Source organism: Procambarus clarkii, chromosome 25 (assembly GCF_040958095.1).
Source record: "Procambarus clarkii isolate CNS0578487 chromosome 25, FALCON_Pclarkii_2.0, whole genome shotgun sequence".
Taxonomy (NCBI): domain Eukaryota; kingdom Metazoa; phylum Arthropoda; class Malacostraca; order Decapoda; family Cambaridae; genus Procambarus; species Procambarus clarkii.
Window position 1 is genome coordinate 7,352,447 of NC_091174.1, and position 144,179 is coordinate 7,496,625.

Sequence of the window (144,179 nt, forward strand, 5' to 3'; positions counted from 1 at the left end):
CAAAAGTCGATGTATGTATGTATATATGCCGCCTACGATAGCAGGCGGCTTGACGTTTGCGAGGCACTACACATCAAGAAGTCAACACCAGCTATCAACAGCCAAGTATGTATATATATATATACAGTTCAAAATTAAAGTAAAGTTGGTACGTGTATATGTATAAAGAGAACGGGAATAAACCTCCCGACTGTGTATACACTATAAGAAAAGGTTTGGCAGACTTGCATAATAATGACTGACAATGACAGAAGACGCAAGTGAAGTGTCATATGTTTTTACACAGACATTGTATTTAAAGATGGCGAGAAGTGCTAGTGTTATATAAGAGGTTGTTATATAAGTGAAGAAAGTGTTATATAAGAGAAGAAAGTTAATAAAAATGCCAAGACGATCTATCTCATTCAAGAGAAGATGGGGAGCAAACATCATAGAAGCAAAATGCCTCACTTTGTACCTCTAATTGCTCTAGTCTGCGATACGTGCAGTTTGCATGAAGGTTTTTTTCCTCTCAATGACCGCGAACTTCCAGCTCATTCAGGGGGAGGGGAACCATCAAAGAAACAAAATAAAAACTTTGAACTGCTCACGACACCATTTAATATTTGCACGTCAAGAGGGGCAGCTGCAAGTTCTGTCAATTTTTTTTAATCGTCTGACGCCTCACACCTGCTTCACACACTCAACAAACCCCAAAACTTTGCTTGTCTTGTGTGAGCGCCGCAATATAGAGCATTCCAAATAATTATATATTTAGTTATTTATCATAAAGTATTGGCATGTGGTCATTGGTGCCAGGCTTTGCCGTACAAGACCCCTTATAATAATTCTTATCACTTAATGGCATGTCACTTAAAGTGGATGTTAGATCAAACGAATCGCTTGTTGATATTGTGACTCATTAAACCTCTTAATGAGCTCAAGATTGTGTGTTGTGCGTTTTTTAATTGTTTTAATCTTCCAATAGCCAGAACGCACTTCTCAGCCTACTATTCAAGGCCCGATTTGCCTAATAAGCCAAGTTTTCATGAATTAATGTTTTTTCGTCTACCTAACCTACCTAACCTAACCTAACCTAGCTTTTTTTGGCTACCTAACCTAACCTTACCTATAAATATAGGTTAGGTTAGGTTAGGTAGGGTTGGTTAGGTTCGGTCATATATCTACGTTAATTTTAACTCCAATAAAAAAAAATTGACCTCATACATAGAGAAAAGGGTTGCTTTATCATTTCATAAGAAAAAAACTATAGTAAATATATTAATTCAGGAAAACTTGGCTTATTAGGCAAATCGGGCCTTGAATAGTAGGCTGAGAAGTGAGTTCTGGCTACTAGGTACGACATATATATATATATATATATATATATATATATATATATATATATATATATATATATATATATATATATATATATATGACAATGTCAGACCACGGAGGAAAATGAAACAGGAATTTCCTTCATTATAAGGAAATTCAATTTCCTTCAGTATAAGGAAATTCCTGTTTCATTTTCCTCCGTGGTCTGACATTGTCACATTCTTAATCACGTGTTTATTTTCGTGATATACACACACATATATATATATATATATATATATATATATATATATATATATATATATATATATATATATATATATATATATATATATATATATATATATATATATATAAATAAATAAATACATACATATATGTTTTTCAGTGCAATATTCCCAGAACATGAATCTGAACTTACCTGAGGGCCACTGACATTAGTAGCCTCGATGAGGACAGAAAGCTGGCGGCTTGTCAAAGGCCCCCCCCCCCTATATGTCTTTATAATCCTTCCCAGAGGATTTTGTAATTCAACAGAGTTTTGGCATTTACGGATTCGGCGGGTAGGTAGTTCCATGGGTTTAAAACCCTGTGGGTGAAAAAGCATCTCCTGTTCTCAGTCCTACATTGTGGTTTGTCGAGCTTGAAACCGTTGTTCCTTATTTGTGTTACATCTGATCTTTTGGAGAAATTGTCTCGATCAATATCCTCCAATTTGTTCAGTATTTTAAGTTTCAATAAATCTATTATGATTTTGTTTACAGGTTCACAATTACGGCCGTTTACACAGCATTGAACAAAGTGATGGAACAATGCTATAATAAATGAACTAAAATAACGTATATCTTACTATTAGTCGAATTATTTTCATAGTTAACGTTTGTAAACAAAGTTGATACCTCATACTTTTTAATGCCATTTAAAATAATAATGTTTTTGTAGAATGTCTTTTTGAATTTTATTATTTATCAATATTATGCGTTCACCGCTCGGCCGGCGGCCAATGTGAAGCTCAGGTTCCCTTCATTCACTGGAGATATAGACCTTATAAATTGTTCCCAATAACGTTTATATGCCTGTCTATTTGCTCACATAAAACGTAAGGTGCATTAGAGAATCTCTGTTAATTACACATTTGATTGACAGGTACTCAATTGTGCTTGCGGGGGTTGAGCTTTGGCTCTCTAGCCCCGCCCCTCAACTGTCAATCAACTAATGATGGCAAGTGCTTCCACAGCGAGCAGACAAGAAATGTGGATCCATACACCGTATTTTCCATCCCACTTTAAAAGTATTATTTAGGGGGAGGGAGTTCACAACATTGCTCATACTTCCGTCTTATGACAATACAATATTTACGTTTATTAACTTATCTCGACGAATTTAACATTATTCTTAGAGTGTTTGGAAGTCCCGTGTATCAGTCTGTACGAGTTCGAACACTGCGAACGAACAAAATTAGAAACCTTTACATATATCTTCGGTTTCTTTTACTATATTTTCATGGTAAAGATGCTAAAATATTGTTTATATATTTAATTTTCTTGTGATACCTATATGATTTACGTTTAATGATGAATCAATATGCTTGAAACATTTTTTTTGGCCGGTCATAACCCTTAACATGGGTTAACCTAATGACTAGTTGGGTCGGACTCAAAAACGGTGCGACACAATTCCTGTTGTTGGGTTGTTGTTGTTTTAGATTCAGCTACTTAGAACAAAAGTTCCAAAGTAGCACGGGCTATGGTGAGCCCGTAGTGGACTTACCTGGCACAGGAGCGGGGCTGTAACTCTGTGTTCTTGGGGACAGGAAGCCTATATATAGGCTTATCGAGGTACTCCCTTAGGTCAATTACTGACCTACCCCAAGATGCTGCCCTGAACAGTTGCCTAACTTTCGGGCTGCTTGGTGAACACATCAAATGAAAACAGCTCAGCCGTTTTTTTACGGCCCCACCGGATTGAACCCAGGTTCCTCGGTTATGAACTGAGCACGTAGACTACTGTGCTACACGACCCTAATATGTACACTAATTTAATAAGTTGAGTCACGCCGGAAAATTATTGGTTTACAGATGGAGTTCCAGAGAGAGAGAGAGAGAGAGAGAGAGAGAGAGAGAGAGAGAGAGAGAGAGAGACATGCAGGCAGGGAAGAGGTGCGCGAGGGAGTGAGAGCAAGTGAGAGTCAGGCCTCGTGTTTCAGTCCTCACTTCCATATACGGGATGGAGGAAGCTGTTGCCAGAATTAGTTGGTGGTCCTGATGCTCCGCCCCCTCTCTTCTCTTCTTATCTTCTCTCTCTCTCTCTCTCTCTCTCTCTCTCTCTCTCTCTCTCTCTCTCTCTCTCTCTCTCTCTCTCTCTCTCGTTTTTTTTTCCAGGTAACTAGCTAGGCATCCCAAGCCCCTCTTATTTTTCCCGTACGTAGCTCCTCTTTCCTCTTCCCTCACTTCCGACCTCTCTTACTTTCCCCTAGTACTCCCCTGATCTCCCACCCACCCACCATCCCTCCAGTCATCCCTCCCTCCCAGTCACCTATCCACCCAACTTTCCTCCCTATACCTCCCTCTTTCCTGCCTTACTCATCACCTACGCCCAATCTTCTCCGTTTTTACATTTAATGAATTTCCAAGTTTTCTTAGGAAAAAAATAAGTAATTAATTGTCTCACTCAACTGTCTCCGACTGTCTCTGCCCGTCTCTATCTGTTCTCCACCGTCTACTTTTCTTATCGAGTCTCTTTCTTTTAGTTTCCGTGTCTTCGTTTCTCTGCGTCCACCAACTTCTGTATAAGTCCAGCTATTAAGACAATTTCTGTATTTTCCTTACAATACCCATAGGTTTGTTTTACCTGTATCAACTCTCTAAAAGTCACAAACACACAATTCTCGTTTTGACTTTAGCTTCCAGGAACTGATTTTAGAATTTACTGTCAACATAAAATGTTGCCGACGGGTAATCCTTTCTCGGGAGCCGGAAATGTATTATTACCCCTCAAAAGTGTATAACTCCACAATTGTATATTTTTCCTCAGACGTGTATTTTTCCCGTATAAGTACATTTTTACCCAAAATTTTTCCCTCAGATCATGACCGATAATTTTGCCCTTTGAAAGTTATTCCAAACCTTTAACCGCATCAGTTTGTTTGTGTAGTGAGGAGTCGAGTCTGCCAGGTGACAATTCAGGGGGAGTATGGGACGGTGAACAGGTACTGAGAATGGGGAGGATAGATAGGAATGAGGGAGGGGGTTAAAGGAATGAGAATTTAAAAGGAATAGAGGAGAGGAATAAAAGAGAGGATGTAGGAGTGGAAATGGGAAGGGTGACAGAAGGGGGGATAGAAAAGGTAGATAAATGAGCGGTTGTTTCTTGCTACATATAGTCTTTCCGGCTTGGTTCCTAGTTTGGTACTTACTTCTCTACCGACTCGTTTCTCACATCACGGTCCATTAAGGCCAACCCTGCACACAAATTTCTCGACCTTTAGCTGAAAGACACGTGCGCGCGCACACACACTCACACATTGATTGACAGTTGAGAGGCGGGCCGAAAGAGCGGAGCTTAACCCCCGCAAGCACAACTAGGTGAATACGTCCCCAGGATGCAGCCAGGGCAATTGTCTAACTCCCAGGTACTTCTTTACTGCAAGGTGAACAGGAGCATATGGTAACAAAACTTATCCCGGTAATGCCGCTTAGTTTTGCCCAATTGTTTCTGTCTTGGCGAGGAATTGAACCCGGGTCCTTAGGACTACGCTCCCTTCCCCAAGTGCAGTCCACTCAGCCACGTTGCCGAGTACATGCTCACCTATTTGGGCCTGCAGGATCCAGCATTGGCTCTTGGATCCCGCCTTTCTAGCCACCGGTTGTTTAAAAGAGAGAGAAAAATATAAATATCGTAGGCATGATAGAGGAACAATAGATCGAGAGTCAGCACAATAGACAACCGACGGTTAGAAAGGCGGGGTCCAAGGGCTAACAGCTCGACTGTGTCGGCACAAAAAATATACATTTCAAATAAACATTCTCGCAATGTTGTTATGTACTCTTTATAAAGATTTATTATCCGTAAAAATATTTTGTTTTAATATCCAATGTGTCCTGAACCAGAATGTCAGAAGCACATTGTTGTTCTGCGCTAATTGTTCTCAACTGTTCATTGATAACATTTATGGTTGGCTGACTAAGGTTATCTGTTACAAATTATATTTTGAAATGTAATTGTCTAGCTCTAACTGTTCATGTTCTGTACAGGTATAAGTGTTCACATTTATTTGTTAGTCTGCTTTGTTACTCTGGTTGGCCAAGCGTTTGTCACTAAAATGTTGGTATTACATTGCACACGTATCCATGGCGCGGATGCAATGTTGTGTCAGGCGTCTCTCAAGAACGCTGACACATCCAGGTGCGATGAAGTGCAAGTAGTACCCGAAGTGGCAGTCCCCGTGGCGTAGTGGTAAGACACTCGCAAACGCTTTGGCCTGGGTTCGTATCCTGGCTGGGGAGGATTTACTGGGCGTCAATCCTTAACTGTAGCCTCTGTTTACCCAATAGTAAAATGGGTACCACGATTTGGCGGGTCGTATTCTGAGAGTGGCATGATTAAGGATTTTCCGGAAGCGCTATATGTGCTAGTGGCTGTACAAGAATGTAAGAACTCTTGTATATATTAATAAATAAGCAAAGGTTCACTTACGTTGTGCTATTGTCTTTTCAGCAGAATCCGTGTTTTGCAAATAGTTGATTTCTTGTACAATCGCACAGGTCAGGACGCCACATCAGCCCCCTGCACATCTGCGTTATTTTAGCTCTTATTAGTTTTTTGTTATGTTTTTTTGGCCTGCGTAAGACTCTGTGGTATGCTGATGTCTTCATTCGTGCAGTCAGTTGATGTCTTGCCAGTTTCTTCTATTGTTATTCCCGGTGTTCTTTAGGACAACACCAGTTAACAACTGACGATCGGGAAGGTTACAGCGTTAACATAAATGCTATCAACTTTGGGGGGGGGGGGGAGATCGGATGGATGTTGTTCCGTGGGTGGTTTTGATGCAAGGTTACAATGGCAGTTCTTGAATCTGCAATAGCGTGCTGTAAAGCTTTTTTAATGACAATCATTTTTCTTTGTACAGTGGAACACTAGTGTGAGGCTCCGAATTGTCTTGATAACATTATCTGTTACTTGTCAAGCAGTTAGGTAGCGAGATTGTTTTTATATTCGTCTGTGGAATAATTCGTAGCAGATGGGCGTTGAGATAAGGTCATTATGAGGAGAAAAAACTAAGCCAATATGACTATAAACCACTTTGAGTGGATATAAGGACACGGGGCTGAGATATGAGAATTGATTTAGGGAACGGACCCTAAGCAATTGAACCTTCGGGGAATCGAACGCCGACCTGCAAGAAGAGATCAAGTGGATAGTCACGTGAAAGCACCTTCTTCATCTGTTATCTAAAAAGTCTTTTAGCAACGATTTCCACAGTGCTTTCAGAACGAAGGCAACATTTATTTCTTCAATATTTTCGGTAGTTGCATTTACAATCTCAAAAGGTACTGATGTGTTTAGCACACCACCTAATTACTCATGGAAACTCTTCTGTCTCGTGGTGATACTCCTTAATGATAACTTTCAACGTACTGTTTCTTTTCTAGTTACTATCGTGGTAAGCAAGCCAACAGCAAGACCATTTGTCCCTATTTTAATAGCCGTTAGTTTGGCTACGAGTCCTTATAATTGCGTAATCTAGTGCATTTTCATTCTTTGACTAGCTTTGCGCTCTCTAGATTTTTCTTGTTGACTTGCGTAACTGTGCTTTCAGTGGTTGAGCCTTATCTCTTTGTTCCCGACACTTAATCTTCAATCTGCTGGTGTACAAGTTCCCGAGGTTAGTGGGCTCTATCATGTCTACATATCATGCGCATAGAGACTCCTATCTTCCTCAGTTCACTTCATAAGGTATTCCATTTATTCATTATTATAATACTCCCTTGCATAATGCGAAACGGCTGATGCTTGCATGACGGGGAATGGCTGGTGGGGCGCCTGCATGGTGGTGGACGCCTGCATGGTGGTGGACGCCTGCATGACGGGGAGTGGCTGGTGGTGGTACTCGTGGCGGGTACAGGTGGCGCTGCAGGCAGCTCCCTGGCAGGCCTCCCACGCCAGCGCACCACTACGGAACACCCAGGGGCAAGCTTCTCCCGCGGACCCCAATTTGGAACTTGGTATCATGCAAACGTGAACGTGTCAGAAACTCCAGCTGGTGTGTCAACCAAACACTTTATGACGATGTCTTTTTTATAGTTTTGTAACTGGGACTTGTAGAAGTTGTTTATGTGTTATTGAGTGCGAGTTATTACTTTTTTTTAAGTTATATAAACAAGAGTTCTTACATTCTTGTACATCCAATAGCGCGCATAGCGTTTCGGGCTAGTCCTTAATCCTAATTTTCCTGGAATACGACCCGCCAAATCATTTAACAACCAGGTACCCGTTTACTGCTGAGTGAACAGAGGCTACAGTTAAGGATTGGCGCCCAATAAATCTTCCCCGGCCAGGATACGAACCCAGGCCAAAGTGCTCGTGAAAGGCCAGGCGAGTGTGTTACCAATTCGACACGTGGACTGCTAAGATTAAGACTGCTCACTTGCTAAGAGTTTGCAGGATCAATTTATAGCTCCTAGGTCCTGTCTTTCCAAATGTCTCTCGCTTAATTCAATAATTTCCGTCCGCTTGGTTTCTTGTATCTATTTTTGAAACTATTGATGGAAACAGCCTCTACTATTTCCTATCTAGTGTGATCCGCTTCTTTATTGCCTTTAGATTTAATAAATATTTTCTCGCATCTTTGTGGCTCATCTTTTTGTTTATGTTCCATACTTGTTCTCTCATTACGTAAATACTCAACAGAAATATCAAGTCACTTTCTGTCATCCATTTTCCCGATTATCTGGATCATGTCCTCAATATTTCTCATTTCTGCCAATGATACTATTAAATTCTTTCAGTCCATCACTGCAGCTCAGCCCTATTAATTCTCGGGCTAGTCTTGTTGCAAACCTTTGGACTTTCTTAAACCTCGTCAAGGCCTTTGTTCTAACACTGATCTGACTTGTGCTATACCAAGTGTTCTTTGTGTGTCTTTCTCTAGGTGGCTTTCGTGGAGTGCTGGTAGTGAGTGTGTGGTTAGGCACAAGTGGTTGGGGACTGTGAGCGTGTAGCAGAGAACATGACGAGTGTCAGAGTGCCTAAGTCCATGGTTTGGTGTTGGGATCAAGACCATCAACCTCTGGAGGCAGCACAGCAGCTTACTGACCAATCAGCAAGTATACTGTATCCCTCAACATAGTCCAGGACTAAGAGAATCTCTCAGTGTATATATACTGATAAATGGGGTATACCTCGCAGCTTGTATACCCGTTTTGCATCTAATTTTATCAACTCAGAAGGTAGAATCCATCCACTACCGTTAACTCTTCAACGGAGTCCGAACAGAAGACTAGTTGTGCCAACTACGGGGTAACTAACGGCCCTTCCCGTGTGAGAGAGAGCATAACGAAAGTAGAAATGCAGACCTGCATTCTGGTAGATGGTCCAAGAATGCTTTAAAGCGAGACAAGAAAGAATTTGTTACTCTTCTTTTTTCAAGAGAGCAGCAACAACCAGGAAGACGTTAGTTTCATTGACCTGGTGATGGTGTCCTCTGGTTGTGGGTACCAGTATGTTGTACCTTCATGTTGCATCAGCATGTTGTCCCTGCTGATCCCCTTCCCCTTGTAATATGCTGATGCAACATTAGGTTGCAACACATCAGCTTGTTGCTCCCGCATATCCCTATGTTGCCTAAGTATGTCTTCCCCTTATGTTGCGCCCGTATGGGCCCTCCTATGTTTTACACACACATATTACACCTGCCAAAATATGGCACCGACGTGGCTGGACACGACGTGACAGATGTACAGATTGGATGAGTAACGCTTTAGACGTCACCACGACCTGTCGCCTGAAATATGTTCATGTGATCTCCATGCGCTTAATGTGATCTCTGTGCGCTTATTTGGATCATTATGCAGTTACTGTGACTTACAGTACATGCGTTTATTTTGAGCGTGTGTTTTGGCCCAACTCTGCATCATTTGTGACTACCATATCTTGAAGTTATCTTGAGATAATTTTGGGGCTTAGCGTCCCCACGGTCCTCGACCAGGCCTCCTTTATGTTATACACCCCCAGGAAGCAGCCCGTAGCAGCTGTCTAACTCCCAGGTACCTATTTACTGCTAGGTAACAGGAGCATCAGGGTGAAAAACTTTTTGCCCATTTGTCTCCGCCTCCACCGAGGATCGAACCTGGAACCTCAGGACTCCGAATCTGAAGCGCTGTCCACTCAACTGTCAGGAGCCTAATAAACCATGTAGTCCAAATAGTAGTCCAAATAAACACCATGTTCTTATTTGGTGTGTGTGTGTGTGTGTAAATCCCAACGGAGTAATGGAATTTAGGGGTATACACGCCCCTTCCTCTTTAGCCTGTTTTCCTGTTTCATCATGCGAATCGTTGAAGAGAAAGGGGTTGGAGATGGTGGGGTTGAGGACGGTAGGGGTTGAGGACGGTAGGGGGTGAGGACGGTAGGGGGTGAGGACGATAGGGGGGTGGAGGACGGTAGGGGGGTGGAGGACGGTAGGGGGTTGAGGACGGTAGGGGGTTGAGGACGGTAGGGGGTGGAGGACGGTAGGGGGTGAGGACGGTAGGGGTTGAGGACGGTAGGGGGTGAGGACGGTAGGGGGTGAGGACGGTAGGGGGTGAGGACGATAGGGGGGTGGAGGACGGTAGGGGGTTGAGGACGGTAGGGGGTGAGGACGGTAGGGGGTGAGGACGGTAGGGGGTGGAGGACGGTAGGGGGTTGAGGACGGTAGGGGGTGGAGGACAGGGGGGCTGGGAACAGCGGGGTTGAACGGTGCTTTTCCCTTTAGCATTACAACTGTGTGCAATATAATGAATTAAAGCCTGGTGCCAGTATGCTCTTGCAGCAGTGAGTCACAGAGTACTGGAGAATGAGCTGTACACGTCCCCTCCTCAGTGCCAAAACTAACAGGAGAGTATATAGCGTACCTTTATCTGTGGTTCGTAGTAGTCTCTTGGGCTCCAACCTGTCCTAACACTTCAACCTGTTATCTTTATAGTACGTCGCATTTTGACGTATATATATTTTACCCACGACCAAAAATTATTCTCCAGAAAATAGTGTTTCTAGTTAGACAAAACTAGATGCTATTAACGAGCTAAAATAAGCAATCACTAACGAACAGTCGACATTTTGTACGTTCTATCCACAGTGGCTAAAGGTACTCTTATTTTTAGAGGATATGTGTCCCGTCTTGAAGTTGTTCCTATCCTCCTCAGGATGCCCGCCGCTCCTCAGGCAACTGTGTAGATTTTATTTAAAGGTTGAAATCTGACCTTAGAAATTTCACCCATTTGTAACACCCTGGGATTATCAGCCCTCTGTAACCCCCCTGGGATTATTAGCCCTCTGTAACCTCCCCTGGGGTTATCAGCCCTCTGTAACCCCCCCTGGGGTTATCAGCCCTCTGTAACCCCCCTGGGGTTATCAGCCCTCTGTAACCCCCCTGGGGTTATCAGCCCTCTGTAACCCCCCTGGGGTTATCAGCCCTCTGTAACCCCCCTGGGGTTATCAGCCCTCTGTAACCCCCCTGGGGTTATCAGCCCTCTGTAACCCCCCTGGGGTTATCAGCCCTCTATAACCCCCCCTGGGGTTATCAGCCCTCTGTAACCCCCCCCCTGGGGTTATCAGCCCTCTGTAACCCCCCTGGGGTTATCAGCCCTCTGTAACCCCCCTGGGGTTATCAGCCCTCTGTAAACCCCCCCTCCCTGGGGTTATCAACTCTCATTGATCCCTAAAATTATCAGTCTTCTTTGACCCATAGAATTATTAGCCCCCTCTGACCCATAGGATCATTGACTCTTTCTGATCTATAGAGTTATTGACCTTTCACCCTTAGGATGGCAGGCCACTGACCTCCCGGATTATCTCTATAAACTGACTGCAGTACTGTATGTAGCTTCTCATGTATACTTCGGTCCTATACGTTTGTAAACTATGGAGAAGTGTTCTTGCACACGTCCCTGCTGCTCCTATCTACGGAAGATTAAATGGTATGGAGAGGAATGGGGGAATTAGAGGGGTACAAAATAGGGCGAGGAATGGGGAACTGGTGAGGACAATATAGAGAGGGGGATTGGGGGAGGTAGGGCAGCCTCCAGGGGCCTGGACTGGCTATGACTTCCTCGTCTTCTTCTAGTTCTGCCTCTTCCCCCTCACCCCAGCCCCTTGCCGTCGTTAGAGAGGGTGGCCTATATTGGTAGACGGAAGCACATACTACAAGAGCTATTTCAGCATGGGTGGCGGTGGTTGGTGGGGCGCCAGGGGCCCCGCCCACCCTGTGGCTCGCCCACACGCCTCTTCCTACACCACCCACTCCGCCCACATGCCCTCTTCCTACTCCGCCCACACGCCCCTTCACATATAGTATCGCGCGTGTTCGAAGGTCATTTTCCGGCTCTTTTATTTATTCAAACATAACTTAGGGTCTTCAGCCAACCTGTCCGAACACTCAATGTACAGTAATGATAATGCTCTCGACCTAGGCTTTAAAATTTCGGTGCTTTAATCAAATTAATATTGACGCTACCTTGGACTAATGAGCTTCAGCCTTGATAGTGGGGGGTTGGGTAGACAAGTTCGAACGGTTCTGATTCGATGAAGCCACTTGATATATGATGTTTCCTAAATTGTGACAACAGGCTGCTACAGCCATGGTCCTGAACCTGATTACGTAAGTCGGGTCGCCATTATTATATGTGGACCCCATTATTATTATAGGTGAACCCCATTATTTATTTGGACCCCACTGGAGTATGTTAAGTGTCATCAATTTGAACCGAAAATGAATAAATCTAGTTATTACCCTAAGCAATAAATAATTAAAATTAAATACGAAAATTATTACTCTTTAAATGTGGGAATCCAAATCTATACCTACATTATTATGAAACACTTAAAGTTTAATGTCTAGAAATACGTAAATTAGAATTTCCAGCTGCTATCCATCACAATGTGACAATATACTTCTTGTTCGCTTAAATTATAATTTTATGATAAAACAATGATGAGGTTTAATATTATAAAATAAAATATGATAGCTCTTGAAAATGTTCAACTATTCAAAATAAATATTGGTACTCTCTCTCTCTCTCTCTCTCTCTCTCTCTCTCTCTCTCTTTTCTCTCATATCTTGCCTTACTCCCCTCGTCTACCACCTATATCTCTGGGTGGCAGAATTTTCTCCTCACGCCAAGACATGAGCGAGAAAACACTCCATGAGGAAACGCAGCATGTCAAGGCAGATTAGAGACAAGATATGTTTAGAGCAGAGGAGAGGAGGAAGCAAGCATTTGGATACAAAAGGATTGGGTAAACTTGGCGCAAATTCACAGATAAAATGAAAGATATGAAGCAAAGCAAATATAACTGGAAGAAAAGGTTAAGAAGAAGAGTAAGATATTTGAGACGAAAATGAGAAAAATGGAAGACGGACTACAGGATTTCAGAACAAGTGAAGCAGCCACTGAGGAAAGACAATACAGGTGAAAACGCAGAAATATAAAATGATTCTGGCAGAATCTTGCTTAGGGAACAGGAGTATATGAGACAGCAAATATATATATATATATATATATATATATATATATATATATATATATATATATATATATATATATATATATATATATATATATATATATATTGAATCAACCGTGTAATTACCGGTTGATAGTGTTGGTTTAACGTCGAACCAATGCCACTCTTGAATATTGTGCCCACTTGGGAAAATTCTAGAAAAAATGGTGGCTGTTGTCCTCCAAATTGCTAACTAAAAACCCACGAGAGAATAGACTAGGAGCGTCTTTCAAAAAAAGATAATGCTAATCATTCAGGGAGTAACCGAGATAACTAAATACCAAAGCTCACTGTAACCCTGTAGAGGATCGTACATAAACCTCACGACTGTGCTAGATCTACAGACATTTGAGAGACTTGAGAAATGTACTTATGGCAGCAAAGGAAATTAGAAAAAAATCGAGCCACTGAAGATGATATTTGCGAATGATAGGGTAAGAAAGGTATTGGGCAGAGAGAGAGGAAGTGGAGGGAGGGAAGTAGGTGGAGGGAAGAGAGTGGGTGGAGGGTGGTGACGGGGTTGAAGGAGAGGACAGGAGATAAGGATTCAAGGTGCACAAACGAATCAATCTTCTCAGCAGGTTCAAGAGCAGGACACTACGAAGAAACACAGTAGGTGGACAAGAGACTGACAGCATTTGACAAGAACAATTAAGAAGTCAGAAAGATGCACTGACAAGAGAATACCGAACCAAAGCGCCACCTCTAGAACATCATCCAGACCAAGCCTATCAGTCATCCAAGTTCCCAAAGACTGTGTCTGCCATTTTTCCAATTTTGCTATATGCTGCAGACTGTTAATGTGCGCCATCCAAGTCACGTATGGACCTACATTGACTCCCAGAATTTTATCCTTCTCTGATACTGAAATAGAGGAAGAAATCCAGATAATGATGTTGGGAAACACCAAGAAAAAGTTTAATTTATTTGTACATGACGTATCGCCTGCAAGATACACCTGGACGGAAGTTCAAAGTTTACAAGAGACCTACCTATATAATTTATCTCGATCATTTGACTCGCTACGATAGTAAGACAAGGCATAGTGTTTTCTTCTTAGAGATTTTATGATTTTATGATTCGTAGACAAAATGTCATTGAAATTAATGTATCAAAATTATTGATTCTCTCCTAAGACATATATATATACTCTGTATACTTTATTATGGAATACTGAGAGAGACCAACAGAGACCATCAACAATAATCATAACATAGTAGAACCTAGAGTAACGTCTCATTCTTTCCGACACGACAGACATCAAAGATAAACATCTGCAATAAAGTCAATAGAGAAGTTGTGCACAAGACATCAATTGCTATCAAAATTCTCACCAGAAGCAGAACTTCACAAACACTATCGAAATGAAAGATAATTCAATGTTGATGTCCATTTAGCTAAATTATTACTTGGTTAATATTTATCACCACACAAACCCGTCTTCCTTCTCACGACCGTCCTACTGACCTCACTAATTTCACGGTTTTGTCAATAATATGCACTAGCTTTTTATTTCTTTATTATATTTAATAGAGTTTTTGCTTGTAGATAAAAGTTTTACCTATAAAGTCTAGCCTCTTCTTGGTCTTTCTCAAGATCTAAAACAGCCACTTGTGTTTCCTTCATTTTATATTATTCCCGTCTTCATTAACATTGTGTTCGTGCGTGTGTTTATGTTCTCTCTGGAACTGCTTGCTGGGTCGAGCTAGGCTCCTAGCCTAGTACATGTGTGTGTGTGTGTGTGTGTGTGTGTGTGTGTGTGTGTGTGTGTGTGTGTGTGCGCGCGCTAACGTCCATTGTTAACGCCTAACAAATAACCATATAAAATACGGTATAACAAGCATTCACAAAAGCAAAAAACCTCTCCAAGACATATAAGTGCTGAAATCCAAGCTATTGAACCATGCTCTACTTTTCACCTATTTAGGAGTATAAGTTGACATTCTCAGCTGGGTGCTAGAGGCGGCCGGCTAGTTGGGCGCCTCTCTGTGCCAAGACCACAGTGTCTAGGGCCGGATCTATCCAAGGCTACAGTGTGGTAGTGCCAAGGGATCACGGTGTCCACACAGGCTTCGCTCCCTCCTGATGGGAAGGGATTGTATACACTCTTCTCCGGGGACATGAAGAACCTCGTTTTGGGTTAATTTGATCAATTTTGCAATGCGATTAGGGTTTAGAAAGACTGTTATTAATGGATTAAAACTAATTAAATTACTCGAGTTTGGCAACTTTTTTTTGGGCATAAGGCCCCTACCGAGGATAAGGCCCTACACCCAGGATAAGGCATCCACCAAGGATAAATGTACCCCCGTCTGACCACTGGAGGAGGAAGGATACTTACACAGAGCGTTTCACTGTCCATATATCAATATTTTATATATTAGCAAAAAGACCTGCCAACAATGTGCAATAATTTATGTAAATACAACTATTGTAATGATTTTTTGTAACTAGCTGACACTATCATTATAATCTGTACAAATTAGCTGAGATTGTTAATGTAAAATATTAGCTGAAGTCTGATTTAGACGTTTTGTGCCCTCCGTAATCCCTATTTAACCACAGCTCACAGGATGAGTATGAGGTATACAGTAAACTAGCCGCCTCCGACGGCAACAATCAAAATCAACCTAGTGTTTGTCTTCCCCGCTCCTCGGTGCATATACAAGTAGAGTTTACATTTAGTCTTAAATTATGTTCAGGACAAAAGTATACTTGTCAGGTGGTGAATAAGTTAGTGTCATGGCCTCAATAATGCTCTAGAAGTATTAGTAGCACTTGATTTATTGTTCTCCATTAACTGTATCACATCCCTGTATCCCTGTGCCCTCCCCAACACACAGGAGCACACCCTGTGTCCTCCCCAACACACAGGAGCACACCCTGTGTCCTCCCCAACACACAGGAGCACACCCTGTGTCCTCCCCAACACACAGGAGCACACCCTGTGTCCTCCCCAACACACAGGAGCACACCCTGTGTCCTCCCCAACACACAGGAGCACACCCTGTGCCCTCCCCAACACACAGGAGTACACCCTGTGTCCTCCCCAACACACAGGAGCACACCCTGTGTCCTCCCCAACACACAGGAGCACACCCCGTGTCCTCCCCAACACACAGGAGCACACCCTGTGTCCTCCCCAACACACAGGAGCACACCCTGTGTCCTCCCCAACACACAGGAGCACACCCTGTGTCCTCCCCAACACACAGAAGCACACCCTGTGTCCTCCCCAACACACAGGAGCACACCCTGTGTCCTCCCCAACACACAGGAGCACACCCTGTGTCCTCCCCAACACACAGGAGCACACCCTGTGTCCTCCCCAACACACAGGAGCACACCCTGTGTCCTCCCCAACACACAGGAGCACACCCTGTGTCCTCCCCAACACACAGGAGCACACCCTGTGTCCTCCCCAACACACAGGAGTATACTACCCACAGTTCCACCTGGACGCCAGCCAAGTGTGTGCACCATAAATACAGTTTTCCACTTCTGTTTTCTCCATTATGTGTGTTCAAGTCCCAGTTCTGGTGTCAGCCTGAATTTCATCCTCGTCCTGGTGACTATACTATGCTCTTCTTATACTCCCTACACTCATCCTGTGAGCGATAGAACAAGAGGATGACATGGGGCATAAAAGATCTAAAAGAGACCTCATTGTATGTTTTGGCACTCCATAAAAAACCACACCCATCCGCATAACTCAGTGGACGTGCCTTCGCAAATTCATTCTGTTTTTTATGAATTTCTGTATTGCACTGATATTCGACAAGATGGAATGACTTTTGTCACATTTTGATGTGCAAATATTATGCAGTTTCAAATGTAACACTCATTATCATTCATCTTTGGACCATAGATCACTTTGATGAAGCGCTCTTGAGAATAGCAATGAATTCCGTTGCGGAAATAATCCTTTTTATTCTCAAGATTGAATGCAAAGTCAATCATTAACGACTGCGGGTGTAGGAACAGCGGCAGCTGGTGTGTGTTTCAACAATAATTGTTTTGCATACCTGAGTTTACCCGACGGCCACAATCTCTCAAGTGGCCTCGACGAGAGGCTTGTCCAAGGTCCCCCTCATTAGTCCTGATGATTTTATCGACCGGAATTTTCAACTGCAGCAATGTTTCGACATTTACAGCTTCGGCGGGTAGGCAGTTCCACGAGTTTATAACCCGTTGGGTGAAATATCATCTGTTTTCTCTACATTGTCTCTTGTTGTGTGTGAAACTGTTGTTCCTTATTGGTGTTACTCCTGACATTTAAACAAAAAAGTGGTCTATATCAATATCATCCAAATTGTTCAGTATTCTAATAGTTTCGATGAAATAAGCCCTGTCTTGTTCAGAGGCTACAAGAGCATACGCAACAACAGTGGTACAATATTAGTAGGTACAGCAATAAAAGTGTGTACTGCAATAAATTGCGTTCAGCAATAACAATAGGTACAGCCAATAACAATAGATAGGTACAACCATAACTGAGCACAACGGTAGGTATTTTAACAGGGGGTAGATCAATAGCAGCGGATACAACATCAATGGCAGCATTAACAGCACCAACAGTAGACTTAACAGAACATCAGCAGTAATAAGTTACAACAACACCTAATGGAACAGCAGCAGCTTCAGACTTCCAAGTTTAATTTAGCCTGAGGTAAATGTTACAACTTCACTGGCAGAGTCACCACGGTTGGTCAGCCTTTTAACGCTGCCCGGCTCAAGACTCAAGACTTAACGCCGAACAAAAAAATTACTGTCATACAGAGCCTTAAGGGCTTCCATAGAAACAACTACTAAAAAGACCCCATTAATTACCAAGAGGTATATACACCCAGATGTCAGAGGTGTAGCCCGATTCATAGTGTATAATTCTATATATAAATATATATACACACACACACACTGAGAACTTTGTTTAGTTTAAGGCTATATTCAATATTCATGTATTCTTACTGGTTTGGTCAGTATTGTGGAGGACTTGATAACCCTCCAGATGTTGATAGAAGTTGAACTCAACATCAAACCAAAACCTATGATTTGTGAGAGAACTGATATGGGTTGCTTCCTAGGGTAGGTCAGTTTCTGGCCAAGAGGGGGGACTTGGATAAGGCTTTCATGTCCTCGACACTGGGAACACTGTTTATAGAGGCGAATTACCGGAATTTATTAATTCGCCGTTTCCTCTCCACCGGAGGAAATGGCTGGAGGAAGATGGTTGTAGAAGCACACCAGCACTCCTTAAAAATGCCAACCTGCTAACCCAACCAGAAACCTACGAACCCAAGCAACCCATCTAATCTATCGAGGCCAATGCATGGAAAACGGACCGTTAATATTTGTTTGACGTTAATTTTTATTGTAGATTATTTCTGTAACGTTAGTTTCCAAAACGTAAAAATCGCGACTTATTAACACAGCTCATCCTTAAAACATTGGTCATATGTTCGGTATTGCAGCAGCAGGAAACCCCCCCTTATTTAAGAATATAAAATACCTTGCATAAGACTCACAACTGATTACGTTCAAATTTTTGTTGAACAGTAGTTTCTGCTCACTTTCTATGTTCGAAACAAACTTCTATAAATGCATAACACATTGTAAGTAAAAAAATATATAATTCAGCCCCACTCTCATAAACATTCACTGAATTTCCGTTAATTTAACATTCCTTTTCCCCATTTATAAGAAAAATATAAGAAATTATGCATGACTCACGGTTGATTACGTTCGAACTGTTCTCAAACAGCGTCTCACTCATTTCCTATATTCAAAGTGAACCTCCTGCTACCCCATCCTCATCAGCTATGGCCAAATGCTTGTTAATCCAGCCGCCAACCACCTGTTTATGAACGAAAAATGGTTTACACACTTCTCGCTACTGGTGACGTTTGAACATTTCTCGAACAGTGCTTCAGTGATGACCTCTGTTCGAATTGCAATTCCGTAAATGCTTCACCCTCACACTACAAATGCAAACAGAACCTAAACACCTAACCTAACCAACGCTAAAATGTCAACGATATACTAACGTAATATTATATTTGATAAAATTCCTACTGTGAATGAACAGCATGTTAAAGTTGATGAATGCGTCTTTGTGGATGGAATGAATATCCATTCAAGCATTTACCAACCTGTCCTAGCCCGAGGTCATGTTGGTAAATGCTCGACACACACATGTATGTACAAAGAAACACCAACACCAACTCTTAATCTAACAAAGAGAAAACTGTAATATATACAAATAGTTTATATTTAAGAAAGTACCGTTTCAGATCACACAGTACGAAAAAGTTGACTGTCGCAGCTGGGACATGATAGTCTGTAAGGTAAGGTTATTTTTAGGAGAAAGCACTAAGCCATTACGACAGTATGGCACGAAAGGATAAGGATTAGGGATAAGACAGAGGAAAGGAATGGTGCCCAACTATTTGGACGGTCGGAGATTGAACGTCAACCTTCAAGAAAAGAGACTGCCACTCTACCGTCCAGTCCAAGGATTGGGATAACCCGTAGATGTTTTTTTTAACATGCGTTGGATTGAAGGATAGGAACGGGAGGAGGAAGGGGGATAGTGGCAGGAGGAGACCATTATGCAAGGGAGAGTATTTATGTCCGAGCACCAATGACATCACGGACTCATCATATCCGGAAAATCTTGATAACCGAACGTCTAATGTGTGTATACCGAGGCTTGTCATCAAATACGCACACTAAATAAAGGTGACCACCAAGAGACTGCGAACGATTACAATACTATAGTTTTACTGGTTAAGAAATAAAAGCCTTTTGATTGGCCCCAGATGCCCCCTGCATCTCTGACGAGTGTCCCATGGCACTAGCGAACATAATCAGGTCAGGTCATTAACAATTTACAAAACGTTTCGTTTGCAGATGATAATTTAAAGTTCAATGAGAAGGAATGTTACCATACTGTTAGAAAGTTTTATTCAATACTAGACTTCTAGGAAAAGCTTGGTGATTGGTTTGAATATCGGTGACGTTTATTGAAATCTCACCAGATTAACGTACATATTATTTTGCATTGAACCGGCTTTCAATATATTTACATGTATGAACTGAATGAAGCAAAGAGAAGGGTTGGAATAAGAATGAGTTAAATATCGTCTAATGTAATCTTTAATTCACTAAGTCTTAGCTTTAATCATCAAATTAAACAGAAGACACTCAACGAGTTAATATTCAAGGCAACTAGTTTCACCACACGAAAACTAATCATGTGAAATAAAATGAAAAAAAAAAGTTAAAATGGGTGAATCACCACATGGTATATTTAACAGCCATGTGTTCACGCTGCCTGTAATAAAAATAGCTCGAACATTACATATTTACTCTGACGATATAAAGCAAGATTGAATTCAATAGTTATTAAATAACTGTAGTCATTTCAATGAACCAAGGGGAAGATACAAGATAACTAATCAATAAGCAATACCCGGAAATATGCATGGGCTAAATCAGTGAGCAGGCGACTTTTGTAACGGCTATGAAATAAAAACAATTTATCACTGTAAGAATTACGAAATACTTATACCAATCGGTACATCATACTACCAGACGACCATATACATCCACGAGTGAATTGAAGGAGATGGTAAAAGCCTAAATATCCCATGAAATGTCTAAATGACAATTGTTGTGTTTGTAGGCATCCAAAGACTGTGGAGGTTACTACTGAAGATGTATATAAACTAAGACACATCCAGAAAGAAACTCAATCTCCATACTTTTTTACACGTGAATATTTCTCTAAATTTAGACATGACGTTTCTCGTCTCGTGCAAAATACCAACCACAAGAACTTGACGGAGCTCTTGTTACGAGAGACGTCGCTTATACTGACAATATTAGTAAACAAGAGTATTCCTTCACTTGTCTGTACATTCCAGGATTCAGATAGAAATGTACATAATAGCCGGTGAATACGTCCAGTAGAGTGCCATCAGATATCCCCCCATCGCAGACAAGTTACAGTAGCGCTTTACTAGCTTAAGGTGGCACTAACTCTTAGTGTCGGCGTTGTGCCTGGAGGATAGCAGAAGGGTATTTAGGGGCCACAGAGTTGTGGAGGTGGATTGGGCAGTGTAGGGAATGGTGCTGTGAGGAAGGGGGAGGCAGTGGAGGGGATGGATAAGGCATCAGAAGGGGTGAGGCTGGGGCACCGGACATTCTGGGTAGTGGTTGAGGGCGCGGACACGCGGGTTCCCTGGAGATGGCTCCCTCCTGCTATCCCCCCTCCCCCCCCCCCTTCCCCACCTTTTCCCTGTGCACACGCACCCATTTTAGCGATTTCGAACGTGAGACGGAGCTGGGGCCGCGATTGGTGAGGGCACAGCGCCAGGTGGGCTATTTTTGCTACGTTATTTCGGTGTAGCGGAGGGTAGGTTGGTCGCAGAGCCTGACGCGCCGGCAGTGTGGTGACAGGTTGGCCGGCTCTCTCCTGCTCGCACTCTATCTCTGCCGGGACTGTGTAAGTTGTGCCTCAAGGCATACTTCAATGGCATCCTGCTGAGGGACCTGCATCCCTGGCAACGCCCGCATACAAGCATTAACCGAAGCACACGAGAGGAAATTTACCTACAAGGAACAAGAAAACAAAAAATACACTTTGAAGATAATTCCGCCAAGAAATCACTAGGTCTGGGTAGAAAATGCGCAGAGAGCTCGAAAAGGCGATGCTTTCGGCGCATGTTGACCTGCCTAAGAAGTGGGCGGTTGTGTTGTGTCGGTGTCGTTAGTGCTCGAGAAATTAGGGGCACTAAATGCTTAACAAGCAAGTGAGGTGTGACTAGGAGAGTTTATGTCATGGTTGTGTTGTAGTGATTCTCCCTCCCTCTTACACCCGAAAATTCCCCGGCGAGCTTCTGAGGCAGCCATAGAGAAAGATGTCAAAGGATTTACACAATTCAACGTTACTGACTACTTAGATTATGATATTTACGTGGACCGCACTGGTGGGGAAAGAGGAGTGAGGCGAACAGTACCTGTGAGGAGAGGAAGGCGTCCAGTGTAGTGGTAGTGACGGCGATCAGCTCAGGGCACATCGCCAGCCAATGAGCTCTTTATCTAGTTCGCTATTCCCGCCTTATGCTTTAGAAGTGACCCTGTATGTAAATGTGCTTAATAAGTTATTATACAGTATTAATAATATATAAAATATATATAATATATATAATTTCAGGTTACAAATTAAGCAACCCCAAATCCAAGCTGTGAGCTATAATAGAAACGGTTACAGAGGCACATAATGGGCTCCGGAACTAAACGCCAATATTCGTATACTTAATCAAGTTGATAATCAAGTTACAAAGCTTGTTAACATGTATATATCAATATTATATTCACATACATTTGTATACCTCAAACCCATCCTCCAACCAAAGTTATAAGTCAAATAGAGTGCTACGAAAATCTCAAGTTAATATTTGAATTATACAGCTGGCAACCAGCTGACAAGACTAATCTTTCAATGGGTGTAATAACACACGGCATTTTCTCAAATATAAATCAATATATTTATATAGTTTGGCTTTAGGCATAGTTAAGCCTAAGTAAGGTTAGGTAAGGTTCTTTGGTTACGTTGATTTAGAGAGAGAGTTAGCAAGCCAGGGTAAAAGTGAACGAAACATGTTTCGAATCTTAGCTTCAAACATGGTCAAATGGACCAAAAGATAAATGCTGAATTATGTAGAGTTAAATGAGTCAGTATTTAACGTTTACGTTGTGAACTCGACTGTCCTTTGGACGATGCGTCCTGCGGTAGAGTTGGGTTCGTTCTCGTCTCACAGTCCGGGTTCCCGGGTTTGATTCTGGGGTGGATGAGAAATGGCTGGGCTCATTTATCTCACCTAATACTTCTATTCATCTAGCATTAAATACGTACCCGGGAGTAAGGCAACTGTTGTGGGCTTGCATCCTGGAGGAGGTCAGTAGTTCGACCCAGCAGGGACTTCAATACAAGCCATATTTATATTCATATACATATATAGACAGGTTTTCTGTCCACGACAAAGCAAGTTATAAAACTGAGAACGAAGCATTGGATACCCGATCTCCGTTTTCTATATTTGGCCTGGGTGCTGGTGACGTCACAGAGGGCGCATGCGCTGCGGTGCACCATGAAATGAACACCAACCCCAGCTATTCTTGGTGAAGGCTGGAGCGAGTGCCGCCCCGCCCGGCACCTCCCGGAACCCCACACGTACCGATGCTGCTTCACCTTCATGAAGTTCTTCAGAGAAACTGATAGACCTTTACCGGATTCGAGTCCCTCGGCAGGATAAAAATATTTAGGCACGTTTCCTTTCACCTGATGCTTTTGTTGACCTAGCAGCAAATAGGTACACGGTAGTTAGGCAGCTGTTGTGGGGTTGCCTCCTGGGAATGGTCAGTAGTTGGCCTAGTGGGACCTCGATAAGCTTTACAGGATTCCTGTCATTGACACAAAATAAAGGAACGTAATTTGAAGCAGCACAGGAATGATAATCAGTCACGTTATGGCCGGGAATGGATGGGTGATCGCGCCGATAGCTTCGGCTAACAGGGGCAATCAATGAATCTTACAGGCTGCCTGTCCTCTACAATATAATACCACACAAATCCAAGGACAATAAATTAAATCAACCGGATATTTATTAGGTCATAATTGTTTTGCATTATCTATCTTTCTATCTATCTCCTAGTTCCGGGTTTTATTTCCATGGTTGTAAAGCAAACCATCCTCTCAAAATAATCGCTCCTATACCCAGTGGGTAATATATCTAAGAGACACACTAATTCAGTTTTGAATCAATGTTATAAACGCTAATTCAACATTAATTTAGCGTGGAATAAACATCAATTCAACGTCAAATCACCGTTGAATTAACGTTGCTCATGGATATTCCACCCATTGGATAACGACGGTGGATGTAATGTCCAAATATGGACAGTTGGACCCCAAGATAATTCCACCGTTTTCTTTTATAGATTTTGCAGTCAGCTCGAGAGGGAAGGCAATAGCTAAAGCTAAGCTTTCTAAGACCTAGTGTAGTATATATATATATATATATATCTTACTTTACCATATATTTTAGTCTACTTAGTAGACTAAAATATTGTAGTCTACTAAGTCTTTAGTACGTTTTTATTTCTGGAGGATAGATTGTTGTCAGAGATTTTGCAATAATATGTAAACAATAGACTTATTTGAGTCTGTAATTATTGTATTTGAGGTTATTTCAAACAGTCAATTTTTTTATGTCGCTTCGTTGACTGAGAACAAATTCGGATGACATAGATATTAAGTTCATTAACTCACTTTTTATTTCCTGATAAACTATGCTTAGCTTTTATTAAGCCAACGATTAAATGGAAATTCCCTATACCATTTACAAACTGTGAAAATACGGACAATGAGGCTTATCTATTTATGGATTGGGGCCATGTTTGGTTTCTAGCCAATCGGTCATATGATTTGCTGTAACACTAATTACAAAAAAGTTATTCCTGTAACTTTACGTCACACCAATTGCTGAATAGCCAATCACATGCACGCTTAACATATTTGGAGACGAAACAGCTAGTCAGAGCTAGGTTTGATTGAAGGACATTAGTATTAGTATTATTATCAAGTAATGGTAATGTTTTCTTCCAGACATAATAAGAATGGATAAAAACTTATGTAATAAGTGAAATTTATGTAACGATTTACACCAAGTCTTTCGCATTCTCCTGACTGCTTTGTCAAAGTCTGAGTGTGTGATTAGGACTAGACTTACATCTCAACGATTAGTCGCTGAGATATGTCTTGTCCTCACCACACACACACACAGACTTTGACAAAGCACTCATGAGAGTGCTAAAGTCTTGATGTAAATCGCTACATAAATTTCACATATTACGTAGGTGGGTTTTTATTCTATAATATTACTATTATTATTATTGTTATTATTATTATTATCTGTAGACCCCCGTTGGATCCCTTACTCATTCTATAGATGATTGTGGCAATGTTACAGTGGCACATATTGTGTTTACTGTTCATTTCCTAGCCCACAATGTTCTTTTAGCTGAGCAAATTACAAGAATAATGATAATTTATAACAGATAAATTTAGGACAATTGGCTGATATTTTCATTAATGCGTCAGTATGGATGAAACACTTGATTTGTTTCATAAAATCTTAAACTAGATATGTGGCTAGAGCAACATTCTAGCACCTTTCAGGGTCGGTGTTCGATCCCCAATTGCCTAAGAGGTTGGGCACCGTTCCTCCTCTTCGTCCAACTATCCCAGCTCCTAGTTCGTCCCTCTGTTGTCTTCAAGAGCTATAGTCATACTGGCTTAGCGGTTTCTCCTGATAACTACATTACCTCTTTCAACAATATTTACACCTGTAACGTGCATGTAACCATGAATTAGGTACCAGTATTAGACCGAATGCACAGATTCTAACTTTAAAACTAACCTAAGAAAAATAGCTAAAGTATAATAATTTATTAAACACAACAAAACGTATCCACATAATTTTAATATGTAGAATTATCTAATTTGTTTTAGTTTTGGATTATACGGTATTCACGACTAAAGTATTCGTGCTGGTTGGACAGTATGTAATTGTGGTGGCCTTAATAGTCCTCCTGAGGTTGATTAAGCCAAACACCGAAGCTAATAGGCCATATAAAATTAAACTACGCTTTAACTATTCCTAGGGACTAATTAACTCTCTTTTTTAATACGTATTTGATGACCTGGTTCCATGGAGTAGCGGACCATTTCGTAAAGTCTCTTGTAATTTTCTGTAAACAACAATAATATACTTACTTTGAGGTCTGTTGTGCTTTTTATTTAGAAACTGTTGTTGTGTTTCTTATTTAGGTGTTGTTATTATGTTTCTCATTCGTGGGCTGTTGTTGTGTTTCTTATCTAGGGGCTGTTGTTGTGTTTCTCTTTTAGTGGTTGTTGTTGTGTTTCTCATTTAGGGGCTGTTTTGTGTTTCTTATTTAGAGGCTGTTGTTGTGCTTCTCATTTAGTGGCTTTTGTTGTTGTGTTTCTCATTTAGGGGATGTTGTTTTGTTTCTCATTTAGGGCTGTTGTTGTGTTTCTCATTTAGGGGCTGTTGTTGTGTTTCTCATTTAGTGGTTGTTGTTGTGTTTCTCATTTAGGGGCTGTTGTTGTGTTTCTTATTTAAGGGCAATTTGTTTTTGAATATTACATATTTAATATGGGGACTGTTGATGTGTTTCTCACTTTCGGGCTGTGGTTACTTTTTCATTTAGGAGTTGTTGTTTTGTTTCTCATCTATGAGCTGATTTGTTTCGCATTTTGGGGCTGTTGTTGTGTTTTTCATTTAGGAACTGAAGATGTATTTATCATTTAGGGAATTCAGTTGTTTGTTATTTATTCCTATTCATCTGTAGCTTAATATATGCATCAAATATTTGATTTTCCTATTCGTTTGAATAGGAAAATTCAAAGGTCACAAAAAGGCAAGTAATTATCACAATTGAAAAAAAATAATGAAAACCACTTCTAGAAAAAAGTGGAAATAGTTCCAAAATGAAAATAAAATATAAAAAAATGGAGGAAATTTAGGTTCACGTGACCCTATGACGTAATTTAAATACAAAAGTTAATTTGTATTCGATTGAAAATGATACAATTTGGAGATCAGTAAATATAAAAGGAACTGTAACTTGTTTAAAACAATTAACTTAAGCAATTCATTATCATTAATACATCATCAGAATCATATGTTACTGATATATTTTTGTTTAGATAGATTGCTGAGCTAAGAAGCATGGGTGATTCTGTCCGTTTACAATGCAAGAATTCATGTATTTCGCAGCAGTCGGGAAAGCATTAAATAAGTGGTCATGTTGATTGATTTACAAGAGTATACAAACTTTGTGCTTAATGACTGAAGTTATTGAGTGGTGTTTTGACGATTTGATTTCCTTTTCAATTCTTAGGACTTTTTAAAGAAATACATGTATGTGGGAAGGAGGAGGGAGAAACATGTGCACACACACACACATACACACCACACACACACACACACACACACACACACACACACACACACACACACACACACACACACACACACACACACACACACACACACACACACACACACACATTTGGCAGGGGAACGGAACGAGGAGATAAATAGGAGAAAGAAGAAAGAAGTCATGGGAGAGATAAGAACGAGGGGAAAACATAAAAGATGATCACAGATAACGAAGCACAAACAGGAAAAATTAGACGACTCATAAACATGCAAGAAATGTTTAAACAATCAAAACTCGAAACAGTGCAAGAAGTAATGCAACAGAAACCAGTGCCTAACATGTTTCACTCTTGTATTTCAGATATAACACACCACCACCATGTCCGACGACGAATCAGCATATTCGTAAGTACATGTTTTTTTAATCAGTTTTTTATAAGTATACTCCGTTATCAGACTTCACTGGTTCATTCTCATATTTTTTCAGAAGTATACTTCAGGACTTCCCTGGAGTATATTCAAATACATAACTCTACTGAAGCATACACCATTTCAAGCCTTCCTTAAAGTATAATTCATTATTAGACTTCCGTGAAGTATAATACATTCTTAGATTTCTCTGAAGCAAAATTCCAATCTCAGACTTCCTTGGATTATATATCATAAGTATACACCGATCTCGGATGTGACTGAAGTATACATTATCTACTTGTATCTACATTATACATTATGGATTCATTATATATTCATTCTCTATCATCTAACACATGTATCATATATCTAATAAAATCTATTTTCAATCTAGCGGAATCTATTCTCAATCTAATAGGATCTATCGTCTATATAATATATATCATTCATTTAACAAGATCTTTATATATAATGAAAATTTTTAAAAGTTAATGGGAAATGAAGATGTAAAATATTTAATAATTTTGGCTGTATATCACATATTTTCAACAACTTCATTCATTGTTTTATTTATGTATCAAAATAATCCAATTTTGTATTCAATTCCTCGTAAGCCGCTTGATCCACCATTCATATATAATTTTTTTATCTAATAACACGGCATTTGATAAAAAAACTAAATATATTAAATAATATTATCAATTCTGTTTATTGTGTTTGTCATTAATATCATTATATCGTTATTATTTAAAACTATTATTATTTAATTATTTAAATAATATGATAATAATAATTTTCAAAAATATAATTATCTTGAAACAATAACAGTACAAAGTTTGATATTTATTATTATTACCCTTTACAATCGTTGCAATATAAATATTATTTTGTTGAATTAATATTCATAATGAATATTATTATAACATAATATAAAATTTTATTTTTAAAATTAGTTTCTATAATTAAGTTTATAATTAGTTTATAAGTATAATTATAAAACTAATTTATAATTAGTTTCTTATGTTTTTATAATTTGCATTATTCTTATAAAACAGTTTTTCCTATTTATTATTATCACCGATTTGACATTACAATAAACGATCAATATTTTTTGTCTTGAGTTCCAATAATCTGAATTAAAATTTTGGTTATCGGTTAACGAAACTAACATGGTCAACAGATTCACTTTTTATCAATATTTCTCTGAATTCTAAACACGTTTAACGAACTCTTTCTTTTCGTTCACAGGGATGCCGAGTAAGTAGAGCAGAGATTATGTCTTCCTGACTTGTAAACCTCTGGTACCCAGACGACTTGTAAGGACTTGTGCCAGGTCCCCTCTTTCTTTTCTCCTCCTCCTCCTCCTTCACACCCTCCATCTCCTTCTCTTGGCTACAGAACCTTTGGGAGGTTCTTGGTACTGTGTCGGATTTATGTGTTTCTTGTGTACACACACACACACACACGGAGGCGGGACCAGACCAAAGAGCCAGAGCTCAACCCCCGCAAGCACAACTAGGTGAGTACACACATACATACTTTATATATATATATATATATATATATATATATATATATATATATATATATATATATATATATATATATATATATATATAATATATATATATATATATATATATATATATATATATATATATATATATATATATATATATATGTCGTACCTAGTAGCCAGAACTCACTTCTCAGCCTACTATGCAAGGCCCGATTTGCCTAATAAGCCAAGTTTTCATGAATTAATGTTTTTTCGTCTACCTAACCTACCTAACCTAACCTAACCTAGCTTTTTTTGGCTACCTAACCTAACCTTACCTATATATATAGGTTAGGTTAGGTTAGGTAGGGTTGGTTAGGTTCGGTCATATATCTACGTTAATTTTAACTCCAATAAAAAAAAATTGACCTCATACATTGTGAAAAGGGTAGCTTTATCATTTCATAAGAAAGAAATTATAGTAAATAAATTAATTCAGGAAAACTTGGCTTATTAGGCAAATCGGGCCTTGAATAGTAGGCTGAGAAGTGAGTTCTGGCTACTAGGTACGACATATATATATATATATATAATATTTATATATGTATATATATATAATATTTATATATGTATATAAAATGTGAATTTTGAATTGCTTATCTTTGATTTTCTGTCTCTGAGTTCTTGTTGACAATATCTCTATATATTTTCTGCCTTTCTCTTTGTCACTTTTCTTCCATTTCTCTTCTCTCTCTTTCTTCATTATTCACTCCACAAAACAAAACCCATTTACCGATTTAGAGTTAAAAGTACCTTCCCAAAGGGGCTTAGCCATGTGTTTTCAACTTGTTCAGGTCACACTGATAATGACCCAAGGCCTCAATTGTTAAAAAAAAAATCAAGTATATCACAGGGACTTGAAGAGCAAACGCCAAAAGGCTACATCAGTTATTTAATAAATTTTTAGTTATGAGGTTTAAAGAAAACGGGTGGATTGTTTTGATGATGCTTATAGTAGTATTTATTTTTATTTTGAGGAGGGATTTTGAAACGAGGAACACAAACCAGTGTTTCTCTGGATTAAACATCCTCAGTACCTTTCGGTTTATTTCTCACCGAGAGAATTCATTGAAAGTGTCACAAGGATTTTTAACAATTCTAGAATTAAGTCTTCAACGCTACGATAGTAATTTTCACAAGTGAGAACTCTCTCTCAGATAGATCCCTGAGGTATACTCTTCAATTCCAAATATTTGCACAGTTTCAAAGCTCTCAGTTGATGTAGCGTCCATGTTTTGAGCATCTTCTTAAAGCACAGGACAGAGTGCTACATAGGCCATGGAGTCATTTTCCTATGATCAAGTTTCCCTTATATGACATCCCTCATTATTATTTGAATCCCTCTGGCTGCCCAAGTGTCTATTTTTCGTATGTTTATGTCACCCTGTCTACTAGGTGTCGACATGACTATTGTGTCGGTGTTTTGATCCACCCTTGCATGGGTTGCTCCCCTCCCCTCCCTCCCCTCCAAGCTATTTACCGTCGCCCATTTTGGTCCAAGTGAAGACAAATCTTCCCTCCCGAAGACGACAAGTACACCATTCAAGGAAGGCTCTTTTTTCTTAATCAGCGGCGGGACTTAATTTATGAAATAAAACCAAAGCGTGCGCGGTAATAAACAAAGATATAATATAACAAAGACTAATGAAAAGAGTTATCAGTAGTGTCCTAAGAGTACACTTAAGAGGTCGTGAAGACCCTCCCAAGAGCGGTTATTTCCCCATCCCCAGATGGTCTTTGAGGCAAAATCTTGTTCAAATTGCAAACTTTACAGAGCAAGTGAGGGGGAAGAAGGCGGTAATGAGGAGGAACATCAGCAAGCGCGAGATGAGGCAAAAGAGAAATTAAAGGAAGATGCCGATGAAGAGGAGTAAGTCAAGATTTAGATCACTTATCAACGATATTTTGTATTGGTTGCGATCTTGCTCTTATTTTCGACTTCTTTTATTTCGTTATTATATTTCTTTTGTTTCTCTCTTTCTCAAAAGCTTCCAGCTTGACCAAGTCTTCTCAGAACATTTAGTATATATCGCAAGTTCATTTTCATTTGTTTTATTTTTCTTATTAATGGACATTAATGCCACTTATATACTTTTTTCCACTTCCGGTATAGCTAAAAGCTATTACACTCTGATCAATGAACACTTTACTTGCTGGCCTCAAAACACTATTCTAGACAAAATTCAAAAGTCAGAATTGAGGTAGAATGGAAGACATCGTTTCTGAGTCAACATGCTCACTCTCGTATCCCCATCCGCAGCTGTGGATTAACTTGCATTTGGACGATGTTTATGAGAACGGTCTGCTGCATTCCCCAGATCTCGTGTTCGAATTCTCAAAGCCCGAGTTCGGAACCCCAGAACCCGAGTCAAGATCCCTAGATTTCCGAATTTGAATCCCCAAGACCCCGAATTCGTATTTCCAGAACCGTAGTTCGAATCCGATAAGTAAACATAAACCAGATTTCAGCTAATGTTTATTGTATCATTCCAAGAATGAACGAAAAAAACGATATACTCGCATCTGGGGATTGAAAACTTTTGTTTTCAATATTTGTGCTACTGACAATTGTCAAGGTCAAACACTCTCAAATGGGTATATACACAAAGAGGTGTCGTCTTCCTCTCTGTGTATGAACCCGGAGGGTTTACTCTTGTACTGTATTGTGTTCAGGGCTAAAGTATACTTGCTGTATACTGATCAAGTATTGGTCAGTGAGTGTGTTGGCCTTAATAACTCATCCGCGATTGATAGGCCTTAGACCTAACAGTAAACCAGCGACGTTTTATTATATTCTGCAAGTGGAATAGTGATCTGAAGACGCTTAAACCTCCTACAAAGATCTGAAAAATAAAGTGACACCGTCGCAGCGAAAGCATTGCTTAGTTTGAGCCATCTTACAACTTCTTTGTCTAATACAAACGATTAAGCAACACATACGTTATGCCTTAAATTAACAATATATATATTAAAGCTCTCAAAACTATATAAACTGATATATTTACAATAATACCACGCGAACAAGGAGGTTCTAATATCAGAGATGGACTCTTTCCCGTGCTTGGTTAATGTGACACAATCCTGCGCTGCCAGATTCAATGTTTCAGCTAGTGGAAGACCTCGTATTCTCTCCAGCTGTCTCCTAGCTCTTTCTCTGACTCTTATAGACTATTCTTCCTGAATACGAAACACAGTCTGTACTATTTGCTTTTGGTCACAGACAAGCAACTGGAGTATATATAAATTAAGTATTCATTAGTTCTAAAGCGTATTGTAGCTTTATTAGTAAAGTGGCTCGTGGAGAGAAAGGTGGTACTTGTAGTCAAGATAAATATATATATATAGCTCCTTCAGCAATTTAAAAGCACATTTGTCGTTTACTTTGGCCAGGAAAGACGTACTCCTGACATGGCAGGACGATGAACGAGCTAGTGTCCTTCCTGTAAAACGAAACCACACATCCTGATTCTCATTGTTTTGCTTTTCTTCCCCTTAACCCTCACTGCTGCATTCACTCGTGTATATAAATAATATATATATATATATATATATATATATATATATATATATATATATATATATATATATATATATATATATATATATATATATATATAATGTTTTTGCGTATACTTCTTACGTATTTCTTTACCTATGTGTGTGTTTGTTGATATGTTTGTCTCTACTCACTCATGAAGCTCGTACTAGCAATACTTCTGTAGTTTGTGAGGCATATATATATACAACTTTAGTTTGTCACTTTTCTGTGGCACTAAGGCATATATATATAGCTTTGGTTTGTCACTATTTGTTAGCATCCTGGGCCACCAAAGTAAGTTATCCGCTGTTTCTTATCTTCCTCTTCGTTACCTTCCCCATGTGTTTATCCCACCTTGTTGAACACCTTTCCTCTCCATCTCTCCGTCGACTCCTTGTAGTGCTGATCTGAAGGCCAGAACCTTTTATCATTGGTGCTGACTTTAACCTGTGACTTAAGAGAACTCCTCGCTCATACACTTCCTTATTTCTCTTTCTCTCTCTCTCTCCCTCCCCTCTCCCTACCACCTTCCCCTTTTTTTCACTCCCCACTTTCCCTCTCTCCCCGCTCTACCACCTCCCCCCTTTTTTACCCTCAGGTTGCTTCTGCGCCAAAAGTATGTAGCTTTAACATTACTGTTGGTAGTTTTACGACAGCCTTTTTAAGAATCCATTATATACGAATAGCTTGCTCTTAGGTCTTAGTAGAATCATAACATAGTTGTATTCTATATGTAGCCCTTTCATTTATTTTTTTTGCTGTTATTTTTTTTTTGAGTCAAATATCTATTTTTTTGGTGGCTACATTCACTGAGTAGATAGAGACTAACTTGGTGTTGTTCACTTCTCTTTGCAGAAAGTACGTATAAGATCTCCACTCAAGCTCCCTAGACTCAACTCTGTTGATTGGTCCCTTCACGTGATATATCTGAACCAATCTCCCGCTGATGGAATAACCCCTATTCAGCATGTTGAGAAATGTCTCCCCATTAAACCCTCCCTTCTCCCTGATTTAACTGAAAATGTGCCGATAATTTTTGTTGTTGGTTGTAAACAAACAAAATTTGGGTGTTTACTTAATAAAATAGTTTTCTTATTATTGTGGCTGAGCTTACGACACACACTTGCCGTAGTTCACACTCAACCATCTATCATCCATCAACCGTGGGTCCTACCTCCCTACCTAATAACTACCAACCAACACCCCACAATTCGCCACACACACCAACGCCTAGCTTATCTACCACCCAAACAAACTTCAACCCCAATCACCTCCACTGCCAGTCTTCCAACTTAACAAATGCACAAAACTACCACTATCATCATTACCATCTTCTCAATCACTACCACCACCACTATCATCACAACACCCATCATCACCCCTACCTTCACTATCATCACTATCATCACCACCATAATCACCCTCACCTCATCCTTATACAAATTCTGGCATTACCTCTATAACAACCATTCTTAAGTAGAAGAATTAGACGATTAGAAAATTCATTAATGTTCTTCAGAAACTAGATATTTTTAGTAGGCCTACCTTGTGTCGTAGGCTCAGTCCTTCTCGAAAGCCTGAAAACAAGTCTTTGTCTTAATTATGTCTTTTTTGTGTTAATCCCTTGCTGAACACACTAAGTTCTGGCACTTTTTTCTATGTGGTCATTTGTAAACGTTTTTAACTCTACAGCAACGCCAACTCAGCCATTTTTCTGTCAATTGTTTGTCACTTTGATAATTTTGAGTATATTGTTGTCAAAATTGCATCTAAAAACATAACAAAATCACCTCATTTTATCAGCGGTAAAGGTTGGTATTGATATGATTTTTAATTTTGAACTAAGTTTTTATTTTTTTATTTTGCTAACCATTTTTATTCCCAGATAACATTGAGATGAACACTGTCGACGGATCCTCTCGATAAACATTGATAATGAATATTCATGACGAGCTGCTCTCCTATATACGATTATTTTTGTAAACTGAGGAGAGTTCTCAGCTATACTTGAGTAATCCAATATACACGAACGTATATACAAGTACTCCCTTAAATACAACATAAAAACGCATATATACAACCTCCCCCTCAAATCTCGGCAACAAATTCCCCAATAATCCCAAAGAAAATATTATACCATCATGTTTGTATTTTACTTAGAGCTTAATACTATTCCCATTCTTAAGTACTTCAATCATAGCTTCCCAACATCTACTAATAGATCCATTGTAAAACCCTTAATACGTATTTTATATTCCCCAAGTGGTCCATTATGAATCCTCCTGGTTCCCAATAAAGATCACTACTCAACCCCCCCAATCTCCATCTCCGACCGTCTCCAACAAAACATGTAATTACAAACATCATGACACTCAAAACAAGAACAAGAGCATTTTTAAATGATAAATATTTACTAATTCCTGTTTTTCTCTTCTCTCTTCCTCTCCACTACGTGATGCTGATCGCTACAGGAGGAGGAAGAAGTAAGTCAATGATGTTTTTTTTGCACCTTGATTTTAGTTAGGGTATATACGTGAAACATATACATTATAGCTTTCGTTAAAATGCATCTAGATGACAAAACTGCTCCTCACACATAACATAAATTTCCGAGCCTTGGCACTTATATTTTGGATGGCTCTGCGCAGGGGAGATGAGGGGGCCAACTTCCTCAAGAGCCGTCAGCAGATAAAGATGTCCGAGCTGGACGAACAACTGGCCGAGTACATCGCTGAGTGGCGGAAGCAACGTTCAAAGGAGGAGGATGAACTTAAGAAGCTTAAGGAGAAGCAGGCTAAGAGGAAGGTGTGTATGTCTGTCTCTCGTCTTGTCTGTTTCTCGTCTTGTCTGTCATTCGTCTTGTCTGTCTCGCGACCAGTCTGTCTCGTCCTATCTGTCTCTCATCTTGTCTATTTCTAGTCTTGTTTGTCTCTAGTGTCTGTATCTCTGTACCTGTGTTACTGTGTCTATCTGTATGATTCTGTACCTATGTGTCTGTATCTGTTTGTGTGTTTCACTATATGTATGGTATGTATCCATGATTGGTATGTGTATTGTATGAATACGTTCCATTACTTATACATACATAGTACGTGTTAACGTTCGTTTAACCCTCTGTAGTGAGTGTTCGTTCCTTTACCTTCTCCCTGCAACATAACAGAACAGTGTGTCTATATGTTCAGATCCTCCGGGCTGAAGAAGAGAAGAAGCTGACGGAACAGAAGAGGGCCGAGGAGGACCGTAAGATGCGAGAGGAAGGGGAGAGGAAGCAACGCGAGCAGGAAGAGAAGAGGAAGCGTCTTGAAGAGGCCGAAAAGAAGAGGCAGTCTATGATGAAGGGCTCCAGTGTGAGTATTGTGGGGGTTGTTTCTGAGATGGGGGATATTATATTGTTTTTCCCACATTCCCATACTTCTTCACTACGATTCCTCCCTCACTTTCCCCCTTCCCACCCCCACACACAAACACTTGCACACATACGCTTTACGAAGGCGTAAACATATTAAAAAAAACCGCTCAGAACTTATGCATCAGACAATGGAGTACCAAATTATATTATTTAGCCATTTGATCTTACCTATTATGTCTGCCTCACAGAACTAGAACCACACGAACTCACATTTACTGGATGCCCTCGCCGGCTTGCTGTCATCTGTGCACATCTAATAAGCATGTACTTCAATAACTAAAGGGTTCCTGTTCAGCACAGCGAGGAAAAATAACAACTGTATCGACAATCAGCGACAGCACACCATCCCGGTGAAGGCTCTAAATCCCACCACTTCCTCCCACTTAATCAATACCCCCTGCCCACCCACCCCTCCTCTGACCCCATATAATTAGTAATCAGTATTTGTTCACAGTGTACAAGATCTTGTTGCCGTGACTCCAAGCTGATGTCACTTGTATAACGTGTTATTATGAATTAAGTCCCGAATAAGGTCAAATTATGAACTAATAAAAATAGGTACAGGAAAATATATGAGGCAAACTATTTTTGAATCAGGAGATGGATCCACTACTCTTCTGTACTACCTTCCTTAGAAAGGTTCAAACTCGGTCTAGTTTATGTTGTTAGGGTAATTCCCCGAGTGTCGTATATTTTCTTCTGCTAGACGAAGGGTACCCTCATTAATACAACCAGAGATTGTAATTCCGAGTTCTAACAGAAGGGTCAAACTTTCACTGTTATGGAGCAACGCCAGTTATTTGGAATCACATTGTTGAAAGACTGGAATAATGATTCAGGGAACTGCACGTTAAAATGTGACAATATATACGTCACTCACAGCCTATTTTTGTTTTCTACAAAGTATAGGAAGCTAAACGATGATAAAATCAATTTTCCAATTGTCATTAAAAAGTTCTTCTTATGGTTAATATTGATAGCTTTTATTTAATTTGTTGCATTTCCTGTTACTTGATAAACCCGAGTTGACACATTCAAAGATAGGAAACATTTCGTAATGTAGGAATTCTCGAGAGGCCAAATCTCGATCTTCCTCCACACGAAATATTCACTTTCACAACAACAGCCTTCGAAACACGAGATATTAACACTTAATAATTTTATTTTGAATAGCCCAGCCCACACACACATGAAATTAAATGAAAACGAAGACGTTTCCTCGACTCTAATCGAGTATTGTGATCTGTTCTCTGCAGTCATCTTTTTCTTTCCTCTACACCGGGTTCCACATTTTACACAGATGTACACATATTTGCTTACTTTTGTGGATCCTAGGCAACAAAACCGGAAGGGTTGGTAATATTTTCCATCATCTAAGGTTTAAGTCATGTCATCCGGTGCTCGACTTATGTCACCCACTGCTTGTGTCATTTCACAGATTACTTAAGTCATGTTATCTGCTGTTTTAATCACGTCACCCGCTGCTTTTTAGTCATGTCATCCGTTGCTAGAGTTATGTCATCCTCTGATTGAGTCATGTCACCCGCTAGTTGAATCATGTTTCCACTGCTAGTCATGTCACCCACTGTTTTTGTCACGTCACTCGCTGATTTAGTTATGTCACCCATTGCTTGAGTCATGTCACATCTTTTTTCCAAGGTGAATTTTATAAAATAGTTATGTGACAAAGATTATATGTTATAGTGTAATAGAAAGTAGATTTGTGTAGTGTCACAAAGAATAATAGTACATTACAACCTCCCCCAATGCCTATATTTATAGTTTTATTTGTGTTGTTATAGTTTCCATAACATTTTTTCTTAGATATTCCTCGGAATGTTCAGCGCGGTGCATCAGATTCTCATTTTCTTTTTCAGGAGGTGAGATTCTCTTTCCCCTGAAGAAATGGATAAAAATATTACGAGTAGAAAGTATACGCACGTCCCTTCCTTTGTTTTCCCAACTGTCAACTCCCCCCAAAAATAAAAAAAATTACAATAATATTAATAATAATATAAAAATGTTATCCCTGTCTGTCCTCCCTTCAGTCATAACTTTCTGACCCTTATTTATAACCCAGAAGAGTTATTTGATTCAGAGGATGCAGTTTGGTGTGCTATGTGTTCGTGTCTCTGTAACAAGTTATTTTATCTTCATATTTATAACATTTTTTGATTTACAACTTTGGCATCTATGCTGACTGTGTTGATTTTCCCCCCACCTCCTCCCGTTTTCACATCAATCTGTGTCACGAGTATAATTCATTGATTTTTGTTTTGCATTAAAACACAACAAATTGTGTTTTTTTTTTTGTCTTTTAAGAGGAATTCACAAACGGGAATCATAATGTATGTTTCATTGTTGTTTCATATGATAACCTGTGTTATATTTTTTTCTTTTAATATGAGTGTTCCTGGCTGATGCAGATATCTTTCTCCTTTTAAGTTACTGGACGTTATTGAACTCCTGTTCATATCATCATTAACAAATCTTTTCTTCTCTTTTTTCCCAAGTTGTGTATTTTAACACGTCTCTATTTATAATTATACAGTAAGCTATTGAGTGTTATGCTAATTTTAAATATAATACATATATATACACATCATGTGTACAAACAATGTTTCATATAAAATATTGTAGTTATATATTTTCCCAAACGAATAGCTATTGACACTGGTATTACTGGACAGTTAAATAAACTGATGTTCCATGGAATTCACTCTATTTTTATTTTCACAGGACGGCGGCAAGAAGTTTGTCTCCAAGGGAGGTGATAAGGTGAGTACTCAAGAAGCTCTTGATCTACTCTTGGCTTCAGTATAGGTTTTAAGGTGACTTACTTTAAAGCTCTTGATCAACTCTTGGCTAAAATAGAGGCGATAAGATGAGTCCTTATGAAGATCTTGGTCAACTGGGCTTCAATGGAAGTGTTGAGTTTGTAAAACTTTTTACGAAACTTGGGAAAACTCTTAACTTTTTGTGAGGTCTAAAACTTGAGTCATTATGAATTTCTTGACCTTGGAGATGATAATGAATATCATTATATTGTGTAAAGGTTGCTTCACAAGAGAACTTGAGTTCGAATCCAGTGCAGAGTGAGACTAATAGACACCTTCCCTTTACTTTGTTTACTACAGTACACACACAGACACACAGCAGTAATTGGGAACCTGGAGGTAAAATAAGTGGCGGATCGTGTTCTGGGAATAAGCAATTGGGTAATGCATTAAATTTTATTGTGGGAGAAAAGCTAATGAACCAGCTAACAAAAATAAGCAGAGTTCTCCTACAGTTCTTTAGGGAGTGTAATTAAACTCTTTATTTAGGAGAGATCTTGACATCAAGAGAAATGGTATGATGAATCATCGACAGGTGCTTAGTTTTGTCTGCTTATAACTGATTGGTCCAGGGTTCGATTCATGGCTAGGACGAGACGTTTTGGCACGTTTCCTTACACCTGATGCCGCTGTTCATTTAGCAGTAAATAGATACCTGGGAGCTATCAAAATGTTAGGGATTACACCCTGGGAAAGTCAGCAGTTGACCTAAGGGTATCTCGTTGATCTTAATAGGCTTCGTGTCTCTGGCAGTTGGAAACTGTTTTCTTTCTGACATCTTATCAGTTAAATTTTCTGCTGGATAATGTGATATATATATATATATATATATATATATATATATATATATATATATATATATATATATATATATATATATATATATATATATATATATATATATATAATATCACCTTATCCGGCAGTGTAATGGTGACCAAATCCAGCATAACCACATACCACACACCTGCAACAAATTTAACCGACCCTTCATTGCATGTACACAAGAACGTCTATTTACTGTGCATAATCTCCCGCAGCTCTCCAACATCCAAGCGGCCAAGGGCGAACTGGGCAAGACCCGGGAGCAGCTGGCCGAGGAGAAGAAGATCGCTCTCTCCATACGCGTCAAGCCTCTCAACGTCGACGGCATCGGGGCCTCCAGCCTCCGCAGCAAGGCAGAGGAGATGTGGAACCTCATCATCAAACTGGAGACTGAGAAATACGACATGGAAGAGAGGATGAAGCGCCAGGACTATGACGTGAGTCTCCTCTTGTTTTTATTCCAAATTTTTTTTACGTTCACTGGTTAATTTGCATATATATATATATATATATATATATATATATATATATATATATATATATATATATATATATATATATATATATATATATATATATATATATATATATATATATATATATATATATTTATAATATATATAATTTCTATCACTACTTAATACTCTGAGTATAATACAGAATAGTTTGTAAGTTTATATTATAAACTATTAGAGTTTATAATTTTATAAACTAATAGAGTTTATCTCTCCATACTGTCAAACTTCATAGATTTTTTTTTAATATTGTGAAATGAACATAGAGCATGTTTTTATTCCACAAATATGCTCTATGAATGTAATTAAACATACAGTACTTATTTTACAAATAATGACGAAAACTAAATGTTTACTATATTTTTTTATGGTAAACATTGTTATCAACTTTACATTTTGAAGCAGAAGTTTGTGTTTTACTAAAACATAGTTTTTACAAAAAAAATTGCTTGGGAGAGAGATGACATGGTCCTCAAATATTTTTAACTTTTTGTTTCATATTGTTTAATTTTTAATTAAACTAATAACATTAAGAATATTCATTACATCGATATATTTTATCCAAGTTAGTGAAGTATAATCAGCCAAATGTTGCCAGTGAACACAAACTTTTAATTTTGTATAATTTTTTTTATCGTTTGACCGTTTGGAGATGGAGTATTTTGACTGTCCATTATTCATACATTCAGTTTCAGAGTAACGTATCGTTTATCTCTTATTCCTTGTATAATTATTTTTGCTATTATTTTTAACCCTGATTTTTAACTCCCAATTTCCAAGCACAGGAATGTCATTATTTAATACTGCATGATTTGTCTCCTTATTTAAAAAGTGAATATTTTCTTTTGTATTTATTATGTTTTTTTATGGTTGGTGCATGTTAATTAACGCTGATGGGGCAAAATACATATTTGAAGTTCTACTTCATCCTCTTTCGAATGATTGACAAGGAAGCCCAGCCGTAGAAGCGAGAGAACAATTAAAATCTTTCTCAAAACCCTCACTCCACCTAAAAATAAAAATAAACACACTTTCTACTAGCAGCCCTCTTTTCACATAGGAGGAATTCATAAATGTGAAGCTGGCTATTTTATGCTGTTTTTTTTTTATAAAATCTCAACATTTTCTTTTCATCCTAAAATTTTAACTATTCGCGAGTCCCTAAAAAAACGTTAGAATTACATCGATAATAAATATTTATATATATTTTTCTTTGGTATTTTGACCTTCAAATTGTTCTTGTAAATTACTCAACCATTCAAGAACAACCCGTATCTGATTTTAGTTCACTCATTTTATCCCCCAGAACCTCTGTTAATTTCTAATTATCACGAAAACTAGTATGTTGACACATCCAATCACTTGGCCCAAGCTACGATATTAATTTGTTTTTTGCACTAATGCCAAGTTCTTAGTGGCGGTCTCATGCAAGTTACAGAGCGAAGCACTGCATTAACAACCTCTGGCTTGATATATTACAGCTCAAGGAACTAAGAGAACGACAGAAACAACAGCTCAGGCAAAAAGCCTTAAAGAAAGGACTTGATCCCGAGTAAGTTTTGCCAATCTGTGTTTGTCATATCATCTACATGTACACACACACACACACACACACACGCACACACACACACACACACACACACACACGCACGCACACACACACACACACACACACACACACACACACACACACACACACACACACACACACACACACACACACACACACACACACACACACACACATCCCCTTACAGAAGAGTAAGAGGAGACATGATAATCACCATCAAAATTCTCAGGGGAATTGACAGGGTGGACAAAGACGAACTTCTTTAGCACGGGTGGAACACGGACAAGGGGGACACAGGTGGAAACTTAGTTCCCGAATGAGCCACAGAGACATTAAAAAGAAGTTTTTCAGTGTCAGAGTAGTTAACAAATGGAATGCATTAAGCAGTGATGTGGTGGAGGCAGATTCCATACACAGTTTCAAATGTAGATTTGATAGTGCCCAATAGGCTCAGGAATCTGTACACCAGTTGATTGACGGTTGAGAGGCGGCACACACACACACACACACACACACACGCACGCGCGTACACACACACACATCCACACGTTAAGTTATAACAAGTGAGAAGGAGGTTGAGGCCAAAACCTTTAGTAGTTTCAAAGCCTTATACGACAAAGAGTACTGGAAAGACGGGAAAACACGAGCGTAGCTCACATCTTGTAAATACTCTTAGGTAATCACACACACACACACACACACACACACACACACACACACACACATACACACACATACTTCCTTATTTGTATACCTTCCCATTCTGATTACCCGCTACAGAATTTCAATTTAAAGTTGATTTCATCCCTCTGAATTCAACTCGTCAATTGTTTAACTTTCCCTATTTAGAAACCAGTCCAGTTTAAGGGTTCTTAAGAAGAGAACTCCTAACAGGCTGGCGGGAGGTCTGGATGGAAGGATTTGACAGGAAGGAGAATGCAATTTTATTATTTTCGCTTTCAAATGCTTATTTTGGAATGTTATATTTTGCGCAGCATCAGTGATGTTTTAATTTATCAGTTCAACTAAAATTCGTCACATGAAGAGTGCAATTTGCATTTATTAGGTTAACTGCGATTAACCTTTATCATGTCAACGGAGATTAACATTTATCAAGTTATAAGTGCGATTAGCATTTATTAAGTTATAAAGGCGATTAGTATTTATCAGATCAACTGCGTTTAACATTTATCTGGTTAAAAGTGCTATTAACATTTATCTGGTCAAAAGTTCGATTAGCTTTTATCACGTTAAGTGCGATAATTTTTTTATTTAACAAGTTGGACTAACAGGCGCCGTTTACAACATGTGTGTGTTAATTTATATTTGTTTTCATTCTGTAACAACACTGTTTTACTTACCACGAATTGACTTAATTTCTTTAAGATTTAATTTTTGTTTCCGCCTTTTTCCTACTTCGTTATGTGAGCCGCTCCTATCTTGCAGTCCCACACGCTAATCAGTGCTTGTTTAATAACTTACATATCCATGTGTTCGATTTCTCAGATGAACTTAACAAGCCCCACTTTCAGTTTCTCCATTATCCTGCACGAAACTAGGATACACATCCCTACAGGAGTTGCTCAGATTGGTCTTAGAACGTGAACAGGTTCTTATACATTTGTATTGTGCTATGATTTTTGCAGTTGAAGGAGTTGAAAGAACGTCAAAAGCAACAGCTCAGGCAAAAGGCCTTGAAGAAGGGCCTTGACGCGGAGTAAGTTATGTTTAATTCGACTTATCTCTTGATTTTTCTCGCTTTCAACACCCGTTTATTTACTATGTTTTGTTTCTCATACAATTTTATCACCTCTGCATGGGACTACTTCAAACCAAACCTCTCCATTGTTTCTTATGGCCAAAGTTCCAAGATTCCTGCAACACGTGTGCTCTCCTTCCAAGATCTCAAGATATTGTGACAATTTTATTATTATTATTATTATTATTATTATTATTATTATTATTATTATTATAGTTATTATAGTTATATTTTTATTATTATTTGTACTAGTTTTGCAACAGCCTCAAGCTTAAGTAGCAAAACTTTGCAATCATGAGACACAGTTTTATCAATTAGTTAAATTATCTCCCTACGTCCATGCAAAATGCTGTATAATCTCATGATTCAAAAACCATGAGGCTTTTGTTAAACGCTTGACAATGCATGAGCCTAGTCACACTCAGCTTTCCTCGACTCTCTGAGTTTTTAAGATATCCTGAGGTCTTGTTGACTGTTCCGGAGATCCTGGAGTTACCGCGGGAGAATCTTGAATACTTTATTGACAAGAGGAACCACTTCCGCTTCGACGTGGATATTGTTCTTGCAGTGCAGACTATCCTGAGAGCTAACTTATCCGGGTGACGTCTCTAACTCTTCCCTTCCCCACCCCCCGGATAGTGTTCTTAACCACCACCATTCTTTGTTACTTTAGTTGTAGACTCTAACTTACGACGGCCCGAGAAGATAATTCAGGAGCAGTTATGGTGTACATCACCAGAAATCTTTTTCTGTCTCTCTTTCTCTTACCTTTGTTGGCGACCTATTTCACTCTCTTAAAAAAATACATTTATTTCTCTATGACTAAAAAAAACAAACTATGAGCGATTGCTCATTGGTTGATCCGTCCTACAAAGAACCGTTTCTGAAATGTCAAATGTCCCGCATTTTTACAGTTGAAGGAGTTGAAAGAACGTCAGAAGCAGCAACTGAGACATAAGGCACAAAAGCGCGGGTTGGACCCGGAGTAAGTCTAGAGAGAGCCTGGTTGCCACCAGCCACCTCCCCCCTCCGCTCACTACATCACGGCCTCTTTCTCCTAGTTCTTATAGCTTGGTTTTTTCTATTAGTTTTTTGTAATTTATAGTATTTTTGCTTAAATAATGTTTTTCTGTCTCTCTTTCTTTCACAGACACACAGACACACACACACACACACACACACACACACACACACACACACACACACACACACACACACACACACACACACACACACACACACACACACACACACACATATATATATATATATATATATATATATATATATATATATATATATATATATATATATATATATATATATTTATATATATATGAAAGAATCCTTTTGGGGTAATGAGGTGACTTGAACCGGCGTCCTGGTGATTTCTAAACACCTGCCTTAACCCAGTCAGCCACGATAGTACAAAAAGCCTATTAACCGAGAACTCTACTAAATTTATTAGGAGGTCTGGGCCCAGATTCACAAAGCACTTACGCAAGTACTTACGAACGTGTACATCTTTCCTCAAACTTTGACAGCTTTGGTTACATTTATTAGACAGTTTACAAGCATGGAAACTTCCCAATCAACTGTTGTTATTGTTATAAACAGCTTCCTGGTGTTTCGGAGCTCATAAATGTTAAATAATTGTAAGCAAAGCCGCCAAAGATTGAGAAAAGATGTACAGGTTCGTAAGTGTTTGCGTAACTGCTTCGTGAATCTGGCCCCTGAGGCCAGAATCGGTGCCTAACAAGGATTTTACGACAGGCATGATTACACTGTGGTCTGTGTGTAAGGGTTAACACCCTTACACACCTCCTTCAGACCACAAAGAAGTCACAATGGTGAGATATATCAATCAGGAAATATTTTTGTGGGATTGAGGTGTCTTGAACCGGAATTATGTTGATTTCGAGACTTAACCCACTCAGTCCTAAAGTGAATTTCTCATTGATATATTACGCTATTGTGATTTCTTTATGTTCTGAATGAAGGGTATAAGGGTGTGAACACCATTACACGCAGGCCAGAGTGTAATCGGGCCTATCGTAAAATACTGGTTGGGCACCGGTTCGGGCCTCACTCACTGCCCAGTGAAGTCAGTAGAGTTTCGGATTTATAAGTTTTTGTCCTAATGTGGCTTAGGGGGTTAAAGCAGGTGCCAGAAAATTACCTAAATGCCGGTCCAAGTCTCCTCATTGACCCAAAGCGATTTTCACATTGATATAATACGCCACTATGATTTCCTTATGTATATATATATATATATATATATATATATATATATATATATATATATATATATATATATATATATATAATCTTCCTAGGTGTTATTATTACTACAATCTTAGAATTAGTATTAGTATTATTGTTATGCGCTTTGGTTCATGTAGTATATTTTTGTTACAGTTGCTTTCTTTAAACTGTTGTAAAGAGAAAGTCGAACTGCTATTTTGGCTTCAACGATTTTTCTCAGCCTGGTATTTTCGGCTGTTTTTCGCTTTTCTTCTAATTTGTGATTATTTTGATTAGATATTTTGGGCTCCAAAGCAGTATGTATGTATGTATATATATATATATATATATATATATATATATATATATATATATATATATATATATATATATATATATATATATATATATATATATATATATAATACATACATACATACATAAACTTTAAAGTCAGAAGAAGGTGATTGGTGGCTTGTGGGCAGGCAGGCGAGTCATGGAGGCTGCATGAAACCCAGGGGAAATGTATTCTGTTCTCCACGCGGGTGTCTGATCCTGTCTGTCACGCTGAAGACAGCCTCTTTTTTTGCATGGCCTCCTAGCCCGTTGTGGTGTTGCTGCAATTTAAGAATAATTTTGGTATAGTGCTACGTTTCTCTCACTGGCTTGGTTTTTCACTCACTTGCTGGTTGTGCAACAGATCTGAGGAACTTTTACCTCAACACGAAAAGACCTCGACGGCGTTTCATATGTGGACAGAAAACACGGGTGAAATAATTCCACGTGGCTCTTTTTTTGCTATGATAATACTTCCACGCAATACGTTTTCTACCTTATTATTAAAAAACAAAGTTTGTCTGATTTTTAAACGTATAAGATATTAGAAAAAGCAGAGTGAAAAAGATTTCTAGAAGTGAAAGGCAATAGCAGTTTACCAGTTATATGGTCAATGAAATTGTTTAGAATTTGGCAAGGGCGTTCCGACTGCTGACAGAAAAGTCCGTTTTTCGTCATCGTAGCCACTATAATAACTGGGACCAGGCTTCACAAAACATTTACCAACCCATTTACGAAATCTATACATTTTCCTTCAATCACTGCGGCTTTGTTTGCATTTATTAAACAATTTATTAGCTCCGAAACACTATAAGATTATTTGTAACAATAATAACCTAGGGTTGTGACGATTACAAGTTCTTAAACAGTTTAATAAATGTAAACAAAGCCAACGTAATTACAAAACAGGTGTTGCAGGTTTCATAAGTGGCTGTATAACTGCTTGATAGATCCTATCCCTCAACACCTGGGACAGCAGGGATATTCATCTCGAGGTGAATCCCATTTATGAGAGTTTGCTTTAGTCCTGAACAATATTCAGGGCTAAAGCATACTTGCTGGTTGGTCAGTAAGCCATTTTGGTGGCTTAAATAACCCTCCAGAGGTTGATAGCCTTTCAGTCCAACACCTGAAACGAACATGTTGGACATGAGAAAAGATTAATTCACGCGTTGCTTGAATTTTGTGAGCTAACTTATATTCAGATCCAAAATCTATTTTCTTATTTGGCGTAGGAGCAGTACTGCACAGTAAATCTTTAAATACACTGACATAAAGAGACAGTCAGCCGTGCTTGCTAGACTTCCGTTTGCCACCACACACCTGGGTGGGATGACTAAAACAAGAATACAATAACGGGATATATATGGTTCCTGCAAATTTTAGGATTGACTAATAATGTTATCAACTAATTTAGAAAGAGTTATGGTAAAGCCTGCAAAGGTGCAACACCCATTATTATTATTATAATTATTATTTTATATTATTTCATTATAAAAGCACAAATAATCTGCACAAACAAAGGATATTTGCCACATAATCGATTGTTTTAATCATTCTGCCCATGGTGTCCCCGACTCTGGGAATCTCAAATGTAGTTCATTTGTGCATATTTTAATTTGTTATCAAAGAAATCTGAATATAAATATACGCCGACGATCAAGCAGGTCCCATCATTTGCTTTATGGAATGAAAAGAATGGGGATGACCAAACGTTTATACTTCTACGGTGTTTAGTCACTGAAAACTGACATTCTTCACTGCTGTCAACAAGCCACTTATGTTTTTCCTAAAGAATATGAATTTTTGAGCCCAGAATATAAGTTTGAGCATCTAAGCTGACGCTCGCTTACCGCAGTGACAAACTCACATGTCGTGTTAAACACAGCATTAAGAACTAATTTTAACACCACAAGTAAATAAAATGTTAACTCGAATACCCAGTAATTTACAAATCAGAGCTCTTCAGCCTGTCTGGATCTCGCTGACAAGAACTTTCCGAGACATTTGCATTGCTTCTGTTGCTGTTTGTTGTTGCTTATAACCGCTGCTGCTGCTGCCTGAGGTTATAGTTGCAGCAGATGTAGCTGCTTGAAGCCAATAAAAAGTTTGTGGCTGCTTCTGCTTCGTGTTGCTGCTGCGGTCGTTCATGGCTGCATGCAACTACTCCTATTGATTAAGGTTGCTGTAGCAACATGTGTTTACTTATACTGATTGAAGTTTACGCAACTGAAAGCTGTTGTCGTTATCGTGACTGCTACAGCTGTTGCTGTTTTCGTGACTGCTACAGCTGTTGCTGTTTTCGTGACTGCTACAGCTGTTGCTGCTATCGTGACTGCTACAGCTGTTGCTATTTTCGTGACTGCTACAGCTGTTGCTATTTTCGTGACTGCTACAGCTGAAGGCGATTGCTGTTTTCGTAATTGCTACAACTGAAAGAGGTTGCTGTTATCGTGACTGCTACAGCTGCTCGGGGCTTCTTCTACTGATAATGTCTGCTTCAGCTGCTCGTGGATACTGCTACTGATATTGGCTGCTGTAGGTGTTGTTGGCTGATGCAGCTGTTGTTATTCTGTGCGGCTCAGCTGAAGTTTCGTGTTCTATTATAGCGTGGATTTCGTGTACCCTGAGGTCTGTGCAGTGTTCTTGTGACTGACTTCTGCTTATCACTGACATCTTGAGTTTATTCAGGACTTCCGCGTTTATTATACTTGACTGAATTTACTTAAAAAGTCTTCTTGATTCACTGTTGATAATTAAACTACCTTTTTGTGTGTTTGTAGTTACTTAAAATATCTTGTTTGCCTGTATTTACTTAAAACACACCTGTTTGACTGTTGTTTCTTAAAATACTTTCTTGATTGACTGTCGTGTTTTTCCTTCAACGCCTCTTGCCTTTCACTGCTTTACTTTCCAAACTCTCTCTTTAACTTTCTAGTGCTGACACGTACTGTCAGGTTACTGTTATTGTCCTGTGATATTGATGTTTTCCTCTACCGTTCACTTTCTCAAAGTACTGCTCTAACACTGTTTTTAAATCCTATTTTGTCCTAAAATGTGTTCACTCTCCTTATTTCTGTTAATACTCGGAACGTTTTGCGAGTATACTGATGCTCTTTTTTGAATTGAATCAAAATCGTAAAACACTTAGAAGATTTTATAACAAAAAAGCCAAAGAGTATTTTTCAAAACTGTATTAAAATATACAACGCGATTAAAACCCGATAAATCATAAACAAAGTTAAGGAATTAAAGTACGTTACAGAAAGTTATTGTTGTACTACTGATTATGTGGATGAATGTGACGGGCGCTCAAGTGAGTTCATGTAGTTGATGCTGAAGTGATTGTATGTGATGGGTGCTCAGTTGGGTGTATGTGGTGCATGGAATATGAGAAAAATCAATGATGACAGAAAGTTAGAGACAGTACCCCAGAGAGATATAAGGAACAGGGGCATAATTAAGTGTGCAAAGATTAAAAGGACAGAGCTGAAGGAGCAAGAAAACAGAGGATTCCGATTGAAATGAAAAGGACAGGAACAAAAAGGGGGTTAAGAGGAGGGGATTAAGAACAGAGTGAGAGAAGGAAAGGAGTGAAAAGGGCAAAAAGAAAGGGTCTTTTATGTAAAACTTTCATAATACAGAATGAAGACTTAAGCAATAGTGAGAAGGGATATATGTCTTAATAATAGGTTAGTGAGCTATATTAGAGAGGTGTCATAGAGTTACAGAAGCTTAATAGTAAATATGAAATTGCTCGTCCTGATAACCATGAAATGGTTCAGTAAGCTACGTCGCCCTTGATTCACATCCAGGCATCCCGGATTCCCGGGACGGACAGGAAATGATTGGGTAGGTGTCCTTTTACTTGATGCCTCTGTTCACCTAGCAGTAAATAGGTACCCTAGGAGTTAGGCAACTGTTGTGACTTGCATCCAGGGATCTATAGAGGAAACTCGATTACCCTAAGTAAAGGCTTCCTGCCCCCCAACAACTGGGAATTACGTATAAATGCAATATATCAACAATAGATACTCTAGGAAATGTATATATATTCAAAGTAACTATACATGGTGAACATGTGATATGGATTATTGGGTCAGTTACACAATTTCGAACATATATATCTTGTATATTATATGCATCATGTGTTTCTGTTGAAAATATGTTCAGTATTTTACATAATTCTTAACCTCATTAGTCGGGTAGACATTATTATAGCACCCCCGTTCTCTTGATTTGCCACTATGTAAGAAATCCAACCTCCTAACCAAACTAAACACGTAGGAAGGCCAGCAACCCACCTACCTTATCGAGTCCGAATGCTTACAAAATATAATTGTGAGGCGTTACGTTTCATAGGTTACATTTGTAACGTTGGTTACAATAAAATAAACGAGGCGACATAGTCGTTGAGAGAGTGGGTCGGTTATGGAGGTTATTCTGTATCCTTATCACACGACACTTACGACTGGTTAAAAAAGTACCTTTTAATACAATTTCGAAATGTAGACAAATGGAATTCGGTTTTCCTAGATACGCTTATAATATGTATTTGTATAAAAGATCCGGAAATCTATATTTACAGTAAAAAAATAATAAACTGAAAAAAATGTATAGCTAGTTTATTATAATTTATGTGTCAGTTTTTCTTTGAACGTAATGTACAGTAATAAAAATACAGTAAAACCCAACGCACTCAACAACATACAAGGCAAGACGGTAAAAAGCCACGATAACCTTTTTTCGAGGTGTAATTGGCCACTTCGGCAAAATAAAAAAATGACAAAGCATAGGTGCTCTTAGATGTAAACTTTTTTACTGCAGATATTTTAGTAGTGTTACACTACATATTGGTTTCTACACCAAACAAATTTGAAAGAATTATCTTAATGGCATTTAATTCCATCAAAATTCACGTATATTTTCGCTTCATTCTGCCCGTTTTCTGTGTTAAGCTATAACGTTTTGTGTGTGCGTATATGTGTGAATAAATATATAAATGTATGGTAAACTGTAATATATTATTATACAATGCAACATAATTTATAATTCCATTAATGCTTTGTTTTATCTCCAACACAGGGCACTCACAGGCAAACACCCGGTAAGTTTAGTTTGTCTAAATGGTTTACTTTTTATATTGATTGTTGTGTATCATTGTCTTACTGTGGATATTAATAAGCATGAATTCATTACTGGCTATTGTAAATTAATTTCTTGTTCCAATAAATTGTTTACATGCTGCTATAAATGATCTTACATGCTGTCATAAATTCTGCTAGAGAGTGTTACAGGGATATTCCTACAGGAATAGAAGCCCTTGTTACATTAATACAGGGATATTAATGTAACATATAGGTTGGCTCACTATGTGTTACAAGTATTTGTGTCACTGAGGTGGTGTATGAGCATGACAGACAATTAATTTACAGCATCGGATATTGAATTCATGATTTTGTAATATTATTCACCTCTAAAAACCTAACACTTAACTATTCATATCACAAGTAACTTAAAAGATGCTCATATGTAAATACTTTAAATTTCTCGCTAAGACATTAAGGTTTTGAACAAATTCCCAAGGGCCGTGATGAGGTGTTCGAACATACGGTGCTTCTGGGAACATCCCGTGCGTAGGTTCGAAACCTCATCACGGCTCTTGTTGATTTTTTCATTTGATATAGCATGCTATTGTGATTTCTGTGTGTACCTTAAGGTTTTCCTTTCGGGAAGGTACTTAAAGATATAATTATTGCGTGTCCACAGCCCAAGATCCAGACAGCCTCCAAATTCGAGAGACGTACGGACAGGAGGACATACGACGATAAGAAGCAACTGTTTGAGGGCGTAAGTAATAGCTTCATGCCAACATTTCCTCAAACAAATAAGTTGCAGTATAGGAACTCTAATTAAGCGTTTCATCAGAACAGTCTCAGACAGCCCGGTGTAAAAGCATTACCGGAATAGTCTTAAATATTACTTTGTAAAGTCATAACCATGAAAGACTTAGATATTCCTTTGAAAATTTCTTATCATTAAAGTCTTAGCCATTCCACTGTAAAACCATTATCAGGAAAGTTTTATATATTCAATAGTAAAGGTATTAGTCGGAAAGACTTAAACAGTTCTTTGTAAAGTCATTTCCAGAGAGTGACTTTCTCTTTCATTAATTCAGCTAGTAACTGGAATTCTAACTCTACATATCATTCATACTTTTAATCATATCCATAAATAGAGTTTATTTTGTAAGTATATTTGCTAAATATTTAACAGATTTTCCAATTTTTTATTGCCTTTATTTTAATTGATGATAAGTTTAGTAAAGTAATAAGATCTTTCATTATTCTTTATTATTCACATACATTTATTAAAAGAATTGTTTTGTCAAAACCCAAATATTTTTAAATCTTCCATGTAATTATTTGTTAGTTTTTTCATTATTTTTGTTGATCTATTAATTTTTTTTTTAAAACAAATTTTTTTTAACTATTTTTTTAGTGTACTGCTTTGCCATATAATTGATTTTAATATAGAGAATGAATGATGGTATAGTCAGGCAAATGTCAGCCGCTTTTTACTTAGCAACAACGCCTTAACTTCTTTATTTCAGAAAAAAAACTAATTTTGTATTTTGATGCCTAACTTCTGAGTCTCATACTTCCATCCTTTTTGCCTAACTTCTGTATTAAGCTCTGTAACGTAATTGTCATCATCTGTACCAGCTTTCTGGTTCAGGCCTCTTTCTTCGCTAAGTCTGGTTACGTTAGGCTAGACTAGGTTAGGTTAGGCTAGGTTAGGGAAGGTTAGCACATCATAATTTAGTAATTTTACTGTCAAATGCTCATTAGTTTGTTTTCCCTTTAACTTTCAAAATTAAATACAATGGTACTAATATCTACAAAATTTGTATTTTTCTGTAAAGAAAAAGCTAAATCAGAGTTACGTAGAAAACTAAGACAGTTCTTATCTGGCGTATCAGTTTGATGGTTAGGTGCCCAAGTAGCGTTATTTGGCTCCCGTCATATTCAGGCAGCTTCCCATGGATATTTTGCCTTGCACACAGGGATGGGATATTGTTATCAAGGAGGATCTGGAGAAGATATGGAAAGAGAAATATGAAGACTTTATGTCAAGGACAAAGTGTGAGTAGAGGGTGTTGGTAATAACGCTTGATGCCCGTGTCCCTGCCCCCCCAAATGGATACCCCCCGTTTTTTTTATATTTCCGGTGTTCTTTTTGACGCTGGTTCGAACCCTAGCAGTTTCCTCAGTGTTGTGGCTCGCTGATAGTTGTCACCTGCAGGTCTTGTAAGTATCACTCCAGTACGCCTCTGTAACCCCTTGTTGACTTGCTCTACCGTTTACCGTCAGGGTTGGGATGTTGTACACAAAGAGGTTCTTCAAAAACTTTGGGAGAGCAAGTACGAGGAGTTTATGGGCAGGCATAAGTGTAAGTACGTCTTGCTGGATTTGTGGTTGCCTCTGGGTGGTTCCCCTAAAGACAAAATTCCGAGTGGAGCGACCAAATAGCCCCTCAAGAGCCGTTCTCGCTCCACTGATCTATAATTTCAACAACAAACCACCCCCTTTCCCACTCTATCCCCTCCCCCCTTAATATGACTTCCAAAACACTTGTACCCCCCAGGGCTGGGATGTTGTACACAACGAGGAGCTGGAGAGGTATTGGAAGGAAAAGTACGAGGAGTTTGTCAACAGGTCCAAGTGTAAGTAGGTCCCACTCTCAGACACTGTGTTCGACGTAGCAGTATTGGCCTGAAATGGCATCTCTTGCTGGTAGAGTTTTCATAGTAGAACATTCGGTCCCCCTCAGCACCGGAGACTTAATACGCGTTTGATCTCATCCACGGCTCTTGCCCCTTACCTCTAGACGACGGTGGGAGTCTTGAAGCGATTGCATTATTATTTCAAAGGCACGGGTACCGTTTAGAGGTACGGGATCGAACCAGTGAGAAGCCAACATCCGCGTTTTTCGTTGTTTGGTGATTACTCCTAGGAGATAGAGAGAAAGAGATAGAGAGAGAGAGAGAGAAAGCAAGATGCCATGGTCCTTTGTTATTTTAGATCACCTTGGTATCGGTATTTCCCCACCACTGGTGCGATAGAATGCAAGAACGTTAATCTTCCCTCTCTCAGTTACTACCGTAGTATTCCTCGACCCCCCCTCTAAGCTACCACCGTAGTATTTCCCCTTTTAGCTATCATCGTAGTAGTCCCTTTCTCAGCTACCATCGTAGTAGTCCCTTTCTCAGCTACCATCGTAGTAGTCCCTTTCTCAGCTACCATCGTAGTAGTCCCTTTCTCAGCTACCATCGCAGTACACACCATGTGGTACCACACTGATTGCTGGTCCGCCAGCGTCATAATCTACCTGAACCTTTTGGTCTTCGCTAGTATCAGACCGCCTGCTGCCCTCCTCTCACTTTTTTATTTTTATTTTTGTATTTTGTATACATAAGTCCAACTATTTTTGTTATAGTTCCCTTCGCTTCAATGAATACCCCTTTTGAGTTGCTAAAACAAAATAAGATTCCACATTTCAAACTAATTTATTGTATTTTAATACTTTTTTAATATTTTTAGTAACGTATTTCAGCGTTACTTTATACAAATTCCGATTTCTATAATATTTTTAAACCAATCTTTAGTTCCGTTTTGTACTGTAATCCTAGCAAAACCTCTGAATAATACACCATTGACCTCGCCTTGTGTTCGCAAAAACCTGTTTAAAACATCTCGCCCATTTTAGGAATGTAGGCGACCCAGGAAGTGGTGTGTGGTATCCCCTTTTATTCCAAACAACCTTCATCTTCCATCATATTTGAACATGTTTTTTGTTTACAGTGTGTGTTGTCTGAATTGTGCACTAAATATCCCCCATTTTGTTTGCCATATCCCCAGGGTATTGTTGAAACGACAAAGGAAGAGCATGAGAGGAAATGGGCTGAGCTTAGAGCTCAGTTTGATGCCCGCGCGAAGGGTAAGAACCGGATACGGTCCCTTCAACCAATATCGTGTCCTCATTAATTATACACACACATATTTACATATATATTTAGTTTTTGCCTTTAATTTTATGCTAAAGTTTTCGACACTATAATTAATTACATTTTGTCAAATAATCACTGCTGCTTATTTGTATAATTATCTCTGCTACTTTTCTCAGCTCCTGTGGAAGAACTCCAAGACATATCTTGTGTTACAGGAGCCAGCAAATCAGACTTATAACTAAATAAACCAGTGTGTGTAACATGGCGCTCCATTGTTTGTCACGAAACATATTTTTTTTCAGTTAATTTCTTATTTCTTTTTCGTTTCTGCGCGTTGCTAATCGTACGTTTTGTAAGGCATGTCAAAGAAGCCTGCTGGGCCTCCCGCTCTTGCCAAGGAAAATTATGATTTGCTTTAGCGTTGTTGTTAGGCATGTCAAAGAGGCCAATTCGACCTCCCACTCTTGCCAAGGAAATTTATGATTTGCTTTCCTCTCTACGCTCTCGGCATGCTTTGTAACTCCATGTAGATAAAATTCTGTACTTCAGGAGGTTGGGTTCCTGAAATTAAATCAAAGGTTTGTAAGTGAATATCTTAAGGTGTGTGTGTGTGTGTGTGTGTGTGTTGATGCTTACTTAACGTTTTTCTGACTGTTTTTCATTCCATAAGCTTTTTACTTTTACATGATATGTTTTTATAATCAAATCAGTGCATGATATAAAAATAGCTATATATATATATATATATATATATATATATATATATATATATATATATATATATATATATATATATATATATATATATATATATATATAAATATATATATATATATATATATATATATATATATATATATATATATATATATATATATATATATATATATATATATATATATATATTCTTTCAAGGTTAACACAATTTTTGTAGTGTATTACACTCTGTGCTTGTCACAGAGAAACAATCTTTTACCTTCTTTTCTAATTATTCTCAACTTTCTCTCTGGTAATAAACGAGGTCAGTAAAGTACTGTTTACTCCATTCACTAGCTGCTCTGGGATTTTCAACGAACAAGCAACGGGGCTTCTGCTTCTGTTTTTATTAGATTTCTAGTTTATTGTAAAAAGATAAAACGCCCTGTTCAGATATAGAAGCATATGTATGTAGCATATGTGCGTGCACATATATACATACATGTGCACGCACACAAACACACACACACACAACACAACAGGACGTTCGTAAAAGTCTTAAGGCAGCTAGCAATTTATATAAATAAAAAATATGAAATTGATTTGTTAAGAACTTACTAAAAATCCCTTGCCTTCCAAAGATGTCATTCTGTAATATAATTTTCTTTTGCAAATCAACGAGATATAACATTAAGATCATAATCATTTTGACGTACAGGGAAAAAAAACTGTGTTTTTTCAACTTACTGCACTGTCGATAGTTCAGAACTTAGAAAAGTCTGACATGTACCTACCAAATTTTAACTAAGACAAAATATTTGTGAAAGTAAGTTTATATACCAATAGGTAACTTACAAGAAACATTAACTACAAACTTATGGCTCGATGGACTGCCTTATGCCTTATGCAATTGTCCGCTTCCATATTAAATATTTACAAGGAAATATTTGCTGATAAATCACTTTTCAAACAAGTAAACATCAGTCAATCAGCCTTTTTAAAATTGTGAGTGTAGTCTCAAAATGATTTGATTATAATAATGATATATATTTATTTTTGTTTACTTCTTTTCCAAATTCTTGAAACACTGCAAAAGACCTATATCGTTAATAATAAAGATCAATTTAGTATCAATGGAATTGCAATGGCATTTCTTAAATAATTTTATTATTTGAAGTATTTAAATATATCTTATGAATTTCCTTAATTTCAAAAACAAAATCATGAATATTAAATATGCAGGAAGTTTACAAGGGTTCTATTGGACATCTTTATTAATCAATGATCCTTCTATAATTTTATTCAGATATAATAAAAAGCCTAATAAAGACGCAACATTACTTAAAATGTTTTGTAATATATCATAACTGATATAAAAATATATATGCCATAGTTAATTATATATAATAAATCGAAAAATCGAAAAAATTATTAGTGATGCCAGCATCTGAATACACATCTTTATTAATTAAGCTTCTGCAGATTTGTCAACTCTCATAAGTTCTTAATCAAGGTTGATGATGGCTTAAGACTTCCACTGAAATGTGTCTCAATATAAATGTATATTTAAGCCAATGTTCAACTATATCTATAAAATTGTCTTAAAAAGTTGAGTGATAATTTTAATTGCTAAATATAAAAAAGTTATTGAAATTTTCAACATACTTTAACTTCGAAGGCATTTTAGGATTTTTCAAGTGACTTTGTGACGGCTTTTTATTGAGTTGAATTTGTCAGTAGAGGAGTAATTTTGTTTTATTTATTTAATGATTAATTTAATATTTTATTAGCACTGACTCTTTACTTGTTTACTGATTTTACTCATGAAGTACTTTTAAATTAAAATTTATATAATAACATTTATTTCAAAATTTCACTTGGTTTATAATCTAATGTTTAAGGGAGCCTCAAGCTTAAGCTTAATCCAGTTCGTTAATCCTTGTTCGTTTATTGCTTTTGTAAATACTCAACTGTAAGCAGCATAGGGATTAATTACTGATTCCAAGCTTACTAGGTCACACTTTAGATAAAAGAGTGTGACATACACATACATACAATAGACAAGTAACCGTAAATTAATGTTTAGTTAACCATATTTTCTTTTCTGGTAACACTTCTGAGATTTGGATTGATGTTGAGATTTAAACTTTTCAATGTTTGGAGGGTTAAGGCCGTGACAGCCTGTGGGCCAACTAGCTAGTATATCTTAGTTCTGAACACAGTGCAGGACCGAAGTATACTACCAGTGTCTATACATCAAAAAGCGAGGTATACCTCGCATTGTATTCATCCTGCAAAGTCAATCACGCTGTTGTTCGAGTAGGGTTTCATTAGTAGAACGGTTCATTGTGATATCTAGGGTGGTTTACAACAAATGCCTAATGGTATTGGATGTCCCTGGTAGCCAAGCTTCCCAAGTGGTTCGGTGAGCGACCTGGCAAGAAAGCTGGAGAGCCTGAAACCCCAATTGACGGCGAAGAGGAGGAAGAGCTATTGGAACCCCCTCCACCTCCCGAGCCTGAAGAGGAAGAAGAGGAGGAAGAAGAGGAGGAGGAGGAGGAGGAAGAGGAGGAAGAAGAGGAGGAGGAGTGATGAGTAAGTTCATCGATGCATTTTTGGATTCACGTCGATTTCAAGACAAAAAAATATATATGTTGTATTGTGGAATAATAAATATTTCAAAATTGTCATTTAATATTTTATCCTATATAAAGTCTATTATATTTTTAAGTATATACATTGGTATGATGGACATCTTCTATGTATCTTAATACAAATATGAAATGGAGAGAGAGAGAGAGAGAGAGAGAGAGAGAGAGTGAGAGTCTGCTGAATAATTAATTTTTTTCTGTTGCAGGACCGTCTCATCGCCTTCCTCAGTTCTTCATCCATCCAACTTCTCACATTCTCACACACTGTGTCGCTTAACATCTCTCTCTGAACACTTTAACAAGTTCTCTCTGTTGTATGGAGTCTACTATCAGTTGATTTTAAGTTATCATTATTATTATTATCATTATTATTATTATTATTATATATTATTATATTTATTGCAGTAATTATTGGTTGGCGGTTAGTTTAGCATGTGGTTAGGGCCGCGGACTTCGTAGCCTAAATATCCACGACACACAGCTTTGGACGAAGCTTTAAGCGTGGGTTCCTTGGGGTGACGTAGCTCCCTCGGGGTGACCTGTGGGCGGCGGTCAGGCCTCCCCTCCCCGCCGCCCGAGTACAAAATCATACGTGAGCTCCGTCATCATCACTCTCCCTCACCACCTTTGTCTGCGACTACTTCTGCTTCCCTTGGGCTCCTCCTCCAGGCTCGGGACTGGCCCGGGAGGGGCTCGGCGGCCCCCCAGCCCTCCGCGGGGCCCCCCCCTTCGGCTTCCACAGCCTCCTACACCAAGGGCGGACAGCTTAGTGCGCAGATGCAGGTGTCACAACGCTAGGGCGCATGCACAGGTGCTGCAACACAAGGACGCATGAGCAAGTGCCACAACACTAAGGCGCATGCGTTGGTACCACAGCACTAAGGCGCATGCGCAGCTGCCACAACACTAAGGCGCATGCGCAGGTGCCACAACACTAGAACGCATGTGCAGATGCCACAACACAAAGGCGCAACACCCGCAAGAAGAATTGGTCACTAATTTTCCCATCTTGTGTTTTCCGTTGATCGAGGATATTAAGTTCCTTCTACGATACTAGTTTCTTTCAAAATAAAAATGTCAAATTTGTTCGTTTTTTTCCTATATTTCCTTCCTTTATTACCGCTGACATGTTGGTATTAATTTTGTACCACCCATTTATTGACAATATCTTCCTGAGTACTAAAGTTAAGAGTTTCTTGGCCAATCAGTGATTGTACTTCAGCTCTGGGCATAAATCAGTATGGATTTCAAACACTTGTAAGGGATGCAACAAACTAACAGTGGGAATGTGAAGATATAGTGAAGGAGCGGTTCCCAACCACTACGGCCATCGGAGATCGAACGCCAACCCACCAAAAAAGAACACTCGTGAGAGTTTCGACTTATGTGGATGGGCGATTTCGATATTTCGGGGACGTTCCACTTTTCTAAGGAGTGACAAATCATTCTTATGACGAGCTACGAAAATGTTGACATAATTAATTAATGAATATAATACCTCCTAATGCTTGTTACCCCGAGAATAACCGAATTACTCAGAGGCATAATACCACTGTAGTGACTATACAAAAGCACTTCCTGTCTCTCTGTCTCTGTTTCTGTCTCTGTCTTCTGTCTCTGTTTCTGTCTTCAGCCTGTCTGTCTCTGTCTCTCTCTCCTCTCTCTCTCTCTCTCTCTCTCTCTCTCTCTCTCTCTCTCTCTCTCTCTCTCTCTCTCTCTCTCTCTCTCTCTCTCTCTCTCTCTCTCTCTCTCTCTCTCTCTCTCTCTCTCTCTCTCTCTCTCTCTCTCTCTCTCTCTCTCTCTCTCTCTCTCTCTCTCTCTCACTCTCTCTCTCTCTCTCTCTCTCTCTCTCTCTCTCTCTCTCTCTCTCTCTCTCTCTCTCTCTCTCTCTCTCTCTCTCTCTCTCTCTCTCTCTCTCTCTCTCTCTCCCTCTCTCTAGACTAATGTACCATGCAGAGAGAGTTAGATAAGAGGCTCCAGGATTTACTGGAAAATCTGAGGCTTTACGAACTTCCTTCTATAACGATACACTCACCAAGGCGAGTCAAATAGTCTTCTTAGGGGTCTAAAGTTAACGTAACACTTAGCCATAGGGTCTAATTCAGCCCCAAGGATAACTAGATCCAAAGGCTTAGAATCTCCTTGGGTCCTGAAAGTAAAGAGACCCAAAGGCCTTGTGTTTCCCTAGATCCTGAGTTTAGCGTGACCATTAGTCTTTATTGACTTCTTAGGTCCTAAGATTAACGAGACCCTTAAATTTAAGGGGAAGTCGTTAGCGGAGCTGGACCTAAGTGGTGTACCTGCATGTCTATGGACTGGGACTCCAAGAACTTCAGCTACAACTTGGTGGGTTCAATAGACACTTAAAAAGTAATAGCGCATGTGAGAAGGGTGTGAACAGTAGAGTACTTTTAAACTTTTAACTTGAACAAGGTCCATCAGTGAACTGAAGTAGAAGTGTTTTTTTTTCCAAGAACTAGTTTTTAAGCGCGTGTTATGTGTACTCACCTAATTGTAATCACCTATATGTGATTGCGGGGGTTGAGCTCTGGCTCTTTGGTCCCGCCTCTCAACTGTCAATCAACTGATGTACAGATTCCTGAGCCTACTGGGCTCAATCATATCTACAATTGAAACTGTATATGGAGTCAGCCTCTACCACATCACTGCCTAATGACCCCGATTAGTGTGTGTGTGTATGTGTGTTTGAGTGTGTGTGTGTGTGTGTGTGTGTGTGTGTGTGTGTGTGTGTGTGTGTGTGTGTGTGTGTGTGTGTGCGTGTGTGTGTGTGTGTGTGTGTGTGTGTGTGTGTGTGTGTGTGTGTGTGTGTGTGTGTGTGTGTGTGTGTGTGTGTGCGTGTGCGCGCGCCGGTGGGGGTGGATAGAGGGAAGAGGAGACAGGAGAACGAGGAGAGTGCAGAAAACAATTAGAGATCCTCGAACAGGTTATTGCTGTAGTACGCGGCGCAATACACAGCTGGTGGTTCCGTAAACTTGTTTATTGTCTCATAGAAACTGTTACAATATAGTAGATACTGTTTCATGCAAGAAGACACCTATTCTTGTACATTGACTGGTACTGCACCTGTACATAGATGGTACTATGTACACAAATTGTATTATATCTGTACACAGACTGTCACCTATAGTATCACTAGAGAGAATGCCTGCCTGTCAGTCTAGAAAGAAGGGGAAGAGGTAGATTATCCCAGACAGTGCAGAGTACCCTTCTCAGTATTTCCATAAGGATAATGTCTGTCAGTTTTTCTGTCTGTCTGATGTTAGAAGCCAAACGCTTGGAGCTAGCGTCATTAAACTTTGTATAATTAATTATGATTTTATTGGAAGTGTCCTAGGGGGTCGGGGGTTGTTTCAGAGCTCCCTGAAAGGGGATACAACCCCAATATCTCTTCAACCTCGATGAAGTCGGTGATTGTGAAATGTTCACAATCATTTGTGATTTCATAGCACCAAGTCCATAGACTTTAGCATCAGTTTAAATAATTTTGAATTTAGATACTGAATGAATTGAGTGTGAGGGTGGAAGTATGAGAAGGAAAGAGAATTGGAGAGAGGGAGAATGGTAGGGAAGGAGGAAGGTACAATGTGAGGAAAGAAGGGGGGTAGAATGAGAGGGAAAGAGAATGGGAAGCAAGGAAAATTGAGAGGGAGATAGAATGTTAGGAAGTGAGAGAGGGAGAATGAGAGAATGGAAGGGAGAGTCAGAGGGAGAATTGGAGTTAGAGCTGAAGAAACAGAGACATACAGGCAGGCCCAGAGAGACAGACAGAGACCCGGGCACTCCCAGGTATCCGATCATGTACATCAATATGTGAGTATATCTCTTTGTTCAAGGTTGTGGGACAGATGCTTGAAGCTAGCCTCACTAAACTTAATACAGATGTGTATTTGTTGGGCAAGTGTCATAGGACAGCTGGAGATGACCCCTATTCCCCGCTTTGAGAAGGATCAGTTCCTATTCCCAATCCCACGACTTACAATTATCCTGGAAATTTGCATTACCTGCTGATGTAGACCTGACCAAATGTAAACTGTGTCAACAAAATTATTCGCACACACCTTCCGTCACGCTGTAATGGAGTGCAAAAAGCTACGTGAATTCAGGGACAATTCTATGACAAATGTTCAAAATATGTGTAAATATTTCATTCAAAATGATCTGCTGCCAGATGTCTTGGCCAAATATCCCCAGTTTGCTAACTGTAGGTAGTAACTGAGTGATTGCAACCTATCCACCGCTGCCCACAGGATGGGGGGCGGTGAGTAGCATAAACATATCAATTGTGACACTAACTCTCCACATATGTCAGTTGCTTAAATTAGAAACTGAACTTGTGGTCGGTCTCGAACCCATTGTTGATGTGACGAAGTGCATTGAATTTGGTAACCAGCTCATCAATACTGTAACTTGTTCAGTTAAATGAATTGTGGGGTTCAGTCCCTGAGCCCATTACGTGCCTCTGTAACCCTTTCCACTACCGCCCACAAGATGGTTATGGGGTGCATAATAAATGAACTAGACTAACTTCCATGAATTGTGAAATGTGGGCATGATTGTGCATAGAGTGTTAAAACAGATTTTACAGCCGTCATTGATTCAACGTCGATAACGTTGATTCACTGTCCATAGCGTTGATTTAACGTCGATAGCGTTGATTCAACGTCGATAGCGCTGATTCAACGTCGATAGTGTTGATTCTACGTCGATACCGTTGATTTATAATGTTGATTGAATGTTACTCGAAAATCTTTTATCCATTGGGACAGAAAACGGGAAAGACGGAGAAGGAATAGGAGGGGGCGAGAGAGAGAATGGGAGGGAGAGAGAGAATGGGAGAGAGAGAGAGAATGGGAGAGAGAGAGAGAAAAAGGGAGAGTGAGAGAGAGAATGGGAGGGAGAGAGAGAATGGGAGGGAGAGAGAGAGAGAGAGAGAGAGAGAGAGAGAGAGAGAGAGAGAGAGAGAGAGAGAGAGAGAGAGAGAGAGAGAGAGAGAGAGAGAGAGAGAGAGAGAGAGAGAGAGAGAGAGAGAGAGAGAGAATGGAAGGGAGAGAGAGAATGTGGGTGTTAACAACTCCTGGCTTACGCCTCGTGGGTCCCCTAACCTCATATTTCATAACTTATTCTTTGTGGAATTAGCATTAAAATGTATTAGGTGGTGGACCACAGTTCTCGTACAGCAGTGTGGGCGTGTCTGCGGGTGTGGGCGTGTCTGCGGGTGTGGGCGTGTCTGCTGGTGTGGGCGTGTCTTCTGATGTGGGCGTGGTTGAAAATGTGGGTGAGTCTGCTGGTGTGAGAGTGTCTTATGTGGGCGAGATGAAAGGAAGAAAGAGCTTGGTTCAAGGGAAAAAGGGGGCGTGTCTACTGATGTGGGCGTGGTCAGAGGAAACAGGGGGGCGTGTCTATGCGTAGTGTGGTTCGCTCCGTCATTGACCAACTTCTTCCTCGTAAACGCCTCTGTTCTTGAAACCAACGGCTGCGTTCGTCTTTGTCCTCTGTTGCGAATACTTTCCCCGTTCGCGAAACTACAAAGCCCGGGAAAGCCAAGTGCATTCTGCCTGACAACATTCTTGCTCGCTTTTATGTAAAAAAAAATATGATTATATTATGACAAGTAAACGACGCTTCGTGACCGAGAAATTCCTAGACAGGACGAAAACAACACAAAATTTCAGAGGGTTCCTCCGAATGGATCGTTCAGAGTTGGGCATCATGTGAACAGTGTAGTGAAGATCGTGCTGTGTTGAGCAGTGGTGAACAGAGGGTGAGCAATATAAAGCAGTGTTGAGTAATGGTGTGATGTGGTGAGCAGTGGTGAGTAATTGTTAGTTGTGACGCACAGTGTTGAGCAGTGGTGATCTGTGGTGAGCAGTGGTGAGCTGCCTTGAGCTGTGGTGAACTGTGATGTGCTTTGGTGAGCAATGATGAACTGTGATTAGTAGTGGTGAGCAATGATGAGCTGTGATTAGCAGTGGTGAGCAATGATCAGCTGTGATTAGCAGTGGTGAGCAATGATCAGCTGTGATAATCAGTGGTGAGCACAGACGAGCTGTGGTGAGCTGGTGAAGTGTGGCGATGGAACTATAATAAGCTAATATCGCTATATATTAGCTAAGGTTTATCCTTCTCTTACTGCTGCTCTCCTAATTCATATTTTCTAGGTCCTCATCCCTGAATAATTGCTGTTTCCTTTCTGTTCTGTGTATTTCTTCAATTCTCCTTTACTTCTGTCTTTGCCTTCAAGCACCGCTAGACAAACCATGTTCTTCAGGGCGCTTTGTCTCTCATGGACGGGATGAGGATTCATTCAACTTCTCATTGTTTACTCAATATTTTTGTGCATTATGTTTTGTGTTGGGTCTTCTCCGCGATTTTTTTCTAAGAATCCTCTGTCCTCTCGCTGAAATAGTCATGAAAGCGTACGAGGGATTTCATTAAGAGCAGTTCCCGTGGCGAAGTCCCCCGTGAAGCAGTAGCCGTGGCGAAGTGATAAGAAATTCGCCTGGCGTTTCGTAAGCGCTTTGGCCTGGGTTCGTATCCTGGCCGGGGAGGATTTACTGGGCGCCAATCCATAACTGTAGCCTCAGTTCACCCAACAGTGAATGGGGTACCTGGTTGTTAACGATTTAGCGGGTCGTATTCCGGGGAAAATTAGGATTAAGGACATAGCTGACAACGCTATGCGTGCTAGTGGCTGTACAAGAATGTAAGAACTCTTGTTTATTTGCTAAATAAACTCTTGTTAAATATTTATTCATTTAACCTTTTGCACCCAAAAGGTTATGATACTGTTCTTATGAGGTTAACTCATCACTTTTGTGAGGTTAGATGAGCTAATGGAAAGAGTTCATAGAAATATAAGTATGCAGTACAAAGATATATTTTGTTGCACAGTATTATAAGCAAGACTGTGAGGAAAATGGAATAAATTTCTTATACTGTTTTACGGGTTAATCAAAGAATTCTTGTTAGCCACGTAACGAGGCGTTTTGACGGGGGGAACATTGTGTGTTTATGAGGTAACCGAGGGGAGGGAACAGGGTTTATTAGCCAGTGGGGAGAAAGGTTCCTAGAGGAGGGGGGAAGTTCTCCCCCGAAGGTTGCTGCTCTGTGTAGCACTCGTCTTGACTGTGTCCTCTACTGGCACGGTATTCTCGGCCCCCCTCTCTCTCCTCTCCTCTCTGTACTCTCTGTACTCTCTGTACTCTCTCTCTCTCTCTCTCTCTCTCTCTCTCTCTCTCTCTCTCTCTCTCTCTCTCTCTCTCTCTCTCTCTCTCTCTCTCTCTCTCTCTCTCACTCTCTCTCTCTCTCTCTCTCTCTCTCTCTCTCTCTCTCTCTCTCTCTCTCTCTCTCTCTCTCTCTCTCTCTCTCTCTCTCTCTCTCTCTCTCTCTCTCTCTCTCTCTCTCTCTCTCCCTCTCTCTCTCTCTCTCTCTCTCTCTCTCTCTCTCTCTCTCTCTCTCTCTCTCTCTCTCACGCTTTATTTTTTTACGTTTCCTCCTCCTTCCTTTCTTCATTCCCTTCCTCCCTCCCTTTTTATTTCCTTACCTTCTCCTCTACTTCTGTTAATGCACCTCCCTTCCCACCCTCCTTTCCTTCCTCCTGCCCTTCTCCCTTCCCTCTCACCTAATTGCCCTACCCCCTCCCTTCTGTCCCAGTAACAAACATATAATCATCTGGCTTTCGTCTCCGTTCTGATTAACGCCTGTGTTTGTTGGCCCACAATACCCGGTAGTGTGACACAGAGTCCAGGGAGGAGACACCCCCCGTTCCCCCAGTGAGCTAACCCGCCCTTATCACGCACTCTCTGCCCCACCGACAAAGCTCTTCAGGGTTCACTGACCAATGTGGATTAGCCACAGACGGCGATTTACTGGGCGACAATCCATAACTGTATCCTCTGTTCATCCAACAATGAATGGGTACCTGGTTGTTAACGATTTAGCGGGTCGTGTTACGGCTACAGACAGCCTCTGATCTGTAACGCTTTTACGTTGACCGAAACATGAGAATATGGAATTTGATCAGCCCTTCTAATTTATCAATGTCGATGCTCAGTTAATTGTTCATGGAAGTATATATATTATATTGTTGCTAATTCCATTTAAGCCTTTAAATTGGACTGTTGTGTATATTCCGTAGTATATATATATATATATATATATATATATATATATATATATATATATATATGATCAATATATATATATATATATATATATATATATATATATATATATATATATATATATATATATATATGTATCCAGTCCCCAAGACGGAATGGATAGTACCATACTTTTCAAAGTTCCATGTTTTGTATATTCCATCCACGGTTGCTATTGGTACGATCATTTATGGCAGAGAAGTAAGTGATTGTTGGTAGTTTTAAGTTGATACCTTGAGCAGTAGCGCATAGTTCTTCAGTGGCAGCTTGTCAAAATGCCAGAAAATTGTTTGTAATTTGCTTGTAATGAATTGCTTGTAAAGTGGTGTACTAATACATAGAACGAAGGGCTTTACATATCTCGATTCTTGGTCGAATACCAAATTGCATTAAAATAAAATGATATCAGGTATTATTACTTCACATATTCTAATATATATATATATATATATACCCGGTGTCAGCAGTGGAGACCAAGCAAGCTGTTATGGTCAGCAAATTTTTTCATTCATCAACTCATGCAATCTTGGCTGCCAATTAGGTAGTTTACACACGCGAGGTCGACGTAAAACGCAGTGAGCAGGTCCTCTCTCTCTAATTAAGCGTAGCTACTGAAACATGTCACAAGTATTCTTAAGGTGATAGTTGTGGGGGGTTGTGAAGGAACGCACAGGTCTTTGTGTTGTAGTGAGTGGTGTGTGTTGTTGCTTGTACTGGGTGTAGCGTACTGTGTGGTGTACTGTTTGTGTAATGTTTAGTGTACTGAGGGTGTATTTTTGAGCATGAAGTATTACAGGGTGTGTTATACTGCAAAGCGGGGAGTGACCACCCTCCACTCTTAACTGACCCCACATCATTAACTTTCTTCATTGACTCCCATCTCTGACCCCCAATAACTGACCCCAATCATTGACCCCGTTGCTTCCACAGTGCACAATGTGTCGGAGCAGCGACAAGGAGGTGGGCGTGGGTGGCGGGGGCGGCGAGAACCCTGAAAGGGCGGCCGGTGGGCGGAGGTGGGCGGCACTTGCGGCCAGTATGAAAAGCTATGCCAACAAAATGGGTCTCTTCCTGTTTTTTGTGATCTACACAGCCGCAGGGGCCAAGGTAGGTGTGTGTGTTTGTGTACTCACCCAGTTGTACTCACCTAGTTGTGTTTGCGGGGGTTGAGGTCTGGCTCTTTGGTCCCGCCTCTCAACCGTCAATCAACTGATGTACAGATTCCTGAGTCTACTGGGCTCTGTCATATCTACATTTGAAACTGTGTATGGAGTCAGCCTCCACCACATCACTTCCTAGTGCATTCGGGTGTGTGTGTGTGTGTGTGTGTGTGTGTGTGTGTGTGTGTGTGTGTGTGTGTGTGTGTGTGTGTGTGTGTGTGTGTGTGTGTGTGTGTGTGTGTGTGTGTGTGTGTGTGTGTGTGTGTGTGTGTGTGTGTGTGTGTGTGTGTGTGTGTGTAAAACATGTTCTCTGGGTTTGCCATTGTGTACAAAATGTACCCCACCCAGATGTGCTTACCTAGATGAACTCACCTAGATGAACTCTCCTTGATGTACTCACCTAGATGTGCACACCTAGATGTACTCATCTAGATATGTTAACCTAGATGTGCATACCTATGTGTGCTCGCCAAGAAGTACTCACCTACAGGTACACACCTACATGTGCTTGCTCGGAGAGCCCTAGACCCGCGTTCAAAACGTGTTCCAATTGTCCTTATACTTTGGTGCTCTGTTGGATGCAATACTTATAATCAGAAGTAGTATATAAGTAGTAGTAATAGTAGTAGTTGAAAAAGTAATAATTGTCAGAGTAGTGGTTAGTAATGGTCGTAGTAGCCAAAGCAGTAGTAAAGAAGTATATATTTTTAAAATATCATTACTTATATTAATTGTATTATTGTTAGCAGTAGTTAAAATTACCTGGTAATTTGTCATGTTATTCGATGACAAGTTTGAGGTTACCTGAGATCTGAGAGAATTTACCTGAGATCTGAGAGAATTTACCTTAGATCTGAGAGAATTTACCTGAGATCTGAGAGAATTTACCTGAGATCTGAGTGACTTTACCTGAGATCTGAGAGAATTTACCTGAGATCTGAGAGAATTTACCTGAGATCTGAGAGAATTTACCTGAGATCTGAGTGACTTTACCTGAGATCTGAGAGAATTTACCTGAGATCTGAGAGAATTTACCTGAGATCTGAGAAAATTTACCTGAGATCTGAGATAATTTACCTGAGATCTGAGAGAAGTTACCTGAGTTCTGAGAGAAGTTACCTGAGTTCTGGGAGAAGTTACCTGAGATCTGAGAGAATTTACCTGAGATCTGAGAGAAGTTACCTGAGATTTAGAATAGTGGAGCTAACGTAAAATATTGTCAATCATCGAACAGTGACGCAATAATTTCTGTGTGGATTCATCTTCGACATTATATGCAGTAGCCTCGTTTAGGATTTGTTGTGTAAGATAAGTACCTATTAACAGCCTCAGTTGGCAGGATAGTTGTATACATCAGGCCTGTCCAGAGGTGACGGGTTACAGATTGGATCTGCATTTAGCAAATTTACTAAATTCCAGTCTGGATATTCTTTCACACTGGGAGATACATAATATACATTAGGCAGTATGAATTACCTAGATATTTTGAAAACTGCAGCGGGGTTTGGACAAAATTTGACCCATCGCCGTTAACAGTAATTGGCATATTTTCTGGATAAAAAGTAGTAATTTGAAACTGAAAATAGGTGCAAAGAGTCAGAATTAGGCTCAAAAATCATGCTCGGGAGTCAAATTTCCGACATTTCAGATATTTTAAAAACTGCAGGGGGGTCTGGGCAAAATATGACCCATCGCCGTTTACAGTAATTGGCATATTTTCTCGATAAAAAGTCGTAATTTGAAACTGAAAATAGGGGCAGAGAGTCAGAATTCGGCTCAAAAATCACGCTCAGGAGTCAAATTTCCGACATTTCAGATATTTTAAAAACTGCAGGGGGGGGGGGGTTTGGGCAAAATATGACCCATCGCCGTTTTCAGTAATTGGCATATTTTCGGTATAAAAAGTCGTAATTTGAAACTGATAATAGGTGCAAAGAGTCAGAATTTGACTCAAAAATCACGCTCAGGAGTCAAATTTCCGACATTTCAGATATTTTTAAAACTGCAGGTGGGTTTGGGCAAAATATGACCCATCGCCATTTTCAGTAATTGACATATTTTCGGTATAAAAAGTCGTAATTTAAAAATAATAATAGGTGCAGAGAGTCAGAATTCGCCTCAAAAACCACGCTCAGGAGTCATATTTCCGACATTTTACATATTTTGAAAACTACTTGTGGGTTTGGTCAAAATATGACCCATCGACGTTTTCAGTAATTGGCATATTTTCGGAAAAAACAGTCGTAATTTGAAACTAAAAATAGGTGCAGAGAGTCAGAATTCGGCTCAAAAATCACGCTCAGGAGTCAAATTTCCGACATTTCAGATATTATGAAAACTGCAGGGAAATTTGGGCAAAATATGACCCATCGCCGTTTTCAGTAATTGGCATATTTTTGGTATAAAAAGTCGTAATTTGAAACTGATAATAGGTGCAGAGAGTCAGAATTCGTCACAAAAATCACGTTCAGGAGTCAAATTTCCGACATTTCAGATATTTTGAAAACTGCTTGTGGGTTTGGTCAAAATATGACCCATCGACGTTTTCAGTAATTGGCATATTTTCGGTATAAACAGTCGTAATTTGAAACTGAAAATAGGTGCAGAGAGTCAGAATTCGGCTAAAAAATCACGCTCAGGAGTCAAATTTCTGAAATTTCAGATATTATGAAAACTGCAGGGGGGTTTGGGCAAAATATGACCCATCGCCGTTTTCAGTAACTGGCATATTTTCGGTAAAAAACGTTCGTAATTTGAAACTAAAAAAATGTGCAGAGAGTCAGAATTTGGCTCAAAAATCATGCTCAGGAGTCCAATTTCCGACATTTCACATATTTTGAAAACTGCAGGAGGGTTTCGGCAAAATATGACCCATTACCGTTTTCAGTAATTGTCATTTTTTCGGTATAAAGTCATAATATGAAACTGAAAATAGGAGCAGAGAGTCAGAATTCGGCTCAAAAATCACGCTCAGGAGTCAAATTTCCGACATTTCAGATATTTTGAAAACAGTAGGGGGGTTTGGCCAAAATATGACCCATCGCCGTTTTCAGTAATTGGCATATTTTCGGTTTAAAAAGTCGTAATTGGAAACTAAAAACAGGTGTAGAGAGTCAAAAATCACGCTCAGGAGTCAAATTTCCGACATTTCAAATATATTGAAAACTGCAGGGGGGGTTAGGGTAAAATATGACCCATCGCTGTTTTCAGTAATTGGCATATTTTCGGTATAAACAGTCGTAATTTGAAACTGAAAATAGGTGCAGAGAGTCAGAATTCGGCTCAAAAATCACGCTCAGGAGTCAAATTTCCGACATTTCCGATATTTTGAAAATTGCAGGGGGGGTTTGGGCAAAATATGACCCTTCGCCGTTTTCATTAATTGGCATATTATCGGTATAAAAAGTCGTAATTTAAAACTGAAAATAGGTGCAGAGAGTCAGAATTCGGCTCAAAAATCATGCTCAGGAGTCAAATTTCCGACATTTCAGATTTTTTAAAACTGTAGGGGGGGTTTGGGCAAAATATGACCCATCGCCGTTTTCAGTACTTGGCATATTATCGGTATAAAAAGTCGTAATTTGAATCTGAAAATAGGTGAAGAGAGTCAGAATTCGGCTCAAAAGTCACGCTCAGGTGTCAAATTTTCGACATTTCAGATATTTTTAAAACTGTAGGGGGTTTGGGCAAAATATGACCCATCGCTGTTTTCAGTAATTGGCATATTATCGGTATAAAAAGTCGTAATATGAAACTGAAAATAGGTGCAGAAAGTCAGAATTCGGCTCAAAAATCACGCTCAGGAGTCAAATTTCCGACATTTCAGATGTTTTTAAAACTGTAGGAGGGTTTGGGCAAAATATGACCCATCGCCGGTTTCAGCAATTGGCATATTATCGGTATAAAAAGTCGTAATATGAAACTGAAAATAGATGCAGAGAGTCAGAATTCGGCTCAAAAATCACGCTCAGGAGTCAAATTTCCGACATTTCAGATATTTTGAAAATTGCAGGGGGGTTTGGGCAAAATATCACCCATCGCTGTTTTCAGTAATTGGCATATTTTCGGTATAAACAGTCGTAATTTGAAACTAAAAAAAGGTGTAGAGAGTCAGAATTTGGCTCAAAAATCACTCTCAGGAGTCTAATTTCCGACATTTCACATATTTTGAAAACTGCAGGGGGGGTTTGGGCAAAATATGTCACATCGCCGTTTTCAGAATTTGGCATATTTTCGGTATAAAAATCGTAATTTGAAACTAAAAATAGGTGCAGAGAGTCAGAATTTGGCTCAAAAATCACGTTCAGGAGTAAAATTTCCGACATTTCAGATATTTTGAAAACTGCAGGGGGGGGGGGGGTTTGGGCAAAATATGACCCATCGCTGTTTTCAGTAATTGGCATATTTTCGGTAAATAATAACCTCACATAAAATAATGCGTATTTGCATATAGAAAGAAAAAGTAAATGTTCACACATGGCGGTACATCATACATACATGCCGGTCTCTTATACATGTATGTCTGTCCCTCACACATATGACAGCTCCTCGAACTCAACTTGTAAACACGTCACCTGGAAGACTGCCAGATTAAACACCCGCTAACTTCCTCCCTTACCAGTGATACTCTCAACACTGAGCCTTAATAATGCTTTGTCCCTTAACTCTATTCTACATTCTCAAACACACCCCCGTCTCCAGCTTCATACGTAAATTACAAGAATTCACAAAATATATTGACACGGATTCATGCAGTCACATCAGAATATGCTCAACCCTCCCCCTTCCTGTCCTTGCGTGTACTTACCTTGTTATGCTTTCGGAGGTTGAGCTTTGGCTCTTTGGTCCCGCCTCTCAACCGTCAATCAACTGGTGTACAGATTCTTGAGACTACTGGGCTCTATCATATCTACATTTGAATCTGTGTATGGAGTCAGCCTCCACCACATCACTTCCTAGTGCATTCCATCTGATAACTACTCTCACACTGAAAAAGTTCTTTCTAATGTCTCTGAGGCTCATTTGGGTACTAAGTTTCCTCCTGTGTCACCTTGTTCGTGTTCCGCCCGTGTTAAATAATCCGTCCCCTCGTTGTGTGTGTGTGGGAGGTACACACGCTTGTATAACCCTTGCTATACGTAGTGCCCCTTGTAGAGTTCTTTCTCATATTCTTTCTCTGTTACTTTGTCCGTCACTGTCTCTTTGTCTGTCTGTCTGTCTGTCTGTCTGTCTGTCTGTCTGTCTGTCTGTCTGTCTGTCTGTCTGTCTGTCTGTCTGTCTGTCTGTCTGTCTGTCTATCTCTCTCTCTCTCTCTCTCTCTCTCTCTCTCTCTCTCTCTCTCTCTCTCTCTCTCTCTCTCTCTCTCTCTCTCTCTCTCTCTCTCTCTCTCTCTCTCTCTCTCTGACCACCGTTGACCAAGCTGACCACCGACAGCGCCCGGTAGTCAACTTGGGCATAGATATTTCATCGAATCACCTTACTTGGTGGGGCCTCGTGAGCAACACAAAAAATCCCTCATCATGTGTTTCTCACGTGGCCAAACCAAGTGAGGTGATTCGATGAAATATCAATTCCCAAATTGACCACGGAACGGAACGCTGTCGGATCTTGGATGAATAGTCTCACGACTACCAAGATTTTTGTACAGTCAGTGTGGTCATACCTGGTTTGGGTATCAGGTATGCCAAGATGCATAATGCTCCTGGCTGTCTATCTGTATACATATATATATATATATATATATATATATATATATATATATATATATATATATATATATATATATATATATATATATATATATATATATATATATATATATATATATATATATATATATATATATATATATATATATATATATATATATTCTATTTTCCCCATTTTTCTTCCACCAAGCCAAATTTTAAAGGAAGCAAAGCAATATTGATGATAGAAAAAGTGAATGGTCAACAAAGAATGAGGGAAAGAGACAAAATGCATAGGGCGAGATGGATAAAAGAGAGAAGCGTTAAAAGAGGGGAGAAAAGAATAAAAAGGGAAAGAGAAGAGGTGTAGAGAGAGAGAGAGAGAGAGAGAGAGAGAGAGAGAGAGAGAGAGAGAGAGAGAGAGAGAGAGAGAGAGAGAGAGAGAGAGAGAGAGAGAGAGAGAGAGAGAGAGAGAGAGAGAGAGAGAGAGAGAGAGAGAGAGTCAGCAACGCCAGTCGCGTTGGACCAATGTATGTTTACTGTTCATCCCAGTCACTGTGATCAGCTTTCGTCCACCCATCCCATACCCACCCACAATACCCCCATACCCATGCCCACCCCAAACATTATTTTTTAATTTTGCCCCCATCCTATTCACAGTGCTTACCACCATATTTTTGACGCAGCAGTTTGCTTCCCACACCATCCATGTGCTGGTGGATTGTCCTCCCATGGTTGCAGACCATATCCACGGGGCCAAGCCTTACTGGTTGTCCAATGTTATAAAACTCATCTATTTATTCCTATGGTCATTCCAAATTTTGTCCCGCTTTCATTCGCGGACCTCTTGAAAGAACTGCTGATTTAATACTGTCTTCTTATTACAGATTTTGCCCAAACTCTCCTGTCTTCATATTTCCTCCACTTTAGATATTCCAGGTCCTGGAACATCCAGCTGAGATTCAAGCTCAGGGAGATGCTGGGACCACCCTCTTGGAACAGCGAACACTCTTCATGCAATCCCTCATCAACATCAGCGCACACACGCACTTCGAATACCAGGTGAGCTCTGAGCAATTCCATGAGAGCTGTGAAACATTTAGTTCTATAAAGAAGTATTGGAGGATTATGCAATTATTCAGTAATTTCGGGGATTTCGTTCTCTCTCTCTCGTCATATATATATATATATATATATATATATATATATATATATATATATATATATATATATATATATATATATATATATATATATATGATGAGAGAGAGAAGGTTGATCAGCTTGAGTGGTTGAGATATAGAGAGTGAAGATTGATCAGCTTGAGTGGTTGACATAGGAGAGAATAACTCGTAAAAATTCTGGATAACTTGCTATAGTGGTAAGATAACTTAGTTACAACTATGGTTGCAGTGGTTGGAAAGTTAAACAGCAACACACTGGGCCTTCGTGATCTATGTGACCTGAGCGACACATCCAAAAGTTGTTATGTTTTTTCTGGCAACGTGAATGGAGACGTATGTTTCCAGAATCAGCATAGGGAGGATGCTTTTCTCATACTACATATGAAGGATGCTTTTCTCATGCTACATATGACGCTCACCTGTCTGTTGGTAAGGAGTCTATCGTCCGGTGAGTTGATATGTTCTCGCCGTCGTCGTTCTTCCGCGGTAAAATGGGTTTACCGTCGCTCACGTAGAAGGAACCGTATTCCTCAGCTGTTGGTAGAGTGTACTCAGATTTGTCCTCGTTCGAGGCGGTTTCCTCTTGATGCAGGAGTGGTACTTGAAGTTAGAACTTGCGGCGCTGGGAGTGGTGCCTCCGAGCCAGGTCCTATTACATGGTCTATTGCAGAAGCAAGCGATGGAGGCGTCTTGCTGGTACAACATATAAAGAAAAAGTCGACACATGTTTATTTACAGTTTTTATGATTCACAATATATATGCAAATTATTTTAAATTAATTATCTTACTATATTGTTATTTGCTGTTTCACTTACCCTGCTGATGATACTTCTGTTATTTAATATTTGTCTTTATTTTTGTCAACTTTCCTGATAATCAACACTTTCCTTCCTAGCTATTGCATCTTCTGCTAGTTAGTTGACACTTCGCCTGCTAATGAGCATGTTCCCTGGTTGAGGACACTTCCCACTGTTAATTGACTCTTCCCCTGCTTGCTGACACTAATTGGTAATTCTGTTAATTGGCACGTGATTTACTAGTTATTAACACTTCTCCTAATTAACACTTTCCATGCTAATGGATACTTACCCATATTAATTCACACTTCAAGATAATAAATCTGCTCGTTGACGCTTCCCTACTTGACAACACTTTCCCTGCTAAATGATGTATCTGGTAGTTGTTATTTCCCCCATGATAATTGGCACTTACTAAACTAGCCATAACGCACCGTGTATTAACTCACCACATCCCCATTGGCCAGTCCTCGCTCTAACCGCTACGGCGGTGTGACCGCAGGAGCGGGTGTCGAGGGAGCTGCGGCAGTACGAGGCTGCGGTGGAAGCTGCGGTGGAGGCTGGCGTGTCGCCCCTGGAGCCTGAGGTACCCCACTACCAGTGGAACTACATCGAAAGTGTCTTCTTCGCCTCCACCGTCATCACCACCATAGGTCCGTGTTATGTTCCACTCTTGCACCTACTTGAGCTTGTAAGGTCAAGCTTCGGCCCTTGGCACTCTTAAAACTTACTCTTCTACCGTCAATAAAAGCTTGCAAAAACAAGTTCGGTGTTTAGGCTTGTTTTTTCCACACTTTTTTGTTTGTTGTTTACGTTTATTTTAAAGTAATTATCAGGACTGTATGTCTGACTATATTGTATATATATAGCATTAGGGAGTGCGTTGTATTACTCATTTCTGTATATTATGTTATTCCCAATATTCATCTGTGTTCTTGCATTGAAATATAAATAGATAAACATTTTCTCACGCGTTTTTCTCCCTTCCGTCAACAGGGTATGGCAACATGGCGCCAGTCACCGCCTGGGGCCGCTTCTTCTGCATCCTCTACGGCTTCGTGGGCATCCCCGTCACCCTCACCGTCATTGCTGACTTGGGAACAATATTTGCAAACTTGGTGTCGACGCTCTCTAAGCACTTCGGAATCCTCACCAAGAGCTGCGGCCCGATTAAGGCGAGTGTAGTTGTGTAATTAATTTTGTTCTGGGATACGAAACCTTGTCATATATATTATGACGACATACAAAATACTTAGGGAAACTGACTGGATAGAGAGACATTATGGGACACGGACTTGAGTGATACAGGTGAACACGAAGTGCACAGATGATCCACAGATTTAATAAAAATTATAATTGTAAAAAGAGTAAAATATTTAGAAGTAAACTGCAGATGTGAAAAAGATTTCCTCATATGTAATACTCGTGGTAATAGACAGGAGAGATTATTTACTTAGGGTAAGTACACGAACAAGAAGACATGTTGAAATTAAATTATCAAATGAGCCACAAAATAAATTAATTTATTATTTAATCATTTTAATTAATTTATCCATTAGAATTAATTTTTTGTCAGTGCCCGAGTGGTGAACAATTGTAATGGGCAGAGTGATGAAGTGGTAGAGGTAAACTATACCATATACGTCTCTAAATGTAGACACGACAGAAACCAATAAAATTATAATTGTATAGGGCTCTGGAACCTATATACCAGTCGATTAAGCTGAGAGGCGGGACCCAAGAGCCGTGGCTCATCTCTCGTAAATACTACTTGGTGAGTACAAACACACACACACACACACACACACACACACACACACACACACACACACACACACACACACACACACACACACACACACACACTTATTGCTTATCTTCTTTCCACTACTTTCCCTTACGACTCTTGTTCTATTTCTCTTTCTGTTCTTGTTATTACTGTTCTTATTGTTACTTCTCTTTCTTTTCCTCTTGTTACTTCTCTTACTATTCTTGTTATTATTTCTCTTGCAGCTCTTGTTACTGTTATTTTCCTTGTTACTCTTGTTTTTCCTCTCTTTGTGTTCTTTTTGTTACTTCTTTTACTACATTTCTTGTTACTTTTCATACCGCTCTTGTTGATGTTATTCTTATTCTTATTGTTGTTACTTCTCTTACTGCTCTTGTTATTACTTTTTATACTGCTCTTGTTGTTCTTACTTCTCCTTCGGATTCTTTTGTTTTTATTTACCTTGGTATTGCTTCTGTTATTATGGTGTTAATGATAGCTCTTCCTCCGTTACAGTAATAACTGTTATTTCCGACTAGACTTATAAACCCCCTGTCTCATTACCACCATCACCATCACACAATATTTTCGAACTGGCTGCATGATGACCAGTTTTCCACCACAACCAACCCCCCACGACAACCAACCACCACCACAACTAATCTCGACCCCAGCAACCCTCCCTCTAGCACACACGGAATCAACCAACCAACTACCACCACAGAGGCTGCGAGCGAAGGGAGGGTCTCGCGGAATGGTGGTACTTGGGGCGGTGGCGGCCCTACTTCTCTACATCGCCGTCGGGGGAGCCATCTTTATCCTGTGGGAAGACTGGACTTTCTTCGAAGCCTTTTACTTCTGCTTCATCACCATGACCACCATAGGTCTTGGTGATCTCGTACCTGGTGAGATGATTGTGATTATTCTGTTGATTGATTGATTGATGAAGATTAAGCCACCCAAAAGGTGGCACGGGCATGAATAGCCCGTAAGTGGTGGTCCATTTGAGCCATTACCAGTATTAAGAGCTGATACTGGAGACCTGTGGAGATGCGACTGCACCCTGCGTGACGGGAGATGTCTCCCGCGTTATTCTGTCCGCGAGTCTCTCAATACATAATCACCAGCCCGTTCTCTCTAGCATTTACGACGTCACTAAGATGATGTACTAAGTTGCCCAAAGCTTGAGACGGAAACCAATGGACAAAGTTTCTTTCACCTTGATGCTCTTGTTCACCTAGCAGTAAATAAGTACCTGGGAGTTAGACAGCTGTTACGGGCTGCTTCCTGTGGATGTATGTGTGTGTATGTGTGTGTTAGAGAGAAATATATGTAGTAGACATAATAGAGGAAAAATAGATTGCATAGAAAGGCTGGGTCCAAAAGCTAATAGCTCGATTCTGCAGACACAAATAGTAAATACACACAAACACACACACACACACACACACACACACACACACACACACACACACACACACACACACACACACACACACACACACACACACACACACACACACACACACACACACACAGTGTCAGAGTAGTTAGTAAATGGAATGCATTAGGAAGTGATGTGGTGGTGGCTGACTCCATACACAGTTTCAAATGTAGATATGATAGAGCCCAATAGGCTCAGGAATCTGTACACCAGTTGATTGACGGTTGAGAGGCGGGACCAAAGAGCCAGAGCTCAACCCCCGCAAGCACAATTAGGTGAGTACACACACACACACACACACTAGGTGAGTACACACACACACATACTTATACCCATTCTGAAAAGTAAAAAAAGAGGCAGCAACTGTACCCTATACAATAGCACGTACGTGTATATATAAGTATAAATATTAAAATTTATGTATGAATGCAAGAATACATGTACGAATGTGTACATATATATTTATGGTTACAGAGAGGACGGAGTTCATGCTGGTGTGTACCCTGTACATCCTGATCGGCCTCGCCCTCACCTCCACCATCATAGAACTCGTCAGGAGACAGTACGCTGAAAGCTGGCAGCAGATGAAGGTAAGTTCACACGCCACCAGCGGCACCATTAGAGAGAACATACTCAAATGTCCATACAGACATTAGAACAGACTAATGTCCATTGAGACAGTAGAAAGAACAGACTCTAATGTCCATAGAGACATTATAAAGAACAAACTCAAATGTCTATAGACGCAATAGAAAGAACAAACTCTAATGTCCATAGTGACATTAGAAAGAACAGTTTTAGTGTCAGAGTAGTTAGCAAATTGAATGAACTAGGCAGTGATATGATAGAAGCAGACTCCAAACACAATTTCAAATGTAGATACGATAGAGCCCAATAGATTCAAGAATCTATACACCAGTTGATTGATAAATAAGAGGCGGGGACCAAAGAGCCGAAACTCAACACCCACAAACACAATTAGGTGAGTACTAAAAGGTCAGGAGCGGCACCGGAAGCTCAGAATCAATCCTTGAAGGTCAGGAGAAGAACTTAAAAGTTAGGAGAAGAACTTGAAGGTCATGAGGAGAACTTGAAAGTCAGGATAAACACTAGAAGGTCAAGGGGTAACACCAGAAGGTCAGAAACAAAACTGGAAGGTCAGCAACACTCGCATACTGGCTAAGTTCAACCATTAAACCTGGTCCTATACAGGTTAATAATAGTAGGCCCTATAATTGTCATAATGTGATATCAATAATTGAGTGTGAGGGCCCCCAATTGAGTGTGAGGGGCCCCAATTGAGTGTGAGGGGCCCCAATTGAGTGTGAGGGGCCCCAATTGAGTGTGAGGGCCTCAATTGAATGTGGTGACCACAACTGAGGCCATAACTGAGTGAGGTACCTACGAGCAACTGGTCCTCCTGCAGGAGCTGAGCGGACGCCTGGGGGAGCTGTCCGGACCTCTGGCAGATCACTTGAGACGCCTTGGGGAACAGGCCGGAGATATCAACATCGACGTTCACCTCATGAAGGACCTAAAGGTAAGTCCTGCTCGATACGAGTCCTCTTTGACTGGGGTTCTCTTTGACAAAGGTCTTACTTGACAAGGGGTTCTGATTGGCGAGATGTTCTGCTTGACAGGTTTACAAGGGGCAGTGTTCAACAGGAATCCTGCTTAAACAAGGGGCTCTTCTTGACAAGGGGTTCTACTTGGCAGGGTTTATGCTTGACAGGGGTCCTTCTTGACATGGGTTCAACTTGACATGTTTCCTGTTTAACAAGTTTATTTCTTGACGGGATTCTACTTGACAGTGGTCCTGCTGGTTGTCTCTTCACATGGAGGTCAGAGGAGGCAGGCAATGTTAATGGAGGTTAACAAAGAGGTACTTACATACAAAATAAATGATGGCAGAGTGGCTTTAGCATTAGCAAAAAAGACTGGCGACCCCGGGTTCGAAACACCTCAAAGGTGATGGTGCTTTACAGGTACTATGAGTTGTCATGCAATTCATTTTGTTTACTGAGAGAAAATAACATAAGTAAGGTTAATCTGGGTTCCGTGTGGATTTGAATAGTTATGAAATTATCATTATTTTTTTGTTAAATTAGACCGATTGCTTTCATAGGAAGAAAATTATCCTACTGATACATGCACACGCACAGGTCCCCCACACCTTTCTCTCTCTCTCTCTCTTCCTATATCTCTCCTTCTCTCTATCTTCCTATCTCTTTTCCCCCCCTTTCTATCTTCCGATATTTTTTTTTTTACTCACTGTTCCTCCCTACAGCTGTGGCACTACTTCCAGTCACCCCAATCTACTCTGACCCTCAGGACCTTCGTAGCGCCATTCAGCTGAGCACCAGACTAGAAGCCTTATCGAAGTTGGATCCTAAACTGACGAACGATGCCAGGATCGTCGAGCTCCTGAAGGCGCACCTCAACGGAGAGGACAGAGACGACTCCACCTTCCTGAGCCCCTTTGAGGACACCGGGCTCCTGCAGCCATCAGTCAGAGAGAGAAAAGTCATTCGGGTTGTCATTTATGAGACTTCCGTCTGATGGACCTCCACGGGGAGTCGACCAGAGTATCACCCCGCTGCTCTGTCATATAGAATTAAATGTGATTCAATATTGTATGATCCACTAAGAGTCATGATATTTTATTTCCGAGTTTTTAACGTTAAAGAAGAGGGAAGTGGGAGAAGTTTGAGACCATTTATTAGGTGATCTGGACGTTTTCTGTATGATTGATACTCATGTATGGGCATTTCGCCAAGGCAAAATTACTTCCCGCGACGAGCGAAAACTTCATGATTCGTTTCTCTGCGGAGGCTGGGTCGAGGTCCACATTATCACTGACTTAATATCCGTGAGGTGGAAACCTGTGTGGTAGTGTCCTGCTAATATAATGGTAAGAATAATTAAAGCCAGTTGTGGCATCTATTGGGCCGTGAATTACAACCCGCTAAGGTCGGTATGATCCCCGTTTATTTGTTCAAAACAAAAATAACTTAAATACAAATGCATCCCATCCACAGTCCAAACCAAGTAGGGCGATTCGAACATAAACAGTCAGAGAAGCACGATTTTTGAAAAGTTCGAACTCCATCAAATTGTGAGTTGAGTAAATAGCTTTTTCTTCATAAGCAGTTAGGAGGCGATCGCGGCTGGATCAACGAGCACTTGGCCATTATTTATGAGGACTGGTTGATGAACGGCCATGTTATAGTTCCCAACAGTTCTATGAATCCTCCGAGAGTCTGGATATTAATTTCTCCAGAAACCCGTATGCTCGGATCTTGGTGTATCATATCACGTTGTAATTAACTGAACTACAAAACAACCTGAACTCTACATATCTCCTCCAATTATCATTTTAATCTGTACAGATATGAATTAACAATTAATAATTAATACACTGGTCAAAGGGATGTTTTTGGCATGCAGAGACATGAGTGGGGTAAGCATTTATCAAAGGCACAAAATCATAATTGTAAAAAACATTATTTTCAAATGAAACGCTAAAAATGTAAGCTTATTTGCTTTGTAGATAAGTCTTCATCAATAACGAACTTCGTAGTATCAGCACAAATGACAGAAAAGACTTGTATTCCCATAACGATTTTTTATAGTTTTATAGAACGATTATATTGAGGTAAGTCTGTTGCAACTACTCTTGCGTTCTTGATTAAAAGCTTATCCAAGCTTAAGACCTAGCAATCTCTGGAGGGTTGTTAAGGTTACCACAAATAGTTTACTGACCAACTAGCAAGTATGTTTGAGTCCTGAACATAGTCCAGGACAAAAACAAACTTTCAGAACATATATAACAAGAAACTGGGTATGCCTTTCACAGTATGTAATCCTTAACCCGCTATTGAAACTTTTAATCTTACAATTCTTAGCTTAAGAAAAAAATCAAGATAACAAGAATTGATACAATTGTCGATATGAGTCTTTCCGTTGCATTATTATCATTGAAAATAATAAATAAACCAAATATAAGAGAATGCTTATCATGAAAGGCAGCTTATATGTCTTTATCTCTTTACTTCTCCAAATATCTCTAAATATTACTCGTTCGAGACCTTTTTTTAAGAGAATTGTCCACATTCATCGTAAAGTTTAGTCAGGAATTAACATTACACATAAAAGTTAGACATCTTCTATCTGGGCTTTAGACAGGTACTTTCAACCGAGGATATAGACAATTCTCTATTTTGCATTCGTCCTGGTAAGAGAGACCAATACACACTACGACCAGCGACCACCTCTGTACAACGGTCGACATCAATCTGACGCGTTATCAGGGTGCTGCTCACTCCTGTGTAATCATACGCTGTTTACTATATTTACTGAAATGTTATATTTTTATTTAACAACTATATAAATCAGCTCAACATGAGTTCATAAGAGAGCACAAGTATAAAATAACGTGTAGAGTAGTGGTATTGTTATACAAGAGTGGAGGTATTGTTATACAAGGAGTAACAATATTGTTATTCTAATAAATGAATTACTCTAGCTTTTCTTATTCGTCACTTTTAAATCATTTTTCACAATAGACTATAATGATGTTTGAGTGATCGTCAGTGTCTCAAAAATATATATTATCAAGAAATCTCAATTTATTATTCATCTCATGGCATTCCTTCCGCATTTTAGATTTTTTGGAGGAATTTTGTTCACCTCATGTTGGACGATTATATAGTAATATAATTATATATTACTATATAATAATATAATTATTATTTTATTACTATATAATAATATAATTATTATTATATTACGATTATATTGTCATTTTATATGATTATATAGTAATTTTTACTTATCATTAAAGTAAAGGGCCATCGGATTCACAGCAAATTAGTCAAATACTTACTAAAATCTACTTTATCCACTTGACTGTTCGTAGCAGTGACTCGAGAACGGCTTCATTCATATCAAGTCTTTTCTACAAACACACCTTTATGTACCTAACGAAAACATATAATATAACTTACCTAATTTTAACTATGCATAGTCTAACAATATGAGGGTTTCGAAGTACAGTTGACTTCGTTCTGGATTCATAATTAGTAATCCTGGGTTCGATTCGCTCAGCTGCAGCTGAGACGAACAGAGCCTAGGTATGGGTTGAATAAGTGTCAATAGAAATGAAACATCTAGCTTAACCTACCATACGCTTAACTTTACATAAAATTATACTTTATAATAATATTAAGTATACTCTGTAATAATAATAATAATATTATGTTTGAGAAAATACCTTTTACGATTACATTAATCCATTAGGAGTGGCTGCAGCTTGGACGATCACAGCCTATAGATGGGTTGCTTGTGGTTCGAGTTCAAGTACGCTTTTTGAGATAATAATATATATATCTATACATCCCAGAAGGACAGAATAGCTTAGTCTATGTCTACTCTTCTCCCTTGCCTATGGTAATCTAAAACGGTTCCCAACAACCCGTTCTCCTCCCAGAGCTATAAGCACTAACCATTTTACAAACAACTCATAACGTTCGAACTTTTCTCGAACATTGCTTTCCTCTCTATGTTAGAATTGCAACTATATATATACATCACCACCGTACAACAAATACAAGTAATTGCCAACGGAATCTGAACACCTAATCTAACCTAACCTACGCCTAACTTTTCACAAAATTCCAATATATATAATAATATATATTCATAAATTGAAAACGATTTTTAATACACAATAAGGACTCAACACCTTTGACTGAGTAAGGACTCGACACTTGCAACTGAGTAAAGACTCAACACATATTACTAAGAACACAATACCTATAACTGAGTATTTATTCAACACCTGTCAAGAGTGTACACAACAGCTGCATATAGGAAAACCTTCATTCAAAGCCAACCAATCCTTCTCACAACGACAGACGAGTAATACTGATATTTATTCCTGTAAAATATTACATAAGTTTTCTGCACTCATTAAATATAATCTTTGGGTTTACTTTCATTGCTTCTTCCTTTCCAATACCAAATATTCCTCTATTCACCTTGCAGTAAATTCGTACCTGGCAATTTAGGTAAGTTGCTGGTGCATCCTGAGGAAGGTCAGGCATTAGCCTAGGGGGAACCTCGATAAGTCTAACAGTCTGGCTCTAAAAGTCTTACAGTCTCTAAAAATCTGTCCCCGGCTGGTATGAAACCAAATTAAACTAATAAATATATTCAGTTTCTACACACTCATCCTCCCGTGATAAGTTAAATCCGAAAATATTATGTCTGAAAATATTTGCAAAACTTGTTCTGGTTGTCTTCAACGAAGTAAGAATAATAGCACGCATTACAGGCAATTTAAATAGCTGTATTTCTGCAATGACGTCAGCAAGCTCCTGTCTCATGCAAGATGTGGTAGGTCACTTGGTCGGAAGTTCCCATGCGAATCCATACACTAAAATATTCTTATATATTAGTCTCAAACACGAGTATTGCATGCATGTATCAGAATAAAAATGATTTTTTGTATAGTAGTTTCTATAAACATCGCGTTGTGCTTTCATATTTGGCAACAAAATGTTCTTTTGAAGTTGCTGAGGAATTTCGGCAGGAAATGGCGTGACGTCAATCGTAAGGTGCCAGATGCACGAGTCTTTCTGTTAATTGGGACATCATATACACTATTTCTGTACACAAAGACGTGCACGTAAACGCGCACGCATGCGCCCATACACACGGACACACGCACGTACATATACATACGCACACACACACGCACAAGCACATTCACACACAAGCACCTTCATCCCCATGGACGATGATCTAATTGCATTAGACAACCGGAGACTGAAATTACAGGATCTAACAGTTAAAGCTCAATCCTTACCCCATCAATAGCTGTATACTAATTAGATAAGTGCACGCACATACGCACGCACAAACACTTCAATTATCACATCTAGGTGAGTACACACACGGCGCTGAATAACCTAACCGTTTCCAGTATTTTCTCGTAGTCCTAAATCCCATAATAACAATATTTATTGGAAATTTGTAGCTGGCTGACCTAATTAAACTTATTAAACAAGCCCCATTAAACATATCCTAACTTAACAGAATGAGTTTAACCTATCTTAACCAAAACAAACCCGTGTTAAACCTATCTTAACCAAAACAAACCCGTGTTAAACCTACCCTACCATAACCAACCCGTTTTAAACCTATCTGTCATCCCATGTTAAACCTGTTCTACCTTAACTAACTCATGTTAAATCTATTCTAACCTAACCAACCCATGTTAAACCTACCCTATCCAACCCGCATTACGCCTGTCATAACCTGAAGCAACCTAACTTCACCAAACCTAACCTAATTCTGTGCAGTATCCCCGATATTGTTGTCTCAGCGAGAGGGTGGTATACCTAGCAAGTTGCAGCCTTCCAACAAGAGGAGTACCGCAGCGGTATACCTTGTCAGTTGCTGCTCGAAAACAACGTGCAATGGATGTAAATAATTATCAACAAATAACAGACGACATTAACCATTTGCGAAAACAATCACGTATTTTCGACCCAGAATAATAATTGGTCTGGTAAGTGTGTGTGTGTAATGTTGTTGTGTGTGTGTGTGTGCGCGTGTGTTGTGTGTATTTACTATTTGTGTCTGTAGAATCGAGCTATTAGCTCTTGGACCCCGCCTTTCTAGCCGTTAGTTGTCTAATGCAATGACTCCTGGCCAATTTCTCTATTATACCTGCTTTTAAAGTTATGAATGAAGTTAGCCTTTACAATCTACTTCTTTAAGGTCATTCTATTTACTCACTACCCTTACGCTAAAAGAAAACTTTCTAACATCTCTTTGACACATCTGAGTCTCAAACTTTCATCCGTGTCCCTTTGTTCTATTGCTATTCATTGTAAGTATTTCCTCTGTTTCCACCTTGTCAATCCCTTTATGTATTGTATACGCCTGCATCATGTCCCCCACCTTTCCCTCCTCTTTTCTAACGTCGTCAGGTTTAGTTCCTTCAGTCTGTTTTCGTACCTCATCCCTTCTATGTGTGTGTTTGTATGTATGTGTAAGGGTGTGGCTGAGTTCTGAGGGCTGCACGATGGCAAGGAATATGGGAGCAGGAAATGGCAATGTACATAAGAATTGGAAATGCAGAATACAGGAAGGTGAAAAAGGTCATGGTACAGAGCAACTGAGAAAGGATGCAGTACAAATAGGTACGTAGACTCATCTCAGACGGACAGTACATAGTACTGCTGCGTCTACGTAATAATATTTAAACAATATGTGTTACAAAACAGCATTCACACGATGGAATCACCACTGACCGGAAAGATGGGGCGGTATGCTCTGAGACTCAGTGCTAAGTTTTGGCCAAGAGAAACCCGTAAAGTCTACATCATTTCCTAAATACATACTACGGAAAATAAAGGCAGGACTTTCTCGTGGACGTCGCGTGACTGAGGCCTCATTATCTGCCAGCTCATGAAGGGCTTGTGGGAACAAACTCCCCGATACGGCTGTCAAGACCAACGCCAACGACGCCACAAACCTCAGGGGATGGATAACCAGAATCTGTCGACCGAAAGCGAAGAAGAACTAGATGAGTGTGACTTTTGGAGACTTTTATATCTCACCAAAAATGGACTTTGTGGTTAACTACGAAAGGAAGTTGAGGGCCCGGCTCATTCAATTCACGGCCGAATTAGTGTTGTGGGAGTAGAGTTGAAGTAGAGTGGGAGTGAATTAGGAAAAAAAATAGAATTAGAGTGGGAGTATAGTGGAAGTAGAATATAAATAGAGTGGGAGTAGAAGTAGAGTCCGAGTACAGTGGGAGAGAATAAGGTCGTGGGTCTGAAGCCTTGACGTCCAGACGGAAGCGAATTTACAGCAATCATAAGCCATTCCCTATTTAGTCGAGGTAATTGGTCCAGTAAAATTTTAAGTACATTAATTGGGACAAAATTAGCATTGTCTGTTTAACTCTTGTTTTCCAGCAGACACCTGGATGGTGCTCTAACTCTTAAAAGATTTTCCAGCAGACTTTTGGATGATATTTCAGTAGACACCCGGATGGAGTTCCTAAATCTAGATTACAATAAGAACATAAAAACAAAGGTAACTGCAGAAGGCCTATTGGCCCATACGAGGCAGCTCCTATTTATGTTATAGACAATAGAGTTATAGACAATTGCCAGTCTGATGGCAGAGTTCTTATAGTACAGGACCTGCCAATGAGCATGGAGTCCCTGGCTGACCGCGTTCGAATCTTTCAGAGGTCAAAGTTTTTCTGATATATCTCAATCCCAGTCTACTGGGATACTACCCAAACCCACTCATATACATATCCAACCCACGCTTGAAACAATCGAGGGACCCCACCTCCAATACGTTTCGCGGTAATTGGTTCTACAAATCAATTAAGGTGTCACATTTTGTTCCTAACAACAGTATGGACATACATAAAGTATGCTAATCATTATCGAAAATTGATTAAATATACCATGATATAAAATAATTCGCAATTGGTTTAACAATGTACAGTATATTAATAATGAGGAATATTTTCAAATCTTATATCAGTACAATATTGATATAACAAGGCAAACTAAGTGATGGAACTTATAAGATGTAGTTTGTGTCACATACTTTACAATAACAGACCTCCGTGGTGCAGTGGTAAAACACTCGCCCGGCGCTTCGCAAACGCTTTGGCCTGGGTTCGTATCCTGGAAGGGGGAGCACTTACTGCGGTCAAATCCGTTAACTGTAGCCTCTATTCACCCAGCAGTAAATGGGTACATGGTTGTTAAACGATTTGGCGGGTCGTATTCTGGGGAAAATTAGGATTAAGGACTTGCCTGAAACGCTATGAGTGCTAGTGGCTGTACATGAATGTAAGAACTCTTGTATATATAAAATAAAAATTACTGTTATTGTTAATTTATAACAGGTAACAATAAGCAATGTGGTAAACCTAACACAATATAGACTCAAAATATATAACCAGGAAATCACTGATTATATATTTATCACTGAGTCATTCCTGCAGGAAATCACCTAGTTGTCACTGTACCGACCAGTCCATATTGTATGCTTCACTCTTACTCTTCCTTTTATTTAAATTTATTAAACAATAATTATTTTTTTAATTTTGTTTTAAGTCCTTCCCATCATTGTATTTATGTATTCTCGTTAATATATATATATATATATATATATATATATATATATATATATATATATATATATATATATATATATATATATATATATACACATGCATCATGCGTCAAGCTTGAATGGTCCCCAAGCCAACATGCATCAGAAAACGTTTGACCCCTGAAGGATTCGAACCCAGTCAGCCAGGGTCTCCATGCTCCTTGGCGTGGCTTGTACTATAACCACTTTGCCGTGAGACTGTACAAAAATATTGGAAAGTCGTCTGACTTTTAACTCAATACCGGACAGCACTCGTGACAATTGTCAGCCTGACGGCAGAGTGGTTATAGTACAGGACCTGTCAATGAGCATGGAGTCCCTGGCTGACCGGGTTCGAATCTTTCAGAGGTCAAAGTTTTTCTGATATATCTCCCCCCCCCAAGGTCAAACTTCTGACCCTTCTTTGGCTGTAACACCACAACAGTTGTCTAACTTTCTAGCAAAGGCATTAGGAGCAAGGAAACGTGCTCAATCATTTCTGTTACGCCTGGGAATCGAACTCGACATCGATTGTAAGTTGAGGGGCATGCTAGGTAAGGTTAGGTACGGTAGGTTAGATATTAATTACTTAACTATCGAGATGCGAACTTCTCACGAGTTCTCTCGCCCTAACTAAAAACCGGAAATCTGCAAATATATTTGCAACCAAAAATTTTATTCATAGGAAAAAGAATTGCACATAAGCGTTCTGAACTAAATCTGTATATTTTTCTCGTTTTAAGCGACGAATTGTAGGCTTTCGTGACTTTTATTGAATGCATATTTTTACAGTAATCGCGTAATTTCTTATGCTTATCTTTTAAATTTATATTATCAATCGTTACGTTTTAGTCTGGCATATATTTGTTATGTCGAGTTAAGAATATTTTTGTGGATGAACAATGTGTTGGAGAAGAGAGATGTGAATGTTAGCTGAGCTGACGAGGGGACTGTAAATGTTAGGTAATATATATATATATATATATATATATATATATATATATATATATATATATATATATATATATATATATATACATATATGTATATACATATATGTATATATATATATATATATATATATATATATATATATATATATATATATATATATATATATATATATATATATATATATGCGAACAGGAAAGAATGGTCCCCTGGCATACATGCAACTGAAAACTCACACCCCAGAAGTGACTCGAACCCATACTGCCAGGAGCACTATGCAACTGGTGTACAGGGCACCTTATCCACTCGACCATCACGACCGGACAAAAGCTGATGGTAGCCGAGGCTATTTGCCCATCAGCCCGCCGGTAATTCTCTCCAGTAACAACTGGTCGAAATAAACTAGAAAATAATGAGAATAAATTTATCAAACTTAAGCTGTCCATGATAAAACGATGTTGTGAATCATATATTCACGCACTCTTTTCAAGATTCAAGATATAAACGAATTGTTTTTGCGATGATCGACACAAGAGTTTAACCAACACTCTTAAATCTCCCTTCTTAAATATCGAACATATCACGCTATTGTGATTTGTGTGTATTGAAGTAAGGGCGTTGAGATAGAACATTTGGTTGACAGAGCCCGGGTGCATGAGGGAATGGTGTAAAACCCGGATTGGGCTTCCAAGAAGCTTCGGGTTCCTAGTGAGGGCAGTAGCACTCCAGGTTGCAATTCTTTTACCATGTCGTGACACAGCTGACTAAGGGGCAACTGGGTTCAATCCCTCATCACGGCCCTTGTGGATTTGTTCATTTGATATATCACGCTACTGTGATTTCTGTGTGAAGTTAAAGCAGGTTTTGTGGACATTTCAGCAATGGAAACGAACGCTTAGCAAGCGTCGCGCGAGACTGTCAGTTCTTCCCTGACAGATGGCGCTGTTGGCAGCTAAATTTACCTAGTTGAAGACTCGAGAGAGCATGCTCCGCTCAAGACCAAGGATGTGGGCGCGCGTATGTTTGTGTGTATGTGTGTGTGTGTGTGTGTCACTCGGCAGCCATATACTCGCTCCAAGGAACTGGAGCCTTCCATTACTTGGTGCAGAGAACTTCTGGCGTGAGTACCGGTGCTGGACGGTCTGGTTTCTTAACAGCTGAAATTTTTGATGGGATAACTCTGTTGTTGCTTAAGAACTGAGAGTTGTAGCCGGATAACTATTGTGTATCTCACCAGCTGAGTGTCTTGTCTGAAGAACTGTTTATGCTCACAAGCTGAAAGTTTGGGCCTCATAATCGTCTTGCGTCAAACAAGCTGGGTCTTGGTCGGATAAGTGTCGTTCACAGTCTGATAATCTCGATTGGATAATTATCTTGTTTCGCACCAGCTGAAAGTCTCGGCCGGATAATCGTGTTGTTTCCCACCTGCTGAAAGTCGTAACCGGAAAACAAAACAAACCGAACAAGGAACAGTATTTTTTTCATACGCCTAGTGCGATAGGCCTCAGTCTAGCGGGACACCAACTGACAATCAACAAGACCTATCATTCGCCTATCATCAGGAACTTTGAAGAGTTCATCACACGTACAAACTCATCTCGGTATGTTCCAACTCGATGAAGAGATGAAACATCCTTCCGTCCTTGCACGATAAGTACAAAATCAAAATCTTATTTGTAAGCCATACTGCTTTTCTGATTCTATAAAATAAGTGTTATAAAATCATTGTAAACTTTGCAGGAGGGTTTTAGTTAAGATACCCAAAATATTTGATTTAATGTCTAGTGTTGTTATGAAAAAAATATTGTGATGGATGTAGTTTAAGCTATAAATTTGTTAGTCACATTGTATTACACTATTGTCAATGTTTCTAGGCACGTACTCAGCAAGAATTACTGGGGGGGGGGGGGGGGTTGAATGGATGTATTATTATTATTATTATTATTATTATTATTATTATTATTTTACAACTATTTAATTATATATATATATTATATATATATATATATATATATATATATATATATATATATATATATATATATATATATATATATATATATATATATATATATATATATATATATATATATATATATATTTTTTTTTTTTTTTTTTTTGGGGGGGGGGAAAGCTATCGTGTTTCTAAATAGCTCCCGAATGTATTTACGATATACAGTTATTTGTTTACGATATATTGATAAAAATATTATATAACTCACTAGCTGCTTCTGTATATTACAGATGTTACTGTGGGTGTTTGTGGGCGTGGCAGTGATGGGTGTTGGCGGGGAAGTGAGTGAAGGCGGCCCTCACTCACCGCTGAGGAAGGATGGGTCATACTGGCAGCAAGTCTTCTCTCCCAGCACCTCACACAGTACCAACAACATGGATGGCGACGCCTATAACCCGGCTAGCGACAGTCACAACTACAACACCAGCCTCCTCGACCAAGGCAGCTTCTTCAGTATAGTAAACCAGAACGGAAACATGCACAAGTTACTCAAGGACAACATAGGAACAGGCGTCATGGATAGGGTCATGAATTACTTCTTTGAGAAGATGGGTACCAGACGCAGCAGGAGTTTTGGGTTGACATATTTGGCGGACCAGAACAACCACCAACCACACACTGACTGGTATGTTGAGCTCTATATCTTATCATCAATTATAACTTTATATAACATTGTTGTGTTATATCCCTTTATATAACAATGAGGCTACCTCAACTAGTGAACACAATGTGGCCACCACACCAAGTGGACACAATGACGGCCACCACAAGTAGTGGATAACATTGTGTTTTTTTACTAAGAAACAATAGTTAAATGCACAGTTGTCGGTTCGACATCCCAAGGAAATTGACTGACAAGAATAAAGGCACTTTACATGAACGAGGCACAACTTTTGTTCAACATTTTGTTGTCTTTGGCTTCAAGTCTGTCAATCTCCGGGGGATTATTAAGGCAAATCAACCTCTGAAAGGGTATTAAAGTCTATCTACCTCTGGAGAGATATTAAAGTCTATCAACCTCTGGATGGTTATTAACGCTTATCAACCTTTGGAGGGTTATTAAGGTCTATAAACCTCTGGAACGTTATTAAGGTCTGTCAACCTCTGGAGGGTTATTAAGTTCTATGAACCTCTAGACGGTTATTTAGGTCTATAAGCCTGGCAAGTCCTTATGAGAGACCAACTTCCCGGATGACAAGGCCGGTCAAGAAGACGAAAGAGCAGATCTAAGACCATGAAAAGTGCCCTGATCCAGTGTCTTACTTTAAGAGTAAATATAAGGACTTCTTTTTTTATGCTCTCAGCCTTTTCTTATTATGGACTTGGGGTAATATGTGTTTTCGAACCCACTTAGTGCGTCACTGCCGTCGAAATGGCAGTGATTATGAGTATTTCTTGATATTCTGCAGGCGTTCAGGTAATTTATAATTGTATTTTATTCAACAATATTCAGCGTTGTATTTTTAACACTGGATGGCTATTTAAGCTTCATGGGCTTGGAGGGATGATATGAAGCCTCTTCCCAAGGGAAGTATACGATTAATTTGTGAGTATGTGTATAAGTATGTGTAAGAATATGTGGGCGTTTACCTGTGTCAGTTTATATGTGTGTGTACATATATATATAACTGTGTATGTCTGAATATATGAACACTTTTGCAAAATCTTTATCCTTATCCGTTTCAACCTCCACAGGCACCACAATACTGGAGAGATTTATAAAGCCGACTACGGAAGTAACTTCGGTAGTTATTCTTACGAAAACGAGTACGTCAAGAGCCCCAACAGCGGTCTCTGCATAGACACAAGTAACCACTACTTACGCAGCGACGGCCCCTTGTGTTTAGACGTGTACACAGTAGTCTCCATCGCTGCCGTAGGAGTTCTCCTTCAGGTCCTACTCCACTTCACAGTCGCCGCCATCTGTCCCATCTCCAGCACCCGGAGCTTGGTCTTCAATATCACTAATGATAATTTCATCAATGTTGGTTCGAAGGGGGGTAATCAGTCTCAGAATCAAGATCAAAATCAGGTTGAATATCAAGATCAAAATCAGTTTGAGTATCAGAATCAAGATCAGGAAGAATACCAAGACGAAATGGAATATCAGAGTGAGTCTCAGGATCAGTTTCAGAACCAGGATCAGACTAACACTCAAGATGTAACGGCTACAGATAATGGCAGACGCTTACGCCAGAATACTATAACGAACACTGGCAAGGAGTTGAATAACCAAAAGATAGTTGATCTCAACAATGATGGTGGTGAGGTCTGGCCTAAGAACTCGAGTCTCACTAAGTCTAGCGATATTTCACAGCGTCTAGGCAGTTTAGATCAAAGTAAATTTAACAATATCAAAGGAGAACTGCGCAGCGCTTCTCACAAGTCAGAAATCTTAACCAGGATACAAGAATGGTCAAAGTTGCCTATATGGCAGGAAATGGCGAGAAAAATGAAGGAATCTGATTCAGAACCGTGGAATTTAAGATTATTAACTTTAGGAAATTGGCCAAATTTTGATTTTGGTTTAGGTGACTGGGCAAATTTTAATATTTTAGGAGACTGGAACGATGAGAGTTCGACTTCAGTAACCTTCCCAAAAGACTATATATGTTCAGTGATCAATACATTTCTTAAAGGGTAGACATGTAAGGCGTTAACAGGTTGACATCAATATTATTATTAATATTAATAGTCGCCGTAGTAGATAGATAGATATATATTATAGATAGATAGTAGATAGATATTTATTATTATTATTACTGATCTTATCATTAATGCCACAAAATAATAAGAGATTTAAGATTTAACAAAAACATTATGGATTTTTATGTATATTATTTATATAAAATAATAAATAAATGAATGACTAAAGTTACTGTAAGCGAAAGAAAATTATTCAACCTAATACAAAATTAGACAAGATAATGTCAAGCCAATGTCTTTTACATTTCACTTTATATATATATATATATATATATATATATATATATATATATATATATATATATATATATATATATATATATATATATATATATATATATATATATATATATATACGTATGTACATATATATATATATGAAAACAAGCCTGAATGGTCCCCAGGCATATATGCAACTGAAAACTCCACACCCCAGATGTGACTCGAACCCATACTGCCAGGAGCACTATGCAACTGGTGTACAGGAGACCTTAACCACTCGACCATCACGACCATACAAGAGATGATGGTAGCCTAGGCTAATTGCCTATCATCCCGACGGCACTCTGATGGTAATCTTGGGCATAGTATTTTATCAAATCACCTCATTTTGGGGGGCCACGTGAGCAATACAAATGCGAACAAGCCTGAATGGTCCCCAGGCGTATATGCAACTGAAAACTCCACACCCCATAAGTGACTCGAATCCATACTGCCAAGAGCACTATGCAACTGGTGTACAGGAGACCTTTGTACGGTTGTGTGAGTCGAGCGGTTTTGGGTGAGGTGATGTACAAATGTCAATCACCTCACCCAGAACTTGTGTACCATATCACCTCACCCAAAGCGAGTATAAGTATGGATGTATTTTGAGTGTTTACAGGTTACAGTTGTGTGTGTAAACTAAAGTCTTTGAAAATGTAATAAGTTATTACTAAATGCGTTCAGGCGTCAGACTAGAAATAAAAATTAATTTTGGAGAATTGATTTTTCAATTACCATCGACAGTGAAGAGAAACAAGAAAAATTGAGAAAATTCGTGTTAGAATTATTAATCTTACTTTTTCGGTCATATTCAACAACATACATATATATATATATATATATATGCAATTGACGATCACAAAACACTGATCATTTTATGCGGAAAATCCACAGAGAAATATGAAATGAGGTGAACGTTTCGGCTTTGTTAAAGCCTTTGTCAACACCAGACTGACTCAAACACCAGTCAGTCTGGTGTTGACAAAGGCTTTAACAAAGCCGAAACGTTCACCTCATTTCATATTTCTCTGTGGATTTTCCGCATATATATATATATATATATATATATATATATATATATATATATATATATATATATATATATATATATATATATATATATATATATATATATACATATATATATATATATATATATATATATATATATGTATATATATATATATATATATATATATATATATATATATATATATATATATATATATATATATATATAATCATTGTTGACGGATTACAGAGGGTAAAAAAAGAACTGCAGAGAACACAGGTCTTAATCAGATTTCAGCGGAAATATTTCATCATTAATAACAATCTGAACAACTCATAATTACACAAGCAGCTTGAAACAGACTTCTTACACTGCAACGTCTATGTTTTAACATATTATATATTGGAGGTAAGACTCTTTGTTAATGATAACAAAGAGTTCTACCTCCAAACTTATAATGAGCCCCGGGATTATATTGAACGCCCCGGAGCTGTGTTGAACCACCTGAATTGTGTTGAGAGCCCATGGACTGTACTGAGGTCCTAAACTTCTAAATAATTTACGACATATTAAAAATAAACTATTAAGAAACAGTGTATGGCTATCTCTACCAAAGACTATTATAATTATGATGCAGTGTATGGCTATCTCTATCAAAGACTATTATAATTATGATGCAGTGTATGGCTATCTCTATCAAAGACTATTATAATTAGGATACAATGTATGGCTATCTCTATCAAAGACCATTATAAGCCTTGACCGTCTTTAATTAATATTGTACCTACAAGTAGTTGAATTTAATTGACTGGGGTCAATACTATCTTTAAAATCACTTTAGTCAAAATGTTTTAGTACTAATTATTTCAGACATAGATTTTCAATTTGGAAATTTAAATATATGAGGAACAGTTGCATTAGAGAAAAGACATATAACTTCTTCAAATTTATTAAAAACAGACGTTTCGGTGAACATATATCATCATTAGTGCTAAAATATGGGAATAAATTACATAGGAAGATTAGGTAGAATTATAAATAAATAGTTAGACAACGGCTGCGGGGTTTATCGTGGGAATATGTGTGTGTGTGTGTGTGTGTGTGTGTGTGTGTGTGTGTGTGTGTGTGTGTGTGTGTGTGTGTGTGTGTGTGTGTGTATGTGTGTGTGTGTGTGTGTCTCCTCGTTCTGGTTCCTCTTGTTTCCACTCATTCTGCTCCCTCTCATGTGTCCCGGCCTTCTCCAACAACGCGGGGTTCTCTTCCACTTGTCTATGTAACTCCTGAGTGACGAACAAAGGTATTCATGCTGGCGCCGAATACTCAATAATTGCTCGTGTGTATGTGGTGTACCGCATTCTAAATTACTGCTGTGTGTAAATACCTGAAGACATCATTTTTCATCTACCAGTCTTTGCACTGGTGGTACAGGATTTGTGTGTTTCAGGTTCGATGTGACTCTTACGAAGACTCTTATTCTCTTATATATAGATTAAACTCTTTGTCAGACTCTTGGAGTTGCTTCCCCTTCCTCGTGTTTCTCGTGATCAGCCTATGTGTTTATGTTAATTTGTGCAGGTATAATCCAATACAGTTAGTTACTAATTTGAAGACAATGCATCAGCTCTCACATTTTGTTTTCAGCTCGTTCCCAGGCAGGATGAGTCTTCAAATATAGACGTGTTCGTGAATTGTATATAGTCACATCTTAGCGGTTATCAGCCGTAGATCAAAGACTTGCAATTAACCACTAACAAATCCTCTCAGTGCCGGGCATAAGCTTCGTTTGGGGAAGAAGCGAGATTCAGTGAACGATTTAGCCATTTCCTGCCACATTGGCCACATTGACCATGCCCTCATCGAGGCCAACATACCGAAGCCCCGGGAGTCGTTACCACCTTCTTGATCATCAAGAAGGTTCTTCATCTTTTTCTTCACTCGTTCTTTCACAGGCTTGTGACCTGGACCTGAACGAGGAAACGGAGACCTTGTGTTTCCAGACCGTGCTGATCGATGATGGTGTTCTTTTAGAGATCTTTCATCTTCAACCGAATTATCAGTTATATCAGCAGTCTGGGTATTAGTCTGAGACTCTCCCTGATTTTGATTTTGATCCTGTTGCTCATGCTGACTCTGAGTCTGGATTTGTAACTGATGCTCATCTTGTTGTTGGTTCTGATCTTCATGTTGCAGCTGTTCTTGGAACTGTTCCTCAGCCTGCATCTGGTTACCACCATCGGCTTCAACTGTGATATTATTTGCATTTCTAATGCTGAAAACCACATCATCAAAATTACCGAACGAGTTGGAAGCTGGACAAAGGGATTCGACGGAGAAGGAGAAGAAGATCTGGAGGAGGACAGCAAGAGCAGCGATGGCGATGGCGGTGGACACGTCCAGACACAAGCTGCTGCTGTGGAAGCTGGTGTACACATCAATACAAGCGCCATCGTCACTAGCTTGTCTATTGGGAGCCTTCACTGGCTCACGCGTGCGCAGTTCACCTTCTCCCTCATACCAGGTGTATGTATTTTTGTCTCCGTGAAACCTGTGTAAAGTAAATTATGTAGTTATGAAGTGAAAGGATTGTAAAATAATATATTATATGCAAATATTTATCATACACTTACAAACTACAGTATATTTTATGATGCAATTCCACAAACGTCAATTTCACTAATCAATGTAACTAAAAAGTTATAAAGAACGAATTCAAGAGTCCCTGCTAACGTGATTCCTAATGACTTTGTAAGTTATTACTAGCCTGACGGCTGAGTGGACAGTGCTCAATATTCGTAGTCCTAAGGTTCCGGGTTCGATCCCCGGTGGAGGCGGTAACAAATGGGCAGAGTTTCTTTCAGTCATTTACGACTAATGCATAAAATAGAAAGGAAGATAATAAAGGAGAAAATACCCCCCAATATATATATATAAAGTTACATTTCATGATAAGCTCAACAAACCAGTTAGCGTGTGGTTGGTGGTTGTTCTGGTCCGCCAAGTATGTCGTCCCAAAACTCCTGCTGCGTCTGGTACCCATCTTCTCAAAGAAGTAATTCATGACCCTATCCATGACGCCTGTTCCTATGCTGTTCTTGAGTAACTTGTACATGTTTCCGTTCTGGTTTACTATACTGAAGAAGCTGCCTTGGTTGAGGAGGCTGGTGTTGTAGTTGTGACTGTCGCTAGCCGGGTTGTAGGCGTCGCCATCCATGTTGTTGGTACTGTGTGAGGTGCTGGGAGAGAAGACTTGCTGCCAGTATGACCCATCCTTCCTCAGCGGTGAGTGAGGGCCGCCTTCACTCACTTCCCCGCCAACACCCATCACTGCCACGCCCACAAACACCCACAGTAACATCTGTAATAAAAACAAGTTTACCAGCATGAAACTGATACATGTAACTGTCACAGATCTTTTATCTGACAATGGAATGAATTGCTGGTACTAAGACTACTGCTGATATTACTTCAGTACTAATACTGAACTACGGTACTTCTATTATTATCGTACTACTATTATTATTGTACTACCGTACTACTATTATTATTGTATTATTGTACTATTTCTATTTTAGTATCACTTTGGTTAATAATGTTTTACATATTTTTCACTTAAAGTATATTAATTTATTATTTGTTTTAAGCTAAAATTACTTCTATCGTACAGGTATTGCAATAATATAGAACTTTCAATATATTTATTACAAGATTGTAGAACTTTCTGTTCAGTTATTGCAGTTATTTATTGTTATTCTTATATTGATGCAAGATATTTGTTTTGACATTTGCCGTCCACCGCCGTTTTTATTGCTATATGTCTATCCCACCGTCGTTTTTCCTCTCATCTTACTCTTCCAATCATATTCTTATAGCAATGATACATTTCACCCAAACTTGTCATTACCATGTGCATCTCTCTGCTACAAGGGTCTGTTAGTTGCACACACAAACACTTTCCTCCATTTTGTGAGCCGTGGAAGTTCCTGTAGAATACCGTAGTGTTGACCGTTTCATTACTTCTAAGTCAATAACGGATACTCTAACGGATATAATATGTCGAAGACATTATTAAAAGGAAAGTGAGCCGCTTGATCTTCAACTATTCTACAGGAACTTCTTTTCCACGAGTCACAAAACGGAGGAAAGAGTCCTGTATGATATTATTGATAGAAATGTGACCTCCCCCACTACCGGAAATGACCAAAAGATAGAGTTTTACAATCTACTACAAGAGCAAGAAGACCTTGCTCTTCTATCTACCATGCTCTTGCTGTCTTGCTCATGAAGAGATCTCCTGACAAGCAAAATGTCTTGAAAGAAACGAATATCGTCTATGGTTTCACATAGACGATATTCAGCTCACCCATATTCTTATCACCCATTCTGCTCTCTTGGGCACTATCATCCCATCGATCTCAATATATAGGCAAGACAGCAACATGTCTTTCATGGCACCTGACAATGCACAAACAACAAGGCTCCATCAAAGAACATATAATTTATATTCACAACCAGATCATCACCAGCTATAAATATCCTGATGAACAACACCAAAATAATCGACATATTCTACGGCAATAAAAGATTAGACATCAATGAAGCACTACATATAAAAGAACCTCAAGTAGCTATAAACAGCCAGCTCACACTAAGGTATATTTTACCATCTTCAAGATCAAGGTAAATATTTCTAGCACCCACTGTCCCAGCCATCATAAGAACATAAGAAGTAAGGAAACAACAGAAGGTCTATTGGGCCGTACGATACCTTAATTTCTTTCTTTTTGGTGATATATTCTGCTGCTCAAGCCAGCTTGTACACCTTTCACCTCTGCCTTTGAAAATGTTGATAGGTTCAACGAAACGTTAAACATTTATATGTATATATATATATATATATATATATATATATATATATATATATATATATATATATATATATATATATATATATCGCTCAAAAACATACCTTTTTACGTAGAGTTGTACACAACGCATCTACAAACGTTTATAAGATAACAGCTTTAGTGTTCTGTCTATTCCTGTACCACAGTTAGCTGAGCTACCCATCCAAGCCCATCACCAAGTCACTGGTTCAGTTAATGAAGAGTTCCAGCCCTTTCAAGCGCGTGTTACCGCCACGGCAAACTCCTAAGACGAGAGGAGTGAGCCCTGCCACCGCGCGCTAGCAAATGTATGTGAGAGCCGAGCAGAGACCTGGTAATAGCCTCTTGCTGACGTCCGGTGTCGTCTGCCAGCGAACGAACGCCAAGGGTACGACACGCGATGTAGGTAATTGTCAAGAGAAAGCGCTAAGCATGTTTGAGGATAGACTAAAAGCTAGGACACGAGGACTAAAAGCTGGGATATTCCAACTAAGAGTTAAATATGAGGACAGATTAGGAACTGGGATACAAGAACCTACTGAAGGATCACAATCCACCCACTTTGACAATTGAAGGTCGAACGCTGAACCTTCATGAATCAACGTCATTGTTCTACTGACCAGGTCAGATGGTTGTTTCAACGCGCAATGAAGAATACGGTGATCTGGAGTTATCTCAAGACCAATTGGTGCTGGATTCGATTCCCAGGCAGGGACTGGACTCAATTTTCTGATGTGGGTTTTGGTCATCATTAGATTATGTAATTCTCATGTGCGTACAGTATTATAGAACGGAAATGGGTTTACTCTCTCTAAACTCTCTAAATAGGTTTACTCTCTCTAAACTCTCTAAATGGGTTTACTCTCTCTAAACTCTCTAAATGGGTTTACTCTCTAAACTCTCTAAATGGGTTTACTCTCTTTAAACTCTCTAAATGGGTTTACTCTCTCTAAACTCTCTAAATGGATTTACTCTCTCTAAACTCTCTAAATGGATTTACTCTCTCTACGCTTATACAGAGAAAGATGATCCAGTTAATCCCATGACTTTGAAGCCTCTCACGTGATGAGAGATTAAGAAAGCTTATTTGACATTATCTTGAAAGACAAAGAACAGTAGTGTACATAATTAATGTAAACAAATATTTGAAAGAGAATATCAAATGAGATATTATTGGTATAGCAAATACTGGATACAAACTATAGAAATTTCGATTCACAAAAAATCTATGTAAAATCTGGTTTGGTAGTAAGAATATTAATTATTGCTACCTCATTACTGTGTAATATTATAGTAGTGAATTGTAATGATCACTAAACAGTTCGAACCTGGGGGTCGTGTGGGTGTTAACTACCAACAAGCTCAGTATTATACCCATTCTGTTAGTCGATAGCGTTATAAGTGCACTTAAAATAGTTTGACCAGACCACACACTTGAAGGTGAAGGGACGACGACGTTTTGGTCCGTCCTGGACCATTCTCAAGTCGATCCTTATAATACGATAGTATTAGTAGATACTTATAATAGCGTTGTTATATATATATATATATATATATATATATATATATATATATATATATATATATATATATATATATATATATATATATATATATATATATATATGGGAAGAGGGTCATAAAATAAGTGCTGTGCACGCCAGATGGAAGCCTCCAGGGTAATACGTTGAGTCAAATTAGTTTCTGTGACGTCAAGTCTTCTCTTGCGCGAAATGGTGAACTCCGGTGGCGGCTGCGTAACATGATGGTTGTGTTAACTGATTTTCGACCTTAATGCGTGTGTCAACAAGATCGTTTCTAGTCGCTGATATTTCAACTCCCTACATGAGCATTTATAACCAGGAAACCCAAAAGCTTCACTACAGTTGTAGGTGGTTAGTAACAAACACCAGATGACGCTGCAGTGACCATCATGGATGCCACTGAAGAGCTTGGGCTTTATTGGTCAACCTGCCACTCTGGAAGAAAAGATTAGAAGGGGGACATCTGTGCCAACTTTCCAATGGTAGAAGAAGTGTTTCTTAAAGTTAAAGCCGTCAGGAGTAAAGTAAGGTAAGGTGTTTTGCTCAAGAGAAAGCGCTAAAATTAGTTTGACTGTATAGAACTTGGAAGAAATATGAGGACAAGGAACTGGGATGGGTCTGAAGGAAAGAACGGTGCCCCAATCGCTTGGTCCATTGGCGATCCAACACTAACCCGGAAAGATGCGAGACATGTTATTTCGATAAATAACATCCGAGGGCACCTTATTTATTCACTCAACTTCATTGTGATTGAAATCCCCAAGTATTGGAATCTTTCCTTGTCACAATGGCTGTATTTTTAATTATTTTTAGACAAGTCTCGTTGCAATTGTCATATACTTCTCTAAACGTTCTATTGCTTGTTGGGGGAATGTAAATCATCGCTTCATCTTTCTTTATGTCACCAGCTATTCCTATTTCCAGTATGTACCCTTGCTGATTAGTTTCCTCTGATACTTTTACTTCCTCAAAGCTCCATTACAGTGAAGGGCTACGCCTCATTCACTCCCTTTTCACCGTATCATTTATTAATACTTGATGTCCTCGTGGGAAGATTTGTAATACTGTCAGTTTCGTTTCCGTTATTGCTATAATGTGTAGCGGTTCTTCTGCCACCCCTTAACTCTACCCCTTCATTTGAAATTTCATGAGCATTAGTGTACATGAAATGACAAAATGGTAAACGTCCGAATAAGCTTTTAGGACATGGACAAAGGAGCCAGCCAAGCATAATATGCGTTCCAACTGAGACCCAGTCATAAGTGTGCTGCTCTGGCATACTTACCTAAAGAAGATAAGATAAACTAAACCTCACCAAACTAGAGGAAAGAAGGAATGGGGCAGACATGATCACAACGTACAAGATTCTAAATGAAACTGACCAAGTAGATAGATAAACAATGTTCAGAGTAAGAACAGTATAACGAGGCGACATAAATGGACAGAGAAAACATAAATAAGTCACAGAGATGTCAGAAGGAACTTCTTCAGTTTAAGAGTCGTAAATATATGGAACGGACTAGATAAAGAAACTATTGAAGCCAATTCGATTCGTAGTTTTAATTGTAAATATGATGAAAAATACGAGTAAAGAGTCATTGCATTAAACTACTGATGGTCGAAAGGCAGGGCTTAAGAGCAGACGCTCAACCCTGCAACCACATCTAGGTGGTACATACAGTTAACAAATTAACTTGACTAGGAAGTAATGTGGTGAACGCAAACCATACACAATTTCAAATGTAGATATGATAGAACGTAATAGGCTCAAGAACCTGTACACAAGTTAATTAACAGTTGAGAGGTGGGACGAAAGAGCCGAAGTTCAACCCCCACAAGCACAGTGCGGCGGGTACACACACCTGAAGGGGAGAAATGCGTTCACTCGTGCGTTTACTACAACCAGCAGAGACAAGCAGCCATAAAGGAAGTATTTTGAGAAGTGTCTTCTCCGAAAGACCAATCACGGAGGCGCTTGCCTTGTGAACCAATCACTGAGCCGGGCCAGAAATCAAGCACAGTAATAATTTAAAGGTAAACGTGTGTATCCAAAGTACAGTTCTACAGGACCTTCAAGGTTACATTCAGCAGAAATCTTACAATACAGATGCCAGCACATGTAATATCTCAAATTACTTACGATACGCCACTGTCTATATTCATCACTGAATAAAATTTAATAACGCCAAACAGAACATGACATCATTTAATGGGAGACTTTTATCAATCTCTGTTTTCCGTCTGTGTTATTGACCAGTCATGAAAACATAAGTTTAAGGAAATTACAGAAGGCATATTGACCTATACTAGTAACGAGGCAGTTCTTATTTATATCCACTTAAACTTATTCATAAATATGTCAACCCCATATATATCCCATTATCAACTGCCTCAAAAATGTTAGAAAATAATGATTCGTCAAACAAATTCGTCAAACAAAAAAGGTCCTTCATAAAACCACAATGTTAAACAATTATTAATCAATGTTGATCAAGATGTAGACTAATGTTTCTTGCTGCTATTGATCCAAGCAATTTTGCCTCACTAGATATTAAGCTAATTGGCAGATAGCATAACGCAAGTGATCCATTTATCTTCTTAAAGACTGGCACAACATTTGACACTCTCCACGATTCTGGCACTTTGCACAACGGTAATGATTTATTAAATAATGAAGCCAAAGGGTCATTTAGCTCGTGAATACTTTAGGACCCCTGGGAAAGACTTCGTCTAGTCCTAGGGACTTGTTTGGTTTACATTTGTATATGTGTGTGATAACTTCTCCCATAGTAACGACGAAACAATTCAAGTTGCCTTATTCACTGCCTACACAGATTTTCTCAGGTGTTGGTAAAATTTCAAGTACTTTTGTAGTAAATACAGAGACAAAATAATTATTTAGATTCCACTCTTTTCTTGATCATTATATATTTCATGACCCAATTCGATTTTCAAATGACCCGTTATCTCCCTGGTCTCTGTTTTATATATCTGAAAGAACTCTAGCATTTGATTTTTTCTGGTCGGCTGAACGCACTTCAAATTTCAGTTATGTTCTTAGTAAGCTCTGCTATCGAGTTTGATTTCGAGTTGCTGGAACCTTGACGTGTTGAGACGAGAGCAAAATCTAATAATTTGAACACAAGTACTGGCAGCCTCCTCAGCTACGAGCCATTGTTGAAACAGACGCTACCATCGTTAGGGAACTCTTAATTCAAAGTTCATGTTGATGATTTTGCTGTATTCTGAGTTTGCCATAGATTGCCGACCTCTCTATGTTCGAGAAGGAATTTTTATTAATACCTTCAAAGAATACCTGATCAACCGCGCTGTAATTCGTACATCAGACCGAGAGTAGAGGTCTCTAACAGCCTTGTTAACCAGACCACCAACAAGGTATGGACAGAGACCGGGCCGCGGAGACATTAATCCTTTTCAGTCACCTCAAGGTAACCTCAAGGTTAGGTATATATTTAAATATTATGCTCTTCACTGTACAAATTGAAAAATAAAATATCCATATCTAAAATAATTAATCTTTAACCTTGCAGAGTTCAAATATCACTATATAGACCATCTATTTTCTCTTTCTTGGTCGGTTACACAAAGAAACTCTTTCGCTTGGTGGCCATTTTGTAACATGGTCGCCATGACTGACTTAGAGAGAATATACAGATATCGTCACACTATAATGGTCTACAACTGTGCAAATGTGATGCTAACGTCTTACGATCTATTATATATGATATTAAATGTACTAGCTCAGTGAGGATAGGAGTAGAAAGACTAACGGATACATGCATAAATGAAGAATTTTAAAATACATACAAAACCTTTTTATTGGATTTAGAAAACGTCACCTCAAATACACTGAGAATAACATGGAAGATATATGTGTCGCGTGTGTACACATACACACACACACACACACACATGGGACCTCGCGGCTGAGTGAACAGCACTTGGGAGGTCGTAGTCGTAATGGCCCGGGATTGATTCCCAGCGGAAGCGGAAACAAATGGGCAGTGTTTCCTTCACCCTAACGCATCTGTTCACCTAGCAGTAAATAGGTACCTGGGAGGTAGACAGTTGTCACGGGTTGCTTCCTGGGGATGTGTGTGTGTGTGTGTGTTAGAGAGAAATATATGTAGTAGATATAACAGAGGAGAAGTAGATTAGTTAGAAAGACAAGAGCTCGATTCTGCAGACATAAATACTAAATATCAATAGTAAATACACACACACATACACTTAAGCATGCACACTAAATTAGGTCTAAGATGTATATAATTGGCTTAGGTATGCTTATTTAGGCCTAGGGCAGGTTAGAGTAAGTTGTATTATTACTGTTCAACTTTTGACACGTCATTTGGAGTATTTCAATATTACAAAAACCAATAGTTACTATAAGTGGTTTTTGGAAGATGCGTTGTGATCACGAGAGGAAGGAGGAGGAGGAGGAGGCAGGGGGAGGTCATTTACAATATATTATTGCTTAAGAAAATCGATGTTATAGTATATTTTGTTAACATAATCAGTATATCAGTTGAGATCTGGTTTCAGGCTAAGTTTTTCACTTGGCTAAGTATCCACTATGTGCAAACGATGAATCACAATAACGTGACTGAAGAAATAATGACCAAACCATAGACCAGAGGACGCAGAAACGACGACGTTTCGGTCCGTCCTGGACCGAAACGGTTCGTCCTGGACTGGACGATCCGTCCTGGACCTGTAATCAAGTCGATTACCACAATCGACTTGATAATGATCCAAGACGGACGGAAACGTCGCCGATTCTTCATCCTCTGGTGAGTATGGTTTGGACATCCTTATCCATTATATTGTACATTAGTGCACAATAAACTACAGAACAGAGATCATGCTAAATTAAAATATTGCATTTCCACTGCCACTCTATCATTCTTTCCGGTCATTAAACCTGTCTTTCTGTCACGTTCTGAATTGTTATCACCTTTTCCTTCTAAAGAAGCGCGAGAAATTCATCACTCGTGTCCATATTTTGCCTTGAAGTGCGTAATTTCCATACAGTTTAACTTAAATAGCCTCTTCTTGCAAATTGCACGCACGCAGATGTCGATTTTACGGAGGAGTCTTCTTTAGGAGAACACGTCTGAATATTTTTTTTAGGAAAATATTGAGACCGTTTAATGGTATCAAATCCGTATCACTGGACTCTCTGCGTACACGCATTTCTATCTGAACCTTCTACCATCTCGAAGGTACTGAATGTGCGTATGGCTGTGGTATATATATATGGTGTATATATATTTGTAATATTAATACATGATTTGTGTTCTTTGTACATGGTTTGTGATCTTAATACTTGGCTTGTGTTCTTAATACATACAGTTGGTGTTCCTAATACATGGCTTGTTATCATTATACACGGTTAGCAAATATTTCCCACACACACCACACTCTCCCTACACCTGTCACAGTCTGATGAGTCTGTCTCACCACAAGATTGACCTGTGGTGATTTAATGACAAAGATCAGGTGAAATACAGGAACGATTTGAGTGAGATACAAGTAGAATGAGGGTGAGAAATAGATAAAATGAGGGTGAGATACAGGTAAATAAGAATGAGATACAGGTTGTGTTGGAGTAAGGTGTGTTTTGGATGAGTGACGTGCAAATTCATCAACGCCATTGCCATGGTGCAAGAAGGCTACGTAGTTTAAATCAGGCCCATTTTTTACCGGAATGCGGTTTTTTTCCCTGCTGCTAACCGCAGGTACTTTCTTAACCAGCACCAGACAATTCAGTTCTCGTTAAGTCAAATCCTAGAGAGATAATGAGTGTGTCCCGCAAACCTGGTCTGCGGTTCCTGTAAATTTCAGCCATACAGATGTTTGCGTGTACTCACCTAATTGTGTTTTGGCTCTTTGGTTCCGCCTCTCGACTGGCAATCAACTGGTGTACAGATTTCTGAGCCTACTGGGCTCTATCATATCTACATTTGAAACTGTGTATGGAGTCTGCCTCCACCACATCACTGCCTAATGCATTCCAGTTGTCTACTACCCTGACACTGAAAAATTCTTTCTGACGTCTCTATGGCTCATTTGGGCACTCAGTTTCCACCTGTCCCCTTAAATCATTAAGGATTAGGTGTAGACAAAAGAGCTGTTGATTACAGGTCTGCAGTCAGCTGAACGCATCGAGGAGTGATACACACATCTGTGATGAGACGCATGTTGAATAACACAATATCTACACAAGTCAGAGTCTCGGTCGAGTTACATGTAATATAGTTTTGGTTAGACATGTATCAGTGTATTATATTATACATATATATATTATTATATCTCAGTAAAAGTGAAGTGTCTTGTCTCATCCTCTACCTAAGCCAGGCGTCAATTGTGTTGCAAATATGCGTAGTAATACCCCTTTTTAGTTCACATAAATCCCGCGTTTGCTTCATGTCTTGTGGGATATAAATTATATGTAATCAGTGTCATTTGTGGCCCCGTGAGTACTTCTGTGCGTCGAGCCGCTTAGAGGAATTGCGTTCGCCGCAGTCTACCTTTATTCTGGAAATTTATGCTGTCAAAATATAACCCTGAGGAAGATGAATCAATATTTCTGTATAATGTAAGGCAAGTAAATTATCGAAGAAAGCTTGGATGCAATAATATTTTACTCTAAACCACTACGTTGCTTCGGGGAAGTGATTAGGTTACCAGCTCTCTGCACTGTTCTTCAGCACGACACTACAAGAGTTCTCGTAGATGATTCTAAAGTGCAAATTGAATGTAGGTAGTTCACGAAAATATAAATGTAAATTGCTTAGCGTAAAGAAAATTGGGGTCCAATTTCTGAACCCATTGTGTCACTAACATTTCTGCACTGATCAAAGGATACGTTTGTGGTTGATGATAAACTAATTAAACTAAGAAGATTTAAAAAGTAGTTAACACACACACTTTCTTGACGACGACAAATCTCTGACACACATAGTTTCTTTGGGATAAATATAGGGAGAATGGGATCTGGGACATGAGGACTGTGATAAGAAATCACCTCGACTATCGGGGATCGACCGCCGACCCTGCAAGAAGCAAAATCGTCACTGTACCAACTCGTCTTCTCACTGAATTAAATAATACCAAAAAGTTCAAGTTCAGTAAACTATTCACTTCCACCTTAAAGCTTTCTGTCCACATGCGAGGACTCTTTTTTTTCTTACCTGTTTTCCTCACTGTATTTTTCATGCCCTACGTTATCGTCGCGAGGACACGAACATACTGCTTCCTGAGATTTCTTACGAATACTCATGGTCAAAGGCAGACTGCACATAGCATCAGGTAATTAGGTATTACTTTACGTTATTTTCAACATTAGATATTATAGGATAATAGAAATAGAACAGAAGACAGAGAGAAAACTGAAGGAGGGAATGGAAAATGGAACAGAAAGGTGATTACCAGAAGAAACCTCTAAGCCGTTATGATCATATAGTCCTTGGAAATAATATAAACACACATATAGACTTGGGACACCAGAACGGGGTGAAAGAAGGGTCCCTCCCCCAAACTATTCGTACCGTCGGGGAATGCGACGGTAAGGGAGACAATTGTGAGTGGGAACACCCGCGCTTGGATCCGTCAGAGAAATCAACACGTGCCTTACAAGAAGTCCACTACTGACCCACATTCTCACCTCGAACTGTAAACCCAATGCCAGAGCGTTAGTCACAAGCTACAGCCCCGCTCCTGTGCCAGGTAAGTCCACTACGGGGCTCACCATAGTCCGTGCTACATGGAACGTTTTGTTCTCAGTAGCTAAATCTTAAACAACAATGCAAGCGATGAGTCACAATAACGTGGCTGAAGTATGTTGACCAGACCACACACTAGAAGTGGAAGGGACGACGACGTTTTGGTCCGTCCTGGACCATTCTCAAGTCGATTGAGAATGAGAATGGTCCAGGACGAACCGAAACGTCGTCGTCCCTTCCACTTCCAGTGTGTGGTCTGGTCAACACTTAAACAACAACATTGCGCTTATGACTGTGTTCAGGAATAAAGTACGTACTGGTTGGTCAGTGTTATATTAATGGCCTTAACAACCCTCCAGAGGTTGATAGGCCTCCACGATAGCTTATTGACCAATCAACAAATATACTTTTGCACTGAACATAGTCCAGGACAAAAGTATATTATCAGGGTATATTCACCGAGAAGCGGGGAACAACTTTGGTGTACATATCCCTGTTCGAAGCAGTGTACACCTTTCAGTGTACATGGGGGGTGAGTGGTTCCAAATCTGAGATGTTTGGTAGTTTCTCTACTAATTGGACGGGCCAGTGACTATGTACTGGTGATAGATAAGACTGTAACTGGTCCTGTAGCACAGCAGTCTATGTCTTCGACTCACAACCGAGGGGCCTGACTCGGGAGTTATAGTCAACTATTGTGAGTTGCATCCAAAAGAAGGTTGGTCGTTGGCCTAGGTCCTCGAAGTCAGAGACGTGTTGGTGGCTTGGCAAGAATGTGGCAATCAACAAAACCTGTATTTACACAGCCCAATTTAACAGATAGAGATCCAATGCTGAATGTTCCCTGATTCTGTTCGATGGAGTTTGCTGTGTTTGGTGACTGCATGATTCTGCGGTCTTCTAATGAGGTTTTCTTCTTTGCTAATGAATTTGTGTCTTCAGAGTAATGAGGCACTCCTTCATGTCATGCTAACGTTGCTGCCTCTCCTGGTGGCTGTCCTGTTCAGTTTTGTTGTCTGTCCTATCTTTGTGTTTCTTGTTGTTGTTTGTGCTGGTGTATATTCATATGGAGGAACGAGACTTTGCTCTGATCTTGTCTTACTGGTGTCACTGTAGACCGTCGTAGCTCGTTTTTAGATTCCCCAATAAATTATTTAACGTTTAGGAAGTAATCGGTGATATATTGACACTGGTTTTGGAGAACATTGGAGTCCTCTCTGGCGTGCGGAAGGAGGTGGTTGACTGTGGCTAAGAGATCCAGGTAGCAAGGAAGGAGTGATAGATTGATGAAGATTACGTTGGAGTAGCACGGGCATGAATAGTCCGTAATGAGAAGGTGTGTTGTTGTTTAAGATCCGCTACTTGGGACCAAAAGTTCCAAGTAGCACGAGCTATGGTGAGCCCGTTGTGGACTTACCTGGCGCAGGAGCGGGGCTTTAACTTGGAGAGATAGGGTGTGTCATCGTTAGAAACTATATAATGCCATGAGTTGCCATTAGTGGGGTCAATAGAGGCTGGGTCCATTGTGTTGTGCGGGAAATCATTCGATTCCTCACTTCCCCCTCAATCATTTATTGAATCACTCATTTTCTCATCTCCCCTCACTTCACCACTTCTTAATTCTATCTCTTATCACCACTTCTTAATTCTATCTCTTCGCCACTCTTTCCTTATCCTTTCCATTCTCACTCATCCCTTCATCACCACTCCCACCTTCACCTCACGCCTTCCTCACCTTTCCCCCTCACACCCTTTCCTCTAACCATCCCCCCTCATCAATCCCTCATAACCTTACCTTCGTCACCCATCCCAGCCACACCCCCTCCCTTCCTTACCCATCCCCTTAACTCCCTCTCCCCTACCCCTCACCGTCCTCACCGCCTCGTCTCGGGCGGGCGCACGTTCAAAACATTAGTGACAAACGGACCATCACCAAGTGTGGTGCTTTTAAAATTATCAATTGTAACAACGTAAAGTGTCTTGACAGACATCAAGATATTTTAGACGTGCTGAAGACAAATACACATCTAGTACACTACACTACACTACACTACACTACACTACACTACACTACACTACACTACACTACACTACACTACACTACACTACGCTACGCTACACTACACTACACTGCACAGAAATCACAATAGCTTGATGCATCAAATGAACAAATCCACAAGGGCCGTGACGAACCCCGGTCACGGCCCTTGTGGATTTGTTCGCACATCTAGTTGCGTGCATTATTGAAGACCCAATGGACTCTGTTGTGTCATCGTGGACCCAAATACACTCCCTACAGCGTCATGGTGGACCAAAATGCACTTCCTTCCAACGTCACGCAGAAGAACCCAACTACTCTCCTTGCAGTATCATTGAGATCGCTCGCTGCAACATTGATCATATACATTAGCCGCGGTGTTACATTCAAGACTCGCTGTAACGTTAATTAGTTTAGATCATTTATTATGTACCCCCATACCTTTCTTGTATGTGGAAAGGGTTACAGTGGCACATAATGGGCTCAGGGACTGTACCCAACGATTCATTTAATTAAGTAAGTTGCAGTTACGTTATGTGCCGTGGAGCAAATGGCATATTGCAACGTTTGGTTCGACCCAAATAACACGCAATACAGAGAACATAAGAACATAGGTTGCTGCAGAAGGCCTATTGGCCCATACGAGGCAGCTCCTATTTATAACCACCCAATCTCACTCATATACATATCCAACCCACGCTTGAAACAATCGAGGGACCCCACCTCCACCATGTTACGCGGTAATTGGTTCCACAAATCAACAACCCTGTTACCGAACCATTATTTACCCGTCTTTCCTAAATCTAAACTTATTTAGATCGTCTGAATTTCACGAATACCGTCATTGCAACAGATTTGCTCATACGCTTGAAGCACAGAGCTCCATGTATTGCAGATTACAGTCTCACAAGGTTTTTTCTAGTGCCTCTATAGTATCATAACTCAAAGGTATTTCGTAATTGTGAAGTGTGCAAAATATCTAAATACAATTTCATCTCTTAAGTCTACCACGCTATAAAATCGTTTTCTGTTAATTTAGACGTCTAAATGGAGGATTGTGTTCACCGGTGAAATCTTGTATGGAGTTAGCGTATTTTCTCAGAGGTTTGTGGCTTCTTATATAGAAAATTAGGCATTTTTTCGTTACCGACATGAAACAGCTCAACGCAGGAAGTTGCAGACAGCTGGCGTAATTAGCAGACGTTTGCTGTGCAGGGCCATGACATGGTGGGCTATAAACTTCCGCGTATTAAGCTTATTAAACAAACTCGTGAAAGTTTTACTACATAAGATTGTTATACGACATGTAGCATATACTTTTGGTTAATAAAAGGCAAAACGAAACTATTCTCGAATATTTATTCGAAAACTTCCCTTGCTTCTTTAGTCAGTTTTTAAATTGATTAAGAATCACATTCTTTAGGTATATTGACTTATACTTATGACCAGTGATGAAACTAATTGGCTTGTATGGCTAATGTGCCGAGTAAGAAAACAATTATTTACTTGAATTACTTGAGGGTCATTAACACTAGTGATTTCGACGAGGACAGAAAGCCGGCGGCTTGTCAAAGGTCCCCCCCATTTGTCCTGATAATTTTTTCTAGGTGGATTTTAAAATTCAAGTTTAGGCATTTAATTGTGGCATCAACAAGTAGGCGGTTCCATGGGTGGGTGAAAAGGCACCTCCTGTTTTCAGTCCAACATTGTGACTTGTTGAGCTTGAAACCGTTGCTCCTTGTTTGTGTCTGTTGAAGAATGAGAGTTTTTCACCTCTATGCGTACTAGTGGCTTTAGGTATTGTATGTACTAGCTCTATCTATAAATCCAACATTATGTTTGTAAAACAACTATGTATGTACTTTCCTGAATAAAATTTACTTTACTTTAAAGTCAAAGGTACACTATATATACATATATTTAATATTTTGATAAAATATTTTGATAAAAAACAAGTAAAATGGTATAGTAACCATTTACCATAGGTAAATGGTTACCTATACCATTAAATGGTATGGTAAAATGGTAACAGGTATGAGTTACGGAGGAAAGCTACGGGAGCTAAACCTCACGTCACTGGAAGACAGAAGAGTAAGGGAAGACATGATCACCACTTACAAAATTCTCAGAGGACTTAACCGGGTGGAGAATGACAAACTCTTTAGCATGAATTTGTTTTAGCATGAGTTCCCCTGTTCCTCACGAACAAGGGAACACGGGTGAAAACTGAGTTCCCAAATGAGCCACAGAGAAATTAGAAAGAATTTTTAGTGTCAGGATAGTTAACAAATGGAATGCATTAGACAGTGATGTGGTGGAGGCAGATTTCATACAGTTTCTAATGTAGATATGATAGAGCCTAATAGATCCAGGAATCTATGCACCAGTTGAGAGGCGGGACCAAAGAGCCAAAGCTCAACCCTTGTAAGCACAACTAGTTAGTACAATTAGGTGAGTACAGTGATGTTTGCGTTAGGAAAAACAGGTTCCCAATGCATAAACGAGGCCATGTCAGCATCATTCATAAGGAAAATGGAGCAGATTATTTACCTGAGTGCCACACACTCTGGTAGTGGTCCCGACGAGGACAGGAGGCTAGCGGCTTGTCAAAGATCCCCCATTTGTCCTAATGATTTTTCTAGTTGGATTTTAAAGTTTAACAGAATTTTGGTATTTACGACATCGGTGGATAGGTAGTTCCATAAGAATAAGCTATACTGGGTTGATGTTGTTTTAGATTCAGGTACTCGGAACAAAAGCTCCAAGTAGCACGGGCTATGGTGAGCCCGTAGTGGACTTAATTATAAAAATTCAATAAGAATTGTGCTGGATTAAGTTTGGGAGGCGAGAACCACCCCCTCCCTCCGACCCCCAAACCCTCCGTGGCTGATGCTGGCATGGTCAGTGAGGACAGTCACTCGTGCAGCTATGGAAACTGGTACTGTCTTATCCACTGTCCTCTCTATTGTTGTTATTTTCGCTGCTTTTTGGTATAGCGGCGATGATGACGGCCATGCGATGCTCCACAAAAGGCTGCAGCATGTCCTTCATGCCATGCTGGAGGTAATTAGATGTGGGGTTTGCAGACGTGTTATCTTTTGAGTACGTGGGACATGCCATGTTATCTTAACCCATTAGGGAAACTGTTGTTACATTTTGATGACTTCTCAAGTTTGCTTCTTCTGTCATTATACATGTCACTGGGAACACTTCCGTAACACCGGTTACAGAAGTGTTCCCAATCTAACGTAATAATTTACTAAACCAATTTACTGGTGTGGTAAATTGGGAGTTTGTGAGTCTAACTTGATAGTTCAGAAATGAGAATTTTTAAGGAATCCACGCAAGTCAGAAGTGGCAGATGACATTTATGTATGTGCTGTTGGCACTGTTATAGAATGACCACATCTGTGGTGGCAAATAAAGTTAATTATTCAGTAAACAAGGATAAACTTCAGTTAGACGATACCTCAAATATCTACCTAATCCCATGTCATTTGGTTCTCAGCATAACTGAAGTTGTAATGATTACAATATATTGTGCTGAAATTAGCATATTATTATAAGACGAAGTGATTAAGAAGGGAACGTAAGTGTAGCTCAAGTTATTAATAACCAACAAGCAGTCTAACTAAGTCGTTATTTAATATTAATAACTAACAAGCAGTCCAACTAAGTCGTTATTTAGTTATCTCAGTCTTGTCATTCATGAGATTTCTGGCCATATTTACCTGAATTTACTTAAGGACCACTAACACACTAAAGTGGCCTCGACGAGGACAGGAAGCCGGCAGCTTGTCAAAGGTTCCCCCCCCTCATTTGCTCAGATGATTTTTTCCAGCTGGATTTTAAAATTTAACAGAATGTTGGCATTAACGGCTTTGGCGGGTAGGCTGTTCCATGGGTTTATAACCCTGTAGGTGAAAAAGCCTCTCCTGTTCTCAGTCCTACATAGTAGGTTGTTGGACTTGTAACCATTTCTCCTCGTTTGTGTTACATTTGAATTCATAAGTGCTATTGGAAATGTTACCCCAGTAAAATGTTTGAATATAATAAATCAATAATTTATATATACAGTACTGGTACATGTATATAAAGTTAATGTTTATATTATAATTTATTATTGGTTTAATGTGCCCAGTAGTCATATAAATCTAATTTATTTATCAATTCATGTTCCTGCATAATACAGTACTTAAAATATAGTTTATCATAATTTCTTTAATAGTAAATTTCTGTCACCAGTAATTGTCATAATTCCTACTAATATAGGTTTGTATAAATGCTGAGAGGTAGACCTTTCTAGAGCCTGATATTTGTCTGATATCAACAGGTAGAAGAGCAGCATTCAGTAGGCGAGGTACGTATCGCAGTGGGCTACGGAGCATGTAAAGATGTATTTGTGCAAGGCTCCGATTTAATGGGCATTATGACACCACCACAACGTACAGCACACTTCAATCGTATAGACTCGATTAAACAACTCAAGGAAATGTATGCCCTATTTTATACAGCTGGATCGGCTGCAGAGTAAGTTATTAATTTGAAAGTTGGTTTTCAGATTGGAATAAATGTTTGTATTACTATACTGTATTTTTTTATCACTAGTGAATCTTATTTTTATTCTAGTTTTTTGTTTATCCTAAGTGTAAGAGTATTTGTCATATACAGTAATTGTATGTGTGAATGGATTGTTTCTTAAAGGAATTGATTAACCCCATTGCCTGCCTTTAGTGATGCAAACATCTCTGGTTATATCTTGTGGTGCAATAATGGGAGAAGAGACGGGTGAAGTGTCATTCAGTCCTATAAAAGTGGAAAACAGACATGTGATGATAATGATTGTAAAATGTATATTTCTGAGTGTGATACATTTACATAATAGTTTCTGTTGCAGTGTAAGGGCGGTGAACAAGTGATAGGCGCAAAACATCACCAGGTGGTAGTGTATATGCATGACAGACTTGACCAATAACATGCTCTAACTCATGATTTCTGCTGAAGAATGCCATAGGCCTGCTGTACTCTCCCTGGCCGTGTGTTGATTGCCAGAGCATTTTTGTGATTGCTGATTTCTTTTGTTCCTTGGCTTCTATAAATGCAGATTTTCTGTTTTGCTCTAATACTAAAGAAATGCAGTTTTAATACAGGTCTCCAATATAAAGCAGAGTGGTTTGGAAATATAATTCTTATGTATAATTACTTATTTGTTATGAGCTGATTCAGTAATATTTGACTTTAATTCCATGGGCAAGTGGTTTTGTTTATGTGAACTTCATCGACAATTATTAGCTAATGAGAGTATTACTGTGATGTATTTTGTTATTAGTTGTGGCTGTTCTGCTATCTTTATATTGAGCATATCTAAATTATAGCTTTATTTGATGTTTGATATTATTTATACCAGCTAACTATTTTGTCCTAGTGCTATGTACTCTTTGCATTTTTTTTTAACTTGATTGAATCATTAAATTGTATTACTGTTAAGGGTATTTCACAGGGTAGAAGGGGATTTAGAAATCAAAGAAAGTTTCAAAGCATTATGTGACAAAAGAGTGCTGAGAAGATGGGACACTATGAGCATAGCTTTCATCCTGTAACTGCACTTAGGTTAATAGTCAACACATACACATACACTGTATCAAGGTCCCCTGCACGGTCTAACTAAGGACCATTCCAGGATACAACCCATCAGCAGTTGCCCCTAACTCCAAGGTACCTATTTACTGCTAAATGAATAGGCCCATTAGATGAAAGGAAACATGTCCAATCATTTCTGTCATGCCTCATTTCTTCAGGATCTCTGAAAGCTCTTTACTGTATTCCCTGTATATAAGAGCAGTGTTTCATCTGATTCATTCAGTGTAAATTTCTTGTTTAATAAATGCACATCAGTGACATGTGAAATCAAGGGGGTAAAGTAATGCAGTAGTCATCACAGTCAGTTCGCAACCAAAATGTCCTCGGTTCTTTTCCCATGTAGGACAGAGATGTTTGAGCATTTGCCTTTACACCTGATGACCCTACTTGCCTAGCAATAAAAAGGCACAGTACTCAGAAGTTAGGTAGCTGTATTATGAGTTGCATCCCTGGGAAGGTCAGTTGTTGGACAAGACCCTAGGGGAACCTTGATAAGCTTAAAGGATTCCTGTCCTTAACAATGGGAAACCAATGGATGTTTACCATAGTAAAAAATGGTTTTATCATGCTTTCACGGTTACCCCAAAATACTGTGTTCGAGAGATTCACTTATGGATGTTAATGTTTTTAAAAGCTGTACATATAATTACAATATTGGATTATATTTATTATATAGTTTGAGAAAGGGAACAGTCACTGAATTATTATTGCACTATCAATCTCTGAGATTTTCATGGAAATAGATTGTGTTACATAATATAGTTGTTATATTCACTGTATCTTCAAAAGGTACTAATTTGAATTTAAAAAGAGTGATGATGTTTGTCATAGTTCTTTGTACTAAAATTGATTTTGGCTGGTTGGCTGAATAATGTATGCAGTTTTAATACAATATGGGTACCCTAGATGATAATTATATTTTTTTTTGTTTTACAGCTTCTAATTTACAGTTATTCCTGATTTTGCATTCTTTTAAATAGCTTTAAATTACCAAATATTTATCAATGCTTTACAGACGGTATGTGGGAAATGAGACCCTCTTCAGCGAAATTCTGGCCGCAGCAGAAGCCGTTTCGGAATCGTACTCGGCCCTGGGAGGTAATGCACCAGTGATGGCTTCTCGATTTGCTTTTGAAGGAGCCAAGGTGCTTCTTGCAGCTAAGCGTAGCCCTTACATAATGGAGAAAGTTCATCCAAGTATTGTTGGTAAGTTTGTTGGAAATATATTTTGTTCTCCATTAATGCTTCTGATCTGTATTTCATAATAATACAGTATGTCTTGATAATAAGTTTACTAGTGTGATTACATTATTTGATTTCCCATTTTCCATCAGTTGGGGGTGTTGAAACAGACGGTGATGACGATATTCACCTCATATTGGAATACAAGGCAGGAGAAAGATGGGGCTCCTACCAGGCTCCTCGTGCTAACAGGTTTGTTGCCTTGTTACGCAAGTTCATTTAAATTAATATAATGCTTGTTAAACATATATATTTGTTGTGTGTGTAGTTGATTGCTGTAAAAAATACATTGAAATGAAATGAAAAATGGCTGTATGTACTGTATTTCCATTAAAAAGTCCTACAACTATGTATTCTTCTTGTAGGTTTATCATGCATAGTGATGATAGCAACCCAACTTTAAGCACTGTGGAATATTTTGGTGAACAGCTGGAAGCGTTTAAGCCGCATTTGTTTGTGGTTGGGGGACTGCAAATGATGGATAATTTTCCATTTCCTCCAGGTAGGAAGGCTATTCAAGTTTTGTTTATGAAGTATTGATTGCTTCAATGTATTTCAATAAATGATACAAGCACTAGAATTGAGAAATATGTACAGTACAAACAAAATATTTACAAAAGACAAATTAATGATTTAATGGTTGTGTGATAGAGGCTGTGTTTATGTTAATAAAATTGTGTGTACAGTTTGTAAATCTTGCAAATATTGTTGAAATTTTAATTTTATCTTTATTAAATCTTTTGTTGTATAATTCACAAGGCACAAAAGAATGTGCTGCAGAATATTATGACTAAGAATTTGAGTACAGTGTACAGTAGTGGCAACTATTACAGTATACCAGGATGGGGTCATTGCCTGACACTCTAAACATGGTTCAATGATACCATTACCATTGAGACACGTATATGATGTGGCATTTCCAGTGATCTTTTTTTTTTTTTTTTTTTTTTTTTGAAGGGGTGGAGGCCTGTTTTTTTAATATACCAAATTATATATATATATAGAGTGCTACACTGTAATGTCAGCTGAATTCCAAATTACTTGTGCAAGTAATGTAATGCACACCTGAGGTTTTTCATGTTTCAATCTCATAGGGGTACGGGAAGACCGCCTGCTTGCTGTAAGGGACCAAATGACATCACTTCCAACTAGTACTAGAGTTCACTTTGAAATGGCCTCGTTCACTGAACTGGATCTGCTGAATGGGCTCATCCAACATATTATTCCATATGCAGATTCTCTAGGGATGAATGAACAGGTAAATGATATATTGTTGTAAAGTGCATTTCCATTCGACTTGCCTTGTACTAGGTATCTTTGGGAGTGATACCCAATTGTTTTCACAGGATATGTTTTGTTTACTTTTAAGACAAATTCTTGGTGTCCGGGCACTGTCAATTTAAATGTTGGATTAGGTTTGCCTCTGAACTGCCTCAAGAATTTTGGTAAAGGGGAAGCTACCTAAGACAGGAGAGCAATATTCTAGACAAAAAGCAAATAAAAATTTTGTGTAGCTGAAATAACAGGAGTCATTAAATGTATTTTGAAACTAAAGAAGAAATTCAGATACAGTATAACGAATGTAAGTAATAAATAGCTCATATTTGTAGCTGCAGAATGGTTTTCAAGAACATGTATTAGAGTGAATTTGGAATGAAATAATCATTAGAATTAAACATCCATGATGGATCTTTAAATCCAGAGGGTCCCCAGTAGTACAGTCGGGTTCGTTCTCGACTCACAATCGAGAATTCTGGGTTCGCACCCGGGATGTGAACCCAGAATGGTTGAAATGGTTGGGTGCGTTTTCTATCACCTGCTCCTGTTTATCTAGTGGTAAAGAGGTACCCAGGAATTGGTCACCTTGTTGTGGCGCTGCATCCTGGGGAGGGTCAGTAATTCGAACCTTGGGGAAACCCCGATATAAGCCTAACATGTACTGTATATATAAACTGGCTACCTGCCCCAAGACATGAATTATTATTAATAAATCAATCATTACCTGGGAATCTACCAACTCTTTCGAGTGAAGCTGCATAAATTAGGCAGCACATGTATATAGTTAATGACATTATGTAATATTACACAAGATGTTATAGTATGGCGGTGATACAATAGCAAGGGGAGATTTGCTTAAATATTTAAGATACCTGTATATGATATGTTATAGCTAAAATACCTAGTGACAATTTTTGTTGGTGTTTCACAAATATCTAACCAAATGATGACGGTGTAACTCATAATTCTACCTCATAAATGGATTGACTCATAGATACTGCTCTGGTCCCTGTGATGTGAGTGTGTATCACCCCCTTGCTGGGGACATAGCTCATGAACAACAACAATATATAGGGAGATCATTATATGTGGCTGATGGACTGTACTGATTACAGATTTGAATGAAGGCTGGTGTGCTAAGACTATATATATTTTACATAACTCGTATTTGCAGAAAACTATTTGTTTTTGGGTATTTTACATTACAGTATATCATTTTGTTAATTTCAGGAGTTGCCAAACCTCTACAGCATGATGAAGTACAGAAATGTTAGTTTAGTGTCAGATTTTAACCCTCGTGTAGCAGTGGTACTTGACCAGATGAGGGAGGTTTTCCAGTAAGTTTGCTGTTTTGTACATTGTATAAGCATTACTGTCTTGTAGTAGATTGTATGAGCATTACTGTTTTGTACATTGTACAAAATTTTGAAACTGCCTGTCTTGGAAAAGAAGCTTTTGAAAGAATTTTTTCTCCTTTAGTCTTTTGGTAGTAAATGAAGAGCAAATTACTCTGAAATGTAAATTTTTGAAGGCTCACAGAAGTCAGAGAGGTCATTCATTGCTGAGGTAGCAGTTACATTAAAATACAAATGATTCATTGAAACGTCTCTTAAAGCAACTGAAAAGAATATTGCTAAGAGTATGAGTATTGTCAAGTAATTTTATTTTTTTAAATAAATTTGATCCTGTAATTTACAAATAAGTGTTTTCCGTTTATTTTGGGTGTATAAAAATGTTTCAGAAGCTTATGGAAAATTGTTTTGTTCAGTCTGAGTAACTTAATAATGAAATGCAAATATTTGCAGACTGCTCAGAGCCACACCAGAGATGGGTGGACGGCGTCGACTGACGAGACTGCACCTGCACACTCTTGCCTATCAAACCATTATGGTGTGGAAGGACTCACAGTGGACCAACACCCGAGCTGCTGCAACCAAAGCTGCACTAACTGCTAATCGCCACGTTTGTGGTAATCCTAAGGTAAAAGAAGCAGTTCCTTTATATTGTACTAGTTAAAGTGATCAAATTATTAATTTTTTTGTATATTTTCTCATAAACTGGTTGTCTATTGTGATAGACAACCAGTTTATAGGATTCACTAGCAAGTGTTTGAAGTGGTACTGTATTGTTTTTAACATTTTTAAATATAAATGTATCCAAGGAATAAAATATCTGGAGAATAACCAACATGCAGCTAGTGACAATCTTAGGGAAAGTTCTATTAGGGAAATGAGTTGAGATGGAAGACAGCAAAATCTTTCCTTATTTTCTACTCTGGATATCTGTTATACTGTCCCACTCTTATTAAATTCTCCTGTCGCGTACTTTACTTGATTAAACCCTTTTAACCCCATCTTTACTCAATTAAATCCTTTTGACCCCTCTCTTTATTCATTAACCTTTCTGTGCCTCCCCATATCTTTACTTGATTAAACCATTCTGACCCTCCATTGTACTTGTTTGAACCCTTCTAAACCTCCTTCTACTCAATTAAAATGTCCCCCCCCCTACTGAATTAAACCCTTCTGACCCCTCCTCTACTTTATAAATACCTCCTGAGCCCCCCTCTACTCGATTAAACTATTCTGGCCCCTCTCTACTCAATTAAACCTTTCTGATCTCCCTCTCTACTAGATTAAACCCTTCTGTCACCCTTTCTACTCTTTTTAAAGTTTTCTGACACCCCTGTGTTCCTCTTCTAATGTGCTCTTTATTGTTATGTTACAGATCAACTTGGAACATGCTCGTATGCTGATGGATGAAGGCTTCACATTGTCTGAAGCTGAAGGTGCTGGAAGGGTCTTGTTTGACACTCAGCAGCCCGTATCGTGCTGGACTGAGTATGACGGAAAAGTTGAGGTGTGTGTTTCAGTGACTGAGTATTATTAGAACTGTAATCATAGTTCAGTGTGAAAAATTATTTTAAAGTTCAGGTACCATTCCATATAATTTTTCCTTTAATTTATGATGGAGCCGCTAAACTTCATCCATATGAAAAATTAGATAGAATTGATAATACTTGACAAATTTATTTTCTTCTGTTTTGTTTGTGACTGATCAATTTTTGTTTGTTTGAAATATTACTTTATAATTGACTGTATCATAAACCTTCCCTTGCAGGTATGCATTGCCCCAGTTCTGATCTGTACATCAGTTCGGCAAACAGCTGGTGGAGGAGACAACATATCCGCCGCAGGGTTAGTCCTTCAGGTATAAGGAGTAAAAATCTTTGTGGTGTAGAACCAGACGTAGATATGCTTAACCCTCAGTTTAAAGCATACTGCAGATTTGAGTCTGAGGCACACATGTAAAGATGTGAAAGATTATTTTTGTTAATCTAAAATGATTTTATATACTGTAATTTATTTCTACCAATTAATTAAGGTAAATGTGCCACACATTCCCAGTGAGAATTGTAACACGCTGAACAGGTTATTCCTATAACTTATTTAAATTGTACACACGACATGTATTGAAGTGAGAATTATACCCCAGGTTGAATTTTATGAAGAACTAACACTCACATTTATATTTTTTTAACTTAAAAGAAAAAAACTTTGTTTCCTAATATTGGTATAATTATTGTACTTTGTTGTTTGTATGATGATGGTTGGATCCAGTTTTGATAGGGATGGTTAGAGAAGGAAAGTGCCATAGAGCTTTTGTCAGTGATAGTGAGAGTGCACAATTTTTGTGGGAAAAATAAAAAAGTATTGAGGTGTAGGAGTGTACACCCACTAAGTTGTGTGTTTATGGGACCATTTAAACATTTCCATTTGACAGGTATAAATGACGCTTTCAAATGTATTTTGCATATACTGTAATTTTTAACTTGCAGTAGTGTGTGTGTGTGTGTGTGTGTGTGTGTGTGTGTGTGTGTGTGTGTGTGTGTGTGTGTGTGTGTGTGTGTGTGTGCAGTCCTTCGGTGAATGGAGGTTTACCAAGTAACACTTTATATCATACAAATGCAAGTTTCTTGATTTATCTCAATATTTACAGACAAAATCTTTACAAATTAATATATCGATACTTAATCAAATGAGGTAGGGATACATCCTGATTTAAGACACAAAGAAAGTCATCTGGAGGTTCTACGTTTAGTGACTTTTACACTAGTACTCTGCCTCGATTCTGCTTCCATCCCCCTCCCTTTAATAGCCACAATGTTAAAGAACGAAATGTTAGTTTCCAGATAGAAATTGCTTCAACTCCAGATTATGGGCGAGTACAAATCTAACAGCATCTGAAAATGTGTTATTATGTCAGAGAGAGTATACTCTAGAAACGGTACTTTAACTTCTCTTAAATTTATTGCCATTTATAGGTACTGCAGCTATATTTGACTAACATCATATTCTTGATATACACTACCTGTATTGGCACAAGCCGTTTATCCCTTAACCGGACAACTTTGAATTCACAATAAATTTTTATCCTGAAGCCATGTTTAGCTATAGAGTAATGTAATTTTCACTCAAGTTAATTTCGTTTCTTTCCTCAATTTCCATAGTTCCTTGCTATCCTCTGTTAAGGACAGCTCAGTGGTTAGTCACATTTTTGTGCAAATATTTGTTGTTAGTACCTGAAACCTCATTAAATTCTTTCCCCCACCCACCCAAGTCCTTAATCTGTCGTATTTGGATATTTTAGTCATTTCCTTAAGTGTCAGGTTATTCAGTCAGTTCCTTAAATATAAGATATAGTAATTCTGAATACTGTAATCTCAAGTGACAGTTTATTTAGCAGTTTCCTTGATTGCCAGTCAATTCAGTCATTTCCTGTAAGTGTAAACAAAAAGAACAGCTATTTGTGGAACATAACTAAATACTATATGGGCTAAGTAAAGAAGGTTTCAAATCCTCTTAATGCCTCTATTTTTCAAATATTTTTTAATTTTCTTTTTATGTTATTTTAGAAGAAAATTGTTAGTGCCATCATTTATCTATGGTTCTTTGCATTCCTTTTTTTTTATTACTCATTACGGATTCGTCCCTGTAATGAGTTTGTAGGCTCACTCCCATTGGAAGGGCCAAGCTCTGTCATGTCTCATTCTGGGTGTCATAACGGTCTTTCCTAGGGTGCAATAAAATACTTAACGATTTGCTCACTACATGGAATAGAGATAAGTTAATACAAACAAGTGGCAAATATATTTAGAATGTACCATATATATATAATATAGTTTTTTTTATAAATATTTTTAATATTTCAATAACTAATCTTAAATTGGTACTTGAATTTGTGTAGTTTTATCAGTGGGATGGGTTTAGGACCTGAGCCTTACAGAATTTTGCATTTTTTAGAGGTTTTGTTTATCATGTGTGAAGGTCTTTGTATAATGTAACATTAGTCACAATAAAAATAATAATTATATGGTATTTGTCACAGCTTTCATTAGCTTTCTCACTTTATTTCAGATTTTTGTTAAGTTTTTGGTGTATGTATGTATGTGTGTGTGTGTATATATATATATATTTATAAATATATATATTTATATATCAAATATATATACAGACACATACATATACATACTGTATCTATTGTATTAACTGAATATGGGTGACACTAAAATAATGCCTAATTAGACGAGTTATACTATGTTCATGTCAGACTTTTAAAACTTCATTATAATGGTAAGAGTAAGGGAAAATTGAGTTTTCTTATAAACAAAAATTATAATAAAAATTATTTGCTGGCTACTTGTCAATGTTGAGAACAAGTTCTTGTAGAGTCATTGATTAATGTATTTCTGGCATGACTACATCTGGAGTCAATAATTTAATATTTATTTAATATTTATTCAGTATACAAAAGTCATAGATGTTTTACATGATTATAGAGTAGATGTCTCACGTGCCAAATTTATTGGTTTCTTTTGTTAACTTATAAGATGTTTATATTTTGGTGATTAGTGATTTTGTTTTGGTGATTATTATGTATTTTTGTAATAAACCCAGTGATTAAAGAGTTGCAGATAATTGTGGAACACAACTTTTGTAGATTTGTAGTTTAAATGAAGAGAATTATATCAAGATTTAAATCCTATGACCTCACTTTTTTCATACAATGTTTATGGTGTGGGCGAGCACTTGGAGAACATTTATCGATCTATTGAGAAAAGTACTCGTTCGTTTTAAACATTTTCATTCAACACACACTAAAAATAAGCCATTATTCATGATTAATATACATTATGTACTACAGTGAACAATTTCAACAGATAAGAATAAACTTATTGTTGAAATTTGTCCTTTTTAGATACCCCAGACACTAAAGAGTATAGCAGAAAACAAGGACTGTACTAGTGTTGGTCAAATATTGTATTGGTGGTAAAAATCATTCAATAATGTCAAGTGTCGTGCGATGTAATGTCGTAAGTGAGCTTACGAGTATTTTCTTGAAAGCACTCCACACTCCAGCAGATTGGAGAGCAACCTCCGACCCCCTTAGATGATGATGATGGGCATGGATGTGTGGTGATGTTAGTGTTATGTAATTCTGTGGAAAAGCAGCATAAAGGATGGGAGACTAAATATAAACTAATATTTCATATTTGTCTGCTCAGCTGATATCAATCTTGCCATGTTATCACCTGCCAATCATTGTACACTTGCAGCACTTTTAAAATGTTTACAATTAGCATCCGTTTCCAGTTGCGGTAAACTATGAAGCCTTTTTAATTAGGGTCACACAAACTCTGGAATAGGTAATAAAGTTATCCACGAATGTGCTGGTACTTTTCAGTTCTTTGGTTTTCAGTGCAAAATAATTGCAGCGTGAATGTGACAAATTTAACTATTCTTCAAACTGGGAACAAATGCATTTTTCTCCTTTCACATTTATTACTGAAGTTGTAAAACACTTAATTCATCTGTAGATATAAACAGGCTAATGTTTCTGAATTACAGACTGAACAATCAAAACAATGAGAAATTACTGTGTTAATTGTAAATATCCACTGTGCTTCACTACACCATTTATAATTATACAACACAATTGTGTTCAAATTTGTTTGAAACTCGAGTCATTGTTATATGTTGGGAGGGAAAAAATTTCCACAAAATATTCAAATAAAATGATGCCCTTTTTTCAGATTGTTTAATTTGCCTTGATTTATAGCATTTATGCGTGTTAGTGTAAACTCGCCTAAGAAAATAAGATCTGACACAGCTATACATTTAGTTATCTCTAGAGGGAATGGTAACACTACAGTATACTTTACTAAAGTATACTTACTTTACTAAAGTATACTTTACTGTAGATCTCATCACAAGTACAAGTATCTTAATAGATGAGTATTGTTCAAAGTTCAACATTGTTAGCCAGTGAACTGCTCCAAATTTATCTTTAATAGTAGTGAACAAAGGAAATGTTCCAAGATATGACAGTGGGAGGCAGCGTCATACACGGTCTCACATGTAGTCATGCAGCCCATCCTCCTGTTTTGGTAGTGTTTATAGTAAGTGTTCAGTAGTGTTTATAAGCAAGTAATATCTGCTGCCTGGGTAACAGCTTCTCCCTCAAATCAACCTATCCAGGTCTCTGGTCTGGTGAGGCCACACCAGACCAGACGCCACTCCATACTCTCCTGAGACTGATGGATGCCTACACTACTACTACTATAGTAACATTGAGGACCATAGTACATATACAGTACCAATGTACAATGCATATTAAAAAGTAGCAGTTGGCACTACAGTATTGTATTTGGACAAACCAGAAAAGATTTTCTCTATGTTGCAAAGAAACTAACCTAACCTTCCTAGGCCTAATACACGATATCCGAGGCCTAATATAGTACGTGTTTGGGCTATACTAGGCCAAGGAATATTTGTTTATTTTTTTAGCTTTATTTTTCGAACTTTGAAATGAATAGTACCAAATTCTATCCAATTGCTTATTACGTCAATCTTTGTACTATGGTACACTCAGTGACAAAAACTAACATCTAAACAGGAGGATGGGTTGAGTTATGACATCAAGAGGCTTGGGAATCTGTATACTTGTCAATTGCAGGTAGTGAGGTGGGACCTGAGAGCTTAAGCACAACCCCTGAATGTATAGTTTGGCAAGTACACAATATCCGATTAGTTCATGGAATGAATGCTGCCTTGAATAACATTAAATTAAAACAGGAAAGGTGACCATTATTAAACTTGTGACTTACTACAGAAAATGACAATGGTAGTGAATACAAACTTTATTTTGGGTACACTTTAATTAATTATCTAACACTAGATGTTACGTATTTTTCAAAGTTAATCCAAGCGTAGTGCAGGACGAGTCTCTGTCAAAAACGTTTATCTCGGCTAACTGGTCAAAACTGTGGCTTCCACCTATTTGACTGTTTGGTTGTAATATATATATTATTTTGTATTTTCTAAATTGGCATATATGGTAACCAGGTGTAGAAATGAGGCCAGTGGCTGTATATTTGTTAAAAGGGCTTAAAGGAACAAACTTATGTAAGATACAGTGCTGTGCTTTAACAAAATTTAATGTTTGATAAGCTAATATGACCACAAGTTTTTGTATAAAGTACAAGGCTTCTGTTAATAGCATAGGTATAAAAATGAGCAACTGATTACAACTTTATTTAGTTATTTACAGAAAAACTCATTTTGACAAACTCTATACAGTCAAGTTAGAATCCATTACATAATTTAGTAGCGATGCCAACTTGCAAACTTCACAAATCATCACGAACCTGGAAAGCAAATGAAAAATTCCCATATTAAAAAAGATATCTATTTTACCAATAATTTAATATCATGACTGATTTGGTAAATGTTGGAATATTACAGCCCCATACAATATCTGAATAAATTCTAAGATAGGAATAAATCACAAACGAGTACCAACCCTAAATCCTGGTCCTGGTGGGGGTGTAGTTAGAGAAGTGAGACCTCCGACTGGTTCCGCAGCAAAACGGCCATTTCGTGGGCCAGCTTTAGGCTTCTTCCCAGCAGCTAAGGTGTCTAGAATTTCCTGAGCGTCTGCTACCTCAAGATCTTCCTGTAGAAAGAAAACATGAATATAAAATACATTACAAGAGTAAACACATGAAAGCATGAAGGACTTTCAGACCTGCCTGAATTATGGTAAAGTTGAGTACTTGAGACTTGAGTATCAGACTGCCTGGTATGTATTTGACAGAGGGGTGGCTCAGAATATGGTCCTCCAGCCACAAATATTTTTCTTACGGCCAACACGTGGCAAAATGGTATGGGGGTGTGAATCTAATTCCATTTTTTTTAACGCACTTGCCATTTAATTTTTATGTCTGTTATAAGCCTCGGTACTATATTTATGAATATATTAGACACGCAGAATAAAAATGATGGCAAAACTTTAAAGAACAAACGAGATACTGGTATTGTATAAATTATACATAATGTTTTACTTTCCTAAAAAAAAATTGTACTAAGGACAGGCTTTGATCAAACACATTCCTTCAATTATTTTTACTACAATAATACAACATTTTTACAAATAAATATACACTGTACTGTATATTCAAATATTCAGGATTTCCCATTGCTAATTAACATTAACAAATATTCTGAAATATCTAGTGTAGTTTCTATGCATTTATTAGGCAGAATTCTGCACTTTAACTAATTAATAGTAGTGAATAACTTCAGTCAAAACACTAAGTCAAAGGTCTATCCTATCATCATTAACCAAGTACAATAATAATATCCATGGTAAAATGAATTTTTTTTATGATACTTACATAATAATCATCATTTATCTGAATCATGGGTGCATTAACACATGCTCCAAGACACTCCACCTCTGAAAGTGTGAAGAGGCCATCTTTGGTTGTCTCTCCTGGCTGAATGCCAAGCTTGTCTTTGACAGCTGCCATAATGTCATCTGATCCCCGTAGCCAGCATGGGGTGGTGGTGCATACTTGTAAGTGGTATTTGCCTACAGGATTTCTGAAACAATGTAAATCTCGTAATAAATGAAATACTTACAGTGTAATTAAGTACACACACAAAAAAATGCCAGCTGGACACAATATTTAGAAAGTGTGTTTGGACAATTATTCGATAACCATTCAGTCTTTATGACCCCTTCGAGGGGAACATTTCTAGAAGAAAAAGGCATTGAAAATATATAGTAAATTGAAGATGTGGGTTTCTATATCACAATTTTTTATGACAAGAAGTATTTATAAACACAGTAAACACACTTAGTCGAAGGGTGTGTGTATGACTTTGCAAAATAAGATAACTACCTCATAAACATAGTGTAAAAAGTTGCAACTTCGTACACTCTCATCCTTGGCATATCCAACAGCTTTGCCACGACATGCATAGCCGTTATTGGCAGCCAGTTGCCAACCTGTCGCTGTGCCAAATCCAGCAAGGGAATAACTGCAGCTTTTTTATGACCATCTGGGTAGATCGAGATGATGGCCTTGGCTCGCTGCAAACATCGTTCAAGGAATTACTGAGAAAATATTTGTAATGTATAGATATTGTGTAAGAGAACTACTGAGAGATTAAAACTAGTATGTAAGATTATTGCACAATTAATAAAGTTAAAGTTCCCATTATTCTGAGGTGAAAAACAAGGTAAAAATAAAGTTTATAATGAGGCAAATGTACTTTTTAAGGATGTACACTGCAACTTATTTAATTTGAGAAAATATATTTAGACATTTAATTAATCCTACTGATGTGATTTCTTACACGTGGGTAAATGGCACAGTACTTTATGAAAGGCATGGCCTTTTTTTCTTTCCTTTGTTCTTTTCATACAAACTGAAGGATTTATGGGAACAAGATCACCTGTTTCCCAAAAGTTTTTGTAAAGAATGTATTGTCATCTTGAATGTTTCAATACCAAAGTCATCAGAAAAGAAGACAATGGGCAAGCAGAATATAATTTACAAAGTACTTCTGATCCATATAGTGTAAACATATGACTATCACGAGGTTCACTAGACTGGTTTTGTTGTCAGCTGGATGTCAACCTAAACAAGACCAAGAAAAAGTAATGTGTCAGGAGTCGGAACAGTTTGTTAGAACTATAAATGACAATCATAGCGACTACTGATTCTCGGTCCCCAAACCCAAGCATATGTAGGGTCATGCATTAAACATTAATCAATTACCGATTTCACTGCTTGATAGAAACCTGTAATATGATACACAATAAAATCTCCATTTAAGCCTATTAAAAATGTTCTAATTAATTACCTCATTCACCTGTACTGTACACTGTGCTTACCTTTAAATTGTCTGGGGTAAACTCAAATGGCGTGTCAATATTGTTCTTTTCTGTATCCTTGTGCTGTATAGATTAAATATACAATTATTATAAAACTGAACATGAAGATTAAAGCTAACTGATCTCTTTTTAGAAATGTAAACATCCTTATAGATGAGGTAATTGCCAAGAAAGGCTGGGAGGCCAGCATGCAAGAATAGAATTATCAAAATTGTCAACATATAATATGCAGATTAATGGTTTTTTAGTCAAACTGTTTAATTAATACTATTATAATATTGTATACGAACACAAGTATATGGTTGTAAATTTCAAGACACAATGTTGTTATACTCACGACAAAGAGTACATCACTACAGACAGCAGTACTGCGGTGGATGTGACGCACACCCCTCGCCTATGAAATACAGTACAAATGCCGATTATGGTTTCTTATACTAATGATTTTTTGGTGTACATTTATTAACAGACAATACAATACATTAATACTGAACACATGAATCTACTATATAGTTGTCTATACTAATGTTGCCTTAATAACCAACTTGTCAATGTTTGAGAACTTATGTACAAGAATTTCATCTTATAGCATACACTGCAATGCTCATATTAAATACATACCAGTACTTTACAGCCCATAAATACCTTTCACTATAATGTATAACCTGTTTATTCTGAAGTGCCTTTCCTTGATGTGGTGGTAGGCAGAATCCTCCTCACATTTCAATAACTAATTGTTACATATTTTTGTAAATGCTTTTGAAACATATTCACAAGAATTATTCAACTGTTTAATCATTTCTTTATCCATAAAAATAAATTAGAGAATGAACAATATGCAGATAAACAATTACAGATACCATGTGCCACAGTGCTTGCAGCATTTGATAAGAAGGTACTATATGTGATACAGTATCTGGAATACTGCACAGTACTGCTTTATAATGTATGCTTATTAAACGCAGTATACAGAATCAGGATGAGTTGTCTTATTTCCAATCATTACCTTCTACTTAGTCATGTCCTGGATATTCTGTATGAATTAGATTACAGTTAGCTTATGTAGCACCAATCTGAAATGAGGTTTATATCAGGTTTATATCACCAAACCAATTAATACAAGAGTGGTATTACACTGACATATTGACTAGTATAATGCTAGTAGCTAGCATTATAATCTAACTATGCATCGAACTCAAATTGTTCCCAAGTATACTATGTTCTTGATAAATGCTGTTTTCTTATTGAAAAGAGTGGTAGGGTGGGAGGGGGACAAATTCATTCACAAAATATTAGGCTAAATGGTACTGTAAATGGACTGTTTTTGGTCAAATAAAGGTTTTTATGAGTTGATATTGGATATATACAAAATATTTTTGGGAAATCATATAATATGAATGCAAAGAAAAAGTGTTTATCTATAATATAAATAAAATCATCACAATCCAGTCTGCAGATGACAGATGCAAGTCACATCATATCTCATACAGATTTTAAAATCTACATAGCCTTACCAAGAGAGAGAGAGAAACTATCAGGAGAATGTGCCAAGCCATTACGACTATATAGCACTTGGAAGGGGTCAGAATAAGGATTTGAGATGGGATGGGGGGAGGGGGAAGGGATGGTGTCCAACCATTTGGACAGTCGGGGACTGAGCGCTGACCTGCATTAAGCGAGACCGTCGCTCTACCGTCCAGTCCAAGTGGTTGGACTTACCAAATCTAACCTACCTCAACTGTACCTAACATAACCTAACCTAAATATATATATATATATATATTTATACAGTATATATATATACTGTATGAAGCTCTTGACAACTGGAAAACAAGCGTTGCCAAAATGCCTGAGTAAGGCTTAACTGTACCCCAAAGAGAAATCAGTTCCTAACATGGTTCACCAACGAATTTTAAAACCTACCTAACCTTATCCAACTGAGCTAGTGCAGTCAAACCCAATAACATATATACATATACATTTTATTGTCTACACAGACAGGGTCAAAGAGACGTGTTAAAGATATTGTGTGTCTGGCCGGCCATCACCGGGGCAGCTGTCCTCCATCTTCCTTCCTTCCCAAATGTCACGAGTAAATCATCTTAGGGCACCCATAGGTAATTAGCAGTAATGAGGAGCACTTCTCACGCACCGCGGAAGAGGAGGAGAGAGTCTTGGCCAGTAAGGAGAACATCTTCACAGGTTCCTTGTGATGGTGATCAGCTGTGGCGCCACCTGTGCTGCCATCTGGCGCAAGTTTACCGCACTACAACTGTTTACATTGTTTATTTGTATTTATTTATATAAATATATATATTTATACAAGAAGGTACATTGGGTTTATGAGAGTATATAGCATTGATGTTTTTACATTCCTGTAAAGCCACTAACGCACATAGCGTTTCGGGCAGGATTTATTGGACTTTATTAGACACTCGCCCTGTGAATTAACAGTTTACTCAGCCTTTAATTTGTTATTTGTAAACTGAGAAGCGGATTTTTTCTTCCTAATATATATATCGGATCAACATATTACTTCAGTGTTGTGTTTTATAAGTAAATTTTGTTTACACACCTGTATATATGTACTTTTTTAAATAATTAAAATCACATATATGTGTCGGAGCATGCATAAGGGGGTCTGAATAAAATGTTCACATATAGTATTTAAATTATCTTTATTATGTTAGAGGAACACCGGTATTAAATCAAGGTATTATAGCGACTTTGATCCAACATATTACTATGCATTGTCATGCATTCCTTATGAGAAAAGGGCAGACGGTAGCATAATTTTGATATAGTAATATCTCCGTGAAAAGCCAAACCAAATTAAAAAAGAGCTAGTGTTTATTGAAGTATACCTTCAATTAAGGATTTAGGATTAGGATGCTAATGGCTTTACAAGAATGTAAGAACTCTCCATTCACCGTATGGGTCTCGAACCGTAAAATTATGCGTAAGAACTCTTATCTTGTATATATATAAATATATATATACAAATATAATTATAAATATACTCACATACAAAAAGAACAGGGGTGGTAGGAGAAAATATCAAACTGTTCAATGAGGATCCACAAGATCTTCTCTTGAGTACTCTTTACTTTCTTCTCTGAGGCTATGGGTCCCTAAATTTATACCAGAGATGGTACCCCTATATATATATATATATATATATATAAAATATATAATATAAATTTTTTGTTTTGATTCCCTGTAGTGCATATATGTACGAAATAGTTACCAAATACGAAACATAGTGGACGTTTTTGGGAACTACGGAATGTTCGTAACATGGTAAAGTCACGAGGTTTGTGTCAGCTTTACTCCATAATAAAGCCACTCCGGACAGAGGGAAAGCCTGGTATATATCCCCCAAAAACACGAGAATATACCATATATGCCAAGGAGCAGCACCATCAGCTCGACTAATCAATCCTAATTTAATAAATGGCCGAGGTACGTAGCTCTGTTGTATGATGGAGTTTGAATATATATATATATATTGGTAATGTTTTTTCTTCGTGTGTGTATTGAGGATTAATTTTCAAAGCATGGTTGTATAGTTAGGATGGTAAGTGGTGTGTGTTGTGGTTTTATTTCAGCTGAACTGTTGCATATTGATTTATTTGTTAAGTGCAGTCTATGGTCTGATCTGACCTGCAATTGTAGCAGGTCAAATTGCCCTATTTACAATGTACATTAAATTGTAATTTACGACGATAACATAAAATAACCATAATAATGTATCCTAACTTATAATGACCATACTAATGTATGCTAACCAATAATGACCAAAGTACTGTAGTATACATTAAGGGGCCTGATGGCTGAGTGGACAGCACTCGGGGTTCGTAGTCCTGAGGTTCCAGGTTTGATTCCCGGTGGAGGTGGAAACTAATGAACAGAGTTTCTTTCACCCCTGATGCCCCTGTTCACCTAGCAGTAAATAGGTACCTGGGAGTTTGACAGCTGCTACGGGCTGCTTCCTGTGGATGTGTAACAAAAAAGAGGCCTGGTCCAGGACCGGGCTTCAGAGACGCTAAGCCCCGAAATCATCTCAAGATAACCTCAAGAAGAAGATACTGTAGCATACATACAGGCTTACTGTAGCATACATACAGGCTTACTGTAGCATACATATAGGCTTACTGTAGCATACATGCTTACTATAGCATACATATAGGCTTACTGTAGCATACATGCTTACTGTAGCATACATACATTCATGTACTTTCATAAAACAGTACATGGGCACATATTAGGACGTTATTTGAGCAGTCAGCTTTTTGTGTATTTAATGGATGTAATTAATTGCTCAACATATTGAAGAGCTGTTTGATTAAACTGATATTATCATTGTTTATCTATGTTGCCATATGATTGCATCCAATTCTACCAGCTGCACTTCATCTTCTTCTTGAGGTTATCTTAAGATGATTTCGGGGCTTAGCGTCCCTGCGGCCCGATCCTCAACCAGGCCTGCAACATCCAGCTACAAACTCTTTAACATGAGGGGCTAACATTATCACTGGGTTTCAGATTTACAGTATTACCTACAGTACTGTGAAAATATTATATAATGATAATTTGAATGTTTTTGCTATATATTTTGATGCAGAGTTGAATAAAACAGGACTGGTAAGTTATTGAGATAGATATTTACCACATACATAACTGTGCTATTTGGTCTTTTCAGGAGATGAAGAAATATCTACATGACTTGATGAACAGGTAAGTTTTTATTTATTTATTTATATTTACTGTACAAGAGTTCTTATGTTCTTGCAAAGCCACTAGTACGCACGTCTTTAATCCTAATTTTTCCCAAGAGTACGACCCTCCATATTGTTTAACAATTGGGTACCCATTCACTGCTGAATGAACAGAGGCTACGTTAAGAATTAGTGCCCAGTAAATCCTCCTCAGCCAGGATACAAACCAAGGCGCTCACGACGTGCTGAGCGAGTGTTTTACTACTGCACCACGAGGACTGCATGGTTGCTTTGCTATGATTTTCTTGTTTAGCAATGACATAATATATTTAATGTTATTTTCACTGATACCATCATGCAGTATTGGTTCATGGACAGTAGTACAACATCTTGCATTTAGCCTAAAAACACCAATAGGCACTTCAGATATGTCTAAAAAAAAAAAAGCATAGCCTCACTTGCAGGGTTTATATATGTACAATCCTTTCTAATTAACCCAATTCACATATTTATTACTTTGCATTAGAAAAATGGAATAAGTATCTTGTTGATGGATTACTGATAAGCTCTTTATTGCTGTTCATTACTGTACTGTCGTAGATAAGTAATACAGTAGTACTGTAATCACCACCAGACAGCGCTTCGGATTCGTAGTCGTGAGGTTCCGGGTTCGATCCCCAGTGGAGGCGGAGACAAATGGGTAAAATGTTTCTTTCACCCTAATGCCCCTGTTTACCTAGCAGTAAATAGGTACCTGGGAGTTAGACAGCTGCTACGGCTGCTTACTGGGGATGTGTGTGTGTAATTACCTAAGTGTAATTACCTAAGTGTAGTTACAGGATGAGAGCTAAGCTCGTGTGTGTGTGTGTCTGAGTGAAAATTAGGATTAAGGACTTGCCCGAAACACTATGCATGCTAGTGGCTGTACAAGAATGTAAGAACTCTTGTATTTATAAATAAATAAAAATAAAAATATTGGATTGATTTTGAATCTTGGCAGTGTTTGATTTGATCAGCATTGAACTTGATCATGGAAGAGAACATTCACTGGGTCACTGCAAGGGTTAAACCAGCAGGATGAGGCACTATATTAGTGCATAAAACTAGTAATGATGATAATAGTAATGATAATAATTACAGTATATATATATAAATATATATTATTAAATATGACCGAAAAAGTAAGATTAATAATTCTAACACGAATTTTCTCAATCTTTCGTACATTACGCTTCACTGTTGGAGGTAAATCAAAAATCACTTCTCCAAAATTCATTTTTATTTCTAGTCTGACGCGACACGGGCGCGTTTCGTAAAACTTATTACATTTTCAAAGACTTCACAAATACACAACTGATTAGAACTTGCGTTTCCCTGATTTTATATCTACATTTGAGTGAGGTGGGAAGGGTGATGTGGCATTAACACAAGACAGAACACTAGGGGATATTAATAGGGTATTAAAAGTATCAACACAAGACAGAACAGAAACAATGGGTATTGAATAGAAGTGTTTGTAGAAAGCCTATTGGTCCATATTTCTTGATGCTTCTATATTGGAGCGGAGTCTTGAGGTGGGTAGAATATAGTTGTGCAATAATTGGCTGTTGATTGCTGGTGTTGACTTCTTGATGTGTAGTGCCTCGCAAACGTCAAGCCGCCTGCTATCGCTGTATCTATCGATGATTTCTGTGTTGTTTACTAGGATTTCTCTGGCGATGGTTTGGTTATGGGAAGAGATTATATGTTCCTTAATGGAGCCCTGTTGCTTATGCATCGTTAAACGCCTAGAAAGAGATGTTGTTGTCTTGCCTATATACTGGGTTTTTTGGAGCTTACAGTCCCCAAGTGGGCATTTGAAGGCATAGACGACGTTAGTCTCTTTTAAAGCGTTCTGTTTTGTGTCTGGAGAGTTTCTCATGAGTAGCCTACTCATGAGAAACTCTCCAGACACAAAACAGAACGCTTTAAAAGAGACTAACGTCGTCTATGCCTTCAAATGCCCACTTGGGGACTGTAAGCTCCAAAAAACCCAGTATATAGGCAAGACAATAACATCTCTTTCTAGGTGTTTAACGATGCATAAGCAACAGGGCTCCATTAAGGAACATATAATCTCTTCCCATAACCAAACCATCGCCAGAGAAATCCTAGTAAACAACACAGAAATCATCGATAGATACAGCGATAGCAGGCGGCTTGACGTTTGCGAGGCACTACACATCAAGAAGTCAACACCAGCAATCAACAGCCAATTATTGCACAACTATATTCTACCCACCTCAAGACTCCGCTCCAATATAGAAGCATCAAGAAATATGGACCAATAGGCTTTCTACAAACACTTCTATTCAATACCCATTGTTTCTGTTCTGTCTTGTGTTGATACTTTTAATACCCTATTAATATCCCCTAGTGTTCTGTCTTGTGTTAATGCCACATCACCCTTCCCACCTCACTCAAATGTAGATATAAAATCAGGGAAACACAAGTTCTAATCAGTTGTGTATTTGTGAAGTCTTTGAAAATGTAATAAGTTTTACGAAACGCGCCCGTGTCGCGTCAGACTAGAAATAAAAATGAATTTTGGAGAAGTGATTTTTGATTTACCTCCAACAGTGAAGCGTAATGTACGAAAGATTGAGAAAATTCGTGTTAGAATTATTAATCTTACTTTTTCGGTCATATTTAATAATATATGTCTACAGGAAAGACTGCTACCAAAATATACTAATATAAATATATATATACTGTATATAATATATTATTAAATATGACCGAAAAAATAAGATTAATAATTCTAACACAAATTTTCTCAATCTTTCGTACATTACGCTTCACTGTTGGAGGTAAATAAAAAATCAATTCTCCAAAATTCATTTTTATTTCTAGTCTGACGCGACACGGGCGCGTTTCGTAAAACTTATTACATTTTCAAAGACTTTAGTTCACAAATACACAACTGAATAGAACTTACGTATCTCCGATTTTATATCTACATTTGAGTGAGGTGGAAGGGGTGATGTGGCATTAACACAAGACAGAACAAAATGTGGTATTAATAGGGTATTAATTTCATCAACACAAGACAGAACAAGAGTATTAATAGGGTATTAATTTCATCAACACAAGACAGAACACGAAGCAATGGATATTGAATAGAAGTGTTTGTAGAAAGCCTATTGGTCCATATTTCTTGATGCTTCTATATTGGAGCGGAGTCTTGAGGTGGGTAGAATATAGTTGTGCAATAATTGGCTGTTGATTGCGGGTGTTGACTTCTTGATGTGTAGTGCCTTGCAAACGTCAAGCCGCCTGCTATCGCTGTATCTATCGATGTTGTCTGTGTGTTTCTGTGTTCATCGATAGATACAGCGATAGCAGGCGGCTTGACGTTTGCGAGGCACTACACATCAAGAAGTCAACACCAGCAATCAACAGCCAATTATTGCACAACTATATTCTACCCACCTCAAGACTCCGCTCCAATATAGAAGCATCAAGAAATATGGACCAATAGGCTTTCTACAAACACTTCTATTCAATATCCATTGCTTCGTGTTCTGTCTTGTGTTGATGAAATTAATACCCTATTAATACTCTTGTTCTGTCTTGTGTTGATGAAATTAATACCCTATTAATACCACATTTTGTTCTGTCTTGTGTTAATGCCACATCACCCCTTCCACCTCACTCAAATGTAGATATAAAATCGGAGATACGTAAATTCTATTCAGTTGTGTATTTGTGAACTAAAGTCTTTGAAAATGTAATAAGTTTTACGAAACGCGCCCGTGTCGCGTCAGACTAGAAATAAAAATGAATTTTGGAGAATTGATTTTTGATTTACCTCCAACAGTGAAGCGTAATGTACGAAAGATTGAGAAAATTCGTGTTAGAATTATTAATCTTACTTTTTCGGTCATATTTAATAATATATGTCTACAGGAAAGACTGCTACCAAAATATACTAATATATATAATATATATATATATATATATATATATAATATATATATATACGGTATATATTATATATATATATATATATATATATATATATATATATATATATATATATATATATATATATATATATATATATATATATAATATATATATCCTATGCTGTAATAGGAAAGAGAACAGTATATAGTATTGTTCGTCTGAACTTATTTTAAGCTAAACTTTTCTATTTTCAGCACAGAAAATGTGCTTGGTATTGTTGTAACTGATCGTGATGGGGTGCCAATACTAAGAGGTAAGTAACAAAGCTGAATAGCATAAAATGACAAATATTTTAGATACAGGAATATTGAAAAAATTTTTTAACAAGCCACTGGTACAGTGTATGCTGTCTGTCGAAGCCACTAGAGATGGTGACTTATGGGTTAATTCAGATAAAATATTATACTGTACATAAATACGTATAGAACATCAAAATGCTGCTCTGTATTAAATAATGCATAACTCTGATTTTAGAAACAAAGATTTTTACATTAATATTTGGCATAAAAGAAGTCTGACACCTTTAATGTAGTTAGTAGATGATCAATTTACACTGAATGTTCCTGTGATGAAAATATTTCTCTTTTGAACAAATAATTTATTAACCTGAACTTGCTTGTAAGCATGTTGGCAGATATGAACTTGGATGTAAATCTTTGGGCAGACCTGAGATTGCATAACAGCTCTTAGCCCGTAAAAATACAGTAAATCTCTAATTCATTCAAGTTCCAGTGCTAAAAAAGTGTTGATAATAGGAATTTGTGGAAAGTGGAAAGCATGCAATGTTGTTTGGCATTCTAAGGCTTAATCAAAGGTTGCAGTCATTGCAAAAGCTATTACCAAATATAAATATTAATATTTCATACTGTTTGGTTTGGCCATGTTTTGAAGGAATTCAACAAGTCCTTATGTCAGGTTTATAAGATGGGATATTATTTAAAGAAAAATGTATAGAACTTGGATCATTAAACATTTATAGGTTGCCATTTGTCTGAAAGTTCATTTTAAGTCTCTTTCTTTTGGAAATTTATATTTCTTGAGGGATTTCTACACGTGAAAATTTTGCAGACATTGTTTCTGCAATTATGTGTTTAAGGTTTTAAAACATATACAAAATATTATGTGAAAATCTAATTTTTGTGTATAGACCTGTAATGGGGTGAGCAGTAAATTAATGTAGTATTTTGCACTGTGCATAAAGTACTAATACATATTTTGTATGTTCAGTTGCAGCTGATGATGTACCAGAACTGGCAATGCGACCAAACTTTATCTCAACTTTTAGTATGGCCACAGACCAGGCTGGAAAACTTGGCATGGGCAAGAATAACAAGATGGTGTGTATATATGGAAACTATCAAGTAAGTTGTTAATGTATTATAAAAATATATAGCTGGCCCAGTTGACATCTTGTATTAAAATGAAGGATATATAAGAATCATCCTAATCTCTACCGTGATTCATAAATCATAGCAGTCTGAATCGAACGGTATTCCCTGCCTTGGAAACCTTCAATGCTTTCCTAATGCTTTAATTTCCTATTTGTATTTGCAGTTGGAACAGTTGCCTTCATGATAGTCTTTAGACTGGTCTAGTCAGAACGTAACAGCAGCATGGCTGGATATTGAACAAAAATATTATCCATCACAGGTTGCTGATGGAAGGTTTTCATTTCAATGCCAGTCGAGTCATATTAAATTGGAGACAAGCCACACGAACTATATCAATATAGGATTATTGTATTATGCATTGTAGTATAAGAATTCAGTTTAATAATGATAGTATATGCCTTAGCTCCTTCTGGTACAAAAAACTATATGCAGAAGTGTGAAGAGAGATCAACCTTACAAGTTAATGTGCTTCAAAAAATAAAGCTGGGTTGGTGAATAGGTGCAAGCCAGGTACACACATAGGAGGCATTCTTGTAGTATCTGGGCTGCCAGTTGGAAAAGGTAGGCCTCTCACCATGGAGAGCTGGGTTTATCAGAAAACCTACTACATAAGGGTTGGACTCCTAGTCAGTGAATAATGTCTTCGTAGATATTTGTTAATAAGACTTTCCAATCAAAATAACTCGGTTTAAATAATTGTTATCAAGCTGCTGGAGAAGTGCTACAAAGATTTTAACATGTGATCTAACTTCTTGCTATTTGGGTAGGAAATTTTTTATTGTCATTTACTCTGTATGATTTAGTGTCAAAAAATTATAGGAAACATATGTTAAGGGTTAAATTGATTTTTTCAATGCATGTTTGATGGTTTTCTGATAAGTTAAACTATTTTGAAGAGCTGAAATGGTTTGTCATTTAAATAAAAAAATATTATTATTGTACTGCATATGTATTTCTGTTAACTTTGACTAAAATTGGTTGAAGTTTGTTAAAAAAAATATAAAAATTAACATAAGATTATATGAAATTAAGGAGTTGGGGGTATTAACTAGGGATTTTTCAAAATATGTATTTCCTTCATTCCCATCTAGATACAATAGTTCACTTCAATAAATTACCAATGGTAGCAGCAGGAACGGTAACTACAGTGCAGTATATTTTCCTCATTTCCATCCACAGGTTGTACACTTCAACAAGCTGCCTATGGTGGTGACAGTGATAGCAACCAGTACTGCAAACACTGGATTACTCATGGACATGGACAAGGATATTTCAGCCTTAGTATCCCAGCTCATGCATGTTGTTGATATCTAACATGTTAAGGTTTTCTTTATCAGATATACCGTAATCTCTACTGTAAATGTGTGTTTCTCTCTTATTAAACTGTTATATTATGATCATACTCGTTTCAGTAACTTTTTGTATCATTTTTACACAATATGAAAGTGCATAAATTTACAGTACTGCATACTAATTTTATGAAAGCAATACAAATTCAGTTTTTAATTAATATTTGTCATTGGGCATGTATAGGATCACATGGGGGCCCTACTTCAGACCAGTAGAAACCTAGGCAAATATATCCAAAATGAAATTCTAGATGAATTGGCATACTCAATGCATACTACAGCACTCTTCTTTCCAACCAAATTAACATGTAGCACAAAAAGGGACCCTAACATCCAAAACCATGGGACCATCATCCAAAACTTTGCAGTGAAAAGGTAAACATCATGCCCTTCGACATAGTATAGAACCATAAAAAATACCTGGGTACCTTAGAAACACACTAAACATAAAAATAGTCTAGTCATTGCCATGTTTATTTCTAGAATTGGGATACACCAAAGTACTATATCAGCACATGGTTATAAATACAGAACTGACATAAACGAACATTGTTCACTGCTATGTTCCAGAGACACGTGAACATGATCTCATGTATTGCTTCAGACATAGTGCCAGAATCAGTTTCTAACAAAAACTTGTGACCCTTTATAAGTGGCCTACAAGAGCACATATTAGGGAAAGAACACTTTTCACTACATTTAAAATATCAAGTACTGTACAGTATTCCAAGAATTGGTTAAATATCTCCAATTAATCAAAAATTAGACCTATCTGACTATTCATACAACTTAAACCACCTGGACATTCATATCTAGAAAACATTAACCTTGCAAGATAAAACAATAACAATTGGCTGACACCATCAATAAAACATCCAACCACTTGACAGCTAAGTACCAAGAATTCAACCAACTATGACCCACTTATGCAAAAAGTCTAATTTAAAAAACGACAGTCAAGTCTTGCCAAATCAACATTAATGAGCCACTACAGTAAGTCTCCCAACAGTATCACTCGTGTAGTGATCGTGAGGAGAAAATAATCACATAAAATGCATTTATTATAGTCATTCACCTAAACCATGCCCTGAAAACTATGTTTTGTATAATTACAAGGAATCCTCATTCTTGAGACAATAGTACAAATGCTATCTTTGACATGGTAAGTCAGTACAGTATTTGTTTAATTCATCTGACAACTGACCAACACTAAATTTTCATTCGATGTAACAAAAATTGGCATTTAAAATTTAATTTATTGTGAG

General features: G+C 38.4%; 7 protein-coding genes and 1 long non-coding RNA gene across 19 annotated transcripts; 6 read left to right on the plus strand and 2 right to left on the minus strand.

Annotated features, from left to right (window-relative positions):
* Positions 1 to 21,191: 21,191 nt before the first annotated feature.
* LOC138368626 (uncharacterized) lies at positions 21,192 to 27,516 on the plus strand. The gene is made up of 2 exons (XR_011229615.1): positions 21,192 to 21,586; positions 27,472 to 27,516. It is a non-coding gene; the product is annotated as an uncharacterized lncRNA (long non-coding RNA).
* Positions 27,517 to 35,176: 7,660 nt separating this feature from the next.
* Positions 35,177 to 59,555, plus strand: up (Troponin T, skeletal muscle). 12 transcript variants are annotated; one of them, XM_069331243.1, is made up of 10 exons: positions 35,177 to 35,422; positions 35,800 to 35,965; positions 38,764 to 38,804; positions 39,904 to 40,125; positions 41,685 to 41,755; positions 51,198 to 51,219; positions 51,882 to 51,962; positions 53,179 to 53,257; positions 58,223 to 58,413; positions 58,676 to 59,555. In XM_069331243.1, exons 1-9 carry the CDS (start codon positions 35,192 to 35,194, stop codon positions 58,408 to 58,410), a joined length of 1,101 nt encoding a protein of 366 aa, XP_069187344.1. In that variant the 5' UTR covers positions 35,177 to 35,191; the 3' UTR covers positions 58,411 to 58,413; positions 58,676 to 59,555. The 12 variants fall into 12 exon arrangements, with proteins under 12 accessions (XP_069187344.1, XP_069187345.1, XP_069187347.1 ...); XM_069331244.1 differs by lacking the exon at positions 53,179 to 53,257 and adding an exon at positions 53,486 to 53,564; XM_069331246.1 differs by lacking the exon at positions 53,179 to 53,257 and adding an exon at positions 53,760 to 53,838.
* An 8,034-nt stretch (positions 59,556 to 67,589) lies between these two features.
* On the plus strand, positions 67,590 to 81,342 carry LOC123756356 (potassium channel subfamily K member 15). The gene is made up of 8 exons (XM_045739442.2): positions 67,590 to 67,759; positions 74,430 to 74,561; positions 75,984 to 76,134; positions 76,478 to 76,662; positions 77,974 to 78,154; positions 79,168 to 79,283; positions 80,120 to 80,233; positions 81,025 to 81,342. Exons 1-8 carry the CDS (start codon positions 67,691 to 67,693, stop codon positions 81,250 to 81,252), a joined length of 1,176 nt encoding a protein of 391 aa, XP_045595398.2. The 5' UTR covers positions 67,590 to 67,690; the 3' UTR covers positions 81,253 to 81,342.
* Positions 81,343 to 92,087: 10,745 nt separating this feature from the next.
* LOC138368391 (myb-like protein I) lies at positions 92,088 to 94,641 on the plus strand. Its single transcript, XM_069330919.1, has 2 exons — positions 92,088 to 92,477; positions 93,548 to 94,641. Exons 1-2 carry the CDS (start codon positions 92,116 to 92,118, stop codon positions 94,494 to 94,496), a joined length of 1,311 nt encoding a protein of 436 aa, XP_069187020.1. The 5' UTR covers positions 92,088 to 92,115; the 3' UTR covers positions 94,497 to 94,641.
* Positions 94,642 to 96,809: 2,168 nt separating this feature from the next.
* Positions 96,810 to 101,008, minus strand: LOC123756352 (uncharacterized). The gene is made up of 3 exons (XM_045739425.2): positions 100,801 to 101,008; positions 98,795 to 99,189; positions 96,810 to 98,379 (listed from the first exon to the last, which is right to left on the minus strand). The coding sequence occupies exons 2-3, from the start codon at positions 99,187 to 99,189 to the stop codon at positions 97,575 to 97,577; spliced, it is 1,200 nt and encodes a 399-aa protein (XP_045595381.2). The 5' UTR covers positions 100,801 to 101,008; the 3' UTR covers positions 96,810 to 97,574.
* Positions 101,009 to 114,918: 13,910 nt separating this feature from the next.
* Positions 114,919 to 127,292, plus strand: LOC123756351 (ADP-dependent glucokinase). The gene is made up of 11 exons (XM_069331248.1): positions 114,919 to 115,107; positions 116,378 to 116,574; positions 118,700 to 118,890; positions 119,019 to 119,118; positions 119,292 to 119,428; positions 120,021 to 120,184; positions 121,435 to 121,541; positions 122,010 to 122,184; positions 122,932 to 123,063; positions 123,325 to 124,076; positions 124,123 to 127,292. Exons 1-10 carry the CDS (start codon positions 114,934 to 114,936, stop codon positions 123,418 to 123,420), a joined length of 1,473 nt encoding a protein of 490 aa, XP_069187349.1. The 5' UTR covers positions 114,919 to 114,933; the 3' UTR covers positions 123,421 to 124,076; positions 124,123 to 127,292.
* Positions 127,293 to 128,783: 1,491 nt separating this feature from the next.
* On the minus strand, positions 128,784 to 133,732 carry ND-24 (NADH dehydrogenase ubiquinone). The gene is made up of 7 exons (XM_045739426.2): positions 133,601 to 133,732; positions 131,786 to 131,845; positions 131,449 to 131,511; positions 130,451 to 130,641; positions 129,941 to 130,148; positions 129,067 to 129,219; positions 128,784 to 128,911 (listed from the first exon to the last, which is right to left on the minus strand). Exons 1-7 carry the CDS (start codon positions 133,640 to 133,642, stop codon positions 128,894 to 128,896), a joined length of 735 nt encoding a protein of 244 aa, XP_045595382.2. The 5' UTR covers positions 133,643 to 133,732; the 3' UTR covers positions 128,784 to 128,893.
* A 976-nt stretch (positions 133,733 to 134,708) lies between these two features.
* On the plus strand, positions 134,709 to 142,963 carry Lamtor3 (Late endosomal/lysosomal adaptor, MAPK and MTOR activator 3). Its single transcript, XM_045739422.2, has 5 exons — positions 134,709 to 134,910; positions 136,151 to 136,185; positions 140,369 to 140,427; positions 141,402 to 141,535; positions 142,745 to 142,963. The coding sequence occupies exons 1-5, from the start codon at positions 134,902 to 134,904 to the stop codon at positions 142,877 to 142,879; spliced, it is 372 nt and encodes a 123-aa protein (XP_045595378.1). The 5' UTR covers positions 134,709 to 134,901; the 3' UTR covers positions 142,880 to 142,963.
* The last annotated feature ends 1,216 nt before the right edge of the window (positions 142,964 to 144,179 follow it).

What these genes read in the sequence shown, in the direction of transcription:
- LOC123756351 (XM_069331248.1), top strand. Translation starts at nt 114,934, where the DNA reads ATGCTGGCATGGTCAGTGAGGACAGTCACTCGTGCAGCTATGGAAACT. An exon ending in AGTTCATCCAAGTATTGTTG is followed by an intron (nt 118,891 to 119,018) that starts GTAAGTTTGTTG and finishes ATTTTCCATCAG; the next exon opens with TTGGGGGTGTTGAAACAGAC. An exon ending in AGTATGACGGAAAAGTTGAG is followed by an intron (nt 123,064 to 123,324) that starts GTGTGTGTTTCA and finishes CTTCCCTTGCAG; the next exon opens with GTATGCATTGCCCCAGTTCT.
- LOC123756356 (XM_045739442.2), top strand. Translation starts at nt 67,691, where the DNA reads ATGAAAAGCTATGCCAACAAAATGGGTCTCTTCCTGTTTTTTGTGATC. An exon ending in ACACAGCCGCAGGGGCCAAG is followed by an intron (nt 67,760 to 74,429) that starts GTAGGTGTGTGT and finishes CCTCCACTTTAG; the next exon opens with ATATTCCAGGTCCTGGAACA. An exon ending in TCTTGGTGATCTCGTACCTG is followed by an intron (nt 78,155 to 79,167) that starts GTGAGATGATTG and finishes TTATGGTTACAG; the next exon opens with AGAGGACGGAGTTCATGCTG.
- ND-24 (XM_045739426.2), bottom strand. Translation starts at nt 133,642, where the DNA reads ATGTTCTCCTTACTGGCCAAGACTCTCTCCTCCTCTTCCGCG. An exon ending in CTCTCTCCTCCTCTTCCGCG is followed by an intron (nt 131,846 to 133,600) that starts GTGCGTGAGAAG and finishes TGTATTTCATAG; the next exon opens with GCGAGGGGTGTGCGTCACAT. An exon ending in TTTTACACTATGTTTATGAG is followed by an intron (nt 130,149 to 130,450) that starts GTAGTTATCTTA and finishes ACATTGTTTCAG; the next exon opens with AAATCCTGTAGGCAAATACC.
- LOC123756352 (XM_045739425.2), bottom strand. Translation starts at nt 99,189, where the DNA reads ATGTTACTGTGGGTGTTTGTGGGCGTGGCAGTGATGGGTGTTGGCGGG. An exon ending in CACCAACCACACGCTAACTG is followed by an intron (nt 98,380 to 98,794) that starts GTTTGTTGAGCT and finishes TACTTTACACAG; the next exon opens with GTTTCACGGAGACAAAAATA.
- up (XM_069331243.1), top strand. Translation starts at nt 35,192, where the DNA reads ATGACAAAACTGCTCCTCACACATAACATAAATTTCCGAGCCTTGGCA. An exon ending in TATGATGAAGGGCTCCAGTG is followed by an intron (nt 35,966 to 38,763) that starts TGAGTATTGTGG and finishes TTTTATTTTCAC; the next exon opens with AGGACGGCGGCAAGAAGTTT. An exon ending in AGAAGCAACTGTTTGAGGGC is followed by an intron (nt 51,963 to 53,178) that starts GTAAGTAATAGC and finishes CCTTGCACACAG; the next exon opens with GGATGGGATATTGTTATCAA.
- LOC138368391 (XM_069330919.1), top strand. Translation starts at nt 92,116, where the DNA reads ATGGGTGTTGGCGGGGAAGTGAGTGAAGGCGGCCCTCACTCACCGCTG. An exon ending in CACCAACCACACACTGACTG is followed by an intron (nt 92,478 to 93,547) that starts GTATGTTGAGCT and finishes CAACCTCCACAG; the next exon opens with GCACCACAATACTGGAGAGA.
- Lamtor3 (XM_045739422.2), top strand. An exon ending in CTACATGACTTGATGAACAG is followed by an intron (nt 136,186 to 140,368) that starts GTAAGTTTTTAT and finishes TTCTATTTTCAG; the next exon opens with CACAGAAAATGTGCTTGGTA. An exon ending in TGGGGTGCCAATACTAAGAG is followed by an intron (nt 140,428 to 141,401) that starts GTAAGTAACAAA and finishes TTGTATGTTCAG; the next exon opens with TTGCAGCTGATGATGTACCA.